The 143869-nt window shown below is 50.5% G+C and overlaps 3 protein-coding genes across 12 annotated transcripts in view; 1 reads left to right on the top strand and 2 right to left on the bottom strand.

Annotated features, from left to right (window-relative positions):
- Window positions 1-63823, bottom strand: part of LOC112589571 (tetraspanin-5-like) — a 91817-nt gene extending 27994 nt beyond the window's left edge. Inside the window, exons 1-2 of one of the 2 annotated variants that reach the window (XM_025303418.1) lie at window positions 63311-63823; window positions 11276-11328 (exon numbers count right to left, since the gene is read on the bottom strand). In XM_025303418.1, the coding sequence (XP_025159203.1) occupies window positions 11276-11328; window positions 63311-63400 (143 nt within the window). In that variant the 5' untranslated portion in view covers window positions 63401-63823. The remainder of the gene's footprint in view (window positions 1-11275; window positions 11329-63310) is intronic. The other variant, XM_025303417.1, reaches the window with a different exon arrangement.
- A 9301-nt stretch (window positions 63824-73124) lies between these two features.
- mwh (multiple wing hairs) lies at window positions 73125-131386 on the top strand. 5 transcript variants are annotated; one of them, XM_025303413.1, is made up of 7 exons: window positions 73125-73865; window positions 78777-79897; window positions 107752-107824; window positions 111880-112109; window positions 123697-123988; window positions 126975-127193; window positions 128003-131386. In XM_025303413.1, the coding sequence occupies exons 2-7, from the start codon at window positions 79692-79694 to the stop codon at window positions 130499-130501; spliced, it is 3519 nt and encodes a 1172-aa protein (XP_025159198.1). In that variant the 5' UTR covers window positions 73125-73865; window positions 78777-79691; the 3' UTR covers window positions 130502-131386. The 5 variants fall into 5 exon arrangements, with proteins under 5 accessions (XP_025159198.1, XP_025159199.1, XP_025159200.1 ...); XM_025303414.1 differs by having other exon boundaries at window positions 73125-74053; XM_025303415.1 differs by lacking the exon at window positions 73125-73865 and having other exon boundaries at window positions 78445-79897.
- Window positions 131387-131564: 178 nt separating this feature from the next.
- Window positions 131565-141267, bottom strand: LOC105185025 (sodium-independent sulfate anion transporter). Of its 5 annotated transcripts, XM_019842248.2 has the most exons (11): window positions 140871-141267; window positions 140304-140540; window positions 139837-140125; window positions 135972-136202; window positions 135264-135459; window positions 134021-134241; window positions 133301-133868; window positions 132719-132945; window positions 132417-132590; window positions 132070-132232; window positions 131565-131988 (listed from the first exon to the last, which is right to left on the bottom strand). In XM_019842248.2, exons 4-11 carry the CDS (start codon window positions 136176-136178, stop codon window positions 131834-131836), a joined length of 1911 nt encoding a protein of 636 aa, XP_019697807.1. In that variant the 5' UTR covers window positions 136179-136202; window positions 139837-140125; window positions 140304-140540; window positions 140871-141267; the 3' UTR covers window positions 131565-131833. The 5 variants fall into 5 exon arrangements, with proteins under 5 accessions (XP_019697807.1, XP_011142537.1, XP_025159201.1 ...); XM_011144235.3 differs by lacking the exon at window positions 140304-140540; XM_025303416.1 differs by lacking the exons at window positions 139837-140125; window positions 140304-140540.
- Between the last annotated feature and the right edge of the window lie 2602 nt (window positions 141268-143869).

Raw genomic sequence — 143869 nt, 5'->3', positions numbered from 1 at the left:
AGAGAGAGCGAGAGAGAGAGAGAGAGAGAGAGAGAGAGAGAGAGAGAGAGAGAGAGAGAGAGAGAGAGAGCGAAAGAGAGAGAGCGAGAGAGGCTCATGGTGTTCCCAGCCGCGTGAATATAATGTACGGATGCGCACGCTATTAAACTCCTGTTGAAAATCTCGCTCTCTCATACATCGCCGCAACTTTTAATCCTCCCGTGCGTATATATTAAAGGGAGAAAAGTGGGAAAAGAGTTTTTAATCTTTCGCGGCCAGCATTCTTTCCCCCCCGAAGCATTAATCTCTCGATTATTCCGCCGCGCTAGTCGTGTGTACCGAGCAGCGCAATTTATTTATCTCTCTAATGTGCAGGTAATTAAAAGTCAATTTTATTCCTCTACCGAGATATATTCGGAAATTAATCGACGGAGTTGCGAGAAATGAATCGCACCTTGTTACCATAGAAGATCAGAGAGAATTCTCTCGGAGGTATCCTTTTTTTTTTTCTTTTTTTTCGTTTGGAATAATGCACGAAGGAGAGCTTTCGGAATTTTTCACTTTTCACGGCCCGGAAACTGCTATTCACGAACGGCGAACAATTGAACCGTACGTCCGTAGGAGGAAAACCGTTTTTACTTAGAAACTCCTCTCTCTTCAGAAATGTTTAATGAAAAATTCGCGACACTGTGCGCTGAATGAGACGAATTTCCCTGCGCGTGAAATATATCGCACTCAACGGAGAAACCGGTCTCGCGATCGCGAGCGCCGTCCGAAGAACCGGTCGTTAGACGGGAGGATTTCCCCGCTTCCGAAAATAACTACATCCTCTTCAGGGGAGGGTCTGCCATTGCGCGTAGATTTTTTCCGATGCAAATTGCCATTGAATTCGCCGCTCGTTAATTTCCCCGGGGTCATTCCAAGAATGTCGAAGCTGCGTGTAAACACGGAGGGCGGCGCGACTCTCGGAACGAGATGGCCGAAGAATCGCGGCAGCCTCTGCTCTGCGCGCGGAAGAAACATTCGTCATCGTTGCTTCCGCGACGGCCCGGAGTAGTTTTGTGATCCCATTGCCATTCTCTTTCTCTCCCACCTCTCTCTCTCTCTCTCTCTTTCTCTCTCCCCCCGCCTCTCCTTGCTCACCGACTTGCTAGGTCTCAGCTGACAGGCTTGTAATAAAGGGTTAAGACGCGGGCATTAATCAAGGTGTAGCAGACATCCGTAGGAAATATCTCGCGCGATATACGCGCCTCTCGTCTCGGAGAACGCCTCGCGCGCGCAACTTCCGAGAGATCGTCTTCGTGAGGCGCGCCGAGATCGATCCCCGCGGATTACTCACCAAGTCCACGAATTTGTCGACGTCGTGCGTGCGGCCGGTAACGCAGAATTAACGGAATACGCGCTCGCGCGCCTCTCAGGAGAGGCAGACGTGGAAAACATACACAGCGCGGTGTCGAATCTAAATTTGCGGAAAATTTCATTACTGCACGCACCTGTCGTGCGTTTTGCGTCCTTTTACTCGCGCTGAACTCGGGTTGCGAAAGGAGAAACGCGTCTTCGGGAAAGCGGCAATTTCCCTCATTCAGCGGGAGCGGGTCTCGGCAAATTAGGCGGAAGATGCGATGGAAAATCTCCGAACGTAAACGAGCTGAATTTTCCCACTTAAATGACACACGCGATATTTTACTCGCTCAGTAACTCTTCTTCACGGATGACTGTATGCCGAGTATAGCGATGACGATACCTCAGGATGACGCGCGAGTTCCTCGCTCGCGTGCGTGAGAGGGAGAGAGAGAGAGAGAGAGAGAGAGAGAGAGAGAGAGAGAGAGAGAGAGAGAGAAAGAGAGAGAGAGAGAGAGAAAAGCGCGAGAATTTATTCGATTCCATTAAAACTAATCTCCGCCACCGCCGCCGCCGCCGCCGCCGCCGCCGCCGTGAGATAAGTTCTCGAATTAAGTCGTGAAATATGATTTGCCTTTGTGGCTCGCAGCTTCCACCGCCCGCGTATACTCGCGTATTTAATACCGCTCGATTACGCGGCCCGGCCGAAACGTACGGCGTATTCCCGGAAATGGGAATAATAATTCGCAGCGCGCCGCGAAGACGATTCGGCAGACGACTGCCGGGCGTCGTTCTCCTCGCCGGCGTCGCCGTCGGCGACATCGGGAGTTGCTCGTGGTATTATCTTGGAGGCTGTTACCACGGATGAGATCTCCGTCGTTATTTCCGCGCGTTAATCCTAAAAACTCGTCGACGGCCACACGGCGCCACGAGGTGCGTCCTGCTCGTTCGTTCCTCCTTCGTGCGATCTCTCGAGCGCGCGGAACGTGCCGCGCGGCTCGCTCGCTCGCTTTTTCCCGGCAATCCCCGAGCGAGCGCCGAGCTTTAAATCTACCCCGCACCGGCGGACGCCCGCAAATAATCCATTTTAATTTTTCGGTACGTTAAGCCGCCGCCACTCGTATTCGCCGCGATTGCAATTTGAATGCGATACCCCGCGCCGGGGCCGGCAATAAGTCCGCGAGCTCTCTCTCTCTCTCTCTCTCTCTCTCTCTCTCTCTCTCTCTCTATCTCTCTCTGTCTCTCTCTCTCGCGCGCGCGTGTGTATATATACGAGCTCGCGATCTTTTGCCGGGCCATAATTCCCGTCGAGGGAGGATCTTTCTTTATCTTCGTCTTCCTTTTTCTTGCTTTTCTTTCGTTTTCCTTTTTTTATCTCCGTTTCGACCCGAAACTCCCTGAACTTGTTCCGAGCCGCGTCCGGCGTCGATTTAGCTCGGGCGCTTTTCGGTCGGACGAGTGCGAAGAAGTAACTTGCTCGTCGGCGAGCGAGCGGCCGAGAAGAAATAATCCAGTTGTGGCTGCGCGTCCGCGGAGGTGGGAAGAAGCGACGTTAATTGAAGTCGCGGCGGGAAGTCATTATCTCCGGAGATCGAGACGCACGACGAGCGGAGCGGAAGATTGAAGGCTGCGCGCGAAACGCGAGAAGCGAGCGGCATCGATCGCGGAAGCCGCCTCTCTTTGAGGGGGCGCGGGCGGACGCGTGACGTGAATCTGCGTTTTATCTCAATTCTGCTCGAAATTTTGCACGCGGCATTTTCAAGATAAACGACCCGCGCGTCGTACTCTCGCGCTCCCGCGAAGGTGACGCGGCCGCCGATTTTCTCCTCCCTATTTTCCGTTGTCGCGATTTTCCCTTCTCGCATCTGGATTTTATCTTTCGGCAGTAAGCCCCCATGTTTTCGTTCTGCGCGCTCACGTCGGCTGACGAACGAGTGACAGTGATGTCAGAATGAAGGTGCAAAAATGGCGCACGCGACAGACCTTCCGCGACGCCGACGGAGACGAGTCCAGCTGAAGAAGTGCGCGGATACTCGGAAGAGAAGTTCATTCGAAATCCGTTATCGTTATTTCCCATCGTCGTTCCCATTGTTCGAGAAAGCGGAACATGGAATATAAAAACGGAGAGGTCTAATCTTGCCCCCGACGTAATCTAATTCTCCCGCGTCCTTCTCGCCCGCGCAAGCGCGCGCGTCCCCCTTGAGAAATGTCGTTTCGCAATTACAACGATAACAGATCACCCTTTTGAATGGCGATGCAAGTGACAGCGGGAACCGATAAAACTCCGCCGTATGCAGAGCCTACGGGGATTTCGCCTGATCGGCGAACATCTGCTCGAGCGGGTGATCGTTTAACGTTGAACGTTCTCCAGCTTCTCCGCCGGATACGAAATGATTTATCGGTCGGCTATTGGCAAAAGTATCGCGCTTCTTTCGTCGCGAGCCGAACGAGAGACTCGGAGAAAGTTGCGCGCTGCCGGGCCCCAAGGATGAGACGCGGAAGCGTCTCTCTCCCCCTCTCCCTTCCGCCCTCTTTTTCTCATTAGTCGATAAATAAAGAAGCTAAATAATTTCCCGCCGGACCGGAAGGGAGAATCCCTCTCGGCCTACCTCTTCCATCGCCAGCGCGGAAACTCCTCCGGCTCGAACTTCCCATTTCAAGCGCCGACCGAAGTCTCGTCGCGCTCCGGAAACTTTCGATCGCGATGCGCCGCAATTATCGGCAGGACGTTGGATTTATTGTCGGTGGAGGAACTCGTTGCGAGTTTGCGCTATTTTTTATGACGCTCGAGCCGTCCCCGAGGAGGATTGCCAAGTGGAAGTTTGGCGGGGCCGTTATCAGACGTATATCACACGGTTAAATACCTACGAGCCTGAGGGGGGGGGGGAGCGGGGGCAAGAGGAAAGGAAAAGTATACGTTACGATACGGAAACATTTCTACCGGGCGATATACGCGTGAGCGTTTGAGAGAAAGAGAGAAAGAGAGAGCGACCCATTTCGATTGTCCATTTCGATGTAGAAACGACACCGGGCAATTTTCGCGTCCGCGATGCGCAGAAAGAGAGAGAAAGAGAGAGAGAGAGGGAGGAATTCCAGCGGCCGTTTTTCTCGCGGATTAAAGCCGATGGCGCGCGATAAGCGCCCGTAAAGGGCGGCGGCCCGGTAATCAGAAAAATTTCCCGTTATTTCCCCCAGGTGAGATCGAAACATGCAAGTAGTATTACCATTCCGCGCGCGACGTCCTTCCGCGAATACGTGTCCGGAAAGTATACACGCTACACTTTCCGCAGTCAGTTACGCGCGCGTGCACACGCGCGGCCGACCGGCCGAACGCGCGCAAAAAGTCCGACTCGGGAGCGGTGGGAGGGGGCAGGAGATTCGGCGAAGACAGAAATTGTCAGAGATTTACATTCCGGATTCGAGGCATATTCGAGCGCAGCGAAGGCACCGAAAATTAATGGTTCGTTGAATTTATAGTCGAGTTTGGTACATCCGTGCCTGTCGGGCTTATCTTGTAACACCGCGTTTAAACGATTTCTCCCCTCGTCCTCTGCACGAAGGCGTTCACACACACACACACACGTACACAGGGAAACACGCATGCACATACACACACGCGCACGCGTCATTAATCTTTAACAATTGGAGAGGCTTCGGCGCAATAGCGCTGTTCCCCCAGTTTCTCCAGCGAGCTCGAGAAAATTAATCTCAAAGCGGGCGGAAAATCCGCGTTTTAACGCGCCTCTTCGCTTCACTTTTATCGACCGTTTCCACGCGGAAGCTTATCTCTTCCGCGTCTCTTCGATTCGCACTTGCGGCGCACGCTGCTCCGCGCGAGGCACCTTTGCGCTCGCTCTCTCGCCCTCTCTCTCTCTCTCTCTCTCTCTCTCTCTCTCTGAGGAAAAAGAAAAAAAAAACAGTACACGCGAGACATATTTTGCGCGAAGCTCATCACCGGGCGTCACTCGCCGTGAAATCGCGAATCGGAGATACCGCTTGGGAGGCTTCTCAGCCCCGGCATCGGCATTCCGCGGAAGCCGCTCGACTCAAGCACGGTTAACCAAAGACCGGGTTCGTCGTGGAGCACTCGGGGGTTAACGTCGACGAGCGAGTTTCCCTCCCTGCGAGCGGGACCGAGAGAGCGAGCGAGCGCCTTCTCTCTCGCAGTCGGTCGCCTTCCGTCGTCCCTCTGTTCGCGACTTTCGCGGATTAGCGGGCCGCTCGAATAGCGAACGCCGGCGGGAACAATGAGCGGCGGATTAACGGGCTTCGAAGCGGACCCCGGGCTCGGCTCCTCGTGTTGGAGGAAGGCGACGGAGAGCTGTAGAGTAATTAACACGACATCGTCGCCGCCGCCGTCGCCGCCACCGCCGCCGCCCACATTTCGCCTAACCCTGCTTCGCTGCACCACGACCTTGCATCTCGTAATGCACTTCCGCCTGTGTACTTGCGCGTCGCCCGTGTGTGTGTGTGTGTGTGTGTGTGTGCGTGCGAGAGAGTACACACACTCGGCCGACGTGCCGGTTACAATGCGAGGCATTTCGCTGTAATCGACGAGCAACCGACCGGCAGTCCATACGGAGTCCCTTCGACGCCGTCAAAGAGCCCCGTTTGTTTTTGCTTACGCACGCGAGCTTTCCCGAAATTGCGAATTGGGATTGACGCGGAAACGCGCGCGACTCGGCTAATAGTCCTTGAGGCTCCTCCTCGAGGAGAGCGAGTCTTTTCTCAATATCGTTAGCGAATTACTTCTCTCGATCGTGGCCGTCGCGACTAGCTCGCGCTGCCTTCATTCCGGCGGCCGTTATTTTCTCTTTTCCTTTTCTTTTTTTTAATGTCGGTCAAACGCTCGCGCGAGTGAGGGACAAGTCTCGCGAGAACGCTCGCGTTGCGTTTTTCGATGGCGCCCGGCGACCGCGGGAATTTACCTCTGTTTGGAGAGTGAAAAATTTAGCGGGTGCAATGGTCCTGACGAAACGGACGCTGGATTAACTGGCTTAGGAATAATGGCAGCGGGACGTTGCGGAATAATTTAACGCGACACGGTACACAGGCGAACAATTCACTTGTGTAACTTGTTAACCCCGCAAAATGCATATGTAACCATTGTTACGTAGCCGACGTCTAACTAGTTGCGGCACGCGTAGCGTTGTTGCGAATTTATCGATCAACAAGTAGCGACGATCGTTGTCGCCGCCTTCTGTCTCTCTCTCTCTCTCTCTCTCTCTCTCTCTCTCTCCCTCCCTCCCTCCTCCTCCGTCCCCGTTCTCTACTATTCTACTTTGCGATTTACTGGCGAAATTTACCTACTCGCCAAGTTACGCGGCTTAATTTCTTTGTCCTTCTTCATTCGCTTCGTCTATTCCTCTAGCATCGCAGTTAACCCTCCTTGGGGTTGAAAAATCGAATTCTTATTCCGATTGCAATTTTAATTCTCTCTTTTTCCTTGCGTCTCGCGAAAATCGTTGGTAATGGCTCGAGAGCATCCACGATCGATCTGTCTTCAAACGAGTCTTCACGATTTTGCACGCGCGGTGAAATATTTTTAATAACCCGCGGTGTGCGGAACACAAGTTTCACAGGCCGGAGTGCGTTTCGAAGATTAAAGAGCTACTCTCATTATAAAAGCCGCGAGCCGTTGGGAATGTTTCATTTTGTTCCCATTTTCTTCTGATAGCCTGAAATTTACGAGTTGCCCATCAACTGAAAAACCATCGTGTCCTCGGATACTCTGTCGTCCATTTAGAAATTCAGGAACCGCGCGCGCGCGCGCCTCAGGAACGGTGCTCAATCACCGCCGATAATTCTCGCGACGTAGCGCACCGCTTTGATACACGTTTCTAACGGCGAAGACAGCGACTCGGCAAACGACCAAAGTGGAATTAACCGCCGGCGCCAACGCCGACGCCGCTCGCTGGCGGTGTTTCAGAGCGCGAATGTACCGGCTCCTAATTAACACGCCATAGCGGTGTTACGCCCACTCCCGATCTGTACGACACGAGGACACGTTGTAAAACCCGCGACGCCGCGTCGCGCCGCGCCGTAATGTCGAGCGAGGGAGAGCCCGAGAGGGAGAGAGGGAGGGGAGGCGGGGAGGAGAAGGGAACGCGTTAGCGGAATAGGTAGCGGTACGGCCGCGCTTTCCCGTTTGATAGAAATAAATTTCTAATCGGGAGCGGCGCGCTAATCCAATCTCCGGGGCCACCGGGCGTGGGATTCGATTCGACAGATTCGAAAATCGATACTTTGGCGATGTTGATGAGGACATCGCGCGGGAGGGCTTGAATTATTGAGAGCGCAATTTTAGAAAACGCTCGAGAGGGGCGGGGGGGTTATGCGCTCGGATAAACGGCGCTGGAAATTCCTACGGTATTAATGTGGAAAAAAAACATCAGCGTCACGTCGACGGGGATTCGTTGAATAATTCGGCCGAATATCAAGCGGCTATTAATTCTGCGAGCGTGTACGTGCAGGATGAAGACACACTAGCGCGAGCGTGCGCGGTGGCGGCTGGTAAAATTTCCAGCGAATAACCGATCGCGATCTCCGGCCGTGTGAAATTTATTAATGTTGCCGTCGCCCGCCGGGGCCATCATCATAGCGCGGCCCGGCGCGGCATTTTCGTTCGGCCGGTCGCCGCGTTGCTCTGTAATCTCGTCAGATGCATTTGCACGCATTGCAGTCGCGAGAGCTGCACCAGACGCGATCGTTAGATAACCGCATTCGGAGCTTTCGGCGCGGCGAGAACGCTATACTCCGACTGCCTCCCCGGCCGCCGTCGCTTCGACTCGCTATCGGGCTCTCTCTTCCGGCCTTCCGGCATGCAGCGGCGAGATACGCCGCAGGCATAATAAATTTCGCACAAAGCATAATGGAACGGTGCGCCGAGTCGCGATATCGGACTCGCGGCTAACGACGTAAAAATAGAAACGAATTGCGGTTCGCCGAGCGGCGAAAGGAGTAACGCGTCACAGTTACCGTCGCCGCCGCCGCCGCCGCCGCCGCCGGCGACGACAACGACGGCGGCGGAGGCGGCGACGGAGGCGGCATCGCCGTCGCCGCGACCTCGTAAAGCGACCAGATATGCGAGAGGAACCGCTAACTTAATGATTTATGTCGCGCATGCAACGTCGCCCGCCATTTCGAATCTTATGTTATATGACCGTCTAGCGTTACATGCACGTATATACGTGTATACATACACACGTGTACAGTGTGTGTGTGTGTGTGTGTGTGTGTACACACGTATAACCCGCGCTATGGATTATCCCCCGCTGACCTAAGTGAAACTTATCGTCGCGGGCGATAAGAAGGGAACCAACTTCGTGCTAGCTAGCTAGCTAGCTACCTAGCCACCCACTCACCCCCCGTCGCACCCCCGCGAACTTTGCCGGAAGATGGTCGAGTTTCCAGCTGTTACCGGAAAATACGACCGCGAGCGACGAGCGACGGCGGAACGAATTTCGGGGTATTTCCTACGACGCGCTCGGAACTCTCTCGCTCGGTCGCTCGCGCGCGCACTTGTCCCGAGTGTCTTTCTTATAAATATAATCATATTACATTTCCGGAGATGCTCTTCCTCTCTCGGAGAGCTGTAGTCGACAGGAGGGACTGGGGGGGGGGCGGGGAAGAGCGATTGCAACTCTGCCGGCAGTCGCGCCGGTTGACGACGTCGACCAGAGAGAGACGGCAATTAACGACCACTGCCGCGGTTTTAATCGGATATTCCAAAGCCGACGGGCTATCCATGAATTTAATTACCGGCTAGTCCCGCGAGGCTCGGGAGAGCTCCTTCCTCGTTTCCTTTTTTTTTTCTTCTCTTTCCTTTTCGCCGACGAAGACACGTTAATTCCATTTTCATTGAAACAACGCTCGCTTGCACGCGCGTACCAATTCGCTACAACCAAGCCCCTCCCCCGCCCCACCCCCCACACCCGTATTTCTGTTCTATGCATTCGTTGCCGCGCAATGACTCGTCCTCTTTTTTCCCCTCTATCTCCCTCTATCTCCCCTTATCTCCCTTCTTCCCCCTCTCTCTCTCTCTCTCTCTCTCTCTCTCTCTCTCTCTCTCTCTCTTTCTTTCTTTCTATCGCTCTCTTCACCATCCATCCCTCTTCGCCTTTCGTAGGGGTTGCTTCCCTCAATTCGCCGGCGCTTCGTTATTCACGAACCGCCGCAAGAGCCCCCGGTACACTTTCTCTCCCCCTCTCCTCCTCCCTCATGGCTCCACCCGGTAAATAAATAACGGGGCGGCGGATTGCAAATATCTGTTCGACTGTCGGATGTGAAATATTGCCGGAATTTGCATCGTAAACTCGGTTATCCGGCCGGCTCACGCCACCGCGGGCGGAACACCTGAAATCCTTCCGCCAAATAAGGACGAACCTTCTCCTCCTCCTCCTCCTCCTCCTCCTCCTCCTCCTCCTCCTCCTCCTCCTCCTCCTCCTCCTCCTCCTCCTCCTCCTCCTCCTCTTCGAGGGCGGGGAAGAAGAACGAGCGAGGATCGCGATCGAAATTTCGGGCGTGTGTCTTGGTGCAGTTTACAAGGAAAGTTTAGCTACGGACACGACGTTTAGTTACCGCCGCGCGGAGAGTTTGCAGTTTCAGTTACATCCGCGAGCTCGAGCCTCAACTTATCGACGCTCGCGTGCTGTGTCGGTGAGGGGGCAGAGGAGGAAGATCGATTCGTCTGGGAATGATGAGGGAGGTGGCGTCGCGTTTGCGTTGGTCGCGAGCAGAAAGAGACAGAGAGAAAGAGGAAAAGAGCGCGAGAGAGAGAGAGAGAGAGAGAGAGAGAGAGAGAGAGAGAGATGGAGAAGGAGAAAAGGAGGACCCCGCGGCTCCTGCGATTCCCGCGGTCGCGAAGCTCACTTGTATGCGCGTATTTACTTTTTAGCTGCCGTCCGTTATATTTTCGCGAGGCTGCGAGATATATAACGACCGCGACGCGACGTTACCGGAACGGAACGCGACGGGACAGTGCGGTGCGGGGGCGGGGGTGCCGAGAGCGTCGTTGCATGTAGGTTAAGCCGATTGGGAATTAAGTGGAGTTACATTACGGCCCTCTCTCGCCGCCGGTCGCGCGGGAATTAGGTTGAATATCCAATTCGCGGCCGAGTAGACGCCTCACCTGTGCGATTTGGATTATGAGAATCTTCTTAAAGCCGTGAATAGTCGCGTTGGGGTTGCTCCGGCCGTTTGGAACCCCGCGAGGAATAATCGGCGGTGGTAAGGGGGGTGGGAGGAGAGGTGCAAGGCCCGCGGCAGGGAGGGTGGCAGATAGGACACAGAAGAGCGAACGGGGTGAATTTATCTCCGTCGCTGCTCCGGGCGGCGTCTCCTTTCTGTCTTGGGATGGTTATCGTATAACGATTCGCCGGCGTCCCCTATCAAAGCCGAAGTTTCCTCGTTTAAGCCCCTAATCGAACTCGCAGAGGTCTAGACCGCTTTACGGCCTCTCCTCTTCTTATTTCTTTCGCAAAAAATACCGATATAAAAATCCGGCTGCGCTAGACACCGAGAGCGAGAGCGAGCAGCGGCTTTCATCTTTCTTTGCGGGTTTTTCGGTCAGTTTGATGTCGGTGATTGCTTATCGGAGAGATCGGAGAAAAAAGTCGCGCGTGTTCGTCGCTGATTTTTTGTCGATGCTAATGAATAATGTCGAGCTGCTCGTCGTTACGGATTACGAGGCAGCCAAAGTCGATGAAAAATTCAACTTGATTAAGGATTAAATCGGAGCGAAGTCGTCTCTCTGTGCTTTTAAGCTATTGAATTTTCGAAAAGTTTCGTTCTCTTGTTATTAATCTTGTTATTATTAATTTCATTATTTTCCGCGAACTATATATATATATATATATATAACACGCGCGAGCTCTATTTAAAAAATGTGTTGAACGACTGGGATCATTCGTGTATAAAATATAAGACTCGCTGCAAATAAAAATGTTCAACTTACCGTGCGTCGAGCGAGTCGGAATTAACGGAACGGTCGTCGATAGGCGGACTTACCTGCGAAAGAGAGGAGAAAATTGTCGAGTTATGAATCGAGTTAACAAAATCAATTGGATTAATTAAATTAAGTCAGTCGCAAATGAAGCGACGGCGTTTTATGGGGCGTTCAAATCGCCCGGGGGAGCCCCCCTCAATCCCACAGCCGTCGAACTTTGCACCGGCAGAAAAATCTACCGTAAAGCGATCGGAGGATCTTCGGATAAAGAACGGCTCGCCATATCCGAATCTTACCGATCGCCGCGTTACGCCGAAAGAAGATAAATTTAGCGGCGCGACTAGGCGCGACTAGATGCAACGTCTCATAATTCTTTCGTGTACACAAACTCGAGATGCCGGGCGCTCCGGGATTATCGTAGGTTTCGGCTTATGGAGGAAACCTAGACGTATTTTTATTAATACGCTGAAGTTTGCGAGCACCTGCGACGCGTTCGGTTAATGCGCGGCTTTTTTTCTCGGGAGGAACGTCTCGCGGTCGCGACATGTTAACCCTTTGTACCCGGATTATGCTTTTCCGCCGCTTGACAGTCAGCTTGAGATTAATTTTTACGTATGCTCGCCGCTCGCGCGGATGGCGAAGAGGATCAGAGGACAGGACGAGACGTCTCACTTTTCCGAGGGAATTTGTTCCGATGTCAGAGACAGAGCGAATCCTCCATGACGTCTCGGCTATGACAAAACCAAATTGAATACAAAGACCTTTGCGGAAATGCAAATTAAATGTATAATGAATAAAATATTTTATTTCCAAATGGAATATAAAAACGTTCTCGCGCGGCAATACGAATTAAAAATTAAACGTATATAACGGATGAAATTACAACTTTCAGTTGCAGAGACGATTTTTCATTGATCCTAGGTGTGTGTTAACCCTTAAGCTGCAAAAAGCATATGTATTTGCTCCCGGAAGGTAACCGTTTACTCGCGAAAGGCATACAGAGCTCCATTAATGCATTTCCGTTCCCTCTGATCATAGTGATATCGAAAATTGCCAACCAAGCGCATCATATCGGAATTTCGCGCGCGCGCGTGTGTGTTTCGTAACTCTTAATAATATTAGTTATGGATAAATTAATATAGAATAATATTGGTTATTAATACCGGTTATCAATATTATTTATGTTAGTTAATTAATATTAGTTACGAAAGTGAGAAAAAGATAAGCACAATAAATCTGACGAAATTAAACCAGAATCCGAAATATCCAAGTCTCCCTTTTAAAATTCAATTTTATATTAATCTAGCGTTATATGTAATATTTGTCTCTCTTATCTTTCCTTCGCGTTCAATTTACTCTTATATAGCTGTTTTCGGACATCCTTTTCTTGTTGTAAATTTATAGTGGACACTCGAAGCAACATATCGACACCGCCCCTGCATTTCTCGCGCCATAGCTTGAACGTAAAGCCATCAAACTAACACGTATGGCGACAAGAGTCAACAAGTTTGATTGTCGATTTACCGAGCAGTCATGAAGCGTGAATATTCAAGTGCAAATCTGCTTTTACAAACTCCGCACGTTTTTGTAGTCGTATAGTCTCCCGCGGCTCGAAGATGCAGCGTCGAGTCGTTCGATGCTCGCGTCGATGCGACCACGCGGCCTCACAGCTGTTTAAAGGTCCAGCGCGCACGTGTCACAGCGAGAGCAACGACCGCGCACCGCGCATGCGTCGCTTGCTTAAATGTCCCGTGGCCAGCTGATGCAGCGCGCGAGTGGGAGTAAGGCCGCGCGTATGTGAGATCGTTGACCCGATTGGAACACGCGCGAGCTTGTCTCCACTTTTATTAATCTCGCGAGACTTATTTTCGCACCCATGTCACTTAATCTGGCGCTCTTAATACTGCCTCGGCGATAGTCGATTTCTTCTTTAACCCCTTCCGTGGCACGGACGCACCGGTGCGGTGCGTTCAGCCAAAACCGTGCCGTAAGTGGCACGGTTAAACATTTAGTGAATTTCTATATTTTGACCTCAAATTCGGCTTCAGCGACCAAAAAAACTGAACTGAATACAAATTATTGAAAAAATCCGCCCCGTCATTTTTTGTGGGGCGGTTTCAGTGCATTTTACTGAATTTTGCTCTGCCACGGACGGGGTTAAGACCTTCAGGAGAGAGAGCCTCGAAATAAGATTCGTTGGGAAGATGAAGCTTTGTAATTTTCGATAGACGTGTAGTTGTCCCTTTCCGATGCAGGATTCGGTTAATAATATTAAATTATCCTTCTTGTGGGAGAGAGTTTCGCAATTCGCGACGCGGAACTTGATGGAATGGAAGTTGATGTATAATTCTAAAAGTCGCGTTTGAAAAAGCGTACAAATTCGTATGTGTGCGCGGCGCATCTGCAAATATGATACTGATTCTTCAAATGTTTCCGCGCAAATGGAATTCCGGCCCGAATTCCGTCGGCGCGCTGCGGACATATCTAAAGCGCGCAACTTTGCAGTCACGTATGCGCGCATCTGCAGATGTAACTCTGATTTTTCAAATATTTCGCTATATTACGCGGAATGCGCGCATAAAATTACAAACGGAGGATCCAGCCCCGGAATTCTGTGTCGTGCGCGTTGCGGACGACGTTTGAAGCGTGAGCTGCGGCGGAGGCGCGACGCCGAGCAAAGTTGCAAACGAAATGCGTGCGCGCTTGCATGTGTTATGCTCGCGCACGAGAGAGGGAAAGAGAAAGAGAGCGAGCTGTCCTAACAGAATATCACTCTGCCTCGCGTGCCCTCTCGCGCTCTTGCTCAATTAGTCCCTTCAATTTATCGCGATGACAGAACGCGCGCGCGAAACAGTCGCCGCTTCCCAAACAGCCAAACTTAGACGCAGCTGCAGGACACGGTCGGGCGGGCGGGCGGGCGGAAGAAAACTTCTGTTTCCGCGGGCAGAAGCGGGAGGGAGAGAGAGAAAGAGAGAGAGAGAGAGAGAGAGAGAGAGAGAGAGAGAGAGAGAGAGAGAGAGAGCGAGAGAGAGCGAAACTGACAGGGAAAAGGGAGAGGTAGAGCGCGGGTACGTTATTTCCATTTAAAGTGGGCTTTACAAACTGGGTTGCAATAAACATAGCTCGGCAGTTACCGTGCCAACCAGCCAGCCAGCCAGGTTGTGGCTGGTGCAGCAACTCCCTCCCCCCTTTCGCCAACCCTCTCGCCTTGCCGGGCTCCCGCGCCGCGTCCCGCGCGCGTAGCGTCGCGCATCGTCAACCCTCTTTCCCTTCCGGCCTCTTTTCTCCTCGCGTCTCCGCCCCGGCCCACCCTCGCCGGCGCTCGGGCTCGGCTGCAACTTTAATACCGACACGGACAGAGTACGTTAAAGTGCTCTGCACGCACGCACGCATGCACGCACGCACGCACGCACGCACGCACGCACGCACGCACGCACGCACGCACGCACGCACGCACGCGACATCGGCTCCCGCGAGCCGCGCGCGCGCGGGTGCGGCGCGCTGAGTCGTGTGTCGTGTCGTGTCGTGGCGTGGCGTGTCGTAAACGCAAACGAGGATGAACGAGCACGCTGGCCGACCCGGCCGAGTGCGCGCGCGATATCGCGCGGGGTTGAAATAGCACGCAGCCACGCCTGGCGATCTCGTAAATCCGGCTAAATACCCGCCGGACCCTTGGCGGACGGACGTCTTAATTCTGGTGTCCGAGATAGCGCACGGGCTAATATCAGTTGGCGAGGTCGTTGCGTCAGATCGATGCGGCCTGGAGCGTTATCCCGTTTGGTCGCGGAGCAAGTCTCCGGAGGTAACGGAGCTTCCTCGTCGCAGAAAAGAGGAAACCGACGAAAGTTCGTCGCGGTCAGGCGGCTCGTCGCAGCCGACAAGCCTTGTTTTCTTTCGCCCGGTCTCGGCGAATTATCTTCTTCTTCATTCCGCCGATGTCATCGAGAGCCTGAGCGCTTCGCGAGGACGCGCGATCGATCCGCCGGGGAATCCGCGATAGGCTTATCACGGGCTCAGCAACGGAAACGCGGAACGTGAACCGAAGGGCTCCTCCGCGCTCTCGCGTGTCGCCAGCCGCCGCAGACGCGCGGAGCTGGAAAAAGAGCTGCTGTTGCACCCCCGGAGGCGACGCGTACGTCAAATCCTTCGTTTTTATAGGCGGAGGTGATAAAAGCGGCCGGAGGGACGACGAATGCGGCAGACGGCGGCGGCGGGGGGAGGGGGAGTGGCGGGCGATCTGACGCGTTAAAGGCCGACTGATCGTTTTCCGTTCGCGAAGCGAACTCTCCCTCTCCGCCCCTGCCGCCAACTTCTCGCGGATTTGCATGCCCAGACGTCGTCGTCGTCGTCCTGCGGCGTCGTCTACGTCGCCAGCCCGCCGACGACGAAAGCGATAGAGCCTCGGGCGACGTTATTTTAAGCGTCGCGTATATACAAGCCTAATACGATATGCGCTCGTGCATCTTTCATGAAACGCGCGACACACGGCCGCTTTTATTTCGGGGAAGGAGGGGGGGGGGGCGACGCCTATTCGTCTCGTCTCGCCCGCAACGTCGCGGAAAACGGTCAGGCACCGGTGATATTTAATTAAACGACGCGGATGAGAAGTAAGAGAGAGAGAGAGAGAGAGAGAAGAGGAGTTTATAGGATCTTGGACATTTTTCTATCGTATTATCGGCTGACTGCGGATTATTCGGTCGCGTTGCGGCTGTCCCGACGCGTCTGGAGAAGCCTTCTTTAGAAAAGCTTTTTTTGCCTGTCTCGGGAGACATTTTCGAAAGAACGTGCTTATGTATTTTCGTCCTCGTTAATCTTAGACAATCATCTCGTTCCTGAAATATAGCTCGCGCGACTGGAGGAGAGTCGGCGGAGGGTGTTATAATTCACGAGCGATATGAGATTCCTTCCCCGCCCGCGCCCCTTCTGTCCTGATGTCGCGTCAAAGCGACATGTATTTCTGCAATTAATTTGGAGCTATATTGATAGCGTCGTGCGCGCACTGCAACTGACGTTGGGTAAATATCTCAGATTGAAGATCATTCGATCCGTCGAGTCGCGTAATAAATTCATAAGACTGCGACGCGAAGAAAGACTCTCTTCGCGAGGACCCTCCAGAGGTTCCGCGCGCACAATTTAATTAGCCGGCCGAGTGTAGGAGAGAGAAAGAGAGGAGGAAAGAGAAGGGAGAGAGAAGAGGAGAACGTAAAAGGGACACCTACCGCGCTTTTGTCGCGAGCTTATTCACACAGCGAGCGAGAGATATAAAAATCCTTACGGTTCCTTCGCGTCTCCGCGAGAACGCGTCCTCGCGCGGCGCTTCGGAATCCTGCGTCTACCTTGCCATTCGGCCTGGTATAATCTAATTGGCCGGCTCATCTTGCCGGCTACGTACCGGGCTATCGCCATAGTCGTGGCTATAAAAATAACGCGTGCCGTCGCGAGCGAAATGTCTCTCTCTCTCTCTCTCTCTCTCTCTCTCTCTCTCTCTCTCTCTCTTTCGGGTCGGCTATCAACGATTTATGTCTCGTGACTCCGCTCTCTCTCTCTCTCTCTCACTCTCTCTCACTCTCTCTCCCCCCTTTCCCTCTCCCCCCCCTCTCTCTCTCTCTCGCAGCCGCAATAATTCAGGAGGCGCGCTCCTCTCGCGCCGTTTAATCCCGGAATAGCGATACGTGATTAAATTCGAAACGTACGAGTGAAAATGGAGAAAAGCGTGGTGGGACGCGACGCGACTCCGCGGCTGCTGCGCGCGTCGTTGCATGCGCGGTTAATCGAGTAACGAGAGAGAGAGAGAGAGAGAGAGAGAGAGAGAGAGAGAGAGAGAGAGAGACGAGAGAGAGAGAGAAAAAGTCTTCGGCCGCTGCCGCGTTAACGCGTGCGGTATTATCGACATGTAACTCGCAGCTGTTTTGCTGCCGAATAATGTGTCAAACGCAATGCGCGCGCACAAAGCGCGCTGTTAATTCGATTCTCCGGGCGAAAGATAAAGCGCGCCAAAGCGCGATGTCGCGCTGCGTTGCGACAAATAGCCGCCACGGAACGGCTTGTTCTTTCTCTCCTCCCTTCTTTTCTCTCTCGCTCTCTTCCTCACTCTATTTTCCCCCCTCCCATCCCTCTCTCTCTCTCGGTTCCGGCAAAATCTCCGCTCGCGGCGCGATCGATCCGCCACAGTCGGATCACGGTTTGCGCCTCCTAATGACTCGCGCCGCTGCTTGTAAAACTCGTCACGGAGAAGCCTTTAGTATTCGCGTGTGCCGTGAATTCGGCGAGCGAAACTCGGCCTCGACCGAGAGACGGCGAGAACGAAGAGACCGCGTGGCTCTTAAATTGCGCTCCTAAATTAAGTAGACGATGCGTACGCGCGGGAAGCGGGAAGAGAGGCGGCGGCAGGATCGCGTCACGCGGCGTAACGCATGTGTCTATTACCGGGAGCGCCGCGTAAATATGCTCTCGGTGATGCGTCACTCTTAATTGAATCCGCGCGATTAAGGGACGCGGACTTTGAAAATCCGATCGCGGCCGCGCTGGCGGGGCGCCACCGCCATGCGCCATAAATCTCCCTTACGCTCCCGGCGCATAAGTAATGCCGTCGCGCTATCGTATTTACGTAATTATCCGCTCACGGCTTTATCGCGCTCTGCCGGCCGTAACGCCTGATTATGCTTTAACGCGCGGGATCCTTCGTCGTGGCGCAAATTTTCAGCGCGGCGGCGGCGGCGTCGTCGCCGCCGGGGACAGATTTCACGTCGATGCCCGGAGGAAAGGAGAGAAAAAGAGCGGCGAGAGACAGAGATGAACAGAGAAAAAGAGGGAGAGAGAGAGAGAGTGTATACCGTCCGTTGTAAATTTTAATATTTCAAAGACGTCTCTTTCTCTCTCGCTCTTTCTCTCTCTCTCTCTCTCTCTCTCTCTCTCTCTATCTGCAGAGCCGTAAAGCAGCGGCTGGCCCGGCGTGAAACTTGAATGCCGAACAATCGACACTTGGCGCCCGGACGGAACGCGCCGTAAAGCAGACGCGGAAGCGCCGCGAGACGCATCTCCTCTCGCACTTAAAGTTCGCCAAAGAGCAGAGATCGAGAGGCTGTGCGCGCCTCGTCGAACGGCCGGCTTTCCTCCGAGGTGAAGTTTTAAGTACCGGTCCGGGATGACGTGCGAAACTGCAAAGCGCCGGCCGGAACTTTACGACGGACCGTCGATCGCGCATATGCACCCTCGCCCTCGTTGATTTCGAATGCCGGCCACATCGGCGAGCGCGATGGTCTTTTTTCTTTTTTATTCACGCGCGAATCCCCGTCGGACGGTATTTATTCGCATTTATGCGGCCGGTGTCGGCAGCGAAATTTGTGTCATGTCTGCCGCCGGATAATTTGTTTCTCTCCCCTCGTCTTCTCTCTCTCTCTCTCTCTCTCTCTCTCTCTCTCTCTCTCTCTCTCTCGCTCTCCCTCTCGATGGATCCTGCAAACTCGTTGAGAAAAGGAATGTCTCGGTGTGCATATTCCGGTCCCGCGTTAAGCGCGAGAATTTCGCTGAACTTGGAGGAACCGGAACGGCGAGTCTCCAGGCCGAATATTGTGCTGTGCTTTTCCGTTTCGCTTGGAACAGTAGGCGCATAATTTCCGCCTTCAACAGGAAGGAAATCGCGACTGTGAGAGGGCGCGCCCCTGTGCCTGGCCGAGACGGATATCGAGGTGAGAACTCGAACACGACGAGTTTAGCATCCTTGTACGATTTTCAGGTCAGTTATTCTTGCCACTTTGCGAGCTCGCGACGTCGAACAATCGTCGCAGCCAGGCGACGAAGTAAAGCCTCGCGCGATCCGGAAAACTGCGCTCCCCGTTGCGCCTGTGTGTTCCTACACAGCGGTTATTTTTATTTCTCTTTCGCTCCTCTCCTCCCTCCGCCGCTCCCCGGACCTTCGCATGACAACAAGCGCGCGGAACTTTCGTACACGTGTATGCGCGGGCGAGGCGTGATGAACCGCGGAAAATGGGAAAAGTTGTAAAATTGTCTCGGCAAAACTGGATTTCGGAAAGGACTAGCGCGCTGAAAGGGATACCACGCGGTGGCACGCATTCATTCCGTCAGCGACGGATATTGTCCCTGTCGTCGTCCTGTAGAACGGACATCCAGACGTTTGCGCGACGATCGCTCTACTCGCCGAACGCAACGGCGGTGCTTAAAGCGCGATCGGTAATCCGCGGAGAAACGCGAATTTACGAGGGCATAAATACATGAATATTCATGGAGATTATTCGCGCGACGTTCTCCCCCTCTGTTATCATATCTGTGCAGATACATCTGAAATATTTAAATATATCTCCGCCCCCCGCCCGGGAACGTGTATCAAACCACGACGCTTTTAGGTGAGATACATTTTATTTAACGTGATATTTTTTCGCGCGATTCGCATCGAGACGTCTCTCGCATCATCACGCTTTTTCGGGGTTTTTCATCTCCTTCGCTTCTCCTTCCTCCTCTCTTGTGATTTGTACCCGAACGCTTGCTCGCGCACCGCGCCCGGCAATCTTTTGTATTTCGGCGCGGCTCTCTCATGCTGCGACAATCGTCGACTCGCCGAGGTAACTCGTTCGCGGTAGCTCGAGCGCGCGGTACAAAAATCGGCCGCAAGGAAAAAAACGCGAGGGAATGGCGGCTCGCGTCGAGGTCGGAGGTTACCGACCTGCATTCATCGCGAAATTAACCTCGCGATTCGTCCACTTTGACCGAGGCAAAAAGCTTTTGGCTCTGCATATAACAGCTGGCTCCCCCCCCCCCGCCCTCCTTCTCATTGTCTCTCGCCTGCGTATCCGCTTTCGTAAAAATGAAGCGGACTCGCGCGGTCGACTAATTGATTAAGCGTCTCCTCGCCGGGAGCCGCGCGCTGTATTCTCCTGCGCGAATACGAGAAATATCCCGGGATATCTCTCCTTGTCTCAATGCCGCGTGCGTCCAATCCGCGCGCGTGCATTCGTTTAAAACGGAACTCTGTTTGTTTTTCACAAATTCCGCAAACGATCGCCGCGGCACACATGCGAACGTGACGTCGTCGAAACCCGCCCTCTTCGCCGTTCCCGCCCTCACCCCTCTAGGCAGACCTCTGTGTTTGCGATATAGTAACGGTCTTACGGGGGTGAAGTACCGGTGTAATACGAGGGAGGCCGAGATAGCGATAAAATACGGCCGGCGGAAGCCGCGGAGTATTCTTCGTGGTTCTGCAAATATTTCCTCCCTGAAACTTCCTCTTTCTCTGTCCCTGTCTTTCTCTCTCCCGCTTTTTATATCTGTTTCTTCTAGCCGGTATATCTGTCCTTTTCGCTGGCTCTCTCTCTCTCTCTCTCTCTCTCTCTCTCTCTCTCTCTCTCTCTCTCTCTCTCTCTCTCTATCTCTATCTCTATTTATCTATCTATCTATCTATCTATCTATCTATCTATCTATCTATCTATCTATCTCTATCTCCTTCTCTTTTCGATCTCACCCGACTCGAGCCCGTTGGAGCGAAGAAGAAAAACAAGACAGAAGGGAAGCGAAGGTAGCCGAAGTGCCGATATCGATATGCCGCAGACGCCGCGAGGCGTCTTAGTCATTTTTTGCCGATATTAACCGATTAAACATTTGCCGTGGATTTTAAAAGACGCCGCCGCCGCGGCGACTATCTTTCGCGCGCGCGCGCGCGCTCGAGTAATCGCTCTCTCCTCCTCCTGTGATAACTTCATAAGCGCGAGGGAGCGAGCAGAAAGTCGAGAGGGCCGGAGGCGAATCGATATGGGACGGCTTAATTAAAAAAAAGCACGGGCTGCCGACCGGGGGTGGATTACGCGGGCCGAAACGCGCGAGGAGCCGCGCGTTTAGAAAATATCAGAGTCGTTTGCGCGAACGCGCTTCTTAACTCTCCGCCGCGTTCTCCCGCGCTAATGCCGCGACATTAATTAGCGCTAATGAAGCGAGCGTAATTGCGCCGTATCGGGCCGCCATTGTCTTCTCTTTACCTCGGCGTTTCCTTAGCGTGTATAAATGCATTTCGTTGCTGCGTCCCTTTGTGTTCGAGAGAGACAGAATGTGAGAGAGAAAAAGGTGGAATGGGAGGAGGAGGAGGAGGAGCAGGAAGCTTTTATGAGCCACAAACGTATTAATCGCGCGCAGACAAGCGCGTTACTTGCGCGAATTAATGTTTTCCTGGAAAATAAAAATGACGCGCGTGCCGGTGACGCACAGAAAGTATCAAGCCTCTGTCGCTTCTCGTCGCGACGCGACCGCGCAGGCAGGAACGTGCTCCTGGTTGCGACGAAGAGTTGCCGACGCGAAAGGATTTTCCCGCCGATGAAAATTAATGGTTTTAATTTTTTCTTTTTTTTTTCCGCGGGGAGGGACGGCGCCGCCGGCGCGCGTCGGCGTCGACGCCGCGGCCGGGGCAGAATGTTAAGGGATAATTTTTAATACGCAGCGCAAATTGCCGCCGGAGCGCGCGCTCGGAAGTTCTGCAAGTTGATAATAGCCGCGGGAACAATGGCCTTTGTGTCGCGGGCAAATCCTCTTATTAAAAGCCACGCGCTTGCGCTACGACGAGGCCGAGGTACGAGATGGTAAACGAGCACTCTGCATGCTCTCCCTCTCTCTTTCTCTCTCTTTCTCTCTCTTTCTCTCTCTCGCGCGCGCCAAGCGTACGAAAGCAATCGTTCGTCGGCGGCGATTCAGTCGGCGGATGCGACAGACGAATTAACCGGCGATATCCGGCCGGTATTTTCGAATCGTTTTGACGCGGACAGACGGCCGGACGAACGGATATATCAATTCCGCGGCGGCGCGAGCCCGTTAAAACCGACGGAAGGGAATCGTCCATCACGCTTGCTCTGTCTTCTCGTTCGCTCACGTCGCTCACGCTGCTGAATGCGGCGAGCTTCGCGTGGGATCCGCGCGATCAGCCCGTCACCGGCGACGACGATGACGGCGGTTGTTGCGACCCGAACTCGGCGGAATTAATGGGAAACGCGGCCGCGGGACAAGCGGCGCGTCCTCTGCCGCGAAATCGACCCTCCCCTGCGACCCTCCCCGGCACTCGCCGACGTGCGGCAACGGCAAGATAACAAGATATGTGCCTCGAATCGCTAATGATGTAAGTCTAAACTTGGGAAGATACACCGAGAGACGCAGACGATGGCTGCCGGCTTGGTCGGGCGGATGGCGCTGGTTGGAAGGGGGATGCAGGAGATTGGAAGGTCGGTTCTCTCTGGTGGAATCCCGATGTGGGTCAGCTTTTGATACACGCCGTTATATGAAGCGAACAGAATTAAATTGAAAACTGCCGACGTGCGCGGAGGGTTAACCTACCCCTCCTATTCTTCTCGCCCTCCCGCCTCGTAGCGTAGCGTCGCGAAAACTGCAAAACTGCAATTGCGCGACGTGTTTACGTTCGACAGATTTTTTCGTCCCAGTTGCGGATATCTCGCGCAACAGGATCTGGAGAAATAATCGACTAACAAGGTGGAATAAATGAAAAGTTAAGTCTCTCTTTCTCTCTCTCTCTCTCTCTCTCTCTCTCTCTCTCTCTCTTGGTCTGTCTAATGATTTAAAATCACCGCTGCGACGTTTCATCCACGGACGGAGGTAAGAACGCGACTATCGGTATTCGGGGTGCGATTTTTTGCCCTTCGGCGCGGCCGGTGGCGGAGGAGAGAGACGAGCCCTCCAATCTGCCGTTTAAATTTCCAATTAAGATTCCTGTCCCTTCTCTGCTGCGCTGAGGAAAAAAGGCGTCATCGCCGGGCCGTAAGAAGAATTCGCTCGTTCGCGGGAATTCAGCGCGAAGGGACGAAGGAGAAGGGGAAAAAGAGGGATAAGCCGGGAGGGGGGAGGGAAGCGAAGGGCACGGCGAGAAAATCCGGCGGCGTTCACCTCGGCGTGGCAGACGCCGAGTTATTTCTCAAACGAGCGTGAAAGACAATAGGGGTTATAGCTTTCCTGTAATCCGGCTGCCGAAGCGTCTCCCTGTGTCGCCCTTTCAAAGGCTCTCTTATGCGTGCCTTTGTAATTAGCGGCCCGCGAGCGAAAATGCTCGGTTGCAGGCGACCCCGGCCCCCCCCCCCTCCCCGGCCTGTGCCGCGAGCGAAGCCCGAGCGGGATTTTCTCGCTGCCTCCTTCGCGATCGAAAGTGCCGGCAGAAAGTGGGAACGACCGGCTAATGGCGGCGGCGAGCACTGGTAGGATCGCGCGGGAAAGGACGAGGTGACTGAGACATTAACGAAGGGCACGGTGAGGCGCTTCTTCCCTGCGGAAGAGTACCCGTTTAGCGAGCGAGAGGCAAAAGGGGGGGAGAAAGAGCGAGGGAGGGAGGGAGGGAGGAGTGTTAAATCCAAAGTATTGAGTCGCGTTCGTGGCAAGTTTGTAGGAATTTTCACATAGGGCTGAAAAGTCGATACTTTTACAGTCGGCCACAACTTTATTCAATAATGCACTTTGACCGTTTTTGCAACGACAGGAGGTAAAGAAAGGTCGTAAGAAACGAAACGAAAAAGCGAAATAGAGTCATGCCTGACTGTGGGGTTACCGGCTTCGAGTTTCTCGTAAAAATTACGACGAGCTTGACGAGCAAAGCAATATTTAACCCCGCCCGGTGGACGTGACGAATCTCGCTAAAATCTGGCCACCGCAAAGTCTTGTGCGATTCGCCGCGTTAAAGGAATGGGAATTCGACACGATCTCTGCGCGTAACATTCCCTATTCCTGCGTATCTTCTTTTTTTTTAGTATTAGTTGCATCGTTATTTGTTACATCATGGAGCGGACTTGCAGGAATCGGCTGTTGGATGTTCCCCTTTTAGCGTTGCTTCTCTTTATGCGGCCAAAAGCGAGAGAGAGAGAGAGAGAGAGAGAGAGAGAGAGAGAACGAGCGTGCTGCAAACGATGATGCAACACGCGTCCGTCGTTGCGAGTTTTATACATGCAAAAACAAGCAAAACGAAAAGAGAAATGGACACAAGAGAGGAAGTGGGATAAACAGGATATCTGTTTATTTTCGCGACGCGGGAGCGCGCTCGGATGTATCGTTAAAAACTAATTCACTTAAAGTTCGCGCAGCGTACGGCTGACAACCAATCGAGCATTAGTTGAATAATTCTACCCCTTTCCCCTCCTCGCCGTTTGCTTTACCGGCTCTTTTACCCCTCAGCTTTCGCAAAAATAGACAGTTACCCGATTTAACTCGTCTGCCTGCCGTGCCTGGCCTACCTCGATCTACTTTCCGCTACATATTTCTATTAAAATCGACTATAAATAGCGCTAAACTTTGAAAGGACGGGCTTTCCCTCGCGCGAGATATTGAGAAAACCGGCCAGGCAGGCGCTAGGTGGAAAGAGGCAGAAAGAGAGACAGAGAGATACGACGGAAAATCTCAGCGACCGGCGCCGCTTTTCGCGATCTCTTCGCATCTGCATTCGCGCGCGGGCGAATCGAGAACGACCGCGGCGGCGAGTCACCCTCGTAACTCGCGCGTTATTGTTGCAACTCGCCGGAACTGCGCCGGAAGTGCGGCAGAGTAATGCGATCGCGGCCTACCGTTCCATAATTCGACGGCGTCCGCGCGCGTTTAAGGTAAATCCGCTGAGAGACAGAGAGAGAGAGAGAGAGAGAGAGAGAGAGAGAGAGAGAGAGAGAGAGAGAGAGAGAGAGAGAGAGAGAGAGAGAGAGAGAGAGAGAAACAGAAAGAGCACGCATGCACGTGGCGGCTCGACGGCGTGATATCTCTCGGAAAGCTGCGCTCGCCCGCCATTGTGTCGCGACACAAGCAGGGCGCGGAATAAAAGGACTCCGCTGGGGTGCTGCGCTCAGTACAACGGCTACTATTTTGCCGTCTTTTCTGAGCAGCCTGACCGCGAAGTAAACACGCGCGAACATTGTGCATGGAAGGGGGGGGGGGTGCGCGAGTTACACATCACACGTACGTAGGCACAGGGGTGGCTGCGAGATTATTGCGAGTTTGGCCGCGTGTGCGATCGGCGCCAGGTGTTCCACGAGAGAGAGAGAGAGAGAGAGAGAGACAGCCTCTGTCGCTATTATAAGGAAACGATGTCGCCGTAAAGCGGAACGTCGTTAAAGGACGTCGTTCCTCTTTGTCCGGTGTTCTTCCGTCGCATCGTCATCGCCGCCGGACGAGATGGATTTTCTCTTCCGGCATTCATACTCGAAGGGACCGCGACTTTGAAATCGCCGTGAATTTCGCCGGGGAGGGACAGAAGAGAGCGACATGCGTCGAGAAGCTGAAACACAGCGCTCGTCGGCCGGCGCGTCGTCGCGGTAGTTTCCTGAGTGGTAATTTCCCTATCAGAGGGAGCGTACGGAGCGCGAGTCGTACGGTACTTAAGACGAAGACGCGAAAGCTCTCCTCCGAAGTTCCCGAACGCTTTACATGCTAGACTCGCGCGTTGCCGCCGCTATTGCCGTCGTAGTCTAACTGCTCGTCGCGGCAACATCCGTTGAAGTTGGAGCTGGCTCCCGACGCGCTCGCGACGACGACACGAAGACGAGCGAGTTCCGTCGAAATAATAGACCGACCGGGGCGTGAATTGAAAAACCGGCTGCGCCCGTTCGCTCGCGGTCGCGAGATTTCTCGTAATGAGTTTTAGCGAGGGAAGCGTGTTGCACGAGTGTGTGTATATGTGTGTGTGTGTGTGTGTGTGTGCGCGTGCGCATGACGTGAGCCAGCTTCTCGCTTGCCGCGAATTTCCTTTTGCCGTGAAAAGAGGGTCCCGGCTTTCAATTTTTATTCTTATAATTTTTCGAGTTCTTAGAAAATATTCCAGGCGATTCGGACTTGTTCCTCGTAACTCGTCCTGCAAAAGCGGAATCGTTTCCGCAATAATCGTACCCGGCGGGTCTTACGACGCGGTTTCGCGCGTTTTCTAATTGGCGCCGCGTCGCTGAAAAACTACAAAAAGATTTATGCGCTACTGCTTTCTCTCTTCCTCCTTCCCTCCCTCCCTCTCTCTCTCTCGCTTTGTCCGCTACGTTTAATAACCGTGGACGCGAAGGAGGAAATTGATGGAAGTGAGAGTAAAAGCGCGCAATTACGACGATGGGTGGGTAAAATAATAATCGCCCGCGCGCCTGCGGGGAGAGAAATACGGGAATTGTCCGATACGTTTAAAGCCGAACAACGAGCGGGAAGGAAAAGCGCTGGAATGGTGGTGTTAAGTACATTTTTTTCTCAGGCAAGAAGAACTCGACGAAAATTCTTTACCGCGCGGTAGTTACATTTTTGTTGAAAATAAAAGGATTATTATCTTTTCTCCTTATTTTGGAGCGGGATAGAATCTCATATAATCTTGGATCTCCCTTTTGCTTTCCATTTTTCGCACATTTAGAATATTGCGAAAATTAACGAAGACATCAAATAAAACAGGTATTTAGGTTATTAGTAAATAAAAAAGAGAGACGGGACTGTGTGTGTGTGTGTGTGTGTGTGTTGCGGAAGTATACAAGGACGAATTTTGCAGGCGTATTCTTTGATCAATTTGCAGCCGGTTTGCCCTCCCGCGTGAATTTGATTCGACGCTTCGCGTCCTCGCAACTTTGCAATTTTCGACGTCAAAGATCTCGCCAGTGCCGTATGATTGACTCGAAATTAAACGACAAGGCCAAATACCGGTCGTCCATTTCCATTTCCGGTGTAATTTTCATTCGCGCGGGAGACCTGCCGGGTCTCGCTACATTTTTCGCCGAGAAGGCGAGGGAGAGGAGGGAGAAACCTCGGGCTCGGGGAAGGTCGATGCGAGAGCATTTTGAAAACAACGCGCAGCGCATCTAATGTTGATTAATGTTCTCGATTAATTCCGCCACGTTTCAGTTTTTCCCTCGCGCGCCGAGCAATCAGTCCTCATTGGGACTTTTTTATTAGCGCCTGAAATGTCGGCGCGATGCACGCCAATAAAGGATCCTTTTCACATATCCTCGCGAAACGCTTTTCCCACAGCCGCGGAAACAATGATGCATTGTCTGCGCGCCGATACGCAAAAAGAGAGATCAAAAAGCATCGGGTATATAGGGTGTCCTGCCGCCATCATACCGTCATTGACGCGCATCCTTGTACGCGTAGCGCGCGCGATTCCTTCGGAAATTGTATGAAAGATCGGCATTGCTTATTTCTGGAGAGTTCCACCTCTTGGAGACATCTTGGTGATTTCTTTCATTAAATCTTTTATTAAGTCTTCGTTGAAATCCGAACGAATTAACCAAATGAAATTTCGCGAGTAAATCGCATCTTTTCCACTCGATCGCGAGCTCGAATCCTTTAATTTTCGTGCCATAAGAAATGAGGTATAAATATTTCAGAAAGCGCTTAAAATACCTTGCACGATGGAGAATGTCTACCTTGTCAAGCTTTTCCTCAGCATAAGCGGTACGGTTTCATCGATTCTCGCTACATTTTGCATAAAAATTCAATAAGCAGTCTCGAGTGATTTCCAATGCAATTTCGACGGCGCTTAACGACGGAGTCTGGCTAATCGTTTAGTTTTAAACGTCATCGCGATTAGGTCGGCCGAAGATCGAAGTTCCCGTCGAGGTAAAATCAATAGCAAATTTGCCCAAGTACTTGTCGTTAAAATATCTTCCGGTGGTGGCGAAGAGACCACCCCGTAGACTCGCGTCGGGAAACTGCCGATCGGAAACCGGGGGAAAATGAAAGTTCGGTTTAGCGGCAGAACGGGGAGAAGGGAAACGAGAGGAGGACGAGCAGGCTGCAGGCAGGATAAAATAATTTCCGGAACGTCGGAATGCGGAGGGTTCCGATGGAAGCGGCGTCCTGATCGAAATCCGGGACGAGAGAGGACAATTATTGACGCAGACTAATTTCACGAATCGAGCAACGGCAGTGGTGAAAATAAAAGAGACAGACGGAGAAAGGGGGAGAAAGAGAGAATGAGAGAGGGTGGGAGAAGGATGATAAAGTGGAGGGAGGGATCCTGAAGAGGACGATGGCAATCCTGTCCTGGTTCCCGCGGGGGATGAGTAATTGAGAGCCGCGCGTCGCTTTTTTGGGGCCACGTCAAAACGATCGGAAGCGATTATCCTGAAGAAGTGTGTATATTTTTTTTTCGCCGAAACTGTATATACATCCTCTTCTCTCTATCGCGGTCGTCTCATCGCGTACGTTCGCAACCCTCCATCGATAACAATCCCCCTCCCGGAGAGCGAAGCGGAACTTGAATGTTTCTCCCCTTTCCCTTTCCCGTGAGATCGGCACGCTCTCGCTAGTCGCGAGCGCGGGAAAATCGACGGGTTCGATCCTCGAGCTTCGCTCGTATTTGCGCGCCGCGAAAACCGCCAAAGAGATCTCGACGCGCGAAAGTCCTCCGCCGAAAATTCACTCGACGCTGGCGCGGAAACAGCCGGCGGCAACAAGGTAGACGCGACTCGCGCGTCAAGCAGGCCGCGAGAGTCAAGTGTCATTTTGACGACTGTCAACACTGATCGCGATTTTACGAGGGTAACAGTCGGCTTTTGCTCGCACTCGTGGTAAAGACGGACGTGACAAGCAGTCGTGATATTTCGGGATGCTGGCGCCTCGGGTATCTCGAGAGGACAGAGAGAGAGAGAGAGAGAGAGAGAGAGAGAGAGAGAGGGGGATGCAGAGCTGCAGGAGCAGATCCCCGGGATGGATGGGGGAGGTCGAGCGGGATCCTCGAGAGCGTCTTTGGCGGCATTCTCTCGCGGCGACGTCCTCGCGCCTTCGCGAGAATACGGCAGCGGCTTATGCTGTATTCCGTCCGGACCACGCACGCACGGCTTCACACGGCGCACTTTGCGATTCAATACAAAAGCGAGCGCGACTGACGTTCAAATCCGCCGAAATTGGATTTTAACAAGTACCTCTAGCATACGTGTACGCGTACATAGCGCATGCACATATCGTCCTCCGTATGCGGGCGCGGAGGCGAGAGCGCGAGAGCGCAAGCCCGTGGGGCGTTCATGCTGGAATTAGCGTGAATGCGACGCGCGACCGTCAGCTTCGCAAGAGAGAGAGAGAGAGAGAGAGAGAGAGACTGCGAGCGACCTAGGAATGTCGCGCGAATAGTTTCGTTGCAAATAAAACGCGAGAGGAACGACGCGCAAGAGGGAGAGTGGCGCACGTTGTCAAATTTTTTCACCCCCGAGCGTTGAGTCGGCGGTGGGTATCGTTTGATCGATAACTCCGCACTGCCACCCCCATTTAATACTCCTAGTCGAACAATCTAAGCGATTCCTCGATGAATAACCCCGAGATGCTCGGAAATTCATCGGTCGGCGTGGAAAATCGGAGGAAATCCGGCGGATAGCACTTGCTCTCTCTCTCTCTCTCTCTCTCTCACTCTCTCTGAACATTTCTATCTGCTTTCTGTTGCGTCAAATTGTGATCTGTATGCTAGTGGGCTGCTTGGTAATATTGATATATGATGCACTGCTGCTTACATATATTACAGCTGTATACTTAAATATTGTATTTCATGGCCATAGTTTGCCGTTGCTAAGGCAAGAGCCTCAAAAAGAAGAAAAGAAGAAAGAAGAAAAATAGTCAAATGCTATATTCGCTATGGGGTTCAACCCCGGAGTGCAAATACATAACTCTAATTCTCTCTCTCTCTCTCTCTCTCTCTCTCTCTCTCTCTCTCTCTCTCTCTCTCTCTCTCTCTCTCTCTCTCTCTCTCTCTCTCTCTCTCTCTCTCTCTCTCTCTCTCTCTCTCTCTTTCCCTTTCGGCTAGGACATTTTTAAGCGCGGCGAGAGAGCGAAAGCGCCAGCTCGACATCCGATATTCCAGCTCTCGCCGTGTTAAATCCCGCGGCCGACGTAAGCCACGATATACACCGTCGGGCAAACGATCGCGCTCGCTAATTGTAACAAGCGGTCCAGCTCGGATCTCGTGTGCACTCGCCGAAGATCCCTCCGTTCCGAGCTCGGCCGGGTCCGTGCAACACATGGGCGAATCGGATTATGACATGAAAGCGACGCGGTGGCGTAACGTGTAAAGCGGGACGCGCGCTCGCGACCCGCACGTCGGACCATTAGCATTTATATGGCGCCGCCGCCGCAAGAGAGCTCGCGATGCGTCACGTCGAAAACGCAATGATGCAAATCGCGCCGATTAAAATCGCGTCACGTATCGCGGAGGCGCGCTGTTCGCCGGCGTCCGCGAGCGTCCACGTGTCGACGCACGTTTTCGCATTATGTGACGATAGGCCGCGGCGGTAGGGTTCGACGACCGACGAGCTTCTCCTCGCTCGACCGGCGAACAACCGCGAAAACTTGACGCTCCACGCACGTCTCTTTGGACGTGTCCCCCCCTCTCTCTCTCTCTCTCTCTCTCTCTCTCGGGCTCCGCGATTGAATTTCAGCCGGTTTCACGCACGCGAATTCGTAGCCGTCAGACTGCCCCGATTCATTCATTCGTCGCGGGCGAGAGAAACATCTCCGCGGAGGGGCGCAAACATTGCAGAGAACAGCGGGAGGAGGAGGAGGAGGAGGAGGAGGAGAAGGGTGCTATATCGCTGAAAGAAAGACAGACGTCCACGAAAGAGAGCGGGCGGGAGGAGAAAGATTTGTGAGTTGTTTAGCTGCAATATCGGCGTCTTGCTCATCCCCGGACCTGAGCGTTTCGCCGGCGAGCGCGACTAACGTCGTCACGTAGGGCCGTTACTTAGGCGAACGACGTCCGTGGATATTACGGCGTGTTTCCACGAGCTATCCGGGAGCCGGGCGCGCGCGATATATTTCCCGCCGTGGATGTCGCGCCAGCCGAGCCGAACGAAATGGCCGGCGCGTCGCTATTCCTCTTTCGATATCGGTCTTCACCATGTGTGTATGTATGTATGTATGTATATGTGTGTGTGAGAGGCTACACGCTATACCAACAACACCATAAAGTACCGGCGACGCGCAGATACTTCCTCGTCCCGCCGGCCGGCCGGCCGGCCGGCCGGCGGAGGCTGAGACGCGCGGCGAGAGCGAAAGAGACACGCTACGTCGGGCATAAATTATCTCCGTGCGTCCGCGATCCGCTCCGGCGATTTGTCCGTCCGCCGCGCCGGCGAGGGAACGCGTCTTGGAGATTCCAGGGGATTACTGAAGTCGCGCTACCGACTCGGAGAGCGAAGGAACTCTCTCGCCGACTCTCGTCTCCGCCGCGTTTCTGTCGAGAAGAAGACTGCGCTGAGAGAGATGCGCAGTGCGCCGCGCGCGATATCCCGCTTTGAAATCTGTTTGATAATCGCAAAAGTGCGTCCGGAGCGTTTACCGTTAGTCTTTGGTGCGCGCGGTTATTCCGCGTTCTCGCGACGACGGCTTAGCGTGTAAGGTCGAACGGCGAGACGCGCCTGGTGGAATGAAAATTCTTTGCATTTACGGTCTTTAATGGGATAAGTGGCCGACGACGACGACGACGACGAGTCCGCCTCGATCGGCCGACATCCTTGACTCCGGCCGCGCCAGGGTCAGCGGCGTCGATCGCGATCGCGCGAGCAAGGCGAAATTCATTTGAAACGTGCGGCCTTACGATGATTCTTACGCAAACACTTTTACGCCTCGGCTGTTTCACGAGCGTCCTCGAGAGATCTCGGCCGTGAGGCGCGCAGCTTATTCGCGGATAATTGCCGGACAACAACGGGAGATCCCCGTGGCGTCCCTTCTCGCGACTTGCACCGTTTCGTCGTCCAACGCGATCTGGTTTATATAGAGGGTGTTTGGAACCCGGACCCGCAGAGTGGATGATATCAAAGTCGTGCCAAAGGAGAAGAGCGCGCTCAGGTCGAGAAATCAATCCTCTCAAAGCTGGAAAACATCTTTTCGTTTTGGTAACGCGAGTTGCTCGTCTGTTTCTGCTGATCACGCGCGCTGAGTGAACGAGCGAATATTTCAGCGTATTACTTTGATTTCGTATTAATCAGCAGAAAGCTTTGGAGTGAAACCATTCGTCAGGAGGTGGAGAAAGTGGCTTCCTCGACTTGGATCCATTGAATTTCTCTTCGTGAGGATATATGAGAGATGTGTTTTTAATGTATTCTTTACCCGTAAATAAATAACACACGCGAATCGCATCAGTGAATTGGGGATGCAGCCGAGCAGATTCGAAGACGAGAGCTTTCTGAGGGTCGGTAATTCTGTAATTCCAAGATGTCAAGCGTGTGCGGAGTCGGAAGGAGGCCACGTGGAGCGCTAGCAGCTGCAAACGAAGCAATAATAAAATAAAAATACGTCAAGACGCTCGCTCGTTTATTCACCGCGCCGGAAGCGCACACTCGCGTTATCAGAATCGATAAACGTTTGCGAGGCTGAAAAGCCCGACTTCTCGGCTCATGTTTACTGAGCGCTTTTTAGCGCTCAGTGCAATGCGCGCAGTATCTTCTCGTCGGGTCGCTACTCTCGGTGTGAGCCTGGAACCCCCTTCTTTTGAGCGCCCTGTACAAGCGCGTCCGGCGCTTAATTTAATTTACTTGACCCGGATAGAGCGAGTTTACATGGACAAGTACGAAGGGTCGGCTAATGCGGGTAACGCTGCGCGAGCGGACTTTGAAAAGTCTTCCGGGACGTCTCGATCTAATGAATTCTCCGCCCGTAAGAGCGGAATTATTATTACGAAAGCAGGGAACCCTGCGCTTTGTTCGTTTAGCCAGACGCGCGAGTCCACACCTGCTAACGAGAGTCTCTTTACGTTCTCTCACGTGATCGTCGAAACAACTTCGGAACGAGCTGCCCATTTCCGCGGCGGCCGATCCTTCGCGCAAATGTTACACGAATCGCCTGGCCCGACGAAACGCAATACGATCGGCGAATTTTTGCGATAACCGGCAGACGCGTAGCGTAGCGCTTTTTGTCCTCTCATCCCCCGCGTACATATCGCTCGAAATTTCCGTGACGTTTATGCGCACAAATGGCATCGCGCGCGCGCGCGCGCGCGCGAGCGCGCGAGCGCGCAAGTGCGAGTGTGATGTAATCAACGCTCTCGCGAGCCTCCGCGAGCGCGTCGCGCTCGAGATTGACGTTTCGACGCGGAAATGGCATTTTCCATTTGGAAATTCGGTTTTATTCGCTTCCGTCGCGCACTATAAATACGAGGAAATCGAGAACGGGCTCTCGCCAGCGGGATTCCCCCGCGAATAATCCCGAAAAAGCGGCCGGTGCAGGCGAACGAAAGAGAGAGAAAGAGATAGGCAGAGAGAGAGAGGAGAGGGGGGGGGAGAGCGAACGGGGAGAGAAACACACGCGGCGATCCGTGTCGAAGGTCCTTGTCGTCGGGCCGCTCCGGATGAATCTCAAAGGGGCGCTTCTTTCCACGCTCGAGCATCGTCGTCGCCGGCGGGGGGGAGGTGGCGCGCGGAGGTTATCGATTTAAGAGGACACGGAAGGAGCCAATGGAAGCGTTCGGGGATGTTACGCGGATATTACGGGCTCTTGAGAGTGTGACAGACGGTCGTACAGCGACTGCTGTTCGCTGAGCGATGGTATTGCCGCACCGTTACAAGGTAGACAATCTGATAAGTACATGGATATGCCATCTCGGGAATGGATGGCGAATCTGTGAGTAAGCAGAACACGCGAGCGCCGCGGGAGAGGCGCTGCCAAGGGTCGGCTCTCTCGACGAGGGCCGGCAACACGTTCGCGCGTGATGTACTCCGTGTCGACCGGTAGCCGCGGAATATCTGCTCTCCGCGGCTACCGCCGCTCGCGAAACATGAGAAATTCATTTCGTGGCCGCGGTCCGTTAAACAATCGCGCTCTCTCTCTCTCTCTCTCTCTCTCTCTCTCTCTCTCTCTCTCTCTCTCTCTCTCTCTCTGAGCCGGCGGGGGCGAGCCCTTCCCTCGGCGAGTGTTTGTTCTCTGTCCTTTCATCGTGTTTCTCTCTCTCTCTCTCTCTCTCGCTCTCGCTCTCGCTCCTCTCGTCCTCTCTGACGACAATCCCCTCCCCTCTCTCCTCCCTCGTGCTGCACCCTTACGCGTGTACTCGATACTCATCCCCGGGAGAGACGAAATGTACGTCTTTCATCTCGCCGCGAGCGTGCGCGCCTCTCGCTCTTTCTCTTCCTCTCTCGAGCCGGCGCCTCCGCAACGGCGGCCGCCACGCGGAAGATGTAAATTGTCGTACGTGCGGAAGAGTCTCTCGTCGCGGGGACTCCGCGACGAGAGCGGCGGCGACGGCGGCGACGACGCGACAGCTCGTAAGTCACAGGTTGACACCCTTGGGAAATTAGCGGGACGCGTCGATACCAATTTGCGCCGTTAGCCAATGAGTAACTCGCCCCGCTGTCGTATCACGGACACAGGTGATAGCGCGGCGCGTCATTCTCGTCGACGCCTCGACGCAACTTCGCGGACGCGACGTCCTCTCGATGTTATTTCCCACATCGTTCGCGTCGCCGGCGTCGCGAATGACAGCACTCGTGTCTGGCTGCACCCCCGTCGACCACCTCTCGTTCTCACGCTGCGACCGCGACGAGCGGATCGGATCGAATCGTTCGCTCGACTTGCGGCCGAAAAAAATACAGCTGTGCGCAGCCGTCGTTTAGCTCTCGTTTAGCTCGCGCGTAAAAATTGGCCGCGAGAGGCGCGAGGTCGGAATTCGTCCAGCGACCTCGTCTTCATCGGCAACGCGCGCGCGTCCCAAAGCCTTCTCGCCCGTTTTAATTATCGAGGCAATCCGTCCGACGACGACGACGACGACGACGACGACGGGGAATTCGCGAAACCTCTATTAATTTGATACGCCGTCTTGCTCTGGGATTTACGACAACAGTCGGGCACTCCGCTACACACAGCGGCGTAAACTACCACAAACAGATTAACTTTCGCCCGGTTACTCTCGCAAAGCTCGCGCGCGCTCGTTCAGCGGGGGTAGCTTGATAAGCTCCATAATTAAAAAGTTTCTTTACGGCGTACTTATCGCGTCCATTACTCGGATTATACGTAGTCGCGTTTTACAGTTGTACGTGCATATACGCGGCGCGCGAGCAGTTACGCATAAATTGGACTTTGGCCGCTTTATTATCGAGACGCCGAGCGCTAGCCGAGTGTAACACAGCGCGCATTCCCGCGAAAAGCGGGAAACGAGTTACTCCTCCGACCAAAGAAGTTCCTTACACACGGAAGCCGGGAAATGGAGAGCGCGGCCGGCCGCGCTTTCCCTCGGATTTTCCGAGCGTTGCGCCGGACGTTGCTCGGGATGTCCGAACAAGCTTCGGGCAAATCGAGACCGATCGGCGGGCTGTCGTTCCACTCGCTCGACAAATCGAAAGCTCGAACGTCTCGCCGAGGCAGAGCGCGCTCCCGTCGCAAAAGTACGCACGGCCACGCGCAAAGCGCGTACACGCGTAACCGGATACACTTTTCATGCGCGGCAAACTCTCGACGTATCACGCCGCACATGTTGTCCCTGTAATCGTAGCCAGTCGCCGAGAGCGTAAGAGGCACCTGCTACATCAGCGATTATAATTGCGCCTTGGCAACAGTCATAGCGCAGTCGTATCTCCTCGTTTCTCCGCGGACGAGGAACGTTTACGGCATTGTTGGCTCGTACAAGGGCGTGTTTTCCGATAGTCGGGCCCCGCCAGCGCATCGAGTAGCACCGTTATGTTACGTGCGCGGAAAACTCGTAAGAAATATCGCGCGGCGCGCGGAGGAAAATAATGTTGCCGTAATACACGGAGCAGACAAAACGGCCGCGCGCGGCCGACTCGCTGTCGCTCGATGTATTTCCCGCGGAAATTCCAATATTCGTTACAACTCGCCGGCAAATATATACACACATATATATACATGCATACATACATACATACATACATATATATATATATATATATAATACACGCGATACACGTACTGACACAATATTGATATGAAATACAATTTCCAGCTATGAGCTGCACGCAGCTTGAAATATATTTCCTCTGCCGCTTCTTCGTCCCGCTCGGGGTGCGCGCGTGTGCCTCTCCTGGTTTGCTCGGTCTCTCTCATTTTACCCGGCATTTTTCCGACACGCGTTTCACTGCGAGATCGTAATAAACGATAAACGCGAGCGTGCCGAATAGGGCCCGGCGCGCCGCTGAGTGAATGATTTGCAACGTTCGCGTTCACGCTCGCGTTGTAATGCGCAACGAGACAATGAGTGCCGGTCAAACGGGCAGCGGCTCGTTTAATATCGGCCCGGATAATGACCAATTCGTCACGGTGTGAAATAATTTCAAAGGTATCGCGTATACATTCGCCGCCCCGGTGTCGGCGGGCTGCGAATTATACGCGCGTTTGCACGTAAGTATTTCGACGCGCTTGAGGGCTGCGATTCGCGCCCTGCGCCAACTAAATTCGATCCGAAGCGCGCGCGCGCGCACGTGGCGGTTAACCAGAAGAGAGAAAGAGAGAGAGAGAGAGAGAGAGAGGGAGAGAGAGAGAGAGAGAGAGGGAGAGAGACGCAGTTTGCACCGGTGTGTTACACCAATATTACGTATTCGGAAGTTTGGCGCGAGTATCGGAGTTACCGCGACGAGTGGAGTATCGGTGACGCGCGCGGGGCCATTATCGAAGTTTTAATCAACAAGGGAGCTGCGCGATATTAAATTACGGACCGGTAACCTCTCCATGCGCGTTGCGCGAATACCAGCGAGTATCGATCTCGCCGCATCGCGATCTCGGTCGGTGGCTAACTATTTTCGTCGCTACTTGGCTAATTAGTTAATTAAGCATTCGCGCATTCGCGTTGTAATTAGCAATGCAGCGGTCGTCACCCGCTACCTGCGATTATTAATTATTAATCGCTAATTAGTAAGACGAGAAATTGTATAACATTGTTTATACCGCGTCAACGGTTTGCGATATTCGCATGTATATAATATCATATCATATCGCATATTATATCAAGTCATAGGAAAAAGATGTATATACATATATTTTTTTGTAACTTTAATAACGATATAATGATGATAGCACATTATGTATCAACGCGTGACGTAACCTCGAATGGCCGTGTTATTGCAGTCGGGAAAGAAAATGGGATATATGTATGAGTGACTGTGCGGAAGGATGTCGGTAACAAAAGGACGGAAAGGTTGAAGGATCAGAAAGCGATAGGGAGGAAAAATGGGAAAATGATGGAGAAATGGGATGACAAGTCGGATAAAGTGAAAGGAAATATATCGAAATACATAAACTATGGAGGGAGAGAGACAGAAGGTTGAGGAGGATTAAAAAGAAAAATGAAAAGACGGATGTAGAAACAGGATAGATTAAGGAAGCGTAAAGATTAGTGAAAGCTTCGATCAAGACGTAAAGAGGGATGAGAGGTAGCGATGCAACGAGTTGATTGAACAGATATATAGATTAGGATAAACCACATAAATGGACGGATCTTTCGGTAACGAGTAAACAGGTCGGCGTGTAAAAGATCTAAACTGGAGAGAGAAGAGGGTAACGCGAGGAGATGAGCGAGAGAATAAAAAATGTGATAAAATAAGCAATAATTAGGAGGTCTAACCTAACCTAGGAGGCTGTAGAAAATTCGCGAGAGAAATCTTGTCGATTCTCGAGGCAAATCGAGGCACAGAGAGAGAGAGAGAGAGAGAGAGAGAGACTGCAGCTGCTGCTGTGCGAACGAAAGACATGAAATAAGCTACGGGTGTGAACGAGGAGGGCGGTTAGGGAAATATCGCAAGCGAGGCAAGTCTCGCTTGATTTGGCGCATAGCTGAGGCGATAAATATCTGTCCATCTGCTCGGGGGAAGAAATGGCCGTCGATTACACGCGTGTAATTAGACGGCGGTGCGCGACGTCCGAAAATCATGCCGGAAGAGCGACTAATTTCCCCGGCGTGGTGCGCTGCCGTAAATAATCGCCGTCCGCCGTCCGAACGCGCCTGACTAATGCGTCAACTTTCGCGCGGCAAAACAGCCGCGGTGGACGCGAATGCAAAATAGATAGCCGCGCTTGCTCGCGCGGCCGGGAGAAACATCCTTGCGAGTCGCGGCAGCAACTTCGCGGCTGTACTACTCGAGACGGCTCGCAACGTTACCTCGCGGGAAACGGTACGTACGTATGACGTATGACGATAACGGTGATTCGTTATCACCTGCAACAGTCTGCAACAGCGAGAAACGGTCTTCTGCGTGAGAAAGGAGTCGATCGGAGTCGATGGGGCATTTCGATTACAGCACGCGCGACTCGCGTGCAGAGAAAAAGAGAGGAGCGCGAAAGAAACAAAGGTAAATGTAAAGAGTTTATATAGTCGCGCATGCACATACACGTACACACATACAGACACGCACAAGTGCGCTCGCTGAAACGGGCCCAATGGGAATTTAACGAGGCTCGTCGACGTAGAAAACGGAGCCAAGAAACGGAGCATCTCGAGTATCAAGCAGCCAGAAGTCGCCCGATATTTCTTCTTCTCCTTCTTCTCTCTTTCCTCATCCTCTGCCGCGGTAGAGCGAGATAACCCCCCCCAGCCTCTTGTGTTCCTCGTCGAATTATGCGCGAGCATCTGATGTTGCTATTCGCGCTGGCTGCGACGAAGGATCCCCCCCGATCGCTTCTCGTCCCCGGCCGAGGATTTTAACGAGCCTGATGGCGGACGCGTGAGTCACGCGTTTTCGCTTCCTCGAGACGAGCAAGCGTCTCCACTCGATTGGCTTCCCGGCTCTCGCTGTCGAATTTCGTCTCCGGGGCGTCTCGTCGAAGATTCGTCGAAGATTCCTCCGCTTCGGCTTTCCAGGCCGGAAACCGAGCCATATATATACTTCCCCACACCGATCGGGAAAACACTGAAGATAACAGCAGCGCGACGACGCGCGACCGCGAGATCTGCTGACGCGGCGAGATGCCTGGCGGCCGATTAGCGACAATCTTCCGCCGCTCTGGCGTATTCGTGAGATCGTCCAGCGACGACGACGACGACCATGGCGCGATTTCCGGCGCAGATGTCGGCCGCGCGATACCGACGCCCACTCGGCGGGCCCATCTCGCGCGCGCGAGATGGAAGCGAGTCAATCGCTCTAATGGCCGTCGCGCGCGCGCGCGCGCGCGGGAAAAGCGGCGACCGGCGCGAATTTTACTCTCGCCCCAATCAGAGCTCGCCCACGCTCGCTCGTCGTTCGATTACTGCTCGACTTTTCCTTGAACATACGCGCGCTCGCGATCGCGCATTGTGCGATCGCCGGTCCGCTTGGAAATTACGGCCACGCGCACGCAACACACAGACGCGCGCGCGCGCACGTCGCGGCTGGTTGCGCGCCGTAACGCACGCTGCAGCGGAGTAACGCATCGCGAGTCCCTTCCATCTCCGAAATGGAATTCCGCCAGGCGAATGACGTCCGGAAACGCCACGGTCCTCCCCCCCGCCCGACCCGACCCGGCCGGTCCGGTCGGCCGAATAAATGCTCCCGTTCGCCCTCGGTGCGTGAGATCCGCTTTCCACTCGGCCGGGAATTGCGCGTCTCTGATTGTTCCATTTGCGATGATTACGTGTCCCGCGCGCTCCTCCCGCTCGTTTTTCGCGCGACGCTCGAACGCTCGAATGTCGCGCGGGGGAAAAGAGAGAATATTTACGTTATACTTGTAACGACGTGTCGCTCATTCGACACGCGAGGAATTCAGACGGAAACCTCGCGATCGTTGCTGTTGCTGCCGCTGCTGCATCGCAGATAGACGACGCGAACATCCGTGTGAGCGTACGATGCGCGCGTGCATGCGTGTGTGTGTGTGTGTGTGTGTGTGTGTGTGTGTGCGTAGGAGCGTGTATTCGAAATTACTGCGTTTCAGTATGTAGGTCGCAATAGTGGGCAAAGTCAATGGCCTAAGTAAATCAGCGCGGAACAGGATATAGAGTGCCTTAACACGGTCTACGGTAGAATCTCGATTATTCGAACAGCCATTAGCCGTGAGTTCGATTATCGGAACATCCATTAGCTTTGCGCTCGAATTATCCCGACTGTTGTATATATTACTCGCTGTATATAAGTATTACGCGCGCGTATTCGGGAACGGAAACATTCTATGTAAATATCTCGCCTCCGCCGATGTTGTAAATACTTTGTAATAACGTCGATGGGAGTAAAACTCGCTGGCGCGAGCGCGAGCGCGAGCGCGATTTACGGCCGAAAGCCGTACGGAGGGAAGAGAGGAGGGAAGAGAGGGAAACACGCCCGCGACGTGTACGAATATTCAGAGATTCGTTAAGGCTTAACGGAACGGAGGTGACGCGACGGAGAACGAAATAGCCTCCTCGAACGTGCGTAATTTTTAATTCCCACCGACATATCGGCGTCGCTCGGGCTCGTCGCTCGACATGCGAGCGACGATATTCGGACGAGAGAGAGAGAGAGAGAGAGAACACGCCGAGAGAATAGCGCGTTACGCTCCGCAACGGATGGCGCGGATCGACGCGGGCTCGTTCGCGTTCGCCGCTCGGAGATGGAGGAAATTGACGACGCCCGAAAATGTATATTAATATCGCCCGGCGCGCGTCATCGAACGCCGTTAACCTCCAACGGCGCAACATTCCCCGACAAGTTTCCCGTCCAGCCGCCCATCCATCCATAAACAACGAAAGTACTCAGGTGTTTGCCCATTCGCACGCCATACATGCTCGCGCGTGGGACATTTATAATACATCAAACCGAGGGAGGAAGAGAGAGAGAGAGAGAGAGAGAGAGACGGAGGTCTCGCCTTTTGCGAGACCTCGCACGTGGCGACATAATGGTTAACCCTCGCGCCCTCGCCTGCGGGATAACGCGCCCCCACCTGTGACTTCGGCGAGGGCTGCGCGCGCGATGAAGGTACAAGTGAAAAAAACACGCGCGGTGCACGGCGGAGGGGCGAACGACAACGTTGATCGGCGGATGAATTGTGTCGCGTTGTAATCTTGGAGATCTCTCGCGCGCGTGCGGGAGGGAGGGGGGGGGTGTATTGTCGAGCGTTTAACGCACTCGAGAGATCGCGCGAGGATTAATCGCGATCGATCGATCGGTACATCCGCCGTCATCCGTCGCGGGAAAAGTCCCCAACGGCTGACGAGCTTCCTCTCCCGCTCGGACGCGAGAGAGCGGAGAGCTGGCCCGCGCGGACTGTTTTCTCGTTATCGCGGGTTAATGGCTCGTAATGGAGCCGCCATCGTGAACGGCGGACGTCTCGGATTGCTCGAGCGCGAACGGTCGCAACTATTACGCGACGTAAATTTTACGACGCCTCCCCGCTGCCTTTCGCAGATCGCGCACGGTGACTGTGTGCGTGCGTATGTGTGTGTGTGTGTGTGTGTGTGCACGCGTACCGTCCAGTTGTCAGGGCGAACGGCCCTTTGTTGGCCGGCGGCGCGAGTTTACCAATGCAAATTGGCCGAGAGCGAGCAGCGCGCGGAACAGCCGACTGCTCGGGACAGGCAAGCAGTTCGCCGATCGGTCGATCACAATGTGGCGCGATAACGCGCGCGACACGCGAGCGTGAGAAGGCGCGTAGGGGATGACGAAGTGGCGGGAAATCGGACGAGATTCTCGGCGGGCGACTGCTCGAAAATATCCCACCTCGTGCCCGGACGACGCGCCTCTCCTTCTTCTCTCTCTCTCTCTCTCTCTCTTTCTTCGTGATCCTTCATGCCGAGACACGCGCCAAAAGTGGTCTCCCGCGACCCGTAATGAGGAGCGGAGGCCCGTCGTCAGATGAGATTCCGACCTGACGCTGAGTACCTCGCTCGACCTTCTTGCCTAATCATCGTTACCGTCAAGTCGGCCGTCGCAGCCGTCCCGCGGCTGACGATAGGCGACACTTAGCGAGCACCGCGATTGTAATCGGATTCGGGGAGGCGGGAGTCCCCAGCGGTAGCCTCCTGAATCGGCGAGAGAGAGAGAGAGAGAGAGAGAGAGACGAGAACGGGCGCATCTCGTGAAAGTGCGCGAGCGAGTATTCAGCGTTTCCTTCGCTGCTCGGAAGGCGAAATGTAACGATGGACGTTTCATTCCTCGGGACGCGCTTCGCGGTCTGGAACGATCAATCGCGAGGCAGGTCATTGTATTTACCCGCTATTTGCCGAAAATACCGCCGCCCACCTCCCCTCCTTTCCTCTAAATTCCCGCGGAATTACGTCGGTCGTAGTTTACGGAGCGTGATAATTGCCACTTTCGTCCGGACATGAAATTCTTCATGCGTTCGAACGGGCTCGCGGATTTTAATCGAGGATTATTCCGCGCGTTGTCGCGATAGAGTCGCCGCACTCGCAAGGCTGACCACGGCGCGAGATCTCGAAGGGAGACGAAACTGTCGCGCTCGATCGCGCGCGGGCGGTCGGAAAGCGTCCAGAACTATCGGCGAGGAGACGTGTGGCGCGCGTTCCTAGTCTCATGCTCTCTTCTCATTTTTCCTCAATTTAAAAAACTTCTTTTGTATTTCCTGCTTCTCTAACTTACCGATTCTTCAACTTTGCCATTTTCGTTTCCTTCGATAAATTCGAAATGAGATTAAGATGTGCGCGACGAGAGAAGAGACGGGAAAACAACTTTTTACATTTTTTACATTTGTGTTATTCACACCCCACGTATGTACAAATCTCGGAAACCCGACAACACCAGGCATGTTGCGCCAAGTAATAGAAACGCGAGGAAAGAGCTAAAGAGAAATAGGTGTCCCACATACGGGACACAATGCGCGCAAGCGGAGGTTGAAAGAGCGCGGCGATCGCCGGGCGTCTTGGACGAATTACCGGTGGGAGACCGCGATTAACGAACGTTGCGCGTCGGATACGCAACAGCCATCGCCTGATCGATCGATCCGCCAGGCCCGAGACCTCCAACTCCGCCGACGCCGAGGTCCGGCGGAAGACCTCGGCGTCGGCGGAGCGCGTTATCGCGCGCCGAGATCCCGTTTCTTTTCGAGGTCGCGGGGGACGACAAGCTGCGCGCCGCGACGTCCTCCCGCCGTCGTCGAGGCGGCAGGAACCGAGCTTGGCGCCGGGCTTGGAGAAGGTGGGCAGAGAGAGAGAGAGAGAGAGAGCGGAGAGCTCTGGAGGTAGTCGCAGGGCCGCTGGGGGCGGGCGGGGGAGGAAGGGGGTGAAACCCTTTTGTGAATCCCATTCGCGGCACTCAGCAGCGCCGGGCCGGAGCATCAACAATTGAGGACGCGGATGCAAGAACAGCGGGGAGTGCACTTACCCTCCTTGCGCGTCCGAGCGCGTCATTCAGAGCCCTGCCATACCTAACCTAACCTAACCTACTTACGAGCGGAGCGCGAGTCGCTTGCGTAATAAAAGGTCGGCCGGATGGATCGCGCGCGCTATTTAGTTATTGTCGTTACACGACGACGTCCGTCCGACGACGAATCCGTCGCCTACGCGCGGCTTCTCCGCGCGGATAACGCGTCGTCGTCTTGACGGCTTCGCGCCACGGACAGAGAGTTGGAGGGAAAGTGAGAAGGAGAGAAAGTGGAAGAAGGCTGAGAGAGGGAGAAAGAGGAGCCTCTCTCTGCACGTGGGGGACGACGAGTCGCGCGAGTATCTCGAGGGTGGATTACAAGGCTCTCCTGCCGAGTTCTTCGCGGTCGAGAGCAGCTTGACGTTCCAACCGATCGTGTTCGAGCCGCGCCGGAGAGCCGCGCCAACAACGCGCGATGGACGCAGTTAAATCACGAGCAACGCGCGGCGTTTACGTCATAACGCCAACCGACCATCCTCCTCGTCCTCCTCCACCTCCTTCGTATCCATGTCCTCGCGCAAGGACGGACCGGGCGTTCAATAGCGGCGCGGATTTCATTGACGCCCCGGCGAAAAACTGTTCAGCGCGCTCAACGTCGTTGGCGAATTTATGCCTTTATATTCTTCGCCGTCGCGTCAAATTTTGATTTATTCGCCGCGCGACCGCCGCTAAAATATATTCCCCTCCCCCCGCTCCTCCTCCTCCTCCTCCTCCTCCTCCCCTGCTCTCCCTCCCCGCGGCCGCAGGCGCACCGGCGAATTTATCGTTCTGTTTCCCGACAGGGGGAACGAAAAAAAAAAGATACGGACGATTTATCGGACCGCGTCTCATGATATTAGCCGCAATGCGGCAGCCCCTAGATTTTCATTAGCGGCCTGATCGATGTTGCGCGCCGAAAAATTGCGCCTCGCGCCCGCGATAATTGCCGGGGAAGCCGTGTACGGAGGAATCCGAGTGCGATCCTCGTGCCTCACTTCTCGCGAATGATTATACATTGAAATCTTGCACGCTGTATTTATCTCCCACCCTCCCTCCCTCCCTCCCTCTCTCTCTCTCTCTCTCTCTCTCTCTCGCTTCTGCTTGAAGGGCCAACTATAATCGCCGTTGCGTCGCTCATTAACGACGTCGAATCCAGCGTCGGATTGCACGTAACTCGGAAACCGAGCGGGAAAGTAGTTTCCGTCCAGTCGGTGGCTCTTAAACTCGGCAACTGCGACCGATGTATCGGGATCGGGATCGGCTTTCGCCCGTTATGAAGCTCTCCCCTCCGCGCCCCTCGCCCAACTCGTAATCCCGACGATGCGCTCCGCGAGCGGTTTTGACTGAGCGTGGACGACGATAATTAGCCGCCGCGAGGACCGTGCGCAACAACGAGCAGTTTGTATCTCTCAAATAACGATCGTTACGACGCACCGTGATCGCCAACTAATGGTTACTAATAGGCGCCAATTAATCCGATAACGTGCACGATAACGTATGGACTCGCGAACACGCGAGTTTCTCGCTGCTCCGCGGCAAGTTTCGCCCGCGGCGGAAGCGACGCACTCGCGTGATGACCGCGAGCGTCGCAATCGCCATTAATTATCTTGGCGTTGGCGGCGAAATTATAAAAGTGCGCAGCCCCCGCATCCCTCCGGCTGTCCCCGCCAGCTCCGTGAAGATTCCAGAAGTGACATCTCAAGCCGCGCGATCGACGCTACTTTAATCACACGCAGCTTGCGAATGTGGGACGGCTGCTTTTTAACAGCATGAGACGGCTGAGACGCGGAAATGACGCGCGCTCGATGAAACATCAATACTGAATTCAAATTGGACATGAAAACTTGATTGCGGATTAATGTTTCAAAACTTCCGATAAAGAATCATTTTGCGGCGCGACTCGGCGTAGAGGGAATGCCTCAAATACTTTATCAATAATAAATCCTTAAATGGCGTACGACATGAGGGAGAGCGAGAGAGAGAGAGAGAGAGAGAGAGAAGCAGATCGGGTTGAAATCTACCGTCTCGCGTCAAATGAGATCCCGATATCAAATTCGATAAGAAAGATACCGGGATCTGTCGCGAAGAGAGTCGACGCTATTAATAATGCAAGCTCTCCCTCCGCCGCTTCCTCGACGATCGATATATTGTGAGTGCAAAAGTTTTGATGAGTCAAATTCAAAGATATCTCGCCGATCCAGTTTCCCGGCAGCACTTGCAAATACGCGGCAAATATGTAACGTATGAAGATAGCAGAAAAAGCTACGGCGACTTATTTGGTACGGAAGAAACAAGTCGCTTTTATCCAATTATCTTGATCGCGAAAAATATCCGCCGGAGCCTTCGCTCCGCACTCGTCCGATATTATTACGCGACGCGTGCGAACGTATGATTACGATACTAATTACGATGAAAGATACCGCGCGAGCCGCGGTAACGTTGCGGCGTAAATTAGCGATGCGCGCACCGCGCGCGTCGATCGCCGCCGCAGAGATACGCCGTGAGCGTGACGTCACTGAGGATCGGGTAGCCAATTACGGTCTTAACGATGCGTCGTTGCGTCAATAAAATCGCCCATCGACAAGGACGCACCGGCGTGGTGTAAAGGGACAGGAATACGTCATCGCGATGACGTCCCCGCGCTGGCTGCGGAAAGATTGGCCGACGCGACGCGAGCGTCCGCATTTTACTGGTCGTTTTATTGGCCGAGCTAAAAACGTACATCCAGCTTTCATGAATATTGGATCATGGATGTGAAGTGGATACCGGGGGGCGAACAAGAGCAGCAGGACGTAAACGTCTTAAGAGTATGGTAATTTCGCCGTATCGGTTTATCCTTTTTACGTCCTGCGCCACCACCACCGCCACCGCTGTCTCTCTCTCTCTCTCTCTCTCCCCCTCTCTCCCTCCGTCTCGTCCTCCTGCCCGCCGAATGGATCACGAAAGTGCCTGTACGCTTTTATGTCGCGACTAGAACGATGAGATTCCATTACGTCTTCCGAGCAAGTTTACGTCGGGTGGAAACGCTCCTGATACACGGTGTCCCTCGTCGAAGAACGTTTCAGCGGGTAGATTCCGCGCGGGTACTTGAAGCCGATTTTTCTCCGGCGAAACTTCTCAAAGGAAACCACAATCTGCCACAATCTTCTTTCCTTCCCCCCCCCTCCCCCCGGGCGGCGGGGGAGGGCCTTTTTTCCGTTGTTTTCTCTTTGTTCCTCGCTCGGAGCGACTCGTAGCGAGTCTTCGGAGATTTTTTCCTTCCGATCTGCCGTTTTTCCTTTTTGAGATATCTCTCTTGCGACTGACAACAATGGCCAATCTTAACGTTACGGAGAATTAGGTCGGAGCGTTGCCGGGCCGGGGAAATTAGCGGGCCCGCGCAGTTGCCGTGCGTCGTAATAGCGGCGGAATTGGCGATTATTTTTGTCCTTTCGCTGGAAATAACGTAAACGCGGTATCGACACACGGCGCTTGTTCCTGCGGACAGTTTCCTGTCGTAATAATGACAGAACACTTATTCTCGGCCGCGAATATCGCAGGATCGATCGGCTGGCGGGGTGAGAATAAATCGTAACCGACGATCCTCCAAGTGAAGCTTTGGGTTAGAAAAGCTCCGCCGCGAAAAGAAAGCAACAAGCCGCTTCTGTCGACGACTACTGGTCTCGCCTGAGAAAACACGCGCGATGTTCCCGGCCGACTCGGTGAGGGATTAAGACCAATCGGCCAAATTATTATGTATCACTTTACCCCGCTGCACACACACACACACACACACACACACACACGCACACGTATCGCGCACGAGAAAATTAGCGACTCTTAGCAGTAGCGGCCAACTCGGAAGCGTCGTTTGATCGCGGGGAATGCGATTCTTCGGGTCGCAATTACGCGTGCCACTCCTGCGGACGAAATTCGCCGTCGCCATCGCCGCGGCTTCAACCGCGCGTTATAATCGCCGCATTAGCATCCACCGCCGGAAATACCCCGTCGTTGACGTCGTTATCCTCGTCCTCGTCTCGTCTACGCGCTAGTTGTAGTTGTAGTTGTAGTTGTAGTTGTCGTCGCATCGCGCATAGCGTTGCTTACGTCAGAACGTCGTCCCACCGTTCATCTCGCACATCAAAGGGACTTCCGCCGAAGTAATCGGGACAAAGGGATTACCTCGGTGGGAAATGCGTTTAGGATGCATTCGCGCATCTGCGAACGGTCGAGGGTCGCGGTATAATAATGTTCTTCATGACATTTTCCGGTCGCCGGAAGACTGCTACGTCTCGTGCACGCACGCACGCACGCACGCACGCACGCACTCGCGTCGTCGCACTTATTCGTCCGTGTGACTCGCGACAAAGCGAGGAGGGTCGTCGAACCCCTCCCCCCCTCCCCCCCCCTCTCTCTCTCTCTCTCTCCCCTAACTCTCTCTCTCTCTCTCCCCCCTCTCTCTCTCTTTCTATCTCTCTCTCTCTCTCTCTCTCTCTCTCTCTCTCCCGCTCTCCCGCTCTATCAAGCTATCTCTCCATTTCGCTCTTTCACTCTCTCGTCTCGCGCGCCCTCCCCCTCTTTCTCTCTGTATCTGCCGCTCGCAACTCGTGTGTTGTGGCAACATGACACACCGGCTTCAAACAAATAAAGCCGTCCGAGTGGAGGACGAGCGATTTTCCACCCTCCAATGTTCATCACACTACGATAAAGATGCGCACAGTCGGCGCGGGAAAAACGGGACGAAACGCTATTACGTCGAATTAGGGCTGCGAGCAGCTTGATGCATCGAGTGTTTTTTTTTCGCGCGCGACTGGGACGGTGTGAAACATCCGCTATTTTTGGTCGAAAAGAAATCGAATGTATGAAAGAGAGAGAGAGAGAGAAAGAGAGGGGAGGGGGAAAGCTGAATATATATACATAGCTTAAACGCAAATTAGTTTATACACAGTTATACAATGTAAATTAGGACACATAAAATGTTGATTAGACCAGAATGAGCAAAAAGGTCCGTTAGCATTTCGCGAAAAAAGCACGTAAAATTTTGAGTCGCTGACTCAGGAAGACTGGTGTGTATAATCGTACGCAATCATCCGCAAGTACTTCTTAATCAATAACTCAGATTTTCTCAACTCAGATTGGCAAAATGTTGCAACTTCGATCTGATCTAGAAGCGCACGATAGCTTTATACGTTATCATCCTTGGGACAGCCCCGGTTACCGTTTGTCCCAATTGTTCGCCAACGCCATGCGATTTACTCTCGCGTCATTTCTTCGCCGCGCTCCACGATGTCCTCGTCGCGCGCGTCACACATCCGCACGGATAATCTTATTGCGAAGCCGTTGCGACCGAACGGCTACTCAGCGATGACAATTATACATGGCGCAGGGGGGAATATTTGCGCGGGGGATAAATGGCGCCGCGGCTTCGCGACCGACGCAAGATGCATTCCGCGTGGAAATCTCTTAATCCGCGGCCGCGTGACGAACGAGCGCGGGACGGAAACCGCTCCCGTCCAGACGAGGCAATTTAGTCGCGAGAGAGACGGGCTGACACTCCGAGAGAAACTGAACGGACGAGACGGAGAGGCAGAGAGGGAGAGAGTCGGTTTTTGAGGGCGCTATATTCGAGACGCGCACTGACAATGCACTCTGGGCGAATGCCACACACACACACACACACATACGCACACGGATACAGACCGCGGGTCTCACCCCTCCCCTCATTTGTGGATTACACAGCGCCGGTAAAATGCGGCCGATATTTCAGCCCCGGCGTGTTTTCGCCACACTCTGCCCTCCGCAGCGGCGATTCGAGAGCCTACGGCGTTGTCGGGGCGGCGAAACATTTAGCGCGAGAGAGATCGTCGTAAATTTCGATATTGAAATTTCGGCGCTTCGTGACAATATCATGCGGCAGTAATTCGCTGCAATAATTACAGGGAATATTAATGAGGGCGCAGTTTAATACGGAACGTATTCCGCGGCGCTCCGGGCTGTTCGCGCGATTCGATAGAAACAGAGCGCGGCGGCCGGCGCCGATCGCGTTCTATACGCGACGTTGGTTAAATAGCACACCTCTGCTCCGACCAATTAGAGGATCCGCCTTCGCCGCCACCCGCCCCCTGCCCCCCAAATATTTATGTATCGCCCCGGTAAATATTTGCGCCGCGCGCTGCCGGCCAGCGTTTTACCAGCGTCTAAATCACTGTTATTAGTTCGGCCCGCGCGTTATTATTATCGGCCGATGAGAGGTACCTCGACGCGCTAAATATCTCGGGCGACGAGTACGACCACCGAAAGCAAGCGGATGCGTGACGCTGTCGGACTCGGACGAGCGCGCGTCTCGGCTATCCCGACATACGGCTAATCTGAAGCGCTAAGATGTAAGCAGCGAGCGAATGAACCAATCGCGCGGTCCTTGAATTGTCCTTGGGCCGTAAGAAGAATCGATTCTGACTGATCAATTTCCTTGCTGCTGAAGCTTCTTCGCGTGTTCGCCGACGCTTAATGCGTTGTGCACGGCGTCGATGGGCAGTGCGATATCTCGAACGCGTCAGAACGCGGAGAGTGTAGCATCGTCGGAGAAAATAATTTCGCTCGCCGCCGGTGGCGGCCGCTGTAAAATTCGCCGGTGGTAGCCATCGCGCTCGCTAAAGCGAAATTTACAGGCAGGCCGCGCGGTGTCGTTACGGTCGATAATTAATTGCCGAAAATGCCGCACTTTGCCAGCTTAATTTGCTCGCCGCGAAAATCGTTAGCGTGTTGTATCGTTCCGGGGTTTGCCTCTTCCCAACCTCCGATAAAAACTGTCGGGAAATGTTGCGGCAAAAATTTGCAACTTTGACGATTATTTATCGAAGCTCGCTCGTTCCACACGAGCGCATGTGCGAGGGCACACGGGGAGGGGGGGGATGACTATAGCGACGCTGAAAAAAGAGAGTGGAAGCTGTCGCTGAGTTGGCCCAAACATCGACGCGTTAATTCGACGAGCTGTGCAACGCGGTTCGCGCCGTGCATGTTCCACTCCGGAAGTATCGCGCGAACGCGAACGATCGAGGCGGAGGCGTGTGCGATTTTACGAGACGGAAAGAATTCGGCATCGCGATGGGAGAGAGAGAGAGAGTAGTAGTCAGCCGCGCGTGATTAACGGTGCGATTCAATAATTATCGCGGGTAATGCGTTCCCGTGCGATCAATTTGCCGCGACGACGCGCGCTCGGCTAATTTCTCGGGAACAATGACGGACGCTTCTCGACGTCGATTGTGAATTAATGGTCGCCCGTCGTAATTAGTTGGACGATCGGCAATAAATGCAAACGGGCGGGCGGGCGCGCGCGCGCGCGCCGGCAACGTACAAATGATTCGCGCTGATATCGCTGCCGCGTCGACGGTATAACAATTAACGCGAAATATTTCACCGCGCGGCGCGTCGTATCGCGCGACGACAGGAGGCACGAGAGATATTCCCGCGCGGCGGCGCGTCGCCCCCGTTAATTCGCGCGTCGCTTCAAGTCGTTATTTAGCCGGAAGCCGTTAATAGAGGCGCAAATTGACCGGCGGAGATGATCGAGCCGCGTTGCCCTCCCCCTCGGCCCTTCCCCTCGCCGTTAAATCGAATGAAAACACGCGCGTGAGCCCGGGCAGGAAACGAGTCGTCTCTCAATCGACGAGCTGAGCGACGCGAGCGATCGCGCGCTGTCGTGACTGCCTATCGCGGAGAAATATTCGTCGCGAGCGAGCTCGCATGTATATGTCAACCTCTTCGGAAAGTTTTCATCCTCCCGTTCGAGTACGCTAATCTTCTTTTGAGCCGGCCGGGAGGATTTCCAGGAGAATACGCAAGCGCGAGGGATTTTGAAAAAAGTGCACTCTCCGCGTACGCTTTTTGTCCCTCTGCGGTTTGCGACAACCGGGGCAAAATTGTTTTCGTCGGTGCAACATGAGATCTCTCTCTCTCTCTCTCTCTCTCCCCCTCCCTCCCTCTCTCTTTCAGATGGTTTCGATTTAATCGTGGACACTGTACGAATTGAAACGTATGATTTCCGCGGAGCCATTGAGGGCGTTCTGTTTTATTCATATATTTTTTATTAATACGTTGTATCGATGCACAAATTGCGGGTTATCGGTGTATACATTTGTGTATACGCCGTACGATATATTTATCGAATAATGCGTGTGTGTGTGTGTGTGTTTGTATGCGTGTTTACAAGAGTTTAATTATAAATGTCGCAGGAGACAAATTTTCGATAAACTCTCTCTCTCTCTCTCTCTCTCTCTCTTCCTCTTTATCTTTTTTCTCTTTTTCTCTTCATTGTAAAATTAAAATTTTGTTTCATTGTTTTATATTTAATATCTGCAAAATACGAGAAATATTCACTCACGCGCACCTGTGCGTTGCGTGAACAAACAGTACGCGGAGAACGCGAGCGTTTCATTATAAGGAAATATTTGTAATTCCACTTGCAAGAAGAGAGAGATAGAGAGAGAGAGAGAGATCGGCCAGAAGTGATACAGGAGAAAAGTTTCGGCGACAAGAGTTCGGTGCGATCCGAAGCTCACAATGGATCGCGCGGATTTCGACACTTTCGTCGCGCACATACACCGAACGGTAACTATACCGTAGTCGCGCTCACGATATCGAGTTACGCAACGATTAGAAAGCGAATCGACTCGTTATAACTTGTCCCGACATAATGTTCATTCGCGTCGCGTCGCGTCGCGTCGCGTCGCGTCGCGTCGCACCTCGCACGGGCCGGCAAAGCGATGCGCGCGGCCTTTATTTCCGCCGCGTTAATTAGCATCGCTCATTATCGCGCGCGATGAGCGCCGGCGATACGCGACGACGACGAGGAGTGTGTGTGAACCGACATGGTTTCCACCGATTCTCGAGAACGGAAGCTCGATCGCGCAAACGTCAAACTTCCTCTCCGAGAGGTCAGTCAACGAAAATTCGCGAATTCGTCATCCTGAAACTTTCCCGCGGAGGACGCGGGCGTCCTCGAGCGCAGCACGTGCGATACCAACTCGCGATGTCGATGCCAGCGGCGATTAGCGACTAATTAATGAGCAATTGCCCGGCCGCTAATTAACCACGGTTCCGATAAAAGTCGAGCTGTTTACGACAACGAGGATGGAAGGGCAGGGAGGAAACATTCGCGTAAGCGCCGACGGAGGCGCGTATCGCCCACCTGTTAAAGTTCTCGTCGGACTTTGGAAGTAAGAGGGACGATGGCGGCGACGGTGGCGGGGCGGTTCCGGAGTTAAAACCCAGGAGTTCGTTTTAATAATCTCGACGTCAGCGACGTAACGCGCGCTCACGTTACACCGGTGAGATAAGATTACAAAGAGCGGCCGCCCACACCAGCGTGCTCCCCCCGTCCCGCCGAGGATTGCGGGGATCGGCTGTGGACTCATGGAGAAGTTTAATTCTTAAAATTGTTCCCCGAGTAGCCGCTTGTTAAGCATCTACTTTTACCTCTGCTACCCCACCCTCCGCTCTCTCACTCTCTTCCTCTTTTCCTCTCTCTCTCTCTCTCTCTCTCTCTCTGCGCCCCGACTGTACGCCTGCAACTTTGGTGGATTCTTTATCAAAGTTGCACCAGAGGGGATGGGTAATCGTCGTGTGCGGCGAACTTCTTAATTTTTATGCAACCGCGCGCCGGGTCATTTTGTTTTATGACGATAGCGAGGCTGAATATTAATTCGACGTATGGCGTAATATTTATGTAATTGCACGCGACGGTTTTTGCGCAAATTATGAGTGGACTTTCGAAAACCGCCCACACCTCGTCGCCATGAATTTTATGTCCGTAAATACGTCGAATGACGTCTCGAAAGGACGGCCTGAAGTGGGACCTTTCACCGACGAGGAAATAAACAACATTGTACGTCGCTCTGATAAATGTTACCATTTTATTTTATTTTTCTATATAAAACATTCACGCAGAAAAACAAACATGATCAAGCAAGCGGTAGGTTGACTTATCCGGGAAAGTAGCGCGATACCAATGGCGGTGTATACAATGTTACTCGACCGCTTTAGGCGTGAAATCTGTAGGCGCGGGTGGTCTCCGAAAGTTGATCCGAACGAGATTGTACACAAAATACGGGACGTCTGCGGAGCATCAAAGGGGCAAGGACAATTAAAACGTGACAATGAGATCGGCGAAGAAGAGCGAGACCCGAGATCGGATCTTGTTGTCGGAGAGCCGCTCGGCGAATTAACCGCAGTTGTTTTCCACGTGAATCGTATCGGATTGCTTTCAGCGGCGAATCGCGATCCGCTCGCGGCTTGTGCCCGGCCTGACACAATTTCTCGTCGGGATACGACGGAACGGCGAGCGAACTCCGGCGAGAGCCGGTCTACCTGCGTCGCGCGCTCCCTTCGCCCACCGTCGCTCTTTGAAAGCGTCCGCTTAACATTAACATAATACCGGGAGTAAGCGGGACGCGAGTCGCTTTGCATTCGCTGCCTGCCTGCTTCGCGAACTATTCCGGATGCATGCCGGCGCGATCGTATGTGCTGCACCTTTGTGCCGCCGCGCGACCGGTGGCCTTTGATGTTCGCGATTTCGACAAAGTGCATGAACCGCCAGCACCATCGGCGCCGTTCCGCCTCAACGCACCGCGCATCCCTCCGAATGCCATCATCTTACTCCTCGCTGTACCTATCGAAAGACTTTCCTTTCTCCGCACCCCTTCGCGCCCAATCAGTTTCGGGCCGCTCATTCGCTTCGCTCGAAATTCGTCAATCAATTTTTTTCTCGGTCCGATCGCGACGAAAGCGCCTGTTCCTCCCTTGAAGGGGGCGAGGGGAGGGGGGGGGAAGGGAGTCCTCGCTCAGTACCGGCTGCGCTTTCGTCGCGATTTCAGCCATGAAATTGCGCGTAGAAGCCTGCCCCCTCGAATTCCGCTCGCGGATTACGGCTCGTCTAGCAAAGTGGCGTTCGGCGACGCGGCGATTTCCGATTCTCCAGCGAGAAATGCGGCCGATTTAACGGCCCGCGGTTTCGGCATTTCTACTCCCGAGCGGGGAAGTTGGCGGCCGATCGATGTAGCTGCGAATCTCTCGGCCCGACTATCGGGGATATGCATTCTGCAACGCGTAAATTTACGGAGCCGCACACCCGCGGAACGGATTCAAAATCGATATTGTCGAGACGAGATAATGTAACGCCGCGGCCGGCCACTGCCAGCGCGATCCAGAGACAGACTTCTCGGACGTGCTCGGACGTGAGCGTTTCCCGACTTTGGAGCAAACGGAGCTCGACTCACGGCGCGCTTTACGCGACGTTTCCCCCGTCCGTCCCGAGCGACGAGGAAATTTCATACCGAAAAATCCGCACGTGGTCGGTCTCTCGGTGTGAAACCGCAAAACGGGTTGAATCACCCGATAGTGTCATCCGACCGCAACCGGAGGTGCGAATCGGCGAACATCGTCATCGTCGTCCTCGCCGCGTCGTCCCGTAGATCCTCGTGAAAACCGAACGCGCCGAGCGTGTACCTCCGCCCGCCCGTCCACCCGCTCGGCCAGCAACTCGCTCGCTCGCTCGCTCGCTCGCTCGACCACCGGAAGTCCATCCTGGCGAGCAAGACGTGCCGAATGAGGAGTCCTGCCCATATCCCTGCGCAAACTCCGTGGCATGGTGGCCGGTTGCACTGGTTACAAACCGGTTGTACGGGCAACTTTTGTAATGAGATTCCTCAAACACCGCCGACGGCCACGGGGATTGCCGAGGGCAGAGCAACGCCGACGAGGGGAGGGAGAATTGACAGGGACGGACCTAGCGAATTTTTTCAGGAGCGATGCTCTCGCCGACTCGATGGTCCAGACGAGTGTGTATGTTTGTTTGTGTGTGTGTGTGTGTGTGTGTGTGTGTGTGTGTGTGTGTGTGTGTGTGTGTGTGTGTGTGTGTGTGTGTGTGTGTGTGTGTGCGTGCGCGCGCGTGGGTGTCAAGATGTACAAATACATTTCGAGGGATTCGCGCGGCGTTTAGCGAGCCAGGTGACGCGTTTTTTATTCTGTCGCGCACGCGATCTGTAACTAAATGCGTTCGCCGACGCGGTGTGTATAAACTGCACCGTGCGAATCCCTCGGAAATAAACACACACAGTTTCGCGAGATCGCAGCCCCCTGCCCCGCGGCCGAGCGAAAATACCTCCTGAATCAGAGAATTCTGCGAGATTTTATTTATTGTGTCCTCTCGCGCTTTATAACACATCATCGATCCGCGCCCACGGTTGCTCGCGCTCGCGAGTGCGCGTTTATATTCCTATTGTATCGTAAATCTTCGCGCGGAAATATAACGGTGTAGCTTTATCGCGTTATTCAAAGTCACACAACGCGACACGAGATACACGTCAGGTTGGCAGCCGGGCGGCCAGGCAGGCAGGCAGGCAAGCGGACAGGCCGCCAGGGGGGGGGGCGGAGGGAGAGACGCCAGGTAGGCAGGCGGGTTGACGTTTTCGCGAAGAACAGTATCGGCGATCTCTCTCTCTCTCTCTCTCTCTCTCTCTCTCTCTCTCTCTCTCTCTCTCTCTCTCTCTCTCTCTCGTGCGTCGGCCGGGCACCCACGGAAAATCACACGGGGCACGCACGCATGCAGGCTCTGGCCGCTCGCACTCGCGGCCGTTCGCACGCACGAGGGAGTGACGTGTAAGAGCGGGAGTGTACGGCCGGTTCGGAGTCATCGTCAGCCAGCAAGGCCAATCATCTGTCCGAGGGCAGCCATGCAGAAAGCGCGGTGAACGGATTCGGCTCGTGAGATATGTCTCCTCCGATCCTGCGGCCGGATTTCTTCGCACACGCGCCCACGTCGTTTGAACAATCCGAGTTTGCCACTCAGCGACTCGATTAGTCGATAGATATGAGAGACGACCTTCGAGAGAGGAAGAGGAGAGACAAATATGTTTGCTCACTTTTGCTTGTCGCCCGCTGTGCGTCTCGGAAACGTTGTTTTCCTCATGTTTTATTATCGCTCCGCGGACAGCGGCCGACCGTCGCCGGCGACGGGCGTATTTTAACAATCCGTTATCCGTTATCCTCCTCCGGCTCCTTCGTTTGTGCGAAAATAAATATCTGTAGCTACCGATACGACGGCCGCTAATTTGAGCGAAAAGCGCGACGGAACCGGGTCAGCTGCGCAAGCAACGATAAGCGCGACAACTGCATCGATGCGAAGTCGTGGCCACGTCGATTGAAGATACAAATCGTGCGAAGACGATAACAATGGTGTCTCGAATGACATATCGCTTTAGAGAGAAGAGAGAGGGAGAGAGAAAGAGAGAGAGAGAGAGAGAGAGAGAGAAACGCGGGGAAGAACGGGTTCTCACCCGCGACTCAAAGCGATAAAGATGCGGCGGCCGTCCGATGGAAAGACGCGAGGAAAATCGCGTTATGAGTTTGTTACGGAATCGCGAATGATCTCTCGGAGATACTCTCTCGTCCGGGCGGCTATAAATGTTTCGCGCGGATATTTCATTTTGCCCGGCGCAACTTTACACGTGCGTCCTCTCGCTGCCTCTCTCTCTCTCTCTCTCTCTCTCTCTCTCTCTCTCCCTCTCTCTCTCTCTCTCTCTCTCTCTCTCCCCGCTCGAGGAAAACTACCGCGGCACTGCGGAAAAACTTTTGCCTCCGCGATGAAATTATTTGCGCGCGTGCGCGCGACGGTCGTTATTATTTTTCAGCGGCGCATAAAAATTTTACGGCGCCGACCGTAAGCCGGCAAAGGGACGAGGAGCGGGGCAGGGGAGATGTTTCTCGCCAAACGTGCGTTTCTCCGGGTCTCTATCTCTCTTTCCCTACTTTTTACTGTTGCTCCTCTTTCCCTCTTTCCTCGGACGCACTCCGTATATAGACCGAGAAACACCGCTAGTCGCGAGGTTAACTCGCCGCGACTTCCAAACTGCGGAAACTCAGCGCCCGGCCGAATGTTTGCAAGTTCGTCGAAAGAATATCGCACGACAAAGTTGCGACTTTTATTAGCTCACAGCCGGCCCGAGAATCGGGATTTCGCGGATTTTCGCGCGGCCGCTCCGCGTTCCGCCCTCCACGCGGCGCCCCGCGTGTTAACGCTCCGGTAATTAACCGTCCGCCGACGGTAACTAGCGCGCGCGCGCGCGCGATATCTATTACAAAGAGAAAAAAAATCCCTCCCCCACTGAGAGAAATATGTGATGGGTAGGCACGCGAGTCTTTTTCTTACCGTCAAGTCAGTCATCATCGACGCAATTACTGTCATTTTCATTACTCGCTCGGTTCCGAGCTGGCGTGGATCTCGCGACGTACTACGCGGTCCTTCGTAGCATGGCCGCTATTTAATTACGCGGAGTGCCTGGTAGAGGAAGAACTCACTCGTTCTCTCCCTCTTTCTCTTCCTCTCTCCCTCCTACCTCTCTCGCTCCCTCCACATATCACTAGGCTAGTGCTACATTTCGCGAAAAGCCCGAACCCAGGCCGCCTAGCTCCGACGGGGAAAATCAATAATACCTTTAATCCGTCCCGGTGAAATAAGCTCGCGCGCAGAGTTCATTACCGCGCACGGGTTACTTGAACCCGCGAGAGAGAGAGAGAGAGAGAAAGAGAGAGAGAGTGAACAGCCTCGGCTTTCGGGCGGGCGGCGCGCCAGCATTCTTCACCGGCCGCGTAAAGTGCGAAGTTTCGGTCGCTGCTATTAATCGGCGCGAACGCTCTCGCCGGCCGAGAAGAAGCGAGGCGCGTCCAACGGAACGGCTCGATCCGTTCGATCATTTATCAAGCAATGAAACTCGCGCGCAGTTCCCCAAGTGGACAAGCGATTCTCTTTGCTCCCTTTCTGTTTTCCGACGCCGAGTGGAAGGTAGCTCTCTCACAATCTCTCGCTCCTTCGGCGAGATTTACGCCGCGACCGGAGAGCCGCCGTACGTTTCTTTCGTGACGCTGCAATTAAGCGTGAAAGACCCGGGGAGGAATGAGAAGAGAGCAGTCCAATGAGAGAGAGAGAGAGAGAGAGAGAGAGAGAGAGAGAGAGAGAGAGATTGAACAGGCTGCCGAGAGACGGCGACGGTTTTTACACGGTACACGTCCCGCGTGTGAGCCGCTCAAACACCGCACGGCTTCGCGGTAAACCGCAATCTGCCGCGCGCACTTTTCGTCAATCGGCCGCCTTGACATCTCCGTCGCGCCAGGTCGTCGTTACGTCACGCGCAACAAAAGCAAGTAGCTCTATTCGCCGAAGGCGTAAAGGCCGAAGATCGCGCGGCCGGGAAATAAAATTACAATTGTAAACAACGCTCGCGTCAGCGTCGGGGCGGCGACGCGGACGCGGACGCGGACGGCCGCGCGGAATTGATCTATCGCCGTGTATCGCGTTATCCGGCGAGAGAAGAGCGGCCGGCCGCGCTCTCGCGCGATCGAACGAGCACGTAAATCAACGGGGACGACGCGACGCGATGCGCCGGCCGCGTCGGCCCGCGAATGAAATAATCCTTCATTTGCCGGCTCTCGCGCCATCCTCTTTAAAAACGCGAATGTGTCTGGCCGCGGCACGCGTTGCGAAGCCGTGCGTGCGCTGCGCGACTCTCCGTCGTCGGCTCCTCCCTCGAAGGAGAGGGCTCTGCTGATTCGACTCTCCCGGCGATTTATCTTCGTTTCATTCGGCTCGTCCTTCTGAGCAATTAGCCAGCCGGACAGGTGTCTGTAAATTCGGCTGCGACCTCGCGCGACCTGCGTAAAACCTGCCGACATAAGATGACGGGATTGACGTGCGAAAGGTGAGAGAACTCACTCGAGCGGTGTCAATTTGCTCGAGTGTCGAATCTGTTCACCGGGAGATCCAAACACGCTTGTGACGTGCTGCTTTTTGTGGAGTGTAGAAGAGTTCGTCAAGTCTGCGTTGTTATAACACGACAGTGGGCTATCTTTAGGGTTTCGCGACCTATTGCGCAATATGTATCGCCTTGGTGAAGTATTAATCTGGACACAATCATGGATGACCTTTTCGTCAAACAAGCAGTTATGTGTAGTTGTCTTGGGAAAATTATCCGTTGGTCAGATGCACCATCCGTTAATTGTGGAAAGTACAAAGTAAAATGTACTTAGCTGGCGACCGAAGCAAAATAAGATAAAAGTATCTGTAATCTTGTTACATTGCTCTTTTTAATCTGCCCTTTTGTTCTTTTCGATCGATTCCCCATTTATTACTTTTCCTCCTCTCTCTCTCTCTCTCTCTCTCTCTCTCTCTCTCTCTCTCTCTCGCTCTCCTCTTTCTCGCTTTCTCTGTCGTTTTCTCGATGTTGCCGATAATTTTATCTGGAATCTTCTCAATTGCGCCATTGAATTGATTCAATTGATATTACATTTAATAATTTTGCCAGTTTACCGGTTTTAGAGCGTTTTCTGGATATCGAATCCCCTAACGTATTACACCACTTCTTATCACTTGAGTGATATAGATATATTTGATTAGCACTTATCTATATATGCATAAGAAGACAATACGGAAAAAAGTTGCTGTAAAATTTATATGCATCTTATATGTATCCGAGTCCTCGAAACCTATACGTCGAAATCGAGACGTCCGTCCACTTGAGTCTTGCGTAACGTCTGTCTTACTTTATGCGCCGATAACCAAGAAGCGGTCCACATTCAATTACGTCTGCAGCATCCAATGACCTTACGTATTGATTGCAAAGATACGTCACTGAATGAGGTCGAATACTTTTCATCATGTGTGACTTCGTTTTTTTTTTTTTTTATAGCAAAGTATTCCAAGTGTCATGCGAAAATCTACGAGTAATTTTTAGCGAATTCATTGCTATTGATTGCATCAACGTGACCAAAAATGTAATCGTAATAGCAGATACAAATGCAACAGTTAAATCAATACTTCAGTCTCCATAAATACAAGAGATGTTTCGTAAAGCTGTCATCTCTCTCGCGCAATCGACTGTCGCGTGTCGCGACGATCATGCGAGACCGGTTTGGTTTCTGGCAGACGACTGCTCGAAATCTCGGGAATCTCGTTCCTTGAACGCTCTTCGAACGGAATCGGTGTCGCTACCGGAGAGAAACACGCGCGGTCGCGTCGGCGCACCGCGTGCGCCCTCGTAATCCCACCGAGACCGAAGCTTTAATCGCGGATTTCATCTCGTCGGAGCGAGAGATATCGAGGCGAGGGGAGGGCGTCGATCGCGTGCGTTAACTCGCTGCAGAGGCTTAAGAGAAAATCGACGAGAGTGCGAATTGATGAGGTGTCACTCGTGCGACTGCAAAGAAAAATATCACACGCGCAAAGAAACGTATCGTTTCGCGGATATGTACGCGGCTGCACGACGATGCGTTTCCATGGTAATTTTCATCTCGCGAGGACACTGAATCCTGCGGAGTCCTCGAGTGGCTTGCGCGACCGATGCGCACCGCAAGTATCGCTGCGATATGCGCTCCGTAACGCATATATGCCCGTTGCATGGCGTCGCGGTGCTCGCAATTGGGACACTTCGCGGCGCGCACGAGCTGCATTGCGGGCCATTCGCGGCATTCTCGGGCCCGGGAAAAAATGCAGCGTGACGAGAGAGAGAGAGAGAGAGAGGGAGAGATAGATAGATAGATAGATAGATAGATGGATAGATGGATAGATGGGTAGATAGATAGTTTATTGACACCCTGGGGAAACAACCCCTTGGGTTACATTAGAAAGACAGGTACACGCCGACGGCTATGCGAGACCCGTGATCATACAGAACGTTAAAGAATGCATTAACATAATATAAAGAGAGAGAGAGAGAGAGAGAGAGAGGCAGCTCGCGATGAGCTTCCTCTCACCTGCTCGAGCAGAAATCAAATACGGCAATTTTTTATGCCTGATATGGCATAACTAGGCAAGCCATAAGAAGGCATTACAAGTGGACCTTATCCGGTCGGAATGTGGCAATGGTCTTGCAATATTTTCCGGATTATACCCTGACGAGCAGCGATGACGTCATTATTTGGATGCCTGATTTGGTGCTGATGGGCATTTGATCAGGTATCTCGATTTCGGGCAATTTTATCAGGACATTATGCAGCAGTGCGTTTCGCTCCTGATTGCGTGCCGGATCCGATAAAGTTATCCGGGCCCTATCTGAAATTTAGAAACCTAGGACTGGGTTTTAATACGGCCGTGGGACGGATGTTCTGCTCGGGTGAGCGACGATCGAGCCCCGTCGAAAAATCGTCCCCGCCGAAACAATGACGATTATGTGTTCGATGCAATTTGTCGGAAACGCAGAGAATTAATTCGACAGACGGTCCAGTCGACACTATCTACTTGAATGTCCAACGTTGAACGTTATTTTTGGCCGACTGTGAAACAGCCATACGGAGAGTCAAAGATACGAATATCTTGGCGTATTGATCGCGCCGGCGATCCGAACAGCGGCGCGATAAGTCCGAGAGATACTTACCCGATCGCCTTCGGTTGTCGAAACGGACGTTTATACCACGCGGGAGAGATTGACGTGGGAGCAAATTACACAACACGGCAAGCCGATCCTCTTACGATAAATAAGATTTTATTATTCGAGAGCACGCGGAGCGCGAGATATATCGTAATTGACATCTGTCTAACTGTCGGCACGCTACACAACGCCTCGGCGGAAATTCTTCGGCCGACATGACGGACGTAATCGCATTCCGCCGGCGGAGATTTCGCCCCGCCGAGGGTGCTGGAAGCTCCGCGAGACGGCGAGACGAAAAGCGCGCCCGCCGAGTATAATCGATACAAATCGCGCGCGCCGATGATGACTTTTCCGTTTGACGTCATTCAGATAAGAACGCGGAGAAGCGCGATGAGAAGCGCACAGTGGCTCGAGATATACGGAGTGCTCCAATTTTTTTCTCTCTCTTTCATCCTCTCTCTCCCTCCCTCCCTCTCTCTCTCTCTCTCTCTCTCTTTCTCTCGGCAAGCGCGCGCGCACACGCGTGTCGAGTGCTTGCCGTTCGCCGTTGAACGTTTCATCGCGAAACAACCGCGCGCAACGATCGCCGTACAGTCCACAAATATTTTCACTTTGCACGAGATCGTTGTTAGACTAAACATCACAATGTACCTACCCTGTTCGAAAGCGCGGAGGCTGGCGCTCGCTGGCGCGCGCACGCGTCGCGATAATAAACCCCCCCTCGGCCGTTGCAACAAGCAGGACAAAGGGCTGGAAGATACGCGAGAGCATTTCAGCTGGACCCTCTGCAAAGTGTTGTCCGTTGCTACGTTGTGTTTCTCGCGGCAAACACGCGCGCGCGCGCCGATAATGTCTTCGCAAAGTCCGCGTAACGTCGCGATAGCGCGTCGGTGGCTGCGCGACATGCCGGAGCTTTTACCGAAACTTCCCTCCGTCGAGCCGCGGTAGCTTGCGCTTAACTGTTTACTGCTAATGAAGCTATCATTATCCGGACGGTAACGCGCCGCGGAACTTTTACGGAGGCGATCTAAAGAGGACTCTAAGGAGGCGAAACGCGCGATCATCCTTTCGACGAGGACGACGACGACGACGACGACGACGACGACGACGATGTCGCGCTCGTCTGTGATATACTCGGCGAAAGAGTCGCAGGAAATTCCATTCCGATGATGACACGCCTTGGAGGATCTTATTCCTTCGGGGATAACGTCCGCGCGATTTCTGACACGGCGAGTCTCTCGTCGGTTAAAGGAGGCTCCTTCGGAGCCACGTCCTCCTGCCGTTGCCACGTAGACTCATGACGTTCGTCAGCGGCCCGGCGACAGGCGCAGCTACGCGAAAGAGGCAACGTCATATCCCGCGTCCTGCGATCCTGACGCGCGCGATCTCGCGGGACGCGTCGACCACCGCGCGCGCGACTCTCTCTCTCTCTCTCTCCCCTTCTCTCTCTCTCTCTTTCTGTAGCGCGCGCGAGCGCTGCTCTCGGCGCCGGTACTCACCCAGAACATGACGTTAAATCCAAAGATCACGTACTTGAGGCAGCAGCTCACCTCGCTGGTATCCCTCCGGTACTTCCGCACGGCGGGCATGGCTGAGAGACATTTATCTACCGGTCGCACGAACCGCACGCATACGTGGCCAACACAAACAACACAGCGGAGCGGAACGACGGATGTACGCGCGCAGCGGCGGCGGCGGCGGGGGCGGCGGCGACGGCGACGGCGACGGCGAGATACGGGAAGAAAGGAGGGTTGCCGGCGGGGGGAGCTGTGTACGGCTACGCTTCACATACAACGAGAGGGCACACGAGCACCTTCAGCGCCGATCACGAGGACGACGTCATGGCCAACGCGCGCGGTCGCGAAGGGCTTTCGCCTCAAGCCGCCTCTCTTTCTTCTTCCTCGAGCAGCTTCTTTTTCGGAACACCCGCGCGCTCTTCCTTTTGTTCTTTTTCTCTTTTTCTTTCTTTTTCTCTCTCTCTCTCTCTCTCTCTCGCGCGCGCGCGCGCTCTCTCGCTCGTTCGTCCTCTCGCCCTCCCTCCCGTTATCTATTTTTCTCTCTCGCTCTCTCGCTCGCTCGCTCGGACTCGGTCAATCAGCTGATCACAGTAACGCACCGTACCGCAATTACGACTGCCGCCATTGTCACGTCACGGCGCGCACTGCTCACAGCCGGATCAACGAGACTGCCAGCGAGTCTCCGCCGTCTTCCTCCCCTCCCCCCGTACTGCGCTGCACCGTGCGCACTCCGCCACCCCCGTACTCTCTCTCCCCCTTCCTCTCGCGAGCGTCTATTTCCTCCCCTCCGCGATGTTCCATGTATCGCGCTCCCACCTGCGGATCGCTCCGTCGACCTCTCTCTTTCTCGCCCCTGTGCCCACCTACCTCTTCCCTCCCCCCCCCTCCGCACGCCCCTGAGCCCGCCACCCTGCCCGTCTGGCCACCTTTCCCCTACCTGGCGGAAGCCCCCTCTAATACGTCGCTCTCTCCTCCAGGAGCGGCTCTAGGTATCAACAGAGAGAGAGCACGTGTTCTCTCGGTGTCTCTCGTGTGAGAATCGGATCCTCTTGGCTTCTTCTCCTCTCGCAGGCGTCGCGCCTTCGTCGTTCCGTCGTTCGGAATTTCACACGCGACGAATTTCACAGGAGTCTCGCAGAAGCGCGAGCGTCGCTTGCCAAGGTCGCGGAGACAATCCGTCGAAATATCCACTTGCGGGAGGAGCTCTCGGGTTTATTCGTCGCGACGATGAACGCCGCGATGATCTCCTCGGGTCGGACCGTCAGATAGACGCCGAGAGGGCCGCGTTTGGCGACGCGGTTGAAGGTCGAAAAATCCGCAGTGCAATCGGAGCGTGAATGTCACATTCCACGTGAAGTCGCGCGCGCCGGAAGCCGCGCGGCGGCGACGGAGCGCGCGAAAGGAAAGGCGGCTTCCCGAGCGCACAGCGAAATTCGCTGCAGGCGAAAGGAAATTCAGAGCCGATCCTGCGCCCTCCCTCGCGTTCCTTCTCGTTCGCTCTCTCCCTGTCACTCGGTGGCCTTCCACCCCCGCTCTCCCCGTCGCCCCCGCCGAGCCCCCCCCCCCGCTCGCCGTCTTCACTCCGCTCTACCCTCGTCAGACCCGTTGTCATCCTTCTTCGTTTTTCCTTGGTCCTCCTCTTCTTCCCTTCGCCTTCCACCCCGCCGCGCTCCTCGCCGCCCCTCGCGAGCCCTTCGCCTCGTTCGCCTCGTCATTCGCTGCGTCCTTTTTCCCGACGATTGCCCGTCTCTTCTTCAACTACGTCTCCATTAGCGCCCTTTTCGTGTTCGCGTGCGCGCTTTTCTGCGATTTCGCGCCCGACGCGACCTTTCGCGACCCTGCGAGTTTGCGGCCCGATCGATCGATCGATCGGTCGATCGATCCGCACCGATGCTGCGATCTCTCTCTCTCTCTCTCTCGATTCTTCCCGACCTGCTCGCTTCCGCGCGAGCGGAGTTTATCAATGTTTCTTTTGCCGGAGGACAATGAGCACGTTTAGTGCACGTGAAACGAGCGCTTCTTGTCATGACTCATCGCGCGATCGCGCGTCGCTTCCACCGCGATGAATCGAAATTACCTCGGCCTTTTCCCCGCGGGAATGCCGCATCCCCCGTCGTTCTCCGGGCGTTTCGCGTCGCAGCGCCGAAAGGGTAACCCTCGTTTTACGAAGGCGGGGAAATAATATTCGCGAGAATGCCCGGCCGGGGGAGTCCCGCCGACAACAACAGCGCGGTTCCAATGCCTGTTGTGTCCGTTTGTGTCCGTCGTGCGCGCGCTGCTTCACTTTCGCTCGCCGTGGTGTACCAACGCAGGGTGCGCGATCGGGGCGCAATTAAAATCCAATTTATCCTTAAACCGCCACGCGCGTCAACACATTCGAGTCCATTTATAAATGCTCGCAAGAGTCTCTTCTCTGTACGTGTATTATTTGCGCCGCGGGAAGTGGAGCAGCGACTCGTTCTGCTTATTTTGGTCTTTCTGAATTCGAAGTAAACATCTGCCGGGGACCGAAGGTGGTAAATGGAGCGAGCGAGTTTCGCCGGGAAAAATTTCGCAAGATCCGAAATATTGCGAGTGTTTGACGATGAATCAGCGGAAGCAGATTGCAGCGGGTCGAAATATAAGCTCTCTCGCGGCGCGACTCTCTCGTTTCTTTTTATATCCTCACACTTATCTCACGCGAGAGTAGCGGTATGCGTATGTAATCGTTTCATTTGATCTATCTTCCCCCTCGTATATCCCGTCCAGTTTTATTGTTGCGCACGACCGCCAAGCATAAACGTCGCGCATATCGTCGGAAGGTTCATGACATCGCGCTGTTTTCGTACTGTCGCATGCTAGCGTGACAATTCGTCTTTAAAACGTGTCACGTGAATAATTTCCAACGGAGAGCGATCGCTCGCGCTAACGATGATATAAATTAACTTATATATCGTCCTGTCGCTTTGGCGTGCTCGCGCGTGGTTAGTTTTAAAATTCAACCATGTCCATTCTCGGCGCGATCGCGCTTTCCTTTCGAAACGATACGTCACTTTAGAAACTATGAATAACCCCGGTTACTAAGACCGAGATTTTGGTGCGAGTCGTATTGATGAGTTCTCGACTCACGTCCCGTTGTTATCCGAAGTGGAAATATCAGAGAGAAAGAGAGAGAGAGGGAGAGAGAGTGAATGGGAGGAGGGGGAGGCGAATGAAAACGTACGTTTAAGGCTTTTGCTTTCCTGAGGCAGGAACTCCGCGTCGACGGTGGCGCGATAGTCGTCGACGGTAGGAAGAAAAAGCCTTTTGAAGCGTCTCCTCTTCAGCGTATGATAAGCGAATGATAAGCGTATGACAAGCTGCGTTGCTCCCATTGGTCGTTGAAACCCAGTTAATCGTTGAAACAATTGGTACATATTGTTGCATTCTGCAACGGTTGTGTTCACGCGGAAAGAAAAGTAAGTGCTGATTGCAGTAGCACCGACGAGGTAATGCTAAGGACTGTGTCAGCCCTGAGTAAATTTCCGTATTGGCAAAGGGGCCCCGAGGGGTCTGGAGGTAAGCCAAGAGTCTTGATGATACCGACTGTTCTTTCAGCTACATCGAGGATAACACGGACATTTGAACACGTCATACGATCCCGAAAGAATAATCCTAAATGGATTTTCACTGACAGAAACGTTCGATGTCAAAGAGTTTAAATCACGTTGACGATATCACCCTATTTTCTCAGTCAACGTATCATAATTATACATTTGTTTACCTATAGTAGTCAACTAATTTTTTGTGTGGAAATTTTTTAAGTGGAAAGATGGCAACTCTCTATATTGCAGTAGGTCAAAACAAATATTCACTTGTTATCATATATAAACACGTGTAATCGGAGAGCATAGATAAATCTAGAGAAACGGTGAAATACCCATAACGATACGTTATGGACGTATTAAATTTGTAGCAATTATTAGAGAGCATTGTGACTGGTCTTTGCAAATTATCCAACCAATGGGTTCGACCAATGGGTAACATAATTCACTTATCATGCGATAACACTTTGTAAAAGCACGTTTTAGCAAAGTTCTCATTCTAACCGCTGAGAACTGTCGCCACCGTCAACGCGGAATCTCGCTTGAACGAGCAGAAGCCTTGTGCGAATGAGACGATAAATATACAGGGTGTCCACGTCGCAACACGCGACACATCACTTCCACCTCGTTGCGCGCGCTGGTATACGCCAGTCTTCATCTTCTCAACGATAACTCGAAGCTCCACGCGATCGCTTCAAGAGTGGAAGAGAACTTTTCCACCGATCTCGACCTATTCTGTACGCACCCGAGCTTTGTCGCGTGTCGTCAATTTTAATTGTTTTTTCTAAACTAATTTTAAAACTAACCACGGACACCCTGTGTATACGACCAATGTGTCGAAGTAGATTCACGATCGCCTGGTCGCCTGGTTAAGTTCGTAGGCTGTTTTGCATAAAGAGCAGATTAAGAGAACGGCAAAGTTCGGCTGGAAGAATGATAACCGTTAGTCCGCCACGCATAACCCCGAAATCGCACTCGCTCGTATCGAGCTCGCACCGGCTGATCCCTTTTTCCACAGCGTATCGGTGCCGCGACGTGCGCGCTTGCGTCACGGCTCTTTTCCAGACCGACGATAATCGTGCGCGCGATGTACGGTTACCTCGTACTCGTTGAACTCGCGCGCTTTTTCAGCCGTGTCTGCGCCAAAGACCCGGGGAGTATTTCCGCCATGTCGAAACTCACCACGGAGGCGCTAAACCCTCGCGCGCGCGCGCGACTTGGCCGACGGCCGACGACTCAGACCGACGTAAATCACCCGATCGCCCCGGCGGAACGACATTAATTTCATCGGCATGGAAACGCCGCGTCGAGCGGCGAAATGTTTGCTCACGCGTACGCACACCATAGGCGCTACGTGTGGGAATTATTATGGAACCCAGGGCCTTATCTCTCATTACCATATTCTTCGCGGCGCTTCCTTGTTCCCGACGTAGTGCACTGGCACCCGGAAGCGACGTCGCCTCTTCGTGCTGGCTGAGACACGAGTACAGTACGCAGCATTTATCTCGGGTCAGCCGGGGACTTAATCCGCCGGGCTGGCTTATTTCTGCCTTTGCCCTCCTGCCTTTGCCTGTCGCTTTTCAAAGCGACGGTAAGCGAAGGGAGGCAGCGAGAGCTGCCTAAGGACGTTCCGCGTCCGTCGCTCAATTCGTCCGCCGAGACGATCGGCGCGCGCGCGCGCGAGAGAGAGAGAGAGAGAGAGCTTTTGTCCGAGCACCGAGCTACCGAGCAACGACTCTCCTCGGGACGTAAAATCTTAAACCTGTTCGACTCGTCGGGAGATTTACGCTGCCCATTAGTATCAGTTTATGTCTTTGGGTCAGGCGCGCGAGAGACGTGACCCGCGCCGATCCACGCGCGCGGCCCAGTTGTGCTCGACTGCGGCCGTCGTGACTTTGCGCGAAGAGCCTGTCGCGGGTTAGGTAATGAGATTTATTGTCGCCGACGAAATATATCGAGGCGACGAGAGAGGGAGAGAGAGAGAGAGAGAGAGAGGAGAGAGGCGACGCTGGATCGCAAAATGGTTGAGACACGATGATATAAGAAGCGCATCAAGTTGTCACGATCGAGAGCCAATATTAACAGGCTCGCGCGATGTAATCGGCGTAATGGCGGCAGTCAAAGTAACAGTACACGATGTAAATATCGCCTCTGTGTGTGTGTGTGTGTGTGTTACATCGAGCGAGTGCAAAAGTTCTGATAGATCTCGCGACGGAAAAATGGGCTCTAAGTAGTTTTATGAAAAAAGACTCTAAGTAGTTTTATGAAAAGACGATTTACTCATTCCGGCAAGTCAGCGTTCAAAATATCGTCTTTCCAACGGTATCTTATACTTGTACATGTTTGTAAGTGTTGCCATAAAACTGAATCGGTCACGATGATTTTTGAGGGACTCATCCCCAAACTGTTGCATCTAGCGTGATATTTGCACGAAAAAGGAGCCTCAGTCTTCGTGTAAATGAAGAGAGGCCAGACGAAAATTCGATGACGAGAGACGATGACTCGAGTCTGCTGACGCGACTGGAAAAGAAATTTGTCCGAAGAGCAATCAGCTGCGTTAAAACTCGGTTGAGACGATCGAACACGATTGGCCGATTAGAAAACTCCCAAGATGAATGTCCGAAATAGTGACCGAGTAATTCCTCGTGAAAGTAAATGAATAAATTAATAATACACGTGTTAAGCTGAGAGGGAGCTGACTTGGTTGGGAAACTGAGACACTCGAGACACGGCAGGGATCTTTCTGCTCCCAGAGACCGGATTTTTCCATTTTTCGGTCCTTTTTCGCGCTGGGCAACGGGAAATTCAATCGCGTTAACGTAATTATTTTTTCCGTCTGACAAACAGGAAGTACGACACGCGCGCTGCGCAAACCCGTCCGTGGCGGTTTCTCGCGATCGCGATACTTTGACTCGCACCTTATTTTCCAACGTTCTACATCGTTTTGCAACTATAAGCGTACTCGTCGATCGACCGCTGCGGCGCGGCGCGCGTCTTCCACTACTCGTCGCGCCGTGGGCGAGTTTGACTCTTCTCGCGATGCTTCCGGGAGAGTTCGGTACTTTCGTCTCTCGCTAATTAATCTTCGCCGCGGTGTCGCGTTCCAAAATCCAGATCGAGTGATACATCGCCGTCGTCAGCGAGACCTCGACGGTGCGATCGTGAGGCGAACGGCGACGACATTTTCCGTTTTGTTGATTCATCACGAACTCAATCTCGCGACGTTTCTCATCGGCCGCCGCGCGATTACAGGCTATGAAATTCCGCGTTTCTTGCGGGCTCCTCGTCGCACCGCAGCGGTACTTGATTACCTTTCGTTAAGGAAACCTCACTGAGAGTTCGCGGTGGGCTGACCTAGTGAGACCGTCAGCGTGCGAAAAACCAAAGCCGCGCGCGACGTGCGTGCGCCCGGGGCTCGCCGAGTGCGGTGAACCGACAAGTAGGCGAGTCGCGATTACGCATTAAGGTGTGCAGATCTACAACAAACAGACAGACGTTTCATATTAACTATCGACGTCTAAGATATCGTCGACGAGTGACTGGTCGAACCGCGCGCCGCCGATATTCCAACACTTACCACGGCTTTTCAATTTCAACACATGCTCGCTACGACTGATAATGTACAAAGTTTAGAGTAAGAATTATTTAGGACGTATATTTAGGACGAGTATAGATCCACATACGACGTCGTTGACGTTATAAATATCAACGAGTGACAATCCTTTGCGGAAAACTGTGAGATTGTCAAGCGCGATTCTTTCAGGCGCAAATTCGAACGTGAGGAAGAAATGGCGAGAATAGCGATTGTTATATATATGAGAATTCCAGTCGAAACGACATTGTTTGTTGACAGAAGTGAAGAATACAATTGTTTTATTCCTTACTTGGAGAATTCGGAATTGTTCAATCGATGGTTAGCACTAAATCGCTCTTAGGGGCACTTTTTTAATTACCAACCGCTCATTTGTGGATGAAGATTACTATCGGAAGAGATTTATTAGACCTTAATTGAGTAATCATAAGTGTCTTCGGAAAAAAAATGAAAGAGAGACCAGAGCCAAACTAGTAAAAAGAAAATCACAGTTATCCGGATCGTTGAGGCGCTTCACCGACGTCCGTTAAATGTTACAACACGTGAGCAAGCTGAAAGCGGCCGCACGACATGTTTATAATTTTCTGCGATATCTCGGTATAACATTTCTCCGATTGGCGAAGGTGTCCCCCCTCCAACTGAATTTGACATTTCAGCGGAGGGCTCCGCCGAGAGAGTTTAAACACGGCATTAGCTCGCGCGCGCGCGCGGAGCCTCCGATAAATCAAGCGGATTATCCGCTCGGATGAGGTCACTCGCTCTCTCGGTTTGTACAATGGAAAAGAGATATGGTGCGTTCGGATTCGCGCAAGCTGCCTCGACCGGCGAACGAAATTTTAATGGACGACAAACAGAGTTATCGAAGTAAATAAGCTGTCGGGCCCGTGGAAAAATGGCCGGCCGCGCGTTACGCGAGAGAATTGAAGTCTCTTTAGAGCTTCTCACAGCTGACGCGCCCGATATCGTTCTGTCATTAGTACAGTGTATTTATTATTAGCGAACGCGCGCCGAGCGCTTAATGTGTCGGCATTAAGGAACAATCCGGCCGTTGTGATGCGAAGCACACACAGAGAGCGATCCATCATGAGCGATAGAACGGGGCAAAATGAAAAACAGATCGGTGTAACAAGTAACGCTGAAAATAATAAGAGAGAATAAGAGAGTTCGTTCCCGCTCGCACGCATTTTGCATACGCGATATCGTTATCAGTACGGCGGGACAGGTTGACGGTGAGCAAATGTCGTGATTAATCGAACGGTTAATTAGCGTTCCGTTATCGGAGAGGATTTTTAGCGTCTCGTGAAACATAGGAACTCGGGGCGATCGAATCGCGTCGAATTTATTGAAATGCCGGTTGCCGTGCGCGCGCGGGAGGAAGAGGAAGAGAGAGAGAGAGAGAGAGAGAGAGAGAGAACCGTTTATTTCCGTTCTACATAACGAATTATGATAGGTTGCGTGTCCGGCGACGCTCAACGTCAGGCTCGTTAGGTTCTTAATCCCACCGGAATCGCACCCTTCGATCCCTCGTCAAGCTTGACACATTATTATTACATATACCCGTCGAAATTACGTCAATTTACCCGAAGGAACTCCACTTTTTGCGAAGAGCGCCGGGCGGATTCCGCGGTCGCGTTCCATATTCCCCGCGACCAGGCTCGGATTTGAAGAGAGGCAGGTGCGTCGTGCGTCGGTATGTTCGTTACAGAACGAAAGGCTCTTTCCTCTCTCTCTTCCCCCTCCACCCTCTCTTTACTATTATTGCACTCTCCGCCTGTCTCTCTCTCTCCCTCCCTCTCCCTCTCCCTCTCTCTCTCTCTCTCTCCCTCTCTCTCTCTCTCTCTCTCTCTCTCTCTCTTGTTATTTTTAGCATCACTTATCGTACCGATTAAAAAAAAAAATTTTTCCTGCAGTACCACTCATTTTGTTCGTCTCTTTGCGCGCATATATCGCATATATTTTTTCACCCGTCGCCGCACTGCCGTTACGTTCTCGGAAGGCTTGCCCTAGAACGCCGATGAACATTGGAAGCAATTACTTGAATTACGTCGAAAGACGTTTGAAATCATTCTTTTGAACGCCCAATCTCTCTCTCTCTCTCTCTCTCTCTCTCCGGTCTCTGTGGGATCGCGCGGCAAGAATTTTAACAAAACCGACGACCGAGACGACTCGGGCGTCCCGAGGTGACAGGAATGCGCGAGGCGTTAACGCGCGCCGTGTCCTGAATCGCGTGACACGCGTTTCGTGCCGGGGCGGCCGAAGCTGATGACCCAGTGAGAGACCCAGTGTGTTCCGTGCCCCCCTTGGTCCTCCGCTTTTCGAGTGTTCGACTACTGCTCACGACGCATCGGCGCGCCGTAGGTCACGACTTGACCCAGAGTACCGCGGGCGCTGGGCGCAGTCCTCTCTCGTCGGGCTGATCGCGCGAGTCATGACGCGGCTCGGCTCGGCTCGGCTCAGCGCGGCGCCGCGCCGCGCTGAGCCGAGCCGAGCCGAGCCGAGCCGAGACGAGACGAGCCGAGCTGGCCGACGAAGAGGACGAGGTCTCCTCTCTCGGTTGGAGAGGCAACCGAGAGAGGCGATGTGCACACGTGCACCTCGGGGCATTCGCGGGTTGTGGCAGTCGGCTCTTGAAAGCCGCCCGGTGAATGCCTCTCGCGCGGCTCTCATACGCGCGTTTTTACCGATCTCGCTCGGCGGTGCAGCCACGGGGGTTCCGGTGCCTGGCGGCCGTAAAATTTCGCGTCGAGGGAGGTGCTCCGTCGGGGGGGATCTCAGCTGCTCTCGGGGGAGAGAGAGGGACGGCGGGAGGGAGGAAGAGAGAACGGCGACCGATTTGATGAACCGATAATTTGAAACAAGAAAAAAATAAACTGAGACGTAATAAGGGGAGCGAGACGACTGATTGATGAACATTGTTCGTAGTGATTTCCGACTGACGGATATGCGAGAGAGAGAGAGAGAGAGAGAGAGAGAGAGAGGAGAGACCTCCGAGTGCTCCGAAACGTGCGCGATGACTTCGACGGCGGTCGTCGAAAGGTAGTGTCGAGGATGCTGTGGAAAAATCAGGAGAGTAACAGAGAAGGAGAATCGCGGGGGCGCGAACGCTGATTGTGATTTGGAACAAACGCTAATCGCCCGACGGTGTTAGGGCCCGCTTCGCTTCGCTTGGCGGCGCGGCCGACGCCGGTCGGTGGTGAAATTGATGCCACGGATGGGATGAATAACTTGTGTGTGTTGAATGTCGGAGAATTCAATGGGATTGTTGTCTGTGTGTTGCGCTCGGAGCATTTGAGATTGTTCTTTGTTCCGACGCTCTTACGCAAGAGCGCCGCCGAACGCATTACCAGTTGCGTAGCTGTGTTGTTGAACGCGACACGTGGGTGTGAGTAAATTTTCCGTATTAGCCTGCGTTGGCTCTGAGCGTTTCGAGCCGTGGGATATTGCAGCGTCCGGTCTGTACGGAGGGGATTTTTCTGGAACATATCGACATTCGTGAGACACTGTGAGAAAGTACCGTACGAGCTCGCCCGGCTTTAGAATATACTCATATTACCCGAAACATTTTCAAAGGTAACATGGAAGTATTTTACATGTGAGGTATACATTTTGATACATGGAGGAAAATAGTGTGATAAAAATTAAGCTTACATTTCATTCCTTTTGCTTTTGCATACTTTTGTAAGGCCCATATGGTTTCAGTGATTATAGAAATGATAAATAACAGGTGTGACGAAACAAAAGATTCAAGAGATTACAATATTGTGTGATGAAAAGCGGATGAAATGTTATATAAACTTTTTAAACGCAGATGTACAGTAATTCCGATCATATTTCTGCATCTTATCCGAGATGACCCAAATTTTCTTGTAATCCTGTTTTTGTCACGATATTTTCCCCGTAAGTTGTATGGTAAGGTTAACAAGATATTTAAACGAACTGTTAATTAATGGACGTAAGATTTGGACTTTGGTATAAATTTATTTTAGTTACGCGACACACACACGCATGGTATATTATATATTCGATAAAAATTCTCTCCGTCTAGCGCTTTGGCGAATTTACGTTGCGATTGACGTTTTACTTTCCAAGGAAATCCGAGAGAGATAACTTTCTACTGGGTGTCGACGATAATTGTTTTTCAATCGAGTTTTATGAATCTCTTTTGACTTTCACTGAATATGTAACATCGCGCATGTAAGACCAGGCCTGTTTTAAAAGTGGTTTATGCTTTTTGTCAACTCCCTCATTTTCTCTTCTCTTTACATTGTTTCGCAAACATAGATTGTCGGCTCTTTCGGAATGGGATTTACATTATTCTCAAGACAGGCGGCTTGTGTGTACAGGGTGTCCCAAGAATATCGTTCCATCCTTTAGTAGTAGTATTTTGGAGTTGAAACGGAATGGGAAAACCTCAATGTGAAAATATGAGGCGAGCTCATTGTTTATCGCAAAATTTTCAATCTTGCATATTTTTGTAAAGCAGTTTGATGTAGAGTATTACATTATCGTCAAGTAGAATATTAAGGTTGAAAGCAGGAGCAACATTTCGATTCGGGTTAAAATTAAGGCTCCTATTCGGCCATATTGGATAACAACGACGTCAAAGACGAGAAATGATACGTTGAAAATTCTTACCATGCCATTTCCAAGCAAATATTTGTATTAAATCAGCACTTTAGATCGCTAGGGCATACCTGCCAAATTCTTTCAAAATATTTCAGTAACAACCCTAACTGAGTAACTGTAAGTCATTAAACAACCCTAAATCACTCAATACGAATTATTTTTCTACACGAGTATTTTTTTTACCTGAGATTTTAGACTAGAGCTATTTGATTTCCGGTTCGATGCCACGTCCATCTTGAATCCGACGTTTCCTGAACATTTCACTTCTTCAGGGAGAAGAACCCGAAATGGTTACAACAACAGGATGAATGTTCATGAAACGTCGGAAAGGAATCCGAGATGGGCGCGGCCCCAATTCGGAAGTCAAATCAAAATAATAAATCGTCGCACTGTTGGAAATTGCTCGCAAGAATGTTGGCCGTGCGTTTCCTCGCTACTTGACGCTACTTGACGCTACTTGACGTCACCGGTCAAGAGTTCCGTGACGAGAGGAGATCAGGAGCCTTTCGCTCCAAAATACGAGTATCGGCCGGCAGTTCCCGGGGGACACCCTGTATAAATGCACAATGCACTCGCCATTGCCCCGGAGGAAAATGCAGCCGCGCGCGTATTCGTACAGCGGCATGCTAACGGTTTAACGACTTTTTCATGTGTCAGTGGATCACTAGGTTTTCCAACAACGATTTCCCGGTAGCGCGCTTTCTTAGCGAATCCAGTTCGATTCGCCGGTACCGTAAGTAATGCGTCGCGAGCAGCACCGCGAAAACCGATAATACAGGACGCTAATAGGACGCTGAATGTACGCGTTTAGACTCGGGAAAGCCGAACGACGACTGCTAACCGCCGATTTGCACGACAAAGTCGGTCCTCAACTCGATCGGCTCCGTTCCTTTGCCTTCCTCTTTCCCGCCTGGCCCGGGTTCCGACACGACGTAGAACAGGGAATCCCGAAGAATGTCGAAGCCGGTGATTGATCGACGAAAGAGGCCGATCTCTCGGGAGGAATTAAGCTCGACACGCTCGAAAACGCGCCCGCGCGAGCTCGCGACGACTTGATTTACGCGCGAATAATGCCGGCAAGATAAATCGCCGCGGCACTTAGCGTGTGCATCCAAGTCGAGTCACTCGAAATAATCGCGACGGCTCCGTTACGCCGGCAAAAAAATCGTCACGATCGTTTGGTCGAGTCGGGAGGAACGACGAGCGGCGGGCTGGCGCGAATATTTCGAAAGAACCGCATCCTCTCCGTTAGAGCGACCCTATCGGACAGCCGCCGTCACGCGCGGTGGACGAGTGTGGGAATACCTGAGGCGGATCAGTGACAGTGACGCTAATGACATTCGCGACCGGAGTAGAGAGAGAGAGAGAGAGAGAGAGAGAGAGAGAGAGAGAGAGAGAGAGAGAGAGAGAGAGAGAGAGAAAGAGAGAGCGAGCGAAGGGAAGAAAAACCAAGTACGTATACTTAGGACTGCGCGCGGTCGCGAACGATCTTGTAATCGCGCGATCGCGACTCGTGGGAAAGCGTGAACGCGACGGTGACGACGGTGCGTGTCTCGCGAGGCGAATGGAAATACCGCCAAGTCGATGAGATGAAAACGAAAGGGTCCGGAGGAAAGTTATTACACGTGTAACTCGCGGGTAATCACGCGATTATTGTTGCGCGTCGCCATTTCATGTAAATATGCGGGTATCGCGAGAAAGCGTGAGCGCGCGATACGCGAATTGCGAAGACACTTTCGAAGAGGAGGAGGAGATCGGGATCGCGATAGTGAACAGCCGAAAGCGACAGGTGCGACGCGGCGAAAAGTCGCGCGGATAGTCGACGAAGCCGAGTGAAATTCGCGCGGCGAAAGACGAGATAGAGCGCGAGAGGAGCGCACGACCGCAGAGCGTTGGAAGGCTCAGCTCAGAAAAGCCGGAATGCGATGAAAAGGAGAAGGTGGAGGAGGAGGAGGAGGAGGAGGAGGAGGAGGAGGAGGAGGAGGAGGAGGAGGAGGAGGAGGAGGAGGAGGAGGAGGAGGAGGAGGAGGAGGAGGAGGAACTGACGGGCAGGCTAACTCGGGAAGGCGATCGTTACGCGGCTTTATAAATAGATTTTCATTAGAACGGAAAGTAACGTTGACATAAAACATTCCCACGTAAATGTCGCGGCTGTAATTTACGGGCATTCCCCGCGCGCGGGATCTTAATAAAGTCGCGTCATAAAAGCGTACGCACATGCACGACGCGCACACCCATGCATGATTTTAATCTCCCTCCTTGCTCCGTACGAGGAAATGCAGTACGCGGCTGTACTGTAAATACTACTTTCGAGTCGTTGCCTCGACCTGTAATTACGCAAGTGTAAACACAATCGCACACGGGCGATGCGAGTAACGCGAGTATCCGCGGCGATACGCGAGCGGACGTTCGCGGTTTAGCGCGAACGCTCGTTCGTAACGAGCGGACTACAATGGGAACAGGAGACGAAACCGGATATTAACGACGAGGGCGCGAAGTTAAACGAATCGCGAATGGAGTTTTGCGATTGCAGCCTGTAGCTCGACTTGAGACGCGCCGACCTAATTTCTACGTCATACATTACCGCTCAAAAATTTCGAATGTCCGGTATATAATCTCGCGATAAAACTTTATCTTTTTTTTTTTTTTTTTTTTATAAATATACTTATATTTCTTCTATTACATCGAGAAGTTACAAAATGTTCCAAACATTTCCAAACGGTGATTTGTACATATATATTGGGTTGTTCAATGAAATAGGAATTTTTGCAAAGAATTACAAGTCGATATTTTTATAATCAGGCATAATTTATAATAAGGCTTTATTTAGTAATATATTTTGACCATTTTTTCAATGATAGGTTATAAAAAAGACAACTAAACACTGAGAAATAAAGTTGTCTCACTGTGGGCGGGGGGGGGGAGGTTGCCGGCTTTCATAAAGTCAAATTCAGTTTTTCATAAAAATTTCGACGAATTTATTGAACAATCTTGCTCACACACACACACACATATATCTAGGTTTTTACCTGTATACTTTGAAAAAGTGGAGACAATCGACCGAATCAAATTAAACTGAATTTCAGGATGACGTATATAACGCGAACTAATTGCCCTAATTTTTTCAATCAAATTTTCATGTTTCATTATCTCGTTTTGTCAAACACAATGAAACATTTAACGAGTTCAACCTGATCACCTTTTATCCCCTGATTTATGAACCTTTATCACCTGATTAACTTAATCTTCCGACCGAAATATGATTACTCATATCATACAGTTATATCAACCTTTTGGCACTCGGAAGCAAAAACTTTCAAAAGGCTCTCTTTTAGAAGTTTGTGTCTGTGTGGGAAGTGTTGTCTGGATAATTAAGGGAAAACACGTACCGGGTGTCCCATAATTCGCGCTCAGTATGAAAATTTACGACTATTGATTAAAACAGTTTGTTCGCATATCTCTGCAACATTACCATAAGAATATTTATACCATACATGTAAAATAATTTCCTACACTGCCTTCGAATATTTTGAACAGTACGAGTATATCCTAGCCGGACAAGTCGATATGCCTCTTTCTCAGAGTGCGAATGTTAATATCTGTCAGAAAAATTCCCTCCGTGCATTCGACCCGAAAGAATAAACCGATATTTGCCCCCATCCTGTAGCCAAACAACTGTTTATCAGCCTTCCAGTTGGCCATTCCAATGAATGGGCAGGCGGACAGCCGGTTTGGTTACGATACTCTGGCACGTGCAGGACTCTACGAACCGCGCATTGAAATTCCTCGCGCGTTGTCGGACGCGATGCAAATAGAGGCTCTTTCAGATACGGAGAAAGAGAAAGAGAGAGAGAGAGAGTAAGAGTCAAAAGCGACGTATTATTGCAGAAACATTGCGAAAACATAGTTCCACTTTGGAAATCTAAGTGGAGCGGCTGGTAGACGGATGGACGGCGGGGGGAGCCGAGGCGGATTACAAAGAGACCCGGCTTCTCCGAGTTGCCCGTCCGCCGTCCGCCGGGGAGAAGGTATACGAGTTGTTACTTAAGCTGTTACACGAGTCTGACTGAAGGCCAGGGTCGTGGCATGCGAGAATCACGCAGTCTAGAATCCCACGGTCCTGATGGCCGGTCATGCGATCGAGTGCGATCCTCGTGCCACATATCACGCGGAAAGAGTTTCACTCGTCGTGATAATCAGCCCTGCGCAAGATTCTCTCCCGGAGAGAGAAGAGCCACCGCGTCGGACGAGTGCGAAAAGCAGGAGGAGCGACAGCAGGAGGAAAATCGCCGCGGCCGATCGTCGTTTCGTGCAACGCAAGCGACGGACGCGACGCGATTAGCGCGGAACGTCGCTGCAAAAGTCTCAGGCTGCGAGACGAGAGGATGCAAGAGGGACGTGACGAGAGGGGAGAATCTTTTTTTTCGAAAATCCGCGCGCGTCGCGTGAGACAGCAGTGAGAAGCTTCGCTTTGCAGTGAGAGAGAGAGAGAGAGAGAGAGAGAGAGAGAGAGAGAGAGAGAGAGAGATATGTGTGTGCGCTCGCGTTGTCATCTTCGTGGTGGACTCCACGCCGAGTGACAATGGGAAACGCAAGGTCGCAACCTTGCCGTCGAGGCAAGCCGCTCTACCTGTTCTACCTTATCCACCGTACGTGGAGCGTCGTCGTGGATCATCGATCCAAGGATCAGGATCGATGCGACGACACCGACCGAGAAACCGATCTATCGTCGAAATGCAGCACCTGCAACGCCTGCGATTACCGACAGGACAGCCTTGCTTTCGACAGGTAAGCCTGCACGCTGCGAGCGCGAACTGTTTTACTAATGTGAGATGTGTGCTTCGAGCCTTGCACGCGAGCCATTGAGTAAACTCTCTATACTCTCTGGTATCTTGGTGATTTCCTGCGATTTCCGACGATATTACCGGTAGAACGAAAGGTGATGGCGTCTTTGAACGACTCTCTCGGTCGCTTCGGGAATCGATTTAATTCGATTTAGAAAGAAATTATGTTTCACTCGAAATCGTGCTCGAATTTCAGTTGGATTCTAGTCGCATAACAGAAATGAGTCGAAAGAATCAATTTCTCATGTCAGTTTCATTTAAGAGAAAAGAAATATTATCTAAGAAAAGAAATATTTCTATAGTCTAAAATCTATATTTCAGTTCTTGGAATTATTATTGTGTTCTTTTGTGCATGTGCAATAGTTTTACCACTTCCTGTTGCATCTTTACTTTTATAATTAAAGAAAATTAATAAATAAAATAGTTCATCAATATTAAAATTATGGTGGGCTTGTAATGTAGAGTGAGAAGAGTAAAAAAAAGTAGCTAGCCAATAGAATTTTTTGAAAAATTGATTACACAGCCAATAGAGAGTTCATAAAACGAAGTAAAAAATATATATACATCGTGGATTACATTTTTATTTGCGTGTCTTTTATAATTCCATCGTCAGTTAAAGGTTCTAGTTCAATGAAATCCCATGCAGCAGTTAATATATTAAAGCGATAATCTTTAATTACAAAAATGCCACACACGTCTGCTCTCTAAATTTCTTAAAGTGAAATTTCACTCGAAGTGATAGTGAAAACATCATCATCCAGAATCATTGATCGGAAGAGCGAATGTTCCACTCAGGCTTAAAGTGGATTCTTGATACGAGTAAATGCTTTAGTTGATTAAAATGTATTCGTTTCAGTGAAACGCCGAAGCACACATCCGATGTACTCTTCAAGAATGAAAATATCCGTTCGGAGACACGGAGCGAAGAATGTGCACTGCAAACTCGAGTGTGTTATTTTGACGCGTATAAGCTGAAGCTTCCTTTACGCGTATCTTGTCTTGTCTTAAATCGCGTCGTTTGACGCGTTTAAACGCGTTAACGTGTCAAAATAACACATCCGGGTTCGCAGTGTACTCCATATGGATGGAAAATTGCTTTAATTCGAGCGACAGTTGTTATTTTTTACTTCTCAAGTGGACTTTCTCAAGTGGACGAGAGAAGACTTTGGAGAATACATAAACACTTTGCAATGAGCGAATTGCATCTACCTCTTCCGGTATGAATCGATGTTTTTGCGACGCGCGCGAGATAGCGCGCGTGGAACATCACAGTCCGCAGAGATTTTCATAAATCACGGAGAGATCTCTTTGCCACTCGAGCAGAACGCGCCGCATATCGTCAGAAGCTAACGTACTAATTTTTGTCACGTGTGTGTCCGATAGGAAACTATCCGTGGAAACCGTTTCGTTTCACATCAAGTGTTTCACCTAGATCGATAATCCTAGTTTCAGCGCTATAACATCCAACGAAATATCACGCCACGTCCGATCGCGATCGTGCGAGTCACGAGTGTCATAAATATTTTAAACGAAACGTTGGACTTGGTCTCTCCATTTTGCTCGATTTCACAAATGTGACAGATTTTCTGTTACTTTTGCGTCGCATATTCTTTATTTATAGTCATCGTGTTACATTGCGTTATGTTCGGCACTGTTCGGCATTGATCGGTTAAAGTTTTAATCGCTTAGAACGATCCAAATTAATATCGAGTAAATTGTATATAATAATTATAATATAGTAATTGTTATATTTAATTGGTTTCGTATAACATATAATTATTATAATTACATGCGATAATTGTTTTAGTCGATTCCTTTCGATTCGGTCGAGTATAAAGACCGATTGACAATTAACGTTATCCATCGAGTAAATTATTCACGATTATTATTATTAATGCTTACATGACGATCGATTCACATTTTTGATTACTCATTCGCCGATTACTCGAGTCGACTAAAATTCTAATCGGCCGGTGCGCGCAACACCACCGCTGTGTTGAAACCGGAGAAACGGTTCCTCTCTCTCTTAACCGTTTCTCATTCTATTCACCGACGTTCTTCCTTCGATCACAATCAACACTTTACGTCCGCGATCCGGTCGCGAGCGATAACCGATTGGAATCAATCGATCGTTTCATCGGTCGTAGGAACCCGTTATCCCCATTCGATTATACGCAAGCCAATAAAATGGCCTCAAAGGACCATCCAAAGCGATAGAAACCGCTTTGCAAAAAAAGTCCACCTCGTGATGTAAACGCCATATCCTCGGGGAAAATTTTGCTCATAAAATCCCGCCGTTCGTTCATTACATCGGGAAAACCGACTCGAGGGACGGAAGAGTGCGATTTTCTCTCTCTCTCTCTCTCTCTCTCTCTCTCTCTCTCTCTCTCTCTCTCTCTCTCTCTCTCCGTCCGGACGTCACCGCATCTCGACGTTGGAATCGAACCTACGCGATCAATTAGTTCTCCCTAGCGTCGTCATTAGCGGTATATTATGATCAAGCTTCTCTCTCTCTCTCTCTCTCTCTCTCTCTTTCTTTCTCTCCGTCTCGTCGCCTGGGCTCTGTAGCGTAACAAAAGTCACGTTCGTGCGCGGTTCGTCGTCCGCCGATTTATTCACGCAGCTGGGGCGGTCGTTCGCGAAGCGGGTTCCACAGGCCGACGTCCGTTTTGTACTCATTCTGTATGCATACGGCAAGAAAACGGTTGATTATCGGCTACGACGGCCGCGCGCGTTGTCCCTTCCGTCGCAGTGACGCATCGCAGGATAAACTCACAGATAAACTCTGCTTACATTACGAGCAGGTGGAGGCGCCTCGCGCCTCGCCTCGCCTCGCCTCTCCGCTCCGCTCAGCTCCGCTCCGCTCTGCTCCGCTCTGCTCCGCGCTGCCGCCGCGCCGCGCCGCGCCGCGTCGCACCGCGCCAAGCCGCGCTGCAGTCCGGTCGCGGCGCGGCGCGCCGGTGTCAGTAAACCTCCGGCCGTCTCGCGGAGCGGAGCGGATCGAAGTGGGTTTGCGTTCCTCGGGCTTCGGGTCTTCCGATCGCGCCGTCGCGCCGACAGCTTGAAATCGCGCGAACGTCCATGTGCTCGTCGCCGTCGTCGTCGTCGTCGTCGTCGTCGTCGTCGTCATCGTCAGGACCGACAATGGCCGGACATTAAAAGTCAACACACTCTTGTCGCGTTGTGCGTTCCCGATGCGAGGCCTCGGCTCGAAGACGTCCGCTTGATCGATCGAGGTAAGATCATTGCTGCGCTTCGATGTCGCTCCGATTCCGTGAGATGGAAATGAGAACTTTACCTTCGCTTGAATTAAATCGGCTACTTTGAATAAAACGGGACTTGCGCGAATTTGTGTGATACCGACTTTCGTCGTGCGATTGGGTGAAATAAATAAAGTTGGACGATTCGAGTTGGACATGAAATCGTCACGTCGCAACATATATATCACGGGCGAATTTTACACACAGGCCTGTCCTTTTTATTTACGAAAATCTACTGGCAAATTTTGCGAGACCGCTTCGTCGTGCTTCGTCGTGCGCTTCGACATCGTCCTGCTGCGTCTGTCGCGTCAATTGCGAGAAGAATTCGAATATTTTCGGACGACGAGAGACGTTGCGTCGCAATAACGATGAGAACGCTCGCGCGTCGCACAGTTATCGCGAAGTGTCAGGTGCGCGATGACGCGCGCGCGATCTCTCGTGTGACAACATCCCCGGGTTCCCGGGCGCGTTGCGCTTCCTCGGTGGCGGGCTTCGCAATGTTGTTACGTAAGGGCGTATCATTACGGAAACGGCGATGATAAATGGACGATAGGGCGGCCGATATTAATTACCTTAACGATCACGTTAATGAGTCCAGATACGAACATCGCTTGACTTATCGCCGCCGCCTTTCATCGCGAATGCGAGCGTCTAATTTAATTGCTGCGGTAATAAGCGCATTCTCTTCCTCCCCTCTCTCCTTTCTCTCTCTCTCTCTCTCTCTCTCTCTCGCTCTCTCTCTGCTTCTCTCTTCTTCCGTGCGCGCTTGAACGCTCGCTCGCTGACAATCCCGATATGAGATTTTTGCCGGCGAGAAACAGCAGTCTCACTTGAACTTCCTCGGTGATTACCCGCGGCGGCGACGCGGCTAAGAAAATGACACGTTCTGTTTTTTCTCCTTCTCCTCCTCCTACCTTTGCGTTTTTTTCCTTTTCGTACACGCGTGGACGCGCGCCTAACGAGACGAGTAATTTAATTCCCATATACACGGGTCATACACAGTACGGTAAAACGCGCCGCTGCGGCGTCGCGATGAATGAAACGAGATCGCGCGCGCGCGCAAGAAGAGCGCCGCCGCCATCGCCGTTGGTCGTTACTCTCGCGCCAATTACCGCAATCGCAGAAACGCTCCGGCCTTTTTTCTCTCTTCTCTCTTCTCTCTCTCTCTCTCTCTCTCTCTTTCTCTCTGTACGAACGAAATCGACGCATTCGGCGCGTTTTCCCGCCGCGCGCGAGACGGAGCGCCATTGTTCCCGCGCGCGTAGAAATCGGCGGCGCGTCGCTGTGCCGAGAAGGACGACGACAACCGTCGCGATGATTATCGCACCGCCGTCTACCTGCGCTTTCTACTTAAGTGTCGCGAAGCGGCGATATTACGCGCGCGCGTGCTCGCGCGAGCAAGATCAATGACAATCGGAGAAACGACGTTCTCGCGCATTTCACGCGCGTTCTTCACGCGGGAACAAAACTCACCGTTGCGACTGAAAGCACCTCTCGCTAGGCACACTTACGGCAGCAGTCTGTGCTAATTTTCTGCATTACAGCAATTAAGTCCCTAAGGGGCTACATGCAATTAGCGATTGTGCCTGATAAACTCTGATATTGCAGCACAGCGGGCTGCACGCTGCGGCGATTCTTTCTCGGAAACGACGCGAAAGATATCATTTGGGATGCGTTTAACGGAGCGTTTGACGAAAGAAGCGATCCCCCTTCGCATCGGAGAAAGCTTCGTACTTCAACGAGTTTCGTCGACGGCGGTTAGTTATCTTAGAAACGAAGAACGCTAATCTGGCTAAGATGAAAATTACTAGCTGTGGCGGCATCTATTAATCCGCCAAACTTTCCTTCGTGCAAATCAGATTGCATGCCGACGAGTGTTTGCTCGATCGACCTGAAAACGAAGCTGAAGCTCCGAACTTCAACTTTACAGCTTGAAGCTTCGTCATCTGCCGCCACTAAGCGCCGCATAATTTTTCTGGCAAGATCAGTCCCCTTGTTTTCGTAGATTTCGATTACCTCGAGATACGAAGTAACACGCTTGGAATAACCAAGATAACTTCTAGAAAAACATAATTTTTTTCGCGAGTAGGCGACGATTGCTTCCATGCGTGATTTGGTCGCGAGGACGAATCTGCTTGCGCTCGTTGCGCTTAATCTCGTCCAAGCACGAGCCATAAATTTGCCGAAGCAACTCTCTCCGCGATATTTTCTTACGCAGTTTGCAAACGCATGAGAGAAAAGGAAGAAAGAAAAAGACGGGATTTGTCCCAGTGAAATTACGAGTGGGGGCGGAAACGGGTTTGGCGGGCGAACAATGTCGCTCGCGTTCACGGTCGCTCGCATATTAGACTAATCAAATCACCGCCCGAAGGACTTCGGGTCGCGCCCACGCTGCAATCCCTTGTCCTCTCGTATGACGTGTCCCCGCGTCATGTGGTCGTTTTAGAGATCGCTCGACGACGACCGCGCGAGACTTATAAAGCAGCCGCCATCACCTATTCTCGCCTCGGGCGTACGACTTGACTTTGTCCGCGACGTTTAAATATTAAATTGATCCCCGACGAGGCTTCAAATTGACCAATCGCAGTCGTTTGCTTACGCACCACGAGAAGAATAATCGACCGCGCTTGGTTAATTCGCTCGGTGCTTGCGTCCTTAAAGCTCCTGTTCCCTCGCCGTCCGCAGCCATCTTGAATGATGAAGCGAGGAAGTCTGTGCGCTAAACATTCTTACAGATTTATCGTCGAAATGAGAAGATACGTGAAATCTATCGCGATTATCAAATCTCTCCTTTGTCGAAGCAAGCAACAAAAGTTGGGCGAAAAGTCAACGTGATGAAATCGCGAAAAGACTTAAGGTCGAAAAGGAAGATTGCGTGCGTGCATCGTGTTAATTTTACGCTTGCTTACTGATATCGTGTCAGAGCGAAAGGAAAGGTCTCGCAGCATCTTGGAAACACGCTCGGCCGACCTCGTGCGACATTTTATGGGCGTATCTTTTCACCTCAACGCAGGGATTCTCTGCAGGGATTTTTCGTATCTATCTCCACACTTCTGACGCCATCGAGCAAGAGTTCCGCGATGAGGTGAGGCGAATCGCGAGCCTTAAGGTCGGGGGTTAGCGATTGTCTCGAGGTCCTCCGAAGGCACTGTGCGCGCGGGTCGGCCATCCTCTCCTCGCGAGGCCGCGCCTTATCAAGTCGACCTCGGGGGAAGTCGCAGTGTTACAAGCGCAATAATGAGAATGACAATAAAACGCTCGCCGGCGCAATTTCCTCCGACGTCTTCGGCGTTCTCACGTATACCGGTTTACCGATAAGCACGTACGCATTAGTTGGTCGATACGCCGCGCCGCGGCCGTGTACTGGTTTAGCAGTGCGTGCAGTCACATTTTGCTCATATCGGCCGATATAATCCGGTGCTTCGAGTCGCGCGTGTACGCGCGATACGACGGACGAGGCCGTCCTCAAAGGCGACTCTTTAAATGCAACATGTAACCCGGTACCAATTTACGTTGTACACGGTGTTCCGTGCAATTTAATGCCATTTGATGCTAATAAACCGTTTCCGCGGCTGCGGCCGCGGCGGCGGCACCGCCGTAATCGGAGCGCGCACACCGCGCGCCGATCGTACGCGCACTTTGTCGAGCATAACGATCGATTAAAAGCTGAATCGCGCTCGGCTCCGCGGGCCTTCGCTCGCAAACGTCGGCCGCCGGGAACAATAGGCGCGTTTGTCGCGGCTGTAAACGTCCGCGCGCGCGGGGAAGGAAGAGGGAGAGAGAGAGAGAGAGACGATTTCCTCCCGTCCGCTCGGGAAATCTAGCTAAAAACGGTACGGAAAGTACCGCGCAATTTTCTCTCGCTACTGAGAAGAGGAAGAACGGTTAAGGTAACTAATAGCATCACAAGGAAGCCAAGCAGAGCACACGTCAGATGTCAACGGAGATCCTTGGACTACGAAGCAAGATTATCCAAAGGTTTCGATCGTTATCCCGCTGGGAAAGGAGAAGAAAACCTTACCGCTTCTGAAGATTAGAAAAAGACTCGATTCGACCAGTCTAATCAGGCTGTGATTGGCTTTTTTGTGATATCGTTGATCGTGAATCTGTAGAGCCTGGATAGTTTTCTCGTGTATCTTTTAGATCTTTATAATTTTTGAGGTAATCTCGGAATCGCGGCAGTCCGACATTTGAAATTTGAATTTTGATATTTGAATCACAAAGTTTAGCCGAGAGTTTAACGAAACTGAAATGTATAATTGCATCTTTGGAGAAAAGTTAAACCGAGAGGACCAAGTGCGAATTTTATTGCACAAGTGGAAATCGAGTCCAGTCGAAAACCTGAGGCAGAAGTTTGAGCTAGAAAATTTAATGAACAATAAAAATTTAACAAAATTGAAATATGTTATATGTATATATGATATAAATGTTTTTTTAATTATCAGAAAGTTTACATACATCCGCGTTAATAATTCATGTGAATCAGACAATAAATACAATATGCCAGGCCGATCACTGCATGATCACCTCATTGAGCTGAAGTTTGTGTCTACACAAGAAACACGAGATTAAGAAAACACAAAAATTTTCGTTGAAAGAATCAAGTTCGCTATATACAACCCCGAGATTCACTTTGTTCAACTCGATTCGAATTATTCCGACTGATCTTTTTCTATGGCGTGCATAGCGTAATTGTGTGTGTATGTGTGAGAGAGAGAGAGAGAGAGAGTCATACGTAACTTTCGTTTCTAATTTTCTATGGACTTATTCCCGTCAAATGCGGCCTTATTTAATATCTATTCTAGTCATTACCGATAATGACTGGCGTCGTTACCCAACTGATAGGCACAGCTTATCGGCTGTCTCCCCATCTTCCGGGTCTCTCGGAGTGTTCGAAGGAAAGGACCTCATTCGCGTGTCAGGTGACACGCGCGCGAAATTCTGTAAATCACCGTCGGTAGCGCGTAGTTCCTGAAGAGCTCGCTGTCGATACCTTCGAGAGGTGCCGACAAATGGTCCATTTTATTGTGTCATGCGCTAGAGAGTCGAGAAATACATTAGGGAGACGAAGAAATGTTATACAGAGCGTAACATGACTTCGGGCCAAGTATTGCGCGAGAGTCTCTCTTCTTCCCCCTTTTTCTCTCTCTTCAACACGCGAGGAGATCATAGCCAAGTCTCGAGATGATACACTTCGAACAAGGAACGCGTGAGCAGTCTCGTTACGCCGGAGTGCGATCTCGGCTACAACGGGACACGTCATTTACGTCGGCCACGCACTTTGTCGAGTAGAACGCGCGGCGCGGCCTGCGATACGTAATCGGCGAAGGAGACTCGCGAGTTTTGTCGGAAACGCAAAGCGCGAATTAATCGAGTTGATCGCGATATGTTCCGGACGCGCGGCGCGGCGTTATAAATTCCGTGGCGCGTACTGTCGCTTGTAATTAAGTAACAATATGAGTGAATTATCAGCAGAAAGCACAGACGCTCGATCGCGCACAAACGAGACTTTAATCGGCGTTAACGCTCAGCTAAACCGGCTCGCCGTCGCGAGCTACGCCCTCGATTATCCGGCACGTTTCTTTATCACAGAAATATCGTTCGTGCGATGTCGTTTTGTTCCTGCATAGTCGCGCGATATCTACGAATCGTAAGTAGATGGATTACAGAGTGGGAGAGACAGAGAGACAGACAGAGAGAGAGAGAGAGAGAGAGAGAGAGAGAGAGAGAGAGAGAGAGAGAGAGGAGGGGGGAAGGAAGAGAAAGAGAGACAATCGTACCGCGTGACACGTCGCAATTATAAAGTATAATCTAGCCTGACTGGCAGTAATTTATTAACTCATCACTTGTCGCTCATAACGAGCCGGGCGAGAGACAATACGCGCGTTCGGCGCGAAAACAATTGTTTGGCGAAGCACGAGCGTGAGCGGTCTATTATTATTTGTTCGTTACGCGCTTTCGACACTCCGCTTAATCATACGCCAGTCGCGGAACGAGCTGCATTGAGAGGAAATTAGCCAATTAGACTCGTGCTAAAAACCCGATGCCCCTATCAGTCCTTCGCCGCTACTTCTAAATTGATCATCTACGCAACGTGCTTCAATTGCGCGCGTGCGTACAAGTGATCGCTGCCGAACTTGGAAGGGAAATCGTGCGGGATATGCCGACACGAAATTACATAGCGGTACATTGAAACGATATTAGCTAGCTTCGTGTTAGCCTCCAACGTGGCAAATTCATGAAATTCGTGTCTTCGACGGCAGCTGCCATCCACGCGCGGACTTTATTTCGCCAGCGATCATCGTCGTGAGGAAATGATTGCCGAGAAGAACAGTTCATACGCGGAAAAGATGCCGTTGAATCAGTAAGACCGATCGACAGCGCTTGTGATCGCTATAAATCTCCGCGATTCAACAGCAATTTCATTGTTGCATCTCTTGAGATTTATTCCAATTACGGCGCTGTTGTGCCTCTCTCCGCGACAGTCGGACTTGATTCACCGTTGATTGTACAAAGCTTTGGTTGATGGTGGAATTATGGAGGATACCCCGTGCACGCGGGAAAGCGATTTCACTTCGCGCGACGGAATGTCGCGCACACGTGAAAAGTCGCTGACGAGAAACGATATCTTTATTATCGCGACTGAGAACATAAGGCTGCGTCGAGACTCGCTGGAGATAAACTGAGAGAATATTTACTGACCGAATAGAAACCTCACAGAGAAATCTTTCCGTTCCCACAAAATCGGCGTCTCTGTTTCTCAGAGAACAGAAAATCAGTCGGATCGACCGGGTCTTTCCGACGGGCGCGCAAAAAGTCCAAATGTCGAGAAATCGGGAAACTGCCATTCGGGACAATTTCCCGAGAATATGCTAATGCTAAAATACAATATCCAGCTTTCTGTATTGTGACTTTTCAGAAAATTGCCAATTTCTTAACATTCGCTTTTCGCGACGTTACGAAATATCCAACGTTCCTCGATGCGGGTGCCAGATTATCGGCATTCCTGTCAGCTTGAATATTATTAATACTATTAGATTTCTTTCTGGATGACTTCCATCTAATTATACCTCATACGTAACTTAACGTGACAAGGTAATGTCACCGGTGATCACCGTGACATTCAGCCTGTTGATCATCCGAGCCGAATTAGATGTGATTAGCGCGTATCCAATGAGTTGTTTCGTCATACGAAACGCCGAACTTTCCAGCCGTCATCTCGAAGATGTTATCTCCGCGATCTGACGCGATTTTCACGAGCACAAAGTATAACACACAACACTTTCTATCAGCACGAGAGTGCTCTCTTCCCGCTGTATTACGAATGAAGTCATTTAAATGCTCGTCTCGTCGATCGTTAACGCGACGTTATGCCATGACGATCGCGAGGCGACACACGTGGGACAGGAGCGCGGGGAGGGGAGAGGGGATTAGAAATTGTCGCGCGATTTCTTATGCAGAGCGTGACGGATGGAAGTCGTAAATTCCTCGCGCGGTGCATCACGCACGGTGCGCGCGGATTATGCGCACGCGACAATTCTGCAGGATGATTTTCGCGCGCGTGTGCGCGAATTTCTCCGCTGCTTCTGATCGCGAAAGTCAGCGGGAGGGAGAGTTCCCTTTTGACGGAAAAAGTGGAACGATCGGCGCACTCGTATTTTACAAAATGTGGCACGGAGACGTGGGTTTCTTTTCTCCTTCTTTTTTTGCTCGGGTCGAATCACTCGATATTGCATTGTTGGACGGTTTTTGCAACTGCGTGTTTGGTTACACGCGAATAATCAGTGCCGCGTCTCGCGACGGAAAAAGCGGGACGCGCGATCACTTTGTGTTATGTCCTGAAAAGAATTGGACCGAGAGAGAGAGAAAGAGAGAGAGAGGGAGGGAGAGAGAGAGAGAGAGAGAGAGGGAGGAGGGAGAGAGAGAGAGAGAGAGAGAGCCGAGTATCAAAATTGCATGTAATTATAAATGTTCTTCTTGCGCAAGGCGCAATCTCTCACTGCAAAATTTTCTCTGCGCAAATCCTAAAAGTGAATTCATCCAATTCGATCCGAGTTGCATCGACGAAGTTTTCCTTTTTACAGTCTCTCAACAGCGCAAGCGTGAATTTGTTTCCCTCTTCCGACCAGATCACTCGATACATCGCGATTGTCGCAGCACTGTTTGCTTTGTGAGGTCAATGTCTTGCACCCCGCGACATAATTAGCGATTGCGCGTACGCGAGATGAACTCGTCCGCCGCGACGCGACGGAACGATGACAAATCAATCGACCGGCATTAAAGAAGTGTGAGAAACATGGCGGCCCGGTATCGTTCTCCGAGACGAGCAAGCACGTAATGCGCGATGCTATCGCGCTCATCGTCGTCATTACCCGCGCTTAATTGCGACCGTCCAATTACGGCGGCTGCACTTTTACGTTCTTCCCGAAGCGTTTCTTTTCGATTCCGTTCGCCGTCACCGTTTCCTTTCAGCTCGAATCCGCGCATCCTGCCCGCAACAACGGCGATCATCGGCCATGTGGGCTTCCCGTGTCGCGACTTTTTCATTTTCTTACTCTCCCCCCCCTCTCTCTCTCTCTCTCTCTCTCTCACCCCTCAGCTGGAGCTTAATGCGCGCACGCATCGAGCAAAAATCGCCGGCCAATCGTAGATCATTCTAACTAGGAGGAAGCGCGGCACTCGCTGGCAGCGATTTATGAATGATCGCTGATCCAATTACTCGCGCAGGCGCATAAATCAGAGGCTGAAATTAATTTAGCGAAAGGTAGGGCGGTCAAAGTCGTTGCGGACAGGCATGATCGATCGCGCCGATCGGCGTAACGCGGTACATAACAGCGCACGATCGTCGTCGTTTACACGCTTCGTTATTTTACACGCGGCTGAAAAATCCAAGTACCTCCGCGGAAGGTGCGCGAGCTCGCGTCGAGGACCTCCTCCCGCCGAGGAGGAGTGCGAAATCGTACATCGACGCGGCAAAGCGAAAGGAACGGAAATCGTTTTGCAGTTAAACGAGCAAACGGCCTGCGAACGGCCCATTAAATCGGCCCGCGAACGATCGCGTCCCGACAACGAGATAACGATTCGTTCCCGGCGCGCTACTGGAACTCGCATTGTTCGCGTCATTGTGCAATCGTCGCGCGCAAAAACGGCGCCGCAGCGCAACGCGCTCGCGATTGTCGGGGCGAGATCGTCGCTGAGTGAAAGCGGAAGCTACGAATCCTAAAAGGATGCGCACACACTACAAGAACAAAAGAAAATAAAAAATAAATCCGTCGGAGTAGAAACCAATCGGATCGGATGAAACAAGTTCACGTTCGGCGGCTCGTCTGCGGCTTCTTCTTCCCCGGACAAGAATCCGTTCTTGCACGAACCGTGGACTAATTTTTTCGCGAAAACACGAGGAAAAGAGGCGGTAAGTAATTACCTTCATCCTACGCGCCGTGCTCCGTGATGGAATCGGCGCGTTTCGCCGAGTGCGATGCGCCATTTCTTCAAGCGGATGTTTTCCCGTGCGGGGGAGGAAAACCTGAATTATTCAGCGCGCGAGAGATTCCCCGATGGAATTCGTGCCGTGCGTCGACGGAATGGCGCGACACGCTGCTGTATGTGTGCCATCACGGAGATCCATGGTCGATAGTCGCGTGGCATTTATCAGCCTCGGCAAATGATCTCACACGCACAACTAATACGCCGTAATCCGGATTCGTATGCTGCTCTGCAGACAGAAGGCGCGCCGCTTAAATTCGCGATATCGCGCGAGATGGCGCTAATATGCGATGCGACATTTTCCCATCTAACGAGACGCGACATCAACGATCGCCGTTCATACCCGAACTCGACCGTGAGATACTTGAATAAATCGGAATTGCTGAGGAATACCGCGGAGGAAATCGTGAGGAATACTGTACCTGCGACAAGGATTGCCGCCCTCGGTTCGTCCTCTCGAAGTCCTCGAAGACCGGCGAGGTGAGTCGCTTTGAAAAAGAGGGGTTATGTTATACGAAAAGAAAAAAAAAACCGAGATTCAAATCGAACGCGCAAAACGTTTGTAACGTGATCATTTTCCACCGTGTATTTTGACAATTGTGATTATTCCCGAACAATTGACATATATCCGCGACGATTTCGACTCCGCCGCCCTTCGGTGAATTCATCGTGACCTCCGACCTGCGCATTCTTCGTCGCGCTCCGCACCGGCGCGGGCGGACACGCCGCCGGTGGCGAATCAAATGTCTCATTTTACGAGAGACAACGAATTGTTCTCGCGTGGGATAAGACACAGGTAGAGCAGGGGGGAAGGAGGAAGAAAGACGGAGCACACGAGAGAGCAAGGAGGATACGAGCGTAGCGGCGAAAAATGACGCGCGTCCGGTCAACCGCAGGCGGCGGATCCTCGGCGGAGATCTCAGGTAGGCCGCGGCATTATCCCGAGGATCTATAAATCATGCGGGTCACGTCTACCGGATCCCCACGGCTCCGTGTCGTCGTCATCGTCGTCGTGTCGTCCCGATGGCCGTGCAGTCGCGTCACGTGGGTGTAGACACGTGTAGTCGGCGGGTGTACGCGCGCGGCGGCGCGTCGAAGGAGGCGCGCTCGCTCGCTCGCTGCGAATCGGGAATTCAGCTGCCTGAAGTGCAGCAGCGCGCCTGAATTTCTGCCGATGCATACGACGGACGGACGGACTTCCATCCACTCGCATTCCATGCCCGTTACACACGGCGCGACTCGGAATTCCTCCGTGAAAGCGATGGAGCGCCTAAAGGCCCGCTCACACTGGCCGGCCGAGTGCGCGGACGAGCGAGCGAGCGGGCGGGTGCGCCGTTCTTGTCGCATCCTGGTCGTCTTTGTTTCAGCGGGGAACAAAGGTGTATGACTCGTGCGGCGGTGCGGCGGCGCGGCGGCGACTGCGGCGGAAACGATGCTTTGTAACGTAAAATCGTTTCCTTCGACACGCGAGCGATTTCTCACGAGAGCGTGTGTGATTTCCTCGGAAACGCGCGGACGCGCCGCCGCTCCACGTAGCTTGACGGATATTGTTTCTCGGATCGCGATGCAGAGGGACTCGAGGAACTCGCGGTCGAGTATGATGATTCCATCGATACTAAGCTCGATACTAATATTTCGATATTGCTCCTTTTTGCTTCCTATTATGTTACTTTTATCGAGCTTTTAAGTGAGATAATTGAATTTTTAAGCGAGACTTCGCGTTGCAGACTAATTTTGGGAAAACCCTAGTCTCCCCACAGTCTTTTTTATTTTGTTCTGCTTTATTTACTTGTTTTATTGCTCTGTCAATTCCCTGGAACTAAGCAGTCGATTATGTGCAGCGAGAGCGAAGAGAAAGAACGAGAGCGCGCGAGAGCCGGAAGTGACAGCTTGTCGCCCACGAAAGCGTCGCGTCGGTCCGCTTCGACTTGAATCGAGATTCTCACGCAGATTGCGGTAAATTATGCAACGAGAGAGGCTCACGGTACCCGCAGGATCGGCGTATGAATAATACGACGCTTGTACGATGAGTAAATCTGCGCGCGATACGTACGATGTGTCGTGAGACGAGGCGGGCCCGGGAGAGATGCGGATTTTCATTCACACAAACGTGATCGCAGATTTCGCGGATTAGTCGTCACACAGCTTGTGTGAAAATGCAAGCCTTCCCGCAAATTTGTCCCTCAGAACACAGGCGTTTGTGCGCAAAACGCTCATTTTTAAATTAAGAGGAACATTTTCGCGATTTCTCCATCGGCGTTTCTCTCGCAGCAATCATATGAACGAAGTCGAAGTGACTCTCGAATCTTTATCCGAAGAGGCCGCACCGAAGAAATCGATCAATTAGCTTTTGTGACGCACCTCGCGAGCGTCGCGAGTAACTCGCGCAAAATTGCTTCGCAGGTTCTAGAAAGCGTTTTCCTACTCGCGTCTCCGCGGTTGTTGTGTAGTTTTACCGCTCGCGCTTGGTTTACCATTAGGCAGCGCATTCTATTCTCACACGCGTGTTGCATTTTTCCGGTGCAGGGAGGAAGAGAGAGAGAGAGAGAGAGAGAGAGAGACGGAGGAGGAGGGGCGGGTTTGAGAGAGAAGAAACAGCGCGGCCGATTTTATTACCGGCGTGTTTAGCCAATAATTCCGCGCCGGTGTTAATTATTACCGTCCCGTTACGCCGCTGGGTGAATAATGTTGCTACCGCACGTGGTGGTGCAGTCCCATTCCCCCCGATACGAGTTTCGCAATTAACCGCCGTTCAAACGCTCCTCTTTCCGTAATTACCGCACGCACGGTTACTTTTCTCTGCGTGACTATTATGTCAATGAATGCGTAACTCCGCGATGCGATGCAATGCAATGCGACCGCGGGGAACGCTCTCCGGTATTATTACGAGCCAATTTTTTCTCCATTTACATCTGTAAATATACTCAAGTCAGGCAGCGGGCGGGAGGGTGCGGTGGAATGAGGGGGTTTGGGGAGAGAGGGCGAGGAGGATCGCTCGAAGCGGTAAAGTCGTGTAGCCGCGGAGAGCGGCTCGGCGGCGGGCTCTCTTTCTCGTTCTCTCTCTCTCTCTCTCTCTCTCTCCCTCTCTCTCTCTCTCTCTCTCTCTCTCTCTCTCTCTCTGTCTCTCTCTCTCTCCCCTCTCTCCCTCTCTCTCTCTGTCTTTCTCTCTCTCTCTCTCTCTCTCTCGATATTGTTCCGACGATCGCACTATGCTGCATTAAATGTCATCCCGCTAAACGGGGTGCATCGAGGCGCATAACGGTGCAGAAATTGCAGTTTGTGTCGTGGCGCTGCAAATAAATTAGATTTCTCCGGCGTGATAATCCGGACTGTCGAGCATCATCTTGAATTTTTTTCGTCCTCTTATTTCTCCTGTTTTTTCTTTCTTGGAGAACCCTTCCTCCTTTCTGTCCTTCTCTCTCTCTCTCTCTCTTTCTCTCTCTCTCTCTCTCTCTCTCTCTCGCTCTATCACCACGCGCACACACCTACACACGTACGCTCTCACACACACACACACACACACAACACACACATACACCGCGTCTTCGTTGGTAGCACGCTCACGGAGAGATACACGTGTGCCCCGTGGAAAAGATACAGTTATACGCTTTGCTCGAGAGAAAGAGAAAGAGAGGGAGATAAAGAGAGATAGAGAGATAGAGAGAGAGAGAGAGAGAGGGGGGGGAGAGAGAGAGAGAGAGACGAAGAGATAGATGGTGCCTCTCCAGACGGAGGACCCGTTTTATAACTAGAGATTCATAACGGCATACGATCTCACGTACAATGGACACTCGGCCGGCGAACGGTGACAAACGAAACGGGATCCGAATCGACATATTTCACGCGACGTTACCCTCCGCGCACACGCGCGTTAGATATCTCTCTCCTCTCCTATCCTATCCTTTCCGCGGATCTATTCGCGAGGAAACTTTGCAAGCGCGCGAGTCACCTCTGGAGCGGACGACCAATGCGAGACGCAGCCAATGTTGCGTGTCCTCTCCCAGCTATTCTCCATGAGACATTCCACGCTGATGCGAAATTCTTTCCGGAGAGCGTACCGTGTCAACGCGCGACTCGATCGCGGAGGGTAAAAACGAAGAAGAGTATCTCGCGTGTTCATCTGAACGAAACGGGAGAGAGAGAGAGAGAGAGAGAGAGAGAGAGAGAGAGAGAGAGAGAGGCGAGAGAGGAGCCTCGCGTTTCCTAACAAATCGATTGTAATTTCCCGCACGAGTCGATCTTCATCTTCATCACGCTGGTTGGCTGGTTTCTTCTTTTCTATCGGAAAGAGAAAGAAATATCCGGGCAACGCCCTCTGCCCGAGTTCCCAGCGAGAGGCTTTTCGGCCTTTAAGGTAGAAAGTATGAGACGTGTGTGTGTGTGTGTGTGATTATCGAGAGACGAAGATGCTGGACACTTGACGTTACGCGCATCTCGAGCAATGGGCGTTACTGATCTCTCTCTCTCTCTCTCTCTCTCTCTCTCTCTCTCTCTCTCTCTCTCTCTCTCTCTCTCTCTCTCTCTCTCTCTCCTCTCTCTCTCTTTCTCTTTCTCTGCCGATCCGGCATTAATGACTTCAATTTCCTGCGCGTACGCCGCGTGTATCATCAACACACGAATCGTTTTCTCGGTGAAACTGCTCCCGATTGGACTCCGGTTCCAGGAAGGCGACGACTCGCAGTCATTTCCATGATCAATGGCAGCGATCCGTCGTCAATGGGAGTGACGTTTGCGCGCAATTGCGCGCGATCATTCGGAGCGTGTTTGATTTTCCGTCCTGCAAAGAGGGATCGGCGAAAACAATCCTCGTCTCGGGTCAACGTTAGAACGACAAAGTGATCGAAAGGACTACTTTGTAATTTCCTGTAAAAATTACTCGGATTCAGATAACGATGCAGTTTATATTGTTAACGGACATGGAGCAATACCGGACGAAGTAAATCAATATTTTTGCCCTTGCCCGACTTTTCCAAAGCCTGTCATTAGGTTAATTAGATCGCGTTAATCGTCGGTAATTTCAGTGCCGAGCGAACCCGAGTTTAGGATTGCGTATCACAATTGTACAGCTTGTACAATTAGCTTGTATAAAAGAGTAAACCAACGGCTCGAAAACTCCCTTGGTAATATCTAGGTCTCCTTAATTTCTTGTTCGTACGAAACAAACTCAGCGTTTAGTTCAACGACGTTAGGCGGCCATAAAACCGACTTGAAATACATTGATTATTTTTTAACCTTCCAACCAAATTGGATTTCAAGCTTGGGATTGATTTACGACTCGAGATATCCGCGCCGAGAACGGAGAAGAAACCTTTTCCATTTTCCCTTTCCCTCTCTCTTCTTCGAATCTTTTTTTCCCTTCGGACAAAAAGCCGAGTAACCATCGACGGCGACTTATCCGTCCAATCGATCGGCGATCTCACGCGATTGCGATCCTCGATGAGACCCGTCCATGGGGACATTACGTTCGCGTTATGACACCCTGGTGTTAATATATTCACAAAGTCATCAGCGATACGCGCTACTTTGGACATAAACACGACGTGTAGCGGAACGGATCTGCGAGGATTATGTCCGCCGACGGGAGAGTCCTTCCGTGGGGACGGTTCATAGCCGTCGTCGTAGAGCTGGCCGGGAACGAGAGAGAGAGAGAGAGAGAGAGGGAGAGAGAGGGAGGGAGAGAGAGAGAGAGAGAGAGAGAGAGAGAGAGAGAGAGAGAGAGAGAGAGAGAGAGAGAGAGAGAGAGAGAGAGAGAGAGAGCATTTATCCAACGATATTCAAATAATCTGGATTGGCTGCTCGCGCTCGAGCGAGTTCACGCCGGTAAAACGAGCGGCGCGAGATCTGATCTCACATTTATTATCGGCCTGGACCGCGGCCGTGGCTCCTCCTCGCGCCGCCGCCCCCCTTGTTCCTCCTCGTCCCTCGCGTCCTTTTCTCGTTCGTTTTTTCCTCATCTTCTTTTACTTTCGTCACGACTACGGCAGCGACTAATCGACAGGACCGAGCTCTCTGTAATCAACGCACGTGCACGGACCCCGCGGACTTTCCCGCTCTCGAGATCCTGGTTGCGCGCGCGTCCTGGATCCTCTCCTTTCCTAGATCGGGGTCGTCGGGCGTTTTTTCGCGCGTTTTACGATGCGTGACGCGAACCGAGTACGTTCACGCGTGTCGGAGACGAACTCGTGCCGGTGATCACCACGATGAAAGCCTCACGCCTGCATACGAGTTGCTTGCAGAACGCTTCAGACACAATGAAGCGAGGTGCTCATCAAACTGTCACGATGGACAGCTGCTGTTGACGGGCGTACGCGGTATATACGGGCGGTATAATCGGTTATCACAGGAGCTGAAGGAGATGACAGCGTACGAGACATCCGACGTTACAAATGCGGGAAAGAAAATTGCTTGAGTTGACGCGCGCGACCCAACCGTGACTGGACCAGACGCGTTTTCGTTGCAACGAAGGATTCAGGATAAACGTAGATATTTTTATGCTGCCAGCAAGAAGAGCGTGAGGAAGGACCAATATTTACCGATTGTTGCGCAAGTTTGTCTCTCCCTCTTTCCCTCTTGGTGCACGGAGAAGAGTAGCATTCTATTGCTAGTTTGCTCTCCATCCTTCAGGTAATTTTCAATGACACTGGTATTTTCCGATAATAAGCCTTAAGATATATTCGTCGGAAATTTTAGGAAAGCTCATTACCAACAAAGGAAGAATTTATCCAGCTCTCAAGAATATTACACGGCTTATACCTTAAATAACATGCTGAAGTTTATAGTTCTGTCACTTAGGTCATTATCGTAGCCGATTACGACGCGAACCCACGCACGAGCGGTGGCCCGCAGTTGTGACCGCAGTTTGATGCGCCTCTAACTTTGTCGGAAAGAATTATGCGAAAAGCGTCATGCGTCAACGACGTGTATACAATGAATATGCAAAGCGGCGGACTCTTCGGTCCCGAAGTGATCCGTCCGCCGGTGAGGCTCGTTTCAGCGATTTAGGAAGGAATCCGGCGTGACTCTGCCGTGGGAGAGAGAGAGAGAGAGAGAGAGAGAGAGAGAGAGAGAGAACTGATCTGCATATTGATTATCTAATAAACATAATGTAGGATCGTGTGATACCGTGATTACGATTTACGACGATACGCGCGAGGCGGCTATTTCCCAACGATCTAGCGTGTCCGGGCAACTTAACGTACGGAGTCGAGTGACTCCGGGCGATTCATTATTCATCGCGGGTTACGCTAGAATGTGAGATTATTACGAATCCCATGAGAGAGCGTGGTTACACCTTAATTAGGTGCCTCATGCGAAATAATATCTCATGTAATTGTTATCGCGTTCTCGCGCGCGCGCGCGCATCGAAGGAGAAACGGTCCCCGCGTTCGATGAGCGATCTCCCATGAGCCGCGCCTCGAGTACGAGTACGCGAAGAAGATATGTTGCTTCGTCGGGCTGTGGAAAAATCCGACGTGTACGCAAGAAAAGGATTAGCGAGCGTCGGCAGGAGAAGTTGAGATGTAGCCGGGGCAGCCGAGATGTTTCGTTGAAGTCGAGACGGGAGTGCTAATGTCGTCGTTAGTCGTTTTATCGGCTGTTCCGACTTAGAATTATTCGTTTCAATTAGTCATCCCGATTACAACTGTTCATAATTATCAAGTTAGAAATTATCGTTCGCGCCGGTGGCGCAACGATGGTTGCGTCGATGACGTTTTAGCACATGCATGATGCGCGATGACCTAGTAAACGCTAGCTGAGGGTAATATTGCATCAATGTTATAATTTCCCACTCAACAATGTAAGTGCGATATAATGCATGATGTATGTAACTGTTACATTGTTGAGTGGGAAATTAGAACCTATTGATGCGATGTTGCTTACTGAATAGGTGCCACTTTCTTATCCGGATAGGTTTTCATTATTACGACGTGAGACAATCGAGGATGGAAACTCGGCAGTCTCTTTTTAATTACACTTGTGAAGGAAGTGTACTCTATTGAATTGATTGTTAGGTCTGCATCGTAAAATAATGTAAACTTTTTATTACTAATGCAACAACACAAATTTACCGAATGTCAAGCTCATATTTTTTTATTACACTTTACACCGACACTGTTTTGGGTGTCTTTTTGTATCTTTTTTTTTTTATTTTTTTTGTATTTTTATTTCGTCACCCTGTAAGATAAATATGTGGGCCATATAAATTCATAAACTTTACACTTTCGTTATATGAGTGACTCATATAGTCCTTGTATTCATCATCGAAATAGAAATACGGAAAAAGTTATCAGAATTAGTTTGAAACCATTTAATATCTAAAATATAATAGAGAAATCTGAGTGGCACCTTTACTAAAATCGCCTGTCTATCTGAATAGCCATTCGCACTAATCTAATCTTTTAACTTCAGTTATTAAATTTTGCAATAAATGCATTTTATTTCCAACTGTATTACCAATCGCAACAAGGCGGTCAGTCTTTTAATCGAGCTCGACTCAGCTCTTGATATTTAATTGGTAGCACCAACTTATTTCTTTTTTACGTGTGGTAGCAGCAGCAGCAGCAGCAGCAGCAGCAGTGTGTAATAGTAGTGGTAATAGCAGCGGTACTAGTAATAGCACTGATCGTGATAGTAGCAATAGTAACAGTACTAGAAATAGTGATAGTACGCGAAGAGACGGAACATGCTGACGCGCGAAATCTGACTTGTCTTAGCCGTCCGCGTGGCGGCGGTGCAAAAGTTTACGAGCATCCGGCTGCTGCCTGGGTTTTTGCGGGCCCGCGGGGCGCGAATACGCGAATACGCGAGCGCTTCTTTCGCGCGATCGCCGCAGCGGAATCAGGTATGGGGAATCAACTGCACTTCCGGGCACATCGCGCACCGTCGTCGGTTAGCATTCCATCGTGCGAGCGGGCGAGCGAGTGAAGTGAACGAACGAACGAACGAACGAACGAACGAACGAACGAACGAACGAACGAACGAACGAACGAACGAACGAACGAACGAACGAACGAACGAACGAACGAACGAACGAACGAACGAACGAACGAACGAAAACGAAAAACGAACGAACGAACGAAAAAAAAAAAAAAAAAAAAAAAAAAAAAAAAAAAAAAAAAAAAAAAAAAAAAAAAAAAAAAAAAAAAAAAAAAAAAAAAAAAAAAAAAAAAAAAAAAAAAAAAAAAAAAAAAAAAACGAACGAACGAACGAACGAACGAACGAACGAACGAACGAACCAACGAACGAGCGAACGCGACTCCCGGAACAGCCGCGGCAGCGGGAAAAAATCCCACCCGGACTCACGTGTACGTCCGCTAATGGTCGTCAAGATCGACGATCCCGGGGTCCCGAGGAGTCGCGGCGCCGACGAGCGAGGAGGCGCCGATCGCGTTCCTCCTGGAGGAGAAGACCCTCTCCTCCCCCTCCTCTCTTCTTCCCTGCGCGCTCATCCGCGCGCCGCGAGGAGATATCTGATATTCGCGGCGAACGCCGCTCTCGACGGGAAGCATTACGAGCATCGTGATGCTTACAATGTCTTCCTTCTCCCTTTCCTCTTCCCTCCTCACCTCCGCCTCCCCCTCGTTCTCCTCCGCCACCCTGTGACTCGCAATGACCCCGTGTCTCGCATTGAGCTTCTCGTACTTCTTCGAGCGCGGCTCTAGGTCCGACCCGGTGCCGCGCGCGAATAGCGCGCGGCTGCCGGCCTGCGACCTCGGCTGTAATTAAACCGCGGGATATGGGTATGTGGCGTCGTCTCTCTCCAGCGGCGGGGATGCTTCTGCGATACCGGATGGCCGCGGAGGCCGCGGAGGCTGGGACAGCTTCGCCAAGTTTTTCGGAATTGCGGCGTTCAAATTTCTCAGGCTCGTTGGGTTTTCGAATCGCTCTTATCGTACGCCGATATACAATGCAATATAAAATATGTTATGGCATGTGATATATGTGTGATATGATGTGATATGATACAATGTGATACACGACAAGCCAATCTAGTCAGATAGTCGAAGTTGATCCGGATACAATGCGAACGATTATAAAGATCAATGGAATTTTGCCGTAATTATATCGTAACGATAAGAAATGACAAATATTATTGCACGAACAAAAAATGATAAGCAGGGAAACGATAAATATATGTACGATAAAGAAAAGAAAAAAATATGGAAGCGATTACTCAAATAAAACGAATCGGGTAAACAGAATTAATGGATACAATTGAAGAATTTGACGACGATATTGGGCGATGATTAGTTGATTGAAATTTTGGTCGACTGAAGCGTGCAAATGAACGTCGACTAAGTTATGATTGCGTAGTACAACGATAGTTTCAATCAATTATTGACTTGGCTGATTATTCTCTGATTAATTATTCATTACATCAATCGATTAAATTGTCCATCGTTATATATATGACGATTGGTTAATTTTGACGGTTGATTTGCCGACTATTTTAGTCATCCGAGATGTTTTAATCGATTAACGCCAAGCGCACCGCTTCACAACGCTTTTCGATGCTTGTCACTCGGCGCGCTTTTACGTCCCGTTGGCTGCGAATTGAGCCTTCTTCGTCGAGCGCGACCGGGGAAAATTGGGTTTCGCGGATTTAGCGGATCCTCAGCGGGATCAGCTCGCACAGCGCGAACACAATCGAATTGACTCAGTTATTATGAGAGTCGATGATCCGCCAGTTAGTGGTGCCGCGCCGCGCCGGCATTTTTCGTTACGCAACACTTCGGCCAGACTGGAATAATCGCTTTAACGAGTCGCGGCGCCTCGTTACGCGCCGCAGTACCTATCAATTTTCTAGACAATGAACGAGAGCTCCTCTATACACACTTCCCTCGGTAGTTCTCCAAAGAGAATCTCGGAGAGCTTCTCTTCCCTCGTCCACCGCGCCGAAGAGAAACGCGTCATTACAGTGTAATCGTTCGGTGACAGGGGGATGTTTCCTTTGGAAATTATTACCTCGTAAATTACATTACGAACACACCGAAAATCTCTCGCGACTTGCTCCTTCAGACGCAAGAAAAGGGAGAACTCGAAAGGCGGCTCTCAATACACTATATAAAAGTATACGGCTTTTTCCATCATTCCGTTCGACCCAGTCACGAAAAGACGTCCTTTATAAGTGGGCCGCGAACAAAAATTTTCGTTTGGAGGGTAAGAACTTATATATATTATAAATATAAATATAATTATATATATATATATATATATATGTATGTGTATATATGTAATTATAAATCATACACATACTTAATTATACATACCACTCGTTTCTTCGTAATGAAAGCGTTCAGTCCTTACGATTCCGACAATATCCCGCGCAGCATCTCAAGGTGTTCCTAGGGTGGGCGAAACTATGCGGCACACCGCCATGAGCGGTCCGATACACATTACGGAAATCTGTAGCGGATACAGTAGCGAATTGTCGGAGGCACACGGCGGTAGTCGTCGAGAAAGAGAGAGAGAGAGAGAGAGAGAGAGAGAGAGAGAGAGAAAGAAGAGAGATGAATACATATATATACATGCGATACATACGTGGAGGGAGCATGGGCCGTTTAACGCTATTAAAGTACCGCGGCTCGCGGTGTACGTACGTGTGTGTGTGTGTGTGTGTGTGTGTGTATGTGTATGTGTGTGTGTGTGTGGTGTGCACCCGGCGGTGCAGGCGCGTAGACGTGCATACGTATCGGGTGATACGCGTACATATGTGTGACTAACCGCTCGCGTACGGGTCAATGCCTCGCGAGCTGTCTCCCGAGAGCGCGCGCTGCCTGTATATATATATATATGTATATACATATGCTTACGTATACGGCGCGGCTACCTTTTCCAAGCACGCGTTTCAAGTGTCCCGCGCACGCACGCACGCACGCATCGCGCGGTGCTTCCGCGAGGGAGAGACCCGAGCGACATGGTGATGCGTTGGTAACGCACCGGAATCTTATCGAGTCCGAGAAGAGGCCCGCGCGAGGCCGAGCCGGTAAAAGTCGTTAAGTGTAACGACGGCGGTGACATCCATTTTCATCAGCACGCTCGAATCAATCAGTCTCCCGGTGTCGACTAGTGCTGTACGTCGATTCTGATGAGCGAACACCTGGTATCTCGGCTATTTAGGTTTACACAGACCGGTGTAATAGCCTGAACATTTTGCGCGACTAGGTTATTAGGATTTTTTAATTGCAGGCAATATTGATTTTTTTTTGCTATTTATTGTCCAAAGTAGGTGGAACGACGCGGTCAAAGCGGTACGTCTGCCACGAGTGGTAGCTTTACGTTAATGTCTGGAAAGGAATTCGTATGACTAGAAAGTGATAAACTGGTAGACTTGTGCTGAATGTTAAGGCTGTTATGCCGATCCCGCGAATGCTTATTATCGATATATCGATAGTTCTCAGGACGGTCGAGTCCGAGTATCCAGTTATTTGCTTCTTATACTCGCTTCTTTGTTCTCCGAGTTATTTCGTGTGTGAAACCATTGAGATAAGATCCACGAGAGGCGGTCATTGTTTACTTGAAATATTCAGTTTTCCACACGTCAAATATACGTGAAAATAAGACATTGAATATCCGGCGAAGCACTGATCTTTTCTCGAACTTGTTTTAATATTTTCTTACGCGGTCTCAAGCGATACAAAGTTAACAAACACGTCTATAGCCGAACATCAACGTCCGACTCACGACTCACTTTAATTACCGCATCGAGAATCAACTCGAGGCTCATCGTGATTTTCTCTCATACGAGAATATACTCGTATGCGAAGGCAAATACACGCTGCTACAAAAGAATATTTTCCGGCCTCGGGTGTGTGCCCGGGTATAAAAACAACCGGTTCACGTCGACAGCGCCAATCGCGCCGTCGAGGCGCGTCGAGGCGTCGCGGTCGCGATCGCCCGCGCCGGGGCTGGGAGAGTTCCGCGTCCCCGGCCGACGAGCTCCGCGGGCGGACGCGTTTCCACGCGCCGATTATGATAGAGCGCCATTATCGCGGAATGGTATTCCTTGTAAATCGAATTACGGTAACCGACCGCGCGGCGGGTGGCTGTTTGCGGCGACTCGTGGTCGCGCGAGGTCACGCCGGCCGCGAGGAGCTCGTAAATGTTAGAGAGGCGCGCGCGCGTCTCCGATCCGGTCGGTTTGCCGTCGATACGCCGATCATCATACGGCGATCGTGACCGATCGGGGCGGGATCGTGACTCCCATTATCATCGCAGGTAACCTACAAAACTAAGCATCCGTGCTCCGTGTCTTCGCGGTGTGTCGTCGCGGCGGAATCGTCGCGCGGCAGCGGACCGTGAAGCGCTATCGCGAGCGCGAACGAGTTCGGTCTTTATCAGGGCGGATAAGATTATCTGCATACAGGACGAGCGAGGTGCGAAATGCAATCACTATCGCCATGATAGCCGGGCGTTTAATACACACGATCACGATCATCACGTGATATGCATTTTCTCATCTGCGCGCGAGAAGCAGCGAGCGTCGACTTTGCCGCGCGAAGGTGTCGTCGTGTCGGTCGGAGAGTATTTTTGCGATCGCGGCCGGAAGGATAGCTTTTATCCTGATGGGGGGGAAGAAAATACTGCGATTTGAATGGAATTGTTTCTGGGATTCTACCGATTATCAACGCGACATATTTCCAGCGGAGCGCTGGAAACGGCGGCCTTTTTTGGGGACGTTCATTCAACGGCCTCTTTTTCTTTTTGATATCCGTTGGGAATGCAAAATCGCTAGATAAATTCGAATCATTTTTTATCAGAAAATTACAAATCGGTCTGTTTTAGTCGCTTGATAGTTCTAGAGTTAAATATCGAGGCGAACTAACTGTCCCAATCTCGTCTCGGCAATATTTTGGCGTTCTTTCAAGCTCCTGTTTGTACGAAACGAATTCAAAATTTTGTTCAGCTCAATAAAACGATCATAAAGACTATATTTCAGTTTTGTTAATCGCTTTCAGCGCTAGTTAAATTCTTCCGTTAGTAACAAAATTAATTCGTTAATTTTTTATTTTATTTTTGTATAACTCGAATGCTTGATTTCAGACTCTCCGATCCGGCTCAATTTCTCTTCAATTTGACCGGAATCCACTTTGCGCGACAAAATTTGCATAATTCTGAGACTTGTTCTTCTTAAACGACTTTTCCTCAGTGTTGCGCATCAACAGCAGGAAGAATTGCGTGATACTTCTCGTACGGTTCGAAGCGCACGAGGTTTCTCGAGAAGACGAGGGAAAATGATTCACGCGCGGTTACGTTTACTTTGCCGCTAGATTCTTCTTCTCACTCAGTTTCGCTTCGAATTATAGCTGAAAATCCATCGAAATTACGCACACGTCGAATTGAGTGCAGTTTCACCGAAATCACACTTAATTACACACACACACACACACGTACGGGCGCGCACGTGCGCGTACGTGTGTGTGTGTGTGTTTCTTCGGAAAAAAGAGATCGACTGAAACACGATTCGAAACGATCCGAGGTGTGGAACGATCGATCGGCGAAATGAACATTTCCAGTTGCTGTAATAATGCACTCGGAGCTGGTGCGCGCTATCACCTCCGCGCTCCGTCCTGGCGGAACGCACCGCGTGAGTGAGGTACCGTTTGAAAACATCACGAAGCAAATTCCGCGCGAGTCGTTCCGCGACACAGGCGATCGCTCGGCGTGCGCGATTTCGCAGGCTTGGGAGGGCGGAGGGCGGGAAACGAATAAGGGAAATTAACGATTTCTCTGATCTAAGATCAGCAGTCCACATCGACCGCGCTGGACGAAGACGCACTTTAATCGGGACAACGTGTATCATTGTCTCCCCGAGATTTTATTATTTCAGCGTTAGTTTGATGTTCCAATTTCTGGCGTCAGATTGCCGCCTTGACTTGCTTTTTGCGGACGTTTCTTCGATTTGACACGATTGCAGCGAGAAAACTTTCGTAACGCCGCCGCTTGGTCCTTTCTAGCCGATTTCTTTCTTCGTAAATCGAACATGCGCCGACGAGATTTCCGATTTCACTGCCTCTCTCAATAACCAGTTTCTCCATTTCTGATTTTTCAGCGAGTCGGACATGGCGCCGAACGCGGAGGAGGAACTGCTGGTCGTGAAGCCGTGGGGACCGCAGCCGGAAAAGGTAAGGTGGAAACGACGTAAGGTAAATTACCGGTGTCCCGGCGAAGAAAGAACGCTGAAAGAGGAACAGAGAAGAAGACGATTGTGTCGCGTGTCGGCCCGCTAGGGCGTGTAAATGGCCGCGGAAACTTTATGATGTAACTCGAGTCGCGTTAAACAGCCGTTCCACGCACACCAGCGAGAGCCAGGATGTTTTCGATTAGCATATCTTTTAACTTTGAGTAAATATAGAGGAGGCAGGTAGGGCGGCGACGCGGCCGCTCGTTTTGCTCCTCCGCGCCGTGAGAACTCCATCACCCCGGCTCCTCGGTTGACATGCGACAAGAAATGGAACATTAAGAAAACGGTCGGCGGGCTGACTGACTGGCTGCTTGGTCGCTCGCTCGCTCGTTCGCTTGCTTGGCTGGCCTTTCGAGCTGAAGTAGCAAAGTCACTTTCCGCCTTGACCTTGTCGCTAACGGCACACGCGTTTACAACTTGATCGTGCACGCGCACGTAAACGTGAATAACGCGTGAATAACAAGCGAATATTCCCAAGCGCTTGATACTCTCTCGCGCTGTCGGAGGTGCTTGTCGTGCCGGAGATGCTTGTAGTATCATACATACATTTTTGCGTTATCCGAGATGCTTGGGACGTTATCAGAGATAGGCTGCATCACGAGCTCGCTCGAGCTACGTCGCTAAAATGACGACTATCAGCGAGCGGGGGCGACCGCGTTTAGAATCGAGTCTCCGCGGCTCGCGGGAATCGCGCGCCGCGGATATTAATATACGTCGCGACAATTCACGAGCGGTAATCCGGTATTTATCACGGGCGGCTTGATCAATCGTCTGTTGTGATAGCGATAATTCATAATTATTCCCGGCCGTTTTGATTAATCGAGCAGCGCGCCACTTATCGCGCGTGTTGCTCCGACAAATCGCGCCGCGACGCGCCCTGCCTGCGCGTTCACGCCGTGCACACGCGCGTGTTTTCACTCGGACACTCGCGCGTGAAAGTCGCGCGAATTTTACCCGGGCGAGTGCCGGCACATCGAAATCACTCGATCGGCGACGAAATGGATGAAAATGGAAATCACGCGCTCGCGCGCACGCGGATGAGCTCGAAATTAGATCGACTGTGACGGGATATCGCGTGCGTCTACTATACAGCGGCGCTTCATCGTCGCGGGAAAGTCGAGAACCGGGAGAATTTGCGATTTCACTTAAATCGCGTGGAATGCGTAAGATAAAAACACGCGGGAGATTAATGACTCCTGTCGAGAGTCGATTATCGGATCATCGAAAGTGTTGACGAACCAAGTCCGGTAATTGTATCGTCAGGACGCCGTCTCGGGGCCCTCGGGGGGATTTCACGGTATTGTTAAGCGTCGGTTGATTAGCATCGGTTAAAAGTCAATTCAGCCGGTTAATTAGTCAGTCAGGAGCAGCAGCGCCCCTGTGGACTAATTAACGAGCGAGCGATGTTCGCAGTCGTGCAATTGTCATCCGATGGTGATCTTTTTACCGTTCCGACAGAGAGAGAGAAAGAAAGATAGAGAAAGAGAGAGAGAGAGAGAGAGAGAGAGAGAGAGAGAGAGAGAATTTGTCAAGTAACAATAATATTTCTAATATTAGTATCTGTTAGCAATATTTCTAACGTCCAAGGACGAGAATTTGTGAAAAATAACTCACGGAGAAAAGTGTTTCATCGAATTCCAGTGAAATGCGAACGATACAATAATTTCAGTTGAGCGGAAAAATTCTGTTGACCAGAAATAATAAGTCGGAGTGAATTCGTTCGAAACATTTTTCTCCGTGCGAGGAGCTCGTCTGTAATACGCTCGTTCCCGCCCTACCGCGGCTTTTCAGGAAATTGTTTCACTTTTTAGACTTTGATATATATTTCAGAACAACGCGTGTCCAGCCTTTTTCTCGCTCTCTCTCTCTCTCTCTCTCTCTCTCGGCTCCCTCGGTTTCTTCTTCGTTCGACAAAACACACTGCGGTCGGTAGCCGATATTTCGCGAGGTGCCGCTTGGCGAATGCCATGGTTATTACTGCGGTTTCGTCGACAATGCGATAGTTCCCGCACGGAGGGAACACCGCGCGACCGCACGAGCTCGCCGACGTGTCGGACGTGAATTTTCTGACTTCCTGTCCGCTCCCCTCTGCCGCGATTATCCTCTCGTGCACAAGTTCGCCCGACCAGCTCCAAAGCTTTCTTTTTACGTACATGCATGCAATTATATTATAATCGTACAACAACGCTTTTTCCGCGCTAACGCCTGCGTGCCACGTGAAATCGCCCGTTCGCGCGAACGAGAGACCGGAATAACATTCGGATAACGCGCGCGCGCGCGCGGTCTTTCATTCGGTCGATTTTAATTGACGACCGCCGGATATATTCTCCGACGTGAATTACGCTGCTTATTGCTACCAGTATTCGAGGCGGACTCGACCAACCGCTCCGGCCGTTTAATAAACTCACATCGCTACGTTGAAACCGAGAGGACGAGAGGTAAGAGGGAGCGAGACCGCGTGTATACGTGTGCTTACGGGAACGATTCTCAATGTAATGGACTCATTTGAATAATTCATACACACTTCCGTGTGTACGTCAATAGCGGAATGCTTCATAATTTATACATTCGGTATATAAACCGTAAGCATGAAAGTAAATCAATTTCACGTAATTTGTTCGCGTGGTATACAACGGCTGCGTATTAGCGAGGAAACACAAGTCGATAAGAATCGCGATTCCATGATAATGAAACGCTGAAAACCGAGAAAGGGGGCGGGCCGCGCGACTGTCTGTCTTTTATCTTTACGGTCGAGGCCGAGGAGTGCGTTCACTTGTATGAATTTATATAATCGTGTACTGAGAGGAAAAAGGTATCTAAAAAGATAAAAGAACATTTATTCGGTATAACTATCGTGCTAATATTTATTTATATCAATGTACCAATGTATTTTTACACTAAGATAAATTTCTCGTCGAGTGACAAGATATACATTTACTCAATTAGACCTTAGCTTTCCGCGGAAAAGCAATTGCTCATGCTGTTTACACACAGAAGAATCTGAATTTAAGTAAATTTAATATTACTCATTGAAAGATACTCTTCATTTTTTAATAATTATTTTTCTCGCTGTGGTAGCAAGCATGTTATGATATTAACGCGAATTTACGTCGATACGAATTGATAATAAGACAGAAGTAAGCGTGATTTATATATCAATGTAAATTGATATCTGAGAACTATTATATTAATTCACAGAATTAATATTGACAGAAATTGAAAATATTAACATAGTTTCAGTGCGATTGTAAATTGACATTAACACGAATATTCAGAATATTCGTCATTGTTTATCATCATCGGAGGATCTATTCTCTCAGTCACACAAGTCAAGCTCAAGTTTCGTCGAAAATGACGTACTTGTAGGCTGACGCAAGTCAACGATTGACGGCACAAACGATTGATTTTGATGATCGATCCGACTTTCATTATGGTACACGTTCTCGCGCAAGCTTCAGCCGCGCTTCGCTAGTTACGGACAGCGAGAAAAGACGATAATCACCATGATTCTATCGATTTACGATCGGAAGCGCCGTGAAATTAGCCGGAGATATCTTCCTACCCTTCGACATGAATATTTCATGGTCGCAAGCGGCAATAATTCTCGTGCTCTTCGAAATTCATGCGACGTGGCTCGCCACGTCGCTATCCTAATTCAATGCAAATGAAAAAGATGTTTTGTCCTCTCGCTATTCGCTGGTTTCACTTTGTCGTACCGACGATGCTAATTGCACCTTTTACCTCAGCTTTATCTCTCTCCGTATCTTCACTTCTCGTCTTTATCTCTTTCTATCTGTATTTACTCTCTTCATCACTGTTATATCCCTTGTTTACATGATCTTTAACTTCCTTTTCTCTAGCATCATCATCTCGCTCGTCTGTTTAATCTTTGACTCAACAACCCTACTGACTCCGCCAGCGAATATTCGCGGAGTAAGATAACGCGCGGCGTTGAAACCCGACTTTATCTTTATGAAATAATCGATCTGTTTGCAGGAACGCTTAAGACCACCCACATACAACGCCGAGGATTACGCGATCGCGCTGAGGCGATGGGGAAGACGGCCGTTGGGGAGCGTGCAGGACTCTCAAGGTACCCTGCCGTCGACGACCAGCTCGAGTTCCGGTTACGCATCCGGAAGTGGCGAAATGACCTTGAGACAATTCACGTCGGTTAGCGAGCTGCTGAATAAACTCCGCGCTGACCTTAGACTCGCCTTTCCGAGGTAAGTGCTCGCCGACTGAAACGGAATCGTGATTGATTCGATGTGCTGTTCTCTCTCTCTCTCTCTCTCTCTCTCTCTCTCTCTCTCTCTCTCTCTCTCTCTCTCTCTCTCTCTCTCTCTCCGTTAGAGTGCACGTTCACTGCGAATCCCCTCGCGAGACTACATTAAGGCAGATAAGGCACTGATCTCTGCACGGTCAAGTACGAAATCGTACTCAATTATAAGTCAACGCGTTGAAATAACGCGTGCCCAAATAACGTAGTCCGAAGCGGCAAGAAACGTATAAAAAGAACTCGAGCCAAAATAACATGAGGCACAACTCGACTCAGCTCAGCTCGACGAAATCGTTCGTTCATCACGCTCGCCGCGGTAACGCATTCCCCGCCGTCTTGCCCCCCTCCCCCCCCGTCCGGACGCGCGAAATGATTAAGAGAATCGCGTGATTATTGCTTGGATTTTTCTCGCCACTCGTCGACGCCGCGCTGCCGCCGCTCAGAAGATCGATGCTGTTTGTCTCGCGAACGAGGCGCTCCGGGCACGTGCAGATGCATTCATATTGATTCGCGGCTGGAGCGCTTAGTCGCGACCGCTATCGTGGCCGACGGTTAATTGACCGTAATAATCGCGAGAGACGTCGCGATAAGCGATGACGCTTTTTGGAGAGTTTGCAATCTCGAGCCGCGTCTCTGGTTTCCGCGCTCGGCTCGTCGACTCGTTCGTCGTTCTCCATCCGTTCATTTATTTATTCGTTCAGTTAAAATTTATTTTTCTTCGTTTCTCTCTCTCTCTCTCTCTCTCTCTTTTTCTCTCTCCCGGATCGTTTGGTTTCTCGTTACGCAGTTCTAATTCGCACGTTCGAAACGCGCATCGACGCGAGACGACAAGCCGCGGATTCAAGCCGACATGATCGGAATAAAAAGAAGCGCCGGACGAGGAGCACCGAATAATCGCAAGCGACCGAGCAAATTCTACGGACGGAGATGAAGCGCGGCAGGATCGAACGAATCGTAACGGGAAATAGCGGAGCGCAATTGGAGCGCGCGTGAGCACGCGCTTGTGCGTGCGATAAAAAAGCGGCGCGAAATATACCCTCGCCGAAAGAAAAGAGAGAAAAACTAATGAGCTGTCGAACCGTGGTTTTCCGTTCCGCTTTTCCAACAGATGCCACATTGCTCTCCTCCGTCTGCCTCGTCGGCGGCTCACTTGATCGTCGCGTGATTATCTCATTGAAATTATTGCACTAGACGAAATTGCACCTCGCCATTTTGCAACGCCGTAAATACTACATGATTATACGATTAAAACTCTTTGTTGGCACACACACTCGATATTGCTCTGATATGCTTTGAATGATTCGCAAATGCACTTATCCAATGTGCAGATCTCATTATCTGCAAATGTACAAAGAGAGAGAAATTTGGGAAAACACCCCTCGGGCTCGTTATCTTTGGGATAAAGAATTCAAGGACGGATAATCTTTGAAGTATCGGGGCTTGACTCATAAATGGGTTCTTCTGAGAAATCAGGACCGTCTTATTGGCATTTAATTACTTTATCTATTAATTTTATACAGAGGTAAGCAAAGTGAAAGAATCTACGTTTATGTGGGTTTTATTAATTTTCCGCTGGACTCAATCTGACCCGTGAGCGCCAGGCTAGCATTAATCACACGACATATCGTTAGTTAGAAAACCCCAGCTGGCGCAACTGTCGCAATTTTCGCCGACTCTAAAGTCGAAGCGGTTTCTCGTTTATAAACGATTTACATGGCGATCGGAGGGTGATCGACCGCGTGTTCCGTTTGCACCCGAGAGAGAGAGAGAGAGAGAGAGAGAGAGAATGAGGGGAGAAGAGAGGAAAGAGGCGGCTCAGGCCCGTTAGTCTAGCAGATGATTAAAGGCGACGCGCAACATGAGATTTTTGCGAAGGCTGTCGTTCGCGCGCTTCTCGCGCTTCGAAGGACGAACGCGTTGATGGCTCTATCCTGGCGCGAGCGCGCATGAGCATGGCGTCATATGGCTGACGAGTGTCCTAGATAAATGAGTTATAATATGCCGCGAAGAGCTCGGTCTCGGCAGCAGCAGCGGCGGCGGTGGTGGCGGTGGCGGCGGCGGCGACGGATAAGCCGTAAGTAGCGGCTCCGGGATAACCGAATGCCGATATTACGGCTAACTGTATAGTGGCGCACCGCCGCAAATCGATCCGGCCGCGGCCGCATCCTCTGTTGTAGCCCGGCGAAACAGCTGAAACGACAGGTGTATCATTTCGCCGAGGCCCTATTAGCGCGCTTAATCGTACTTCCGTGGATTCGCGCCGCGCCGGAGGCGCGGGCCTTCCGACGCGGACGGAAGGAGAACTCTCCGACCGTTTCGTGTACGTAACGGTAGTTGGTGGTCGTTCGATGACCGTCGAAAAATCCAATTGTCGAAAGTAACACAGGACGAGAGCTCGTCTCGACGGCGGTAGCGTCGCTCGCTTGAGGAGTAGGATGCGATAAGGCGCGCTTTGCGCGGGTGCGTTTGAGACAAATGGAGCTGGAAGTTGGGAAGTTGCGAATAATTCGGTGTAGAAAAGACGAAAAGCGAGAGAGAGAGAGAGAGAGAGAGAGAGGAGCTTCGCTCCTCGTCGCTGCCGCGTTGATTGTGCGAAAGCTTCATTGATCATCAAAGTTTACGCTAAACTTGTTGATGCGCGTGCATTTTTATATTTTTTTGCCAGCTCGTCTCTTGCAAACTCTCTATTCTCGCTGTATAGAGAATGTTTTCCAGGTAAGATCAATTGCTTGGATTTTTATCGTTAGATATCATTTTTATATTGTTCTGTGTCAGTACTCGTGTTGTCTGTCATATTATTTTTATCATATTTATATTATTTTTATTATATTTATTTTCTACTTTCTGAATGAGACTTGATGAAACGCGCGATGGCATTGTAATGCCAGGTGAACGCCGCGGCATTCAGCGTGTTAAATATATTCACTGTAAAAAACGCCAACGTGCGGCAACTTATGCTCGCTGCGAAGGGAGTTCATCAGGCGTGTGGTCGTTATTGGCTATGCGCCGCATCCTCCTTGTGTTGCCTCTGTCAATTATACCAGCCGGTCTAATGGCGAAGCCACGCGGCGCGGCTTTCCAATGAATTTACGGTCGACGAGCGTATCTTCCTCGCAGGAAGCCCGATGAAAATTCTACGGAACGGACACGGCGGAAGTCGCATCGAATTAGATGAGGCCGATAGCGTAGCATTATCATCAATCCACTTTCTCCCAATAAAGCCGGGACGAAAAAAGAACAGAGGAGAAGAAGAAGAAAATGAATTGCAGCCGATCGGAATCCGTTTCATCCTCCCGTTGATGAGCTTTCGTCGAGTTTTCACGCGAGTCCACGGTGGTCGTAGGCCGTCAGGAGTTTATGCTCCATTTCATGGACCAAGTCCGCTCTCGCGCACTCGTTAGTCTGCTCGTATTACCGTTTGCGCTTCATTCGCGCTCGAGGCCACGTCCGAGATTTCGTCGATCGCGCGATCAAACGATGATTAATTTTTAGAGGACCGCAGTTGTTTTCTTCGACTTTTTTATTTTAAGTATTTGGTTAAGAACTTTATTATTAACATCATTGGGTTGAATGACGAAAAAGATGGCGCGCCACTTTCGCGCCAATATATTGGCTTCCGACTTGCGGAAAAGAGTCAGGATCCTTTTTTTTTAGTTTTTCAACTTAACGTTATTAGATATTATTAGAATAATTGTTTAACATCATTTTAGAGAAAAAGTTTGACAAATAACATATATAAAAATTTTTATACCGCAATTTATGATGTAGAAGACAGTCAAAATGCATCATATATATTTATATACATCAATTTATTTCGCAATAAATGCATACTTTGTCGAAAATATGAAAAAAGTAATTGGAAAAATAAGAGGACTAATGCTTTTACAATACATTTAGTAATTTTTCTTGGTGTGGTACAGTTTGAAGCACAGTACAACGCAAAGACGGTGCATCGCATTCACCGCAAATGAATAACAACAAAAGTATAACAATAAGTATTATCGGCTCGACAGTCATATCACAGAGAGCGTTTGCCCGATCCTGTTTACAAATCGAAACTGGTACAATACAAAGTATAACGTATAAGCGAATATGATAGAAATATAAAAGTAGAATATTAATAAATTAAAATATCCTACAATAGTAAGTTAAAACCTGATAAATTGGCTCTCGGGCCTCCAATGGCAAAAGCAGTTAAAAGCCAATAAATTGGTTTCCGGTCCTCCAAAGGTTATAAACCGCCTTTCGCACGTACGCGATCATACCGTCGCTGATCAAATCCGCGCACAGTGCGACGTCGCGACGCGTGACGCATCTCTTGCGCGGCGAAACGCGCGGGGAAACGCGCGGGAAAGAAGGGCCGAAGGGAATGCGGCGACGCAAGAAGCGAGAGAAATGTGGGCGGCGATACGCAAAAGCGTAAATGAAGGGTTCTTGCGTCGGCCGAGCGGGAGGCACGACCCTCTAATTAGCCCCCGAGGGATCGTCTTGATTAATTAATAGGGAAAAGGGCGAAGAGGAATGGCAGTCGCTCGCGCGAACAAAGGGACGAGAAAATGGCAATTCTATAGAAACTTTTACATATCTCGGGTTTCTTGAATTTGTTGTGAGCGAAGGGTGAAGTTGTGAGATGGCGCTGTTCGAATATATTCAAAGTAATTCGCCGGTATAATTCGCCGTCTATGATGGATTTTCGAAGCTGCGAGTCTTCGGATTCTTATCGAAAATTTTAATAATAAAATTTTAATATCAAAATTTTAATGCAATTACCTTTGGTGGGTGAGCGAACTCGCTATTTTCTACCAAGGCGAACCTTCCGCATCTTCCCTCGACAAGCCACTTATGAGCTGAAACAGTCTCTGCGGAGACTGACGCGCTTAATGAAAGAATGTAAATAAAGAGCAATTAAAGACGTTTGGACTGACAATAATGAAATTAGCTCGTTCTCAATATAGCTCATCGGCAAAATTGCCAAATTCTCAAGCGATACATTTCGGAAGCCACATAGGAGAGGAAGTTCCCCTTCACTTGGACCCAGTCCACTCGAATGTCCAGACACCCCGTATAATTACTGGCAGAGCGTCTCCTTCGTCGTTTTGCCTTGCTCCCTTCCTTCCTTTCGCCCTTTCTTCCCTTTCGTAGGCGCGCGCGCGCGCGAGCATCGATCGGAGCGCGAAGCGGGAGAGGCACTCGACGGCCGGCCACCGAACCCACCGTGTGTACAATACACTCATAGCCCACAGTGCTTCCGCTTGGCGCGTAATGGCGAATGCATAACCACTTCCTGTCGCACAGGTGAAAAATGGGGAGGCCTTCGTTTTTCGCGCGCTCTCGCGCGCTCACCTTTTTGCGCGCGCTGCTGTCATCCGATGTCCATTGTTCGCGCAGCATCCCCGTGTCCTCTCTCGCTCGTTTCTTTCAGCACTCTCCGCTCGCTCGGCGGTTGCGCATCGACGTGTTCCGCGGCATAATCTCGCGTAGCGTTTCTTCCTTACCTCGGAATATTGCGGCCGTCAGGCCGCTCTACGGCGGCTGTGTTGTGTTTGTTGGTCGCGCTCAGCGGCGACACGATCGACGACTCCGCGCGTCGCTTCCCGATCAGCCTTCGCATACGGCGGCGCGTCTTGTATGTACTTGTGAGTCGAACTCGGATATAATAAGACGCTGTGATGTACCGTATTACTCGGTAATTTCGTTTCACAAAACGAAACGCGATCATCTCACGAATATTCTCACGAATTACGCGTGTTATACCGGACGAATAAAGTGAGATTCACGCTACGACGACGCGGGTCACACCAGTAGCGACCCACCTTGACTGATAAATACTATTATGTGACAGCTAATAATATTACGTCACAACAATATTATGGCGTGCATAAACAGCCATAAATAATCCAACGGGGAACATCATCCCTGAGAATGTAAAAAATTCTCCCTCCATTTTATACTATTATATTATTTCATTCGGGCAGATATTTCACGTAATTATTATTTATTATTTTCAAGAAATCAGCTGTAGAAACTCCGGGCTCTCTAGCGGAAGTGACGGAGACAATCACAATCGCGGCGATCTGCTTTTTAACTTTAGCGCTATACTTTGCGATAAGGTGACATTGCGCAGTGTGCTGTGGACTCGAAAAGTTGCATATTATGCACAAGGGCCGCAGAGAATTGTAATGTAAAAGACGGAGACGTCGCTGTCGCGATAAGGGACATTAGCCGAGGGACTACCAACGCATATGCGTGTGAGTCCCATGAGAGCGTCGGTGTGTACGTACGTCGCCATGCGTGCCTCACATCACGCACACACGCACGCGGCGCGCGCGTGTGTGTCCCGTAAATATTGGTTTATCCATTACGATCGAAACGCGTTACCGTTATCGCGGATGTGTTTTATGCCTTATCAATATTCATGCGCCATGCGCCGGCCATATCCAGCGATCCGTACGTATCGCGGCTCCTCCTCGCTCGCGCTCATTCTTTCGACATACTCGCGTGCTCGTCCGGCTCCATCGGACTCATTGCCGACGCGATATCGATCTATCTCTCATTCACGTCCGCCTTCGCTAAACGCACCGCTTGTTACGAGACTACCGTGCGGCTCCTCCGCGACGCAGCGTGAGCGGATAAGCTCTCTCGCGGGGGGATTGATCTGCGATCAGCGAGCCCAGTCCGACCTTCAATCACGCGCTCGACGTGGTCCCGACACGTTCTTACGCTTCGTTCCATCAGCGGCTCGACGATCGGTCTTCCCTCTCTGTTCTCGGATTAAGCTCTCTCGCAAAGCGACTCGCCCGCTATTTAGACGCGCACGCGCGCGAATTTGCATCGAGACACACTCCGCAAGCCATATCCGCGTGTTAAAGGTCGAAGTCTATCTTTGTACACTCCGCGGACTGACGTCTGCGCTGGAGGGAAGAAAAGAAAAAAAGAAAGGAACAAGAAAGAAAGAAAGAAAGAAAGGAAGAAAGAAAAAAAAACACGCGCAAGGAGACGTTTCGTCATGACGACTCGCGCTTGCATTTCGTATCGCCGACGCGTTCGTCCTCCTCCTCCTCCTCCTCCCCTTTCACTGTCACTCTCGTCGTCCTCCGGAGCTCTCGTTTTCTCCTCGCATCCAAATGCGGTCGTTGGGCCGCATTTTTTTACGACACCGCCGGCTCAACAAAGGCGGCGTACCACCAGCCGTATTTCGTGCACGTATAGCGCGATGTATCACGATACCCGCCGCATTATGCATAATAACGCCGGTAACATAATGCACCCATTGTTAAGAGGGAGAGAAGAACGCCGTCTCTTCTCCCTTCGCCCCCCTCCCTCCTCTCTCTCTCTCTCTCTCTTTGTCGTTTAAACGCCGGGGAGACGTCGAGCGAGCGCGTGTGTAAGAGGGCGTTTAATACTTATTTGCATGTCCCCCGCGCGTATTCGATTCACCGCGCGATGCGAGCGCGTACACCGCGGCTCGCTGTTTATACAGTCCCAGCACCGACAACGCTCGTTTTCCAAGTAGCATTTTTTCCGGGGAATTATGCGCCATAACACGCGTGACGGGCGTGGGCGCGCGCGTAACACGCCGCGCGCCGCCGAGCGACGCGCGTTCGAAACGCTCGCTCTCTCCCTCGAGCATTCTCCTGCTCGACGAGCATCGTTAACGCTCTGGACGATTAACATTTTGCGGAAACGTGAGAAACGGGAAAAGTTGCTCGATTCGGAAAGGGGAGCCCTCGGCTTGGAAACGCGCGGAGGTTCGCGTCGACGACTGTCGGCCGCAGAATGGCGCGAATGTTTGATGATAATAATAATAATGTTTTTTATAAATATAAAAGCTTTATATAAAAGTCTTGGCAAATAGCATATCCGCAAAAGCTCGCTTTTTCGAGATGCAGCCTTCGAAAGTTGACGGCAATGAAAGAAAGTGCGTCACGATGAGCGGATTAAGAATGCTCATAGAACACCTTCTTTTTTTTTATCTGGTTTTGAAGGTAATATATCTGTGAATTTCGGTCATTTCTGAATATTAACCGAAGAATCATTCGTCGCGACCACGAGTTGCGAGTGGCAACCTTCGCTCCACGAGCCGCGCTCTATTCATGGCGAATGGCGACTGCGCTTCCGCTCCAGAGGAATTGTTCCCGTCGGGATGAGGTATGAATGAAGACGCCGCGCGTTCGTTTCCAGTATTGTTCTCACGCGCGAAAATGTGCCAGGCGGACGTGTGGCGCGGCGGGGCGGGTTAATAACCGGCGGCGTGCCGGCGAATCTTGTCAGCCGAAAAACGCCGCGACGCAACGCGACGTCCCCTGCGCACGCCTTGATTTACGGTATACGCGCGTAATAGTACGACGCACCGCCCTTGCAGCAGGCCGCACGCGTGTCCTCCGCCCCACGTGTTGGTCGAATAACGGAATGTTGCGCAACGCTTCCGATACCGTAAATGGCGGGCTCGCGGCCGAGAGAGATGGTCCTTCTTTGGTCCTTCGCCGAGCGCGAACGTTTGACAACGGCGTGAACGCCGCTAAATTTGGCGTAGCGCGAAACCGCGGCGCCTCGTGCGAAAGGAAGCGTGCGGCGCCGAGTACCGTCCTCGCGAGAGGCCGATGATCGCATTCTCTGTGTCTTCCAAAGATCACTTTCGTCATCCGTGGGTGAACTTTGGCAATAGTTCTCGATAAAATTCGCGATATTTCGTGAACCAACCAACGCGATTGTGGTTAATTTGGCCACAATTTCAACGTCGCGTTTATACGCCCTTTTTTTATCAATCGGTTATATCGCGCTTCTTCTTTGTGACTGTCACTAATGAATGTCACCATGTGTCATCCACAATACTGCGCGATGCAGGTAAATGCGCCCCGCAGTTTTATCGCCGTCACAGTCTACCGACAATTTCGGAACGACTGAAGTGCGCGGATTTCAACAGCGGTTCTACCAATATTTTCAGCGCGTTTCAAAAGACGACCATTGTTACGTAAAGTCCCCTTCCTCCTCCCCTTCTCTTTTTCTCTCCTTTTCCTCCGTTTCAACGCGGGTCGGCGGGAGGTAGCTGGGCACTGACGACGCGACCGCGGCGAGGGGGGGAATAGAATTCGGAGCGCGTCTCACTCTTGAAAAAGGCGATCCGCGATTTCCTCGGGAACGACGGGGACTTTCATTGTGCGGCGATTTTCTCACGGTCTACCGGACTACGGTATCCCCGCGCTACGTATCCCCGGGTAAAATACGCGCGGGCTGCTGACTTCTTCCATGCGTACGTGCCGTTGCGTGCCTTTCGTGCGACGCAATTAAAGGAAACTAAACCGACACGCGCACGCATGTCGGCGCACGGCGGAGAGCGAGGATCGGCGATTACGGGTTCGCGATGGTTTCAGCAGGATCGGCAGAAAAATCGCTCGCTCACTATGGGCTCGTCAGCGGTGACAGGTGTAACTTCCTCGTCCTCGCACCTGTTTACCTTAAGGCGAACGCGCGTAGCCGCGAGCTCTGTGTGTGTGTGTGTGTGTGTGTGTGTATGTATGCATGTGCTTGTGCACAGTGGTCGTCGTAATGGGAAACGACCTCGCGTTACCGTCGCTCTCGAGTGCGCCGGCGATGATGAGTCAGAGTCGCGGTAAGAGGACACTCGAATCGATCGTGAGGTGAAATGCAGGCCTCGATTTACGCGGACGCGCGCACCCTGTTAGAATCGGCGAGCGTGTCGCCGAGAGTGACTCTCCCGGAGAGAGAGTCTTTCTCTCTCTCTCTCTCTCTCTCTCTCTCTCTCTCTCTCCTCGCGCATTGAAACCTTAGCTCTCTTCGCACATCCGCTCCATCGACGCTCCATCCTGGGTTACCTTATTCGAGCTCTCAATGCGCCAGACATTTTCAAGCTCGGCCTGTTTTCAAGGGTGAGCGATGGCCGCGGATGGCGGCGGGGGAGGTCTTGTTAGTCCAGTTCGCTAGCAGTAGCTCTTAGCATTTTCCGATAAATGATACCTGGCCCGCCGCCGTCGCCGTTGTAGCCGACGATATCACGATAGCGGCCGGACAGGTCTTGCCGGAGACGTCTTTGTTAATATATTCCGTATCGATGATGATCGATTCCTTCATCCGATCATCGGAGTCGTCCTCCCGCTCTGTCTCTCTCCTCTCACGGTGACAATCTCGCCGGGGACTCGCTCTCGCTGAGCTGCACGCGCGCGCGCAAACCGGATTGGTTTTCTCGTCGAGCGGGAAGACCCGTAATTATGTAATTACCGTTCTTTTTTCGTCGTGTTTTGATATCTACGACGTTTATGCCGATTTTTCCGCGGAGAGTGAGAATGTCACTACTCTTTCTCTCTCTCTCTCTCTCTCTCTCTCTCTCTCTCTCTCTCTCTCTCTCTCTCTCTCTCTCTCTCTCTCCCTCTCTCTCCCCCATCCTCCCACCTGTCGCCGTCACTCTCGCCCGTCTCGTCCTCATTGGCGTAAGTAGCGTCGGTCTCCGCGATAAAACTGCCAAGTGTAACGGCGCGACAGCATCGCGATCGGACTCTCGATCTGTCGAGCTTCATCGTTCGCTTTCCTCTTGGCAGCTGCCCTCCTCCTCCCCCCTCGTTTCCCCGCCGGGAGGAGAGACCGCTTTCGGTCCGCCTCGCTGCTTTATCCAGCGCGGGGGAAAAATCGACCGGTCGATTTAGCTAGCGAGCCTGCGGTTCGCGCCGGGCGAAATTAAATGCTATGACTAAGCGGGTTAGCCGGTAGGCGACGAGGCGAATTATGCGCGGAAGCAATTGTCAATCCGCTCGCAAGACGAGCGGATCATATCGCCGGATATTAACTCGGTTATCGCGACGAATCAGCTCGTGATTCGAGACAGTTTAAGCTTGCGAGACATGTTCATTAATTTGACGGGAGAAAGACCCTTCTTTCGCAGCGCGCTTTTATGCTCGACAGAGACGGCGAAGTTCTTGCTTGTTTTACGGAGAAGCGATTCGACTCGCGGCTTCCGTTGCATATGAGCCCGTGTGATTAATTTAATTATATCGCGTTGATCATGTTGACTTAATTACACCAAGATCGGCCACATACAAAATCGTTCCTCTACGGCTGCGAGCATTGATTTCTATCGCTGTGTGTATAGCGTTGTTGTTTCAGATCTCTCAAATACGTTTCGTCGAAAATCGTCGATTGTATCTTGCAAAATAATTATATCTTATCAGCCACTAACTTTGGACGGCTTTGAGATTTACTTATCGCGTGTTAAATTGGCCCGAATGAAGCACAATCGCGAAGTACGAAATCTCGAAGGATATAACTTTCACGAATAAAACAGAACCCATCAGCTCGGCGTATTTTTCAGACACCTACCGAGGGCTTCCCATCTCTTTTTTGAACTTTTTCAAACTTTGCAAAAATAAATCTTCCGCAGCAGCCCAAAAACTCACAAATCCCCATCGGCCGTCTACACCGGTCACGGCCGTGTACTTGCCGAAGCCAGCGATATTTTTGCACCAGCAGCAGCCAGTCTCTCTTTCTTCCAACAAGTCCCAGCTAAAAATCCATTTCCTTTGCAGCTTCGTGCAGGAATTCGCGTCGCCGCCGGCGGACGGGATCACCTTGCTGCTGGAGACCCTGCGCGGCGTTCAGCTGGCCCAGAGCTCACCGCCGAACTCGGGACAGACCGGGCCCAGGATCGGCACCAGGAGGGCCGCCTTGGACGAGCTGGGGTGCGTGGAGTGCTTGGCCGCGTGCGGCGAACGCTGCGCGGACGCGCCGCGACTCTTGGTGCAGGCGCAGCCCGGCCTTCTGGCTCTCGCGGTCTGTCTGACCAGTAGCCTGAACCGGTCTCGGGTTCTGGCTCTTCAGGTAACAATCGCCACTTCCGTTCGGACGCGCAAAGCGCCGCGATACCGTTAGATCGAAAGAAGCGATTAGAAGCCGCGAGTGTGTCGTGAACGTCGACGCGTCGCGGCGAAAAATAACGCCGGGATTCTTCTCCCTCCCTCCCTCCCTCCCTCCCTCCCTCCTTCCGTCCCTCCGCGGCGATGGGATTCGCATAAAGAAACGGTCGCATAGTTACCGGGAGTGCGCTTCAGCTTGGCAAATGCGATTCAATGTGTAGCTGTCGTCGGGTCGTTAAGATAGACCGGCGCAGGTTGGCGCGATGGGCAGCTTGGCGGTGGGTTCGTTTTGTATTCATCGCGAGAGGGACGAGCTGCGGAGAAAGAATGGCAAAATGGTCCCGTTGGAAAATATTCACTCTGTGACTTTGTTGAAATTGTAGGAAGTAATGCAACTAAGAGAGAGAGAGAGAGAGAGAGAGAGAGAGAGAGAGAGAGAGAGAGAGAGAGAGAGAGAAAGCGACTGAATGACTTGTACCGTTTCGCGCGATAAATGTGTCGTTTATAACGAAGAGATCGTTGAAATGCGGATATCTACGGGCGGACTGCAGATGACTCATATTTCGTTTATTTTATTTCTTTTATTTTATGTCGTGTTTATATGTGTTCAGCCTGATGACAGACTTTAAGGCTATTGTTCTGCCACACACACACACATTGAATGTATTATCCAAACTATAATTTAGCGTAAAAATCGATGTTATTATCGTTACACTCGATGATGGCAGAAATGACAACAAATTAAAGTGGTGAAAATTAATTAACAATAAAGATAAAGATAATAATAAAAGATAAATTGATGAATTAAATTGAATGTAAATAAATACATAAGCAAAAGTTGATTATATTTTGGCCATATCGAAAATGTCGGTCCTTGTCGCCACAACGAAACAGTAATAGCAATAATGTTAAGTTAGAAAGTTGATAATTTTTACCTCGACCGAGTGAATTTCGGAAAACTTTTTTTTATACAAGTTAAAATAATTCATCGGTATTAAGATTATCGCGGTCCGCTTATAATGTAGGAAGATAAAAAAATAATATTAAAATTCTCTCTTCTCTCTCTCTCTCTCTCTCTCTCTAAATACCAATTCGCTCCTTATATAGAACTTCGAGCGCAAAACAGTCGGCACTTCCTTGCAAAAAGACCTCTCCATCATACTGTATAAATTTAACTTACTTATACTTATCCTCCGCATCATATGACACCTGCCCTATCTTTCGATTACCTCAGGAAAAAATGAAACGATTTGCAGGATCGTTTCCGGCATAAGGATGTAGTGGAGAATTGTCTCCACCATCTTCGTACAGTGAAGTTCGTCTGTCTTAGCTGCCTGAAGAGCGCCTGATCCCCTGAGATTCTCTGATCCTGTTAATCCCATTGAATCTCCCCCGTCGCACCATTGTGTGTCGCGATCCCCGCGATATCGGGAATCTTCGCCTTGCCTTGCGCGGGGCGGCGGTTCGCGCGAACCGCAAGGCGCGTCAGCGTGAGTTACGGGACGCGCGCGAGAAGAAATCGATCGTAAGAAGTCGTGAGATACCAGCGATAACAGTAAAGGCGGCGGCGATCGATAAACTGGACTCGCATCGCGGATTCGTCGCGGAAGGAAACGGACAGTGGCAGGCTATTACGAGAGAAATAAAACGGCAGTGGGTCACTCGCCTCGCGCACGGTGAGCCGATGCTCTCCCGGCTCGGTCTCTGATGGGTCCAGTGTGGCGTCTTCGGGAGGCGCTCGCTCGCGTAAACCGTAAACGCGCGCGTTTCGAGTAAACGCCCGGTCCCGCGGGCCGTTATTTCGAGGGTACTCAGCGTCGAAACCAGTTTTTATCGTTTATCCGCCGAACGTTATTCGGTCGCGAGCGCCTCGACTTCATTTGCAAACTTACACGTGTCTCGGGCTTGTTCCTCTCCCTTTTTCTCTCTTACTCCGCCGACTCGCGCAGGATGCGAGCGACTATCGCGCGGTACAATTAGCGCGCTCGCTTACACGACGCGGATAATTACTTCCACGGCACGCGATCGTGCCGCAAAATCGCGGGCGTATGAGAAAGATGCGCGCGTCCGTTCGCGGTGAAGACGAGGAGAAGGAAAACAAAGGAGAGGACCTCGAGAGGTCCTCTCCTTTGTTGTAATAGGATTGGTTGTAATAGGATTGGCTTGCGTAGACACTCGATCCAACTTTTCCCGTGTTAATAAGTCGCCACGACTCTCCACGTTAAAGCCGATCATTGGTGCGAACATTTAAACTATGGCAGGATAATTATAAGAATAATGATAATATGTATTTCGACTACGTCGCGAAAATGCCTTAATATTGTTATTATTATTAAATATTCGCACACCCAAACATCGTCTTCTATTCATCGTCATGCCCTTCTTCTTCTTTCTTCGCTTTTGCATTCTGAAAGCCCGTTTACATAGTTTGTCCTTTAATACAATGACCGCCAGAAGCGGTCAGTTTACTTTCCATCCGATATATGGTTTATAAGCACTTGCGTTGCGGAGAATATTGTCGACGTCTCGGTAGTCAAATTGGTACGATGCCCGACTGAATTTGTCGGTTCGCATCAGGAAAGTCCAAGTTCGACTCCAGGCTGAGACAGTATTCCTCTTCCACTAGTTGCGAAGAAATATAGAGTGCGAATTATGAATATCAACAATTGGGATATAGGATAGTTCGATGTGTGTGTGAAAGATTGCTTTGCCACATTTGCGTTAATCGCACTGTCACAAGCGATTTATCATCCTCCCATAATTCAAATATTCGCACTAATGACCAGCGATCGACTCCTGTCGGCGCTATAAAGCGGAGAGCTGAAAACTCGCTAACTCGAGAAAATTCGGGAAACCGAGTGATTCAACAAATCTATAACTTACTGGATAAAATTAAATTTTTGATTAAATTAAAAATCTAAAATTTTTAAATAATAACGATGTGTTTGTAGCTCTTGACGAAAGTGTGCCAAGCGCCGGGTGGACACGCGGCTGTCTCGGAAGCGGTGTCGACTCTGAGACTCAAGTATGGCGAAGGAGGAAGATTCCGATTTTTAGCTGGCGCCCTTCTGGCCCCTCGAGCAGCCATCGCGCTGAGAGTCGCGGGTGTCTCCTTCTTGAACGCTTTTCTAAAATCCGCACCCCGCACGCAAACCAGACTGTACATTCAGGTGAGAAGTTGAGCGACTATTCTCGACGCTCGACGCTATATTTATTCCGGCTTTTTAACTTTTTTTTTTTACATACATGTAACGCGAACTCAAAATGAAATGTTTGTGGCTCCTGCTTCTTCGCTACGTACATCCCGATTGAGTGAGAAATTAGAAGAGAGAAAATACGTTCTTGATATTCTGACGATGCATATCGAAGTGAAGATAGCCCATAAATTGAGTCTTACGATCGACCGAGCGGTTTAGTAAAATACTTCGAGAACTCTTTTCCTGATAATCAGCAGGCAGTCATAAAATTAACGTGACACACGGCCTACTTCTCTTGACTGCGTGATCCTGTAACGTTGATTTTACGACTCGTGACGACCCACCTTTCGACTACGTGATTTTGTCACATTAACTTTATGACTATTTCTTGATCATTGCAGCAGAGGGAAAGTTTCCCATCTCGTTTTGTACATCAGCCATGTTAATTGCATCATTTCATAGACATATCTTCTTACTTCAACGTCTTTTTCTCGGGAATGTTTCTTTCGCTTCTGATGTCTTAATCTCAGATGATCACGGGGATGATCACAGGAAGCTGAAAACAGTTATCTTTCATCTTCTGTTTTCGTCGTACAACGTGTGAAGATATATAATTAGCCCATTGTATCATTTTATTAACGCTGTATTATTGATATTTTATACAAGTATTTATGTTACATTAACATTTTATTATTGATGTTACATTGGCGATATTGTCTATATTTATATTAATATTTTTCGCATATTTATATATATATATATATATATGTACTAACTTCCAGGCTGAAGCCTGCGAAGCTGGCCTAGAGCCGCAGGTTCTTCAGGACTGGTTAAGGGAATTCGACGGGCACGAGGAAGACGCATTGACCGATCTGCTGCACAAGGAGGTTCAAAAGTGGACGCACAACTGCGTCGACGTGGAGGCCTTACAGCGCAGAGTGATGCGCGCCGAGGAGACCTGCCGGATACTTAGCAAGAAGATGTCGCTTCTACAGATACAGCTCGAAAAACGGAACGACCGTAGTCTGGAAGAGCGCGAGAAAACCTCGGCGACTCTCCATACTTCCGCCACCGCCGCCACTGTCGTCGCTGCGGTCAAAAGTCCGAAAGTGTCGTCGAACGCAGATGACGAAGGCATCAGCTCATCAGAGAGATCCAGTAGCCCCGAGGATACGAAGCACCAAGCGCGCAGCAATCGGCCCAAGACCTCGCCGTCCCAGAGCAACGACCAAGAGACAACGATCGACGATGTGATCGAAGAGCTGAGGATCATCGTGAAGGACGCCGAGGAAGAGTTCAGCGACAAGATTCAGACGTCGAACAGCGGCCCTGACGTTCACCAGGAAGTCGTTCGCAACCAGCAAGAGTCCACCAAGAACAAACTCTACAGATCGAACTCCAAGATCTCGCTGAACCACTCCGAGAGCTACATATACGACAAGATCATGAAGAAGGATCAATGCGCAGACTCGAGGATGCTGAGGTCGCACACGAGCTCCAACGCGTCGCAGAGCCAGGTGAAGGGCGAGCAGGTGACTTACTTTGGCAACGATCAAGACTACAGCACCGACTCGAGCGCCACGAAAAGACTGAGTCCGGATGGACCGCGCAGGATGTCCAAGTCGTCGATGGAGGGCAGCGTGAAGATCGTCGTAAAGGGACCGGACGTAGAGGAGGCAATAGTGCCGGCCATCTTACACCCGCAGCCGCCCCGAAAAACCCCACCTTGCCTGTCGGCCATTATGGCCGCGAGGCACTGCGACTTCGCCGACCACGCAGAGATCTACAACTCTCACGACGAAGAGGTGGAGGAGGAGACCTTGGGCGACGGTAGCGACTCGCTGCTGAGCGCCTCCAGACTCAAATACAACGGCAAGCATCAGCTATACGACGGACATATAAGGGTCGCAAGCGACGATCAGCCGCAGAAGCAGACCAAGAGCGATACTGTGCTGATGATCGGGCCGAGCCAAGTCGACGCGAAGTTCCGGAAGAGCCTAGACGACTTGCGTCGCTTCGACGAGAACGATGCGAAGGACAGGAAGACCGCGTTGAGAAGCTACGAGAATGAGCCCAAGTCGAAGATGATGAGCGATGTGCGAACACTCAACAGGCAAATCGATGTATACAGGCAGTTCGAGCCGAGTCCCAAAGGATACGAGACGTCCTCCGGACAATCCGCCGATCATCGTACGGCTCACCGGCATAGCTCCAAGTACAGAAGCGAAGTGGAGAAGCGGAAGTACCTGCGCCGTTCGGCCAGTCACGATTACCTCGAGTCGAACATGTCCAGTCCGCAATCGAGGCGGTCGGGCAGCCGAGTGGAGTGTCGTATCAGGAAGTTCGAGAGTCTCAACTCCTTCGACGAGCAACGCAGCTTACAGCACTACGGCGCGGAGAATCTCGGCAAACGGGAGCAGCCGCCGCTGCTGTTGGCTACCGATGGTTCCTCCAGAACCTCGAAGATGCGTCGATCGGAGTCTTTCCATCACGTCTCATACGTGTCAAAGAAGGACCAGTGCTCGTCGAGGGGGGAGAGCGATAGCGGCCTCTTTTATATCACGGATTTCAATCTAGAGCCCCTCGTCGCGAGGAGGCCGCGGTCGATCGATGCACCCAAATCGCCCAGTCTGCTGACAAAATCCTTAGACAGGATCGACGAGGGCCTTGACTCGATGGTCGACATTGTGATTACGCAAGAACAGAATCAATGGAACGGCAAGCGTGCATCGAAGGCGGCCAAGCTCCGTGACGAGAAACAGTTGACGAGATCGAAGTCGATCAGGAACGACAGCCTCTGCGATGACTCTGCGGACTTGGAGAAGCAGACGCGGCGGGAGAGCTGCGTCTCGAAGCCCAGGAGTCTGAAGAACGACGAGTACCGCGTCAACAACAATAAGCAGCTACGGAGCGACGAGCTCTATGAGGAACAGCGAACTCGTGAATGGAATTATCACAACGAACTGAATTACGCGAGGAATAATGGTGATATCAATCCGGAGGACTCGCCTATGATATTGTCGAAGAGCGGCATCAGGCACAATTCCTTCTGCCACACGGACAAAATCGGCAACAAGTTCTCCAACAACAAGTCGAACGAATCCGGGATCTTTGCCGGCCGGACGTACGACACTTTCGGTCTCGGCAAGAGCCGCTTTAACGCGGGAAAATATTCGGGAAATCAGCAGGTCAAAGAGAGCCCCATTGGCCGAAGGAACACGACCTCCTCGTTGATTGGAAAACGCGGCAAGGTCACGGACATCGTTTCGGGTCTTTACTGAATGCATAATCGCTCCGATTAAGTGCAAGTTTCTCTAAGTGACGTCCTCAAAGCATCTCAAAGATATCGAAAGATACGTCTCTTGGTCTAAGAGATAGCCATATAGATAATTATATACAATTATATATGTTTATGTTGAAAGAAAACAGTAAGAAAATTTTATCTAATCAAACGATATCATAGACTAATAAAAACATAAACATTTCAATTGTATTTGCACAACAACATTCTTTTAGATCTCCTGTGGGTGTACAAAATTATGAATGATTAATTAATTCATTCCTTCATTAAAATTCAAACGTCCGAGAGAAATGCTATTTCCTTTAGACATCTTTCAGGTATCTTTTAGGGATTTATGCTATCTGGACAAGAGAGAGAGAAAGAGAGAAGAGAGAAAAGAGAGATGAAGGAAAGAGAGCCGCAGACGATTCGCACATGTTTTTATCCGTGTATCATTTTGTATCATCCATATCTCTATCCGCGTATAGGAAGAGAAAGAGAGAGGCAATCTTTGTTTAATTTATTCAAGAATAATGTAGCTCTGGTCACATTGAGTTATTTTTTGTTGTTGAGCCAACGATTAACAGAACTATTTAACCCGAACTCTGGATGTATCAGAGAGAGATTGAAAACGAGGACAATCCGTTGAGTGCAATATTTTACATTATTTTTATGACGTTACAGTTGTAATAATTCACATTTATATCGAATACACAACGAATACGTTTCCCGCTAACGATAAATAATTTCTCTGGTGATGGACCTCTAATGTGCCTTCACTACATTGTACGGTACAGCCCTTTGTTAAATAACGATTGTATATGCAATATGCAGTATACCATATATATATATATATATATATATATATAGCAGTGCAAGCGCCAACCAAGATTGCGTAGAGAGAGGCAGAGAGAGGGAGACAGAAAAATGTTTACATATTATATGTATATATAGAAATATGGAGATGATGACGAAATGATGACCATCAGGTGTCGGAAGAAAACGACACCGTCCCGATTTTCAAGAGATTACTCGTTATATTAAGAAATAAGAATGGTTAAGACTTTGCATTAGGAAACGACTTTATTATCCCTACAAAACAATGTCGCTTTTAATTTATTGTTTCATGTACTTAATGCCAGTTAAATAAGGATTGCAATTACATCAGATATGTTTAACAAAATCTTCAACGTCTTTATTCTCCTATCGATGTAAGTATACGGTTGAATAAGGTGGGAAGAGAGGAGGAAACGCATTTCACATGCACGTATAAATAGAGTATCACGATGTAAGAACTTTGATGAGTGCGAGTCTCGATTCGCATTTGTTAAGTTCAACTCGCGGTTGCATGCAGGAGGGTACTCGTGACCTCGCTGAGGTCATGGCAGGAACCACGCGTATTCCGATGTACCATCTCCGAGTTATTTAACGCCATAGATATGAGCGACTTGTCGTGCGTTTGCTCACGAAGTTGTTGCGAAGATTTATCTGGAAATGAAGCGATATCATTCTCTTCATTCTGTTACAACGTTGAATATTATATGCATGTTTAGTCTCACAATCAAGTACCTTGTATGGTCGATAACAGATAAGAGAGCTCTTCTTGAGTTGAAACGTACTGAAATTCGTCGCCGCAGGCACCTTTCAGAACAGCTACGACGTCCGATCGTGGATTGTAAAAGTATAAACCCTGCTTACGATCACTGAATTCGTTAATTAACGTTTTCATACCCTACATCAGGAAAAACGGCAGAATGAAGATTTCAAGTCGACTTGCGATGCCTGATTGCATTAATTTAGTGAGATATTCGGTTCTCGCGAATCCTACGCAATACAGACATATCTAAAACACGTCTCAAGCCTTGGATGTCTCGTTGTCTTAAGGATGCCTGGACCGTCTTTTCCGGGATACTCACTTTAGCAGCTGTAAAATCTGCCCCTAAAATGTATCTGCAGTCGACGATAACCGGCACTTGACTAGATCCTTGCTTTATGCCGACGTTGCCAACCGATTGTTTGATAAAGTCGACAGCTGGGAAGTACAGGCTGTTACCTAGAGTGACTAACAAGTACTCGGCACCTTGATCAGTCTACAACAAACGCAGCACACGATAAACCTGATGGAACTTTGCGAGATTCAGAGGCAGAATGTTAAATTGAAAATAAACATTATTTCGGAGGGGGAGGCCAATGCACTCGTCAGATCAGAGCTACTCACTGTCCGTTTATCGACATGAACGGTAGGCCTCGCGGAAGGATACAGTAAAAACATTAAATTCGTGCCGACTCCCAATAGGATACCGTATTCCACGCCAATAGCGAGGCAGAAGAAGAAAGTAACGAACATCGGTACGAGATCCTTCTTACTCGACCTCCACATTAGTTTGACAACTTCGTATTCGATCATGTATATCACCGCGCATATGATCACAGCTGATAATGAAGCTGAAAAAGAAAACAAGAGGACGAAGCGACAATGACAAATTAGTGTTTGAGGTGAATGTCCCAATTTATGACAATTTCAGTCGTTTACCTTCAAAAATTATCCATTATTTATATATCTTTTAAACCTTTTTTTTTATAGAAATTCATCCAATTTATCTTATAAATATGATTATTACTATAAATGCTCACTCAGCAAGTTGGAATAGCAAGCTTTCCATCAACTTTGAGTATTTAGCTCAACATGTGTATTATCAACTTACTAATTTATTTTCACAACGATATTACTAACTCACTAATTGAAGCATTCACCTTATCGCAACGATGGTAGCATGACGAATAGAAACCAAGTCGCTACCTTTCGGGATGAAGTAAAAGTACGGCGTGAGGAAGCTGAGAGCCAGCAGAATCAAGATCCCGGTATACAAGCCGCCCATCGGCGTCTTTACACCGCTCGCGTGGTTCACCGCCGATCTGCTGAACGAGCCAGTGACCGGCATGGAACTCGCGCACGACCCGAGAACGTTGCAGATCCCGAGCGTCAGCAGCTCCTGGGTGGCGTCGACCTTGCCGCCGTTCACAAAAGCCTTGGCTATGGCAACATTGCCGAGCACCGCTATTATTGGCACCAGCACTATGGAAGTGCCCAGTTCTGAACACATTTGCGTGAAAGTAAGAGTCTGATTGTTGAGCCGCGTGGAGAAGGGCGGCAGGCCAATGGGCGGAAGACCGGACCTCACAGGGCCGGTTAGAATGAACGGAGACGACTCAGTCTCGGGCGAGTGAAATTTGTAAGCAATGGCAGAGCAGACGATAACGATAATGGCGTTCCGCGCTGTGGAGAGCAGCCATATCGTCTTTGCGATTACATGTTGATAGTTCTTCGGTTTCTTGCCGACGGTATACAGCTTGATATCCTTCATTTTCTACAAAGTTCACGAGATACGTCAAAAACAGAGAGAGAGAGAGAGAGAGAGAGAGAGAGAGAAAGAGAGAGAGAGAGAGAGAGAGAGAGAGAGGGGCGATGTCGATAAGACAGCGCGCGGGCGTTGAACCGAAACGAAAATTCGTGCGTTACCCTGAAGAACAACAGGATCGCGATGCAGGAGAAGCTCATCGTGGTGTCCCAGAAACTCGTGTCGCCGATGTTTTCGAAGACCTTGGCCAGAGTGTCGAGAAATCCTTGCGACGAGATTCTCAGGCCCAACAGACCTTTCAACTGCGAAGCGACGATTATGACGGACGTCGCCGACGTAAAGCCCACAGTCACCGGTATGGAGATGAAGTCTATGAGCACACCTAGAAGATCGTTCTTTAGACGTGAGACGATGGCGTTCGTTAACATATTGACTAGCAAATAAAAGTTATCTCGTATAATCGCCGGCGGGCGACAGGGATTCTCTATTCCACACAACGAGTCAACTCGCGCAGGTCTTCGCGTAAGTAAATTTTGCCGAATAAGAAATATGATTATATGCGAATAATTAAAAGTCAATTAGCAGACATAAAAATATTAGAAATGAATTAGAAGGAATATCAACAAAATTAAAATACTAATTATGAATAATTAATTAAGTAGCATATTAAAACAACGCGCTGATTTAGAAATAGCGTCGGAAACCTTAATATTACCGCGTCGGACTATGACAGCACCGTGTTTCATTGGGCCACATAGAAAGTGTAATTAACAGCAAATTCGAATAATTGAGCGACTATAAAGTGGATAAGAGATTGCGACACTTTATCGAAGGCTTTCGCAAGGCCTCCTCGTGTCAATAGAACTTGTTTTTTTTTCGTAATCCTCAGAAGAAACATTTTTCTGTCGGATACCGAATAAGTTGGTCACAAATCTTTTTCTCTAGCGTAACCTTGTGAGAAATGAAGATCTGCCAACTCAAAGGCGTATGGGAATGTCCGTTTCTCACGAGTTCACACTAGAAGGAAAGACTCACGATTGCCTTTCCGAAGATAAAAATGTCGTAAGTTTTCTTCCACTGCCTTTGCCGATACATAGCCGATGAAGCGAAGTAAAAAATATGCGCGTCTCGAGTTGCATTTATTCATCGGATTTTTCATAATTCAATTTCATTCAGGGTTCAGCTCTCGTGTAATCAACGGACATCAACGTGTTAAACTATCGGTGAAGTATTATATACCGCAGAAAGAAATAACCGTTTCGCAGTTTCCGCAGCTAACGCGCGCTTCAATAGGCAATATCTCTCTCATTGGAGAATTACTTTCTATCGAGCGTCCCCAACAGTCTTGCTCAAGTCAAAGCACCTTCGCACACTACTCTCTCGCTAGTTTGACCCGCGCCATACCTAAACGCAGGCATGCCATTAATAACTGCAGACAACCAGATAAGAATGCGAGAAGTATGGCGAAATCGGCGTTTCTCCCTTGCACGTAATCGTGAGTCATTAGTGCCATGAGCGCGGTAGGACCGATTGTGATGTCCTTACAAGAGCCGAATATCACGTAGACCACCGCTCCCATGAATGCCGAGTAAAGGCCGTACTGGAAGAGAGAAACAAACGTCGCGTATTAACAATATAATCCAGACAGGAGGCGAGAAGCAGAGAGAACGCGGCCCACACGAGCGCGTGAAACCGCGACATTACAAAGTAATCTCCGCGCTGCTCGTAAAATTCACCGGCGGCTGCCGAATTCATGACATATGAACTGATCGCGGCGCTACCAAAGGCGGGCTTAAGTAGCGATTAGAACGGAAACAAGACTCGCTATTCGCGCTCTAAGCGCTCGATTTCAGTAATACAATGCAAAAAAAAAATAATTCTACAGGAAAGAATGCACACATGATCCTGAGACGGCGATAGAAATATTATTATTGTTATTGAGATTGTTAATCTTCATTCAATTTCGCATGAAGACATTCGCTCAGCGAGACAGAGCGGAGAGATCGCTCTCCGTGCGAACGACGAATCGTAGAACCCTGAAATTCAATTTCTCGCTCCGCGTTGTTTCGATGAATTATCTTTTTATCGTCGTTTCTTTTTTTTTTGTAATACCTGAGGCTCCAAGCCAGCCAGTGTCGCGTACGCGAGTCCCTGCGGCATAACCGTGAGACCGACCGTGACGCCGGCGATGGCGTCGCTGAGGAACTTCTCCGTGTTGTATTTCGGCAGCCACGTGATAATCGGCACACGTCGCGACGCGAGTCGGCCTAGGCGACCGACGCAGTTCTTCGTTTTCCGACGCTCGGCCTCGCACGCCATTCTTCCGGGTTAGGCCAGCTTCCGCTGAAAGAATAAAGAATCATGAGAATTGTGGAATACGCAGAGCTTGTTATTACTTCGGATAACGGCTGACGTGTCGGAGATTAATGGGCCAGAGATTAACACACATCTCGGTAAACAATTGGAAGGAACACCGCGTCTGGTTTCTTATAAACGTAAAGAGAAAAAAAAACAGACAGACCGCCAAACAAGAGAATGAGATACAAAGTTCTCGAGATTAACGCAAATTTGTCGCAAGTGCCAAAGTGTTAAAGCTGATGAACGGCGCATAACTTGGAACGAAGTATTCTGCTGGATAAGCATCGTCCTGGAAAATTAAAATCTCGAAACTCAGACAATCTCACGGAGGGATGTAATAACGGAATTCGAATAGCGAGAGACAATGTATCGAAGTGTAATTTTCCCGCACGATGGAAAGAGATCGGTCGTGAACGCCAGCATTCCCTCTTTCCTATCGAATCGCTATTACGAGGAAGAGAAAGACTAGTAAAATCCTTGGTATTCAATAAGGTAAGACAAGTTAATAAGGCTCATCGTGGGATATTTTAATCGCAATAATTTAATCCGCGTGTGGGCAATAATGTTTCACGGAGAAACGATATACGAAGGACCTCTCTCAGCCTCTCCAATAGATCTCTCTAATCCTGATTTCACGATTATCAAATGATATTAGTGTGAGAAATATTTGGTCGTTGTTACTTCACGCAAATCGAGTGTTGTGAGAAATATTATCTTAGTCCGTAGCAATTCGGCCACAACTTCGTAGAGGTCGCGACGGTATTTGAATGATAATTCAACGTTATCACTCAAACGTAAATCTTCTCCATATATATATATATGCAACGAATACATTACTCGCTATTGTTATGCCTGGCTTGTGTAACAACGCGAGGCATTTTCAGATGAAATGAAACGATTTGATCCGTGATCCTTCGTATATATTGCTTCATAAAAAAGATTTAATTCTTCCTTCTTAAATCTAAAAATATAACAAATTAGCAAGGAAATATAATTCTCCTCCTGAGCGATCCTAAGTTATACTTATTAGAAAGCCCAATATTGCTTATAATTAGTGCAACACAATCGCCAATGTTCCCATAAAAAAAAGAAGAACAAGTGTTATCCCACAAACATACGCATCCAATAAATGTCTTTCGAATATAACTTGTTATCTTAAGGGTGCATTATTGTGTCAAAGATGTCCTTAGCGTTTGCAATAGTTTTTACTATACTATACTCAAGTGAGACATTTAAATTTTAATTTAGAGCAGAATCAAGTGTGAGTTGCGATCGTGAATCGCGATTATATCACATGTATGGTCATGTTCAACAGAAAAAGCAGCTTAGTAAGCGTTTTGCGCCGCGCTGTCAGCGGTTTTGCAATGGTTGTAAGATTTTCTGCTAATCGACACTAGTGATTTAACATGCTTCTTTAATGCTTCATGTTTAAACGTCGTCAGTTCTTCCAGCAAGTTTTTACGATAGACTGATTAGCAATCGTTTAATAAACGGAGAAGCGTGTAAACCGCTAAGTCAAAAACTGCTATATCTACTATATAAACGTAATCTATCATGCGATTCAATTCAGAAACTCAGATTTAACCGTACATTCAAATCCGACTATTTCACTGGAAATTTATTTCACAATAAATAAATAAATATTCAGATTTGAGTTTAGAGTCAGACGCAAGTTTTGCAATCGGATCCCATTTACAGATGTCGCGTGTATTACATGATCGAAATAAGAAACTCAAATCTTCAGATCTAAATACAAATTTCAATATCTCACTTGGGTCAAGTTCCACGAGACGATTATTAATTAACGCGTCCAAGACATCTTGAGACATCTCAAGATCTCAAGACGTCTTGATGTTTACCGGGATGTTCACGGGATCACGCGTCCTTAGGTGCGCTATTAGTTACCACAGATGAAAGAAAGAAGTCGTGGAACCACAACTGCGACAATAACCGGTCCCGGCGGATGAAGAGAACGGCGTCCCGATACTTTCACCGTAAGAGCGAGAGAGAGAGAGAGAGAAAGGCGAAGAGGCAGAGCGCGAAACTCCGCGAAACTATTCGGCTAAACTGGCTTCGTCGAACACGCGCGTTTGTTTTCGTCCGCGCGAGTTCACTCTAATTTTCATATAAACTACTACCATACATGCTACTTCGTGCGAAATTCCGTCGCTGCCTTCTGTCGTATAAACAGCGCTGCACACAGTCAAATCTCCCTCGCTCGCTCGCTCGATCGCTCGCCGATTCCGGCGGGCTAAACTGAAAGCGCGCGCGGCTCGTCCGGCCTCTTATATAGCCGGATAACGCGCGAGCTTGCATCGTGCTCGAGTAAAAGTCACTATTAACCTTCGCACTTTTTTACGGAGATCGTGAAAAATACACGTTAACGTCGCTCGTCCGCCGGCCACGAGCGCGACTGATACGCGCTGCCGCGCCAATGACCGCGCGCGCGCCGACGAAACAATCTCGACCGTAAAATATGTCATACGTGGACACGTATCACATCGTCGAGTCCGCGCGGTTAGGATGAAGAAACAATGACGAAATCGCGGAAACAACGTCAGCGTGAGAGAGTACCCGGACTGTCAACTGACAGGCAAGATGTACCAATTTGCGCTGAGGAGAAGCTACGGTACTTCGCTTCGACTCGCTATCATTCGCATATTCTCACGTATTATGTTTACATCGTACAACGCATTGACAACTTGCAACATCGGGTTGCTCGATGAGCTCGTAAGCATCTTTGCGACAAACTCAAAACCGACACCTCCATTCAATCAAGCACAAGCTGATCTTTTTTTCTCTTCTCTTCCCCGAACACTTGATCAAAGAAACAATCGGTACATGATTAGAAAAAGCCATCCTATCGGTCTTCGACCCCCGCGAAAGTCCCTGTGAGTTTAGCCGGTGAGCAGCAGTTCCTCTCAAAGGTGCTGTGCTTGCTCAGTCGCTTGCAAATGTCACGGTTGCAACGTTGCGAGCGGACATACGCGAAGAAGCCGCGGCGGGAAAACTCAAAGTACCTAATTTCTCCTCTACCGCGAATTCGAACTTTTCATCGAAGAATGTTCCGTCCAGATATTCTTGTGGACGACGGGAAACAATCGTCACCGCCTCGCAGTCCGTTCATCGGCCGATTTTTCCCCGAGTGTCGACGCTGACTCCAATGAGACTACAAGAGGAGAAACTCGCGCGATTTTCTCCGTTACTGCTGCTTTGTTTTTCGGCTTTCTCTTTCGGTCTCGTGGATTTCGCCGAACGTACCGCTCGTGCGAATGTGGTACCAGGCATAAAATCGTCCATCAAGAGTTATCACGTGTCGTAAGTCGAAGTAGTTGGAAGCCCGACAGCCTTCGCCTCGGCGGCAGAAAACAAACGCGCTCACCAAGGACGGCAATGTTAACCGTGCCAATTGTCAGGCTACGCGTGCGAGTGCGATACCTTTCAAAATAAGAAAAAAAAGTTACGATACGCGCCAATTGCCTAATGCACACGTGAGACTGCGCCAGCCTTCGTTCCTGTTTTTTCTCTTTTTTTTTCTTTCTTTGCATGTTGCATTGCGATTGGGCAATCGGGTGAATTTCGCGTGACTCTGCGGGACTCCGCGTATGTGCATACGTACTCGCTCTGAACTTCGCTCTGGTTAAAAGCCGGTTAAAACTACGTCACGAGTCGTCGGGCATCACGCACGCCTATACGGATGTTACATCGTCTCTCATGGTGGGAAGAATTTGGCGCCTATCGGCCACATCGCCGAGAGATCGCCGAGAGATCGCCGAGTGTCCCGCCGAAAATCGTCGCTCAGGAGGGGTGAACGAGGATAATTTCCGATCCGTTGGCAGCAACTTGACTCTTGACCTTGTTCCGAATTCTCCGGAACAGCGCGAGCACGTCTCCACCGATGTGGTTTCCTGGTAGAGAAAAAAAACGAGGAGAGCGCGATCCTTGGGCAACGTCTGATTTAATGTGACCGAAGCATGTATCCTCGCGCACTTCGAGAATGCGAGTCGAAGAGCGCGCGTGATACAGCTGTCTGCACGACGTATCACATCACGCAACGGACGCGTACTGCTCAATTTAGATCATTACGTGCGAATGAGCATCGGATAATTATCCTATAACTCGAAGGACACGCGCTCGTGCCTGAAATCGCACATCGAGCAATCGCGCTGTGATGTCACTCGTTGCTTGATGATTTCGAAGTTCAGTTCAACGTATTCGCGTTCATCACTTGAGTGGCGATTTCCGTTGGAAGAATTTTCATTCAACGTCCCGTCGCAAATCCTCATTGAAATTCCTTGTTGCAAATTCAATCCGTTTATCCACCTAAATATATGTGCTATATTTTTTTTTTTATATTAGGCTCGGAGTGTACGGAAAAAGGAAAAGAGAAAGTTAAAAAAGATTCTAGACAGCACGACTGAAAGGTTACATTAATTTCGGCTTACGAATTCATAGTCGGAAATTGACATTTCCCAGTTCAAACTATCGATCGCGGATTTAAGGCAACTCGAATCAATGTATCCATTTTCAGCCGATCAAGCAGAAACTTGTACGAATGAACGAGAGTCGCAACATTGTCATCGCTTGAACATCTGTCAGTCGGTCAATTTTATGAATGAGATTCTTCATTTCACCTAACCTAAACACACTTACGACAAGCTGATCCGTCGCGAGCTATGCCGCTATGTTGGTACAAATATAGTCGTGACATTCATAGCTTGGAACATGAAGGAGCGTTTACATCATTCGCGTGAAAGTCTTGATAATATCTAAAGTACTGAAGAGAAAATCCCGTTGAATGTCATCGACATTATCGCGAGGAGGCCAACACGACCATGCTTCAACTTCAACCTCTTTCTTCGTGGTTTGACGGTAACGAGAGATGTCAACTGCAACGAGCAAAACGACACCGATAGGGACTGTTTTGTTACACTTTTCGCACTTAGAACAAAAAATACATAATATTTCTTTTTTAAACGAAAGGGAAGAAAAGAACGATAATAAGTGTAAAAGCAGAGAGGAACGTGAGAGCGGCCAACACGGTGTTTTCGACGACACCGATTTTTCGCACTGGGAAAGGCCGCCATCTGCATCCATTTTGAGAGGGGAACTACGAGGCTACATCCACATTCAGGTTTCGGCGGTAAAACCTGTATGTGGTGGCAGTCCGTGCTACATCCATTTTTAAGCGGTTTATGTCCGTGCTACAACTATAATAGCATATTTGACAAGCACGGTCTCGCACATTGTTACGCGTTTATAACATGAATTAACATGTTAACATGTGCAAAAAAAAAAGAATTGACGTATTGTGATATTGTGTATGATTAATATCATGAAGATTATACGAAGTGTCCGGTAATTAGCTGCCAACCCGAAGTGTGAGGGTAGATTGGGTTGAGACAAACATAAAAGTCCCATACCATTTTGCGAGATTCGCAATAATTATTAATGACAGAAATCTGAGGAGTAAAAGCGCGCCAACATAGATGATTCGAAAAGCGTTGCAGTTGCTCAGGGCAGCGATCATGAATCTTTTCCCTAGCGTGAACTAATAAAAAGTGAAAGACTTCTGTGAATCAGTAAAAAATGAAAAATTTTATATGAATTTGTGAAAATCGAAACATTTCACACGACAATTGAGTCGTTCAACATGGCAGTTGCGCGTTCTGGATAATTCAATGAATACCAAAGAAATCAAATTGATCAAAATAATAATGTCCGGTAGTCCGAAGGATATTACGTGACACGCAAAATCCGTTTGATATAATATCCAAAGAAAATGTTTCAAAATATATATGCACAGGTAATATAAACCTTATGCACCGACGAGATATACTACAAAGACTGATGACCTTACGGGATTTAGCGTACCGGAGAAATTTCCCTGGTGAGGCACTCGGGTGAAAGAGACCGTCTCGCATTTAGCGCAGTAAAATTTAATGGAAACTAATACTTTTCAATCCTTTTCTTCGGATCAAAAAGATTCAGAAATCAGACATATTCAAAATGTCAATACTTTTTAATACGTTTCAATTCGACATTTTATACAGAAAAGTAGGACGAAGGGAATGGGATGCGGGCAACGATACATCATGCGTCCCCAGACGTGTCAAATCGTTTATTATAGAGGAGACTTTGATACGGCAACATGTATTCGAATATTTAATCGTCCCATGGACCACTTATACATAATAAAAAAAACAAATTAACGGGGATAAATGAACGATTCGTATCAATTTTTCCTTTTCTTATAGAGCAATGAAAGAGTAAATCAGTATCGAAAATCGAATACCGATTAATACCATAAATCAGTGTCAGAAAATTGTCCAAGTGCAATGACAATTTGTTTTCATTTTTCAGGTACTTACCCCTCTAATCTCATTCAACAAATTAACTCGGATAAACGAACGATTCGTATAAATTTTTTTGTCTTGTAAAACAATGAGAAAATAAATCAATACCGAAAATCAAAGACCGTTCAATATCTAATTTTTTCATCAAATTAACGCGGATAAATGAACAATTTGTATCAATCCTTTTTTCTTTTATACAGAAATCAAAGACTAATCAGTATCGAAAACCGGATATTGATTAATACTATAAATCAGCGTTAAAAAATTGTCTAAGTGCAATGACAAGTTGTTTTCATCTTGCAGGTACTTACCCCACTAATTTACTCAACAAATTAAGTCGGATAAAAGAACGATTCGTATTCAATTTTTATTCTGTTATAAAGAAATTAAAGAATCAGTCAGTACCGAAAATTGAAGACCGATCAATATTTAATTTATTCATCAAATTAACGCGGATAAATGAACGTTTCGTATGAATTTTTTTTTCTTATTGAGAAGTGAAAGAGTAAATCAGTACCAAAAATCGAACGTCGATTAATACCATAAATCAGTGTCAAAAAATTGTCCAAGTGCAATGACAATTTGTTCTCATTTTACTTACCCCTCTAATCTCATTCAACAAATTAACTCGGATAAACGAACGATTCGTATAAATTTTTTTGTTTTGTAAAACAATGAGAAAATAAATCGGTACCGAAAATCGAAGACCGTTCAATATCTAATTTTTTCATCAAATTAACGCGGATAAATGAACAATTTGTATCAGTCTTTTTTTCTTTTATAGAGAAACCAAAGACTAAATCAGTATCAGAAACCGGATATTGATTAATACTATAAATCAGCATTAGAAAATTGTGTAAGTGCAATGACAAGTTGTTTTCATCTTGCAGGTACTTACCCCACTAATTTACTCAACAAATTAAGTCGGATAAAAGAACGATTCGTATTCAATTTTTATTCTGTTATAAAGAAATTAAAGAATCAGTCAGTACCGAAAATTGAAGACCGATCAATATTTAATTTATTCATCAAATTAACGCGGATAAATGAACATTTCGTATGAATTTTTTTTCTTATTGAGAAATGAAAGAGTAAATCAGTACCAAAAATCGAATGTCGATTAATACCATAAATCAATGTCAAAAAATTGTCCAAGTGCAATGACAATTTGTTCTCATTTTTCAGGTACTTACCCCTTTATCTCATTCAACAAATTAACTCGGATAAACGAACGATTCGTATCAAGTTTTTTGTCTTGTAAAACAATGAGAAAATAAATCAGTACCAAAAATCGAA

Source organism: Harpegnathos saltator, unplaced genomic scaffold, assembly GCF_003227715.2.
Source record: "Harpegnathos saltator strain DR-91 unplaced genomic scaffold, Hsal_v8.6 scaffold540, whole genome shotgun sequence".
Lineage (NCBI taxonomy): Eukaryota > Metazoa > Arthropoda > Insecta > Hymenoptera > Formicidae > Harpegnathos > Harpegnathos saltator.
This window is presented reverse-complemented; position numbering and strand designations above follow the sequence as displayed.

Coding starts and splice junctions, on each gene's coding strand:
- mwh (XM_025303412.1), top strand. CDS start 92,878: ATGATCTCACACGCACAACTAATACGCCGTAATCCGGATTCGTATGCT. Junction 107,825..111,879: donor GGGGACCGCAGCCGGAAAAG/GTAAGGTGGAAA, acceptor ATCTGTTTGCAG/GAACGCTTAAGACCACCCAC. Junction 127,194..128,002: donor AAACCAGACTGTACATTCAG/GTGAGAAGTTGA, acceptor ACTAACTTCCAG/GCTGAAGCCTGCGAAGCTGG.
- LOC105185025 (XM_019842248.2), bottom strand. CDS start 136,178: ATGGCGTGCGAGGCCGAGCGTCGGAAAACGAAGAACTGCGTCGGTCGC. Junction 132,946..133,300: donor CTTTTACTTCATCCCGAAAG/GTAGCGACTTGG, acceptor TTTCTTTTTCAG/CTTCATTATCAGCTGTGATC. Junction 132,233..132,416: donor CAGATTTTACAGCTGCTAAA/GTGAGTATCCCG, acceptor TTCCTGATGTAG/GGTATGAAAACGTTAATTAA.